Source organism: Papio anubis, chromosome 17, assembly GCF_008728515.1.
Source record: "Papio anubis isolate 15944 chromosome 17, Panubis1.0, whole genome shotgun sequence".
NCBI lineage: Eukaryota > Metazoa > Chordata > Mammalia > Primates > Cercopithecidae > Papio > Papio anubis.
In genome coordinates, this window is record NC_044992.1 from 60,508,585 (window position 1) to 60,652,763 (window position 144,179).

A 144,179-nucleotide genomic window follows, 5' to 3' on the forward strand; every position below is an offset into this window, starting at 1 on the left:
CACAGTATCTTTCACACTCCTAAACCTGTGTTTCCAAACCTTTCTTCTGAGTTGTGGAAACGTGTATTTCCCTGGCTACTAGACATTTCCACCTGTATGTTACATAGGCAACTCAATTTGAACATCTGTGAAATTGAACTCCAGTATATTGACTCACAATAATTACGATCTTTCCTTTTATATAAGTATGCCATTAACTACTTGGTCAACCTAAGTTCTCATTTTATACTTTTCTGTTTCCCTTAATTTCCATACTCAATTTGTTTCATAGTCTTATTAATTCTCTCCTAAATATTTTTCAATATTTAGGCAAAGACCCTCCATTACCACTTTCAGGGTCTTTGTTCAGGAGGATTTTTTGACTAGAGGATTTTTATTTTGCTTTACTAATCTCAGTCTTGAACATTCTGATCCATCCTTCATACTGTTGCTGAAGCTATTTTTGCAAAATGCAAATCTGATCATCCTGTTCCACAGCTAAGAGTCTTACACCATCTACACTATGAAGATCAAGCTCTTTCAGAAGGCATCTTTCATGGTCTGACAACTGCTTCTACTTTGGCTTTATCATTGACCATGTCTTACCATGTACTCTGTGTCTCCATCCATGCCATTGTGAAATGGCCAGAACATCCACGCAGAGCTAAGCCATGTTAAGACAAATCTGAAATTCTGTCTGTTTCACCTATGTGTACTATACCCTCCCCACTTTGGAGCTCTTGGAACTCATGTCCTTTTAACAAAGCTCAATGGAGTTCTTCATCTTAATGACAATGACACAAGGCTTGTTGATGTTGGGTGAAAACTGATGAGTTGGATTTGCATATGTTGCATTAAGCTGATGGTATGAAATCCAGGTGGAAACATCTAGTGCCCTGAGAGTCTAGGGATGGGAAAGTTTGGAAATTAAGATTTTCATAAGGTCAGCATAGACCTCACAATATATTCTGTGAAAATGGATGAGGTAGAAAGTTTCAGAGGAATGCCTCAATGTATTTGGCTGCAAACAATACAAACATAAGCAATAGTTCCCTGCTTATGTCTATCCCTGTTGTCTTTCTAATATGTGTGTAGTTGCAACATTGACTTGGCAGTTCCAGATGTCAGGACACAGCACTGGCTTCTGTATTCTTCTTGACCTTTTCTCATGGTGGCAGGATGACACAGCTCAATGCTTTATGTTTTTAATGTGGGAATGTCCCAAGAAGAAAGGGAGGGGCAGGAAGAAATGTTTCTTCTCATTATGTGCCTCTTTTATAGGGAGTCAAATATTTCCCAAGATCCTCTTGGAGGTCTTCCTTTTACCATTGATCAGAAATGGGCCACGTGCCTGCCCTTACATCAATCGCTGCCAAAGGGGAAGAGTTTGCCATGATTGGGGCTGATCAGTTGTTGATAGATGGTGAGAATAGCAACTGAAAGTGCCTGGCACGGAGTTCACGAAGATTTAGGATTGAACCACAGTTTTAAAAGAAAGAACATGAGGCTAAGGTCAGAATGCAATGAACAATGTCAAATGTAGCAAAGATGTCAAGACAAATGAGGACTGAAGAAAGACTGAGGAGTGACAACAAAGAAATTGTTCTTGAACTCTAACAGCAATTATTTCAGTTGAGTGATTAGGCTGAAAGCAGAAGGTCAGGGAGCTATGGAGCAATCCAACAGTGTGGAAATACAGGTAGAACATGTGGGGTGATGTTTTTAGTTTTCTGATAGTGAAGGGAGGGTGAGTGAAAGGGTAAGATAGCTAGAGGTGGGAGGGGACTACAAATAAAGTGAGAAATGAGAGGTTTTTTTCAAAGCAGGGATACCTGGCGATATGATTAGGCTGTGTCCCCACCCAAATTTCATCTTGAATTGTAGTTCCCATAATCCCCACATGTTGTGGGAAGGACCAGGTGGAGATAATTGAATTATGGGGGCGGTTACTTCCATGCTGTTCCTGTGATAGTGAGTTCTCACGAGATCTGATGTTTTTATAAGGGGCTTTCCCACCTTTTGCTTGGCATTTCTCTTCGCTGCTGCCATGTGAAGAAGGAGGTGTTTGCTTCCCCTTTCACCGTGATTGTAAGTTTCCTGAGGGCTCCTCAGCCGTAGTGAATTGTGAGCCAATTAAACCTTTTTCTTTTATAAATAAAGGACATGCCCAATCTCAGGTATGTCCTTACAGCAGCATGATAATGGACTACTACATTTGGCTATGTTTAAAGGTAGGAGGGAAGGAATCATTGTAGAAAAAGAGATAGAAAGGATGTAACAGGAATGGAGAAAAGTGGATATACTAGGTACTATGGGGGATAGAAGAGAGGAAGACAGGCATATAATCCAAGGCTGGAGGGAAGGATGGAAAAAGGTAGGTTTGCATGTATTTTGAAAGGATCACAAAAGAAATACAAAGGCTCAAAATAGCATTTAGAGAATCAGGAGGCCTGGTCATCTATGGAATTTATTAAGAAGTAAAAGGGAGAGGAGAGGTAGAGGAAAAGAATACTTTAGAAGTGATAGATTAAAATGAGAGGGGAAGATCTATAAAATCAAGAATGGTAAAAATTCTCCAAGTTTAGAACAGGAACTAAAAAAAGCAAACAAACCTCAAACAAAAACACAAGTCCTGGGAAATTAAATTTAATGACCAAAGAGAAAGGAAGCCAGAAACCTATAAATTTCCTTGAGAAGGGAAGGGTTTACAGATGAAGAGAAATTTGACATGGAAAATCCATTTTTGGCTTTTCCCAACCTCATGCTGTTTGTGAAATAAATGATGTTTCTCAAGCCTCGAATGTTTCAATTTCCTGAGTTGAAAGATGCCATGTTACTGTTATACTATTTATAAAGTAAGGCTTTGTTTGCTCAATCTTACTCAGGATGAGAAAATGGAAAATATGCCTCTGGGATAGAATTCAAGTCAGTTAAATTGAGACACCTATAGCATATGCGTAATATGTATGAGATGTTAGGTTTGAGATGACCTAAAAAACAACATCCTTCCAACCTGCATCAATTGGAACGTGTTGAAAAATAGACATAAGAATCAAACAGAGGTAGATAAAAATATCCCTTTTGTTACTCATAAAGCTCTATATCATAGGGCATAGCTTAGATCTAGCCAAGAGGCTTGCATGCACTACCCTGAGTCAAATTTGTATCCGTCCCCCAAACTGGAGGCCTTCCATGCAGGAATAATCCTGTCCCAATTAGGGACGTCTCAGTATATCCTCATTTATTCTTTCTGGACGGCCAAGAACAAATGAGGATATACTGAGAAAACAGGTTTCCTATAGGTGGCTGGATTTTCAAAGAGAGATTGGGGGGTGCTAAGTTAAGCAAACTCAGATCCTTTCACCAAACTCATGAATCAGATAAGTCACTTCTTCTTCTCTGGGTAGAGTCATTGAGGAAGGCAGAGAGAGTCCTGCAGTCTAGCTCTAACTGACATCCTTCCCATGGCGTGCAGGCAGATGAAGTTTCTTCCCCCAAATAAGGAATTGCATTAGGGATGAGGACACAGGATATGAAGATAAAGAACATGGCCAGACACAGTGGCTCATGCCTATAATCCTAGCACTTTGGGAAGCCGAGGCAGGAGGATCACCTGAGGTCAGGAGTTTGAGACCAGCCTGGCCAACATGGCAAAACGCTCTCTCTACTAAAACTACAAAAATTAGCTGGGCATGGTGGTGGGCGCCTGTAATCCCAGCTACTCGGGAGACTGAGGCAGAAGAATTGCTTGAACCCTGGAGGCAGAGGTTGCAGTGAGTGAGATCACATTACTGCTGTCCAGCCTGGGCCACAAAAGGAGACTCAGCCAAATAAAAAAAAGAACATGCCTGAAGATCCAAGGAACTTACAAGCTAGCATGAAAGAGAAGAAATGGCATGAATAGCAATACAGACATGCAAACATTAGGGCAGGTGGTAGTCAGTGAAGAGGGAGGGAAATTGAAGAAACTGAAGTTGTAAGGAACCGGAACGTGAAGACCTTCGCAAGATTTACCAGGGAATTTGGTCTTTATTAGACAGGCCATAGGAAACCATGGGAGGTTTCTGAGCAGGGGAGTGAGAAACTGAGTATCAGAAAGCAGTGTGTAAGATGGGTTAGAACGGAGGAAAGGCTTGAGGCAAGAGGAAATGAAGACCTGAATAAGACAGTATTCAAGAGAAATGTTGGAGATGGAAACCATGGAAGACTGGATATGGGGTATCAAAGGACATGGGGGAGTTAAAGGACATTCCAAGACAAAGGAGAAGACAATGAGTTTGTTTTAGGATATATGGACTTTGGCAGGTTGGAAATATCTGTGCTTTTTTTTTTTTTGCAGACTGTTAGAAGCAAACAAAGAAACCCACATAGACAAAAACAAATACATGAGCATTTACTATGGGGTGAGCCCTGTCCTAAGGTATAGAGATAGCAGCAAAGATGTCCAACCTGATCCTGGTCCTCATACAGCTTACAAGTGATCCAAACTCTTCTCATTTGTGAGTGACAGGGCCTCAACTCTCATCCATGCTGTGTCCTAGATACTTAGGAAAATCGCCAAGGGGATGGGCCCAGAAACAAATCTATCTCCTGCATTCATCATACTGCATGTGTTCCACCCATACTCTCTGCCTCCAGCTTCCCTTTGTTCTATTCCCATTGCCCGAAAAATCAGCGCTCATGAGACCATCAATGTCGCATGCAAGGGTGTGACTCAGGTTAGGGCTTCGTCTATACTTTGTGTTATGCCTTGTCTCCTGCACTCATCAAGTTTCCCTTCTTGTGTCCAGAGTTTCATAGCAGCTGTCATGGTTTGTCTCTAGTGTCTTCACTCCATATTCTGGAGCTCCAAGGGACCTGGTGAGGTGGACGGTGCACAAACATTATTTCATTCCCATTCATGTGTCCTTCATCACTTCTTTTGGTCCATTCCCTAACTCTGTGTGTGTGTGTGTGTGTGTGTGTATGAGAGAGAGAGAGAGAGGGAGAGAGGTGATTTATACTAGCAGCTCCAAATCCTCTGTTACTTAAGCAACTGCAACAAAGTACAATGATTGTTTAGTGGGGGAAGGAAAAGAGCATTACAAGGGCAGATTGTACTGGTGATAAGAGTCTAGAGCAGAGATTCCTAAACTTTTGGGGTTCACAGAGGCCTTAGTGTTTTAGCAATTCTTTTACAGTGCCCCATGGCAAAAGAAATACCTAAGAATTCTATTTATTAAGGAGTTAGGTCCCGATATTTTAATACATTTTCATATCCTAACAACTTAGCAGCTGTTTAAAAAGATACACGGGGCATACTGTAGAATGAAAACGTATATTTATTTTATTCTTAAAGACCGTGGTTACCTCTTAATAACATGGGTGTGCCTGTTGGACACTGCACAGCTTCTAGAACCTTGGAAGCAGATTGGACATTGCCACTCCATTTCTTTTTCCACAATGATTTTCATGTGGCACTTGCTTTTTAAATCACATCTACCACCCCAAAGCCAACTTCGCCAAAATATGACACCATCAAAAGGAATGTAGTGACTTAATGTTGAAACTGTTAAGTACCTCTGACTAGGAATTCTCCCAGTGTTCAACAGATGCCAGCCATCATTGGGTTTCCCTTGAAAATTTAAAATATCCCACAATGCTCCATGTGAGTTTAAAACAATGCCCTGGGGCACCTTAATATGTTGGGATGGCTGGTCAAGGAAGGCCTTTGGAGTAAAAGAATATTTGAATCAAGATGTTACCAACGAGAAAGGATAGTTCAGGCAAAAGAGTGCCTGTAAGAGCCTTCCTAACAAGGCAATAGGATTTATGAAGTCTTCTTTATGAAGGAATGTGGTGAGTTTGAGCAGTGTATTTGCATTTCTAGAGCACTTATCACTATCTGATTTTATATTTCTATATATCTAGAAATCTATATCAATATGTACTATATATACATTTATGAATATTACAAACAACATGTACTATATATTCTATGTGTCTCTATTACAAATCAATCTATCCACCTATCATTCTGTTATCTATCTATCTATCTATCTCCCTCCCTCCCTACCTATGAATACACACACATGCAATCATTTCCTTGTTGCTGTAGGGGATAAGAAAGGGAGTTCACTGGGCATGAGTCACATGGTGTCTTGCCCAGGCCGTGAAGCCCGGATTTGTAGCAGAATGAATTAGCATGGTTTTGGAATTCCCTCCAGCAATGTTTGGCAATCCAGGAGCAGAAACAAAGAAAATGGATGGTTGGCTTGATTCCGGGTCAAGAATTGGCAAAATAGATGTGGCAGAAAATCAAGAGGTTTGAAGCTGTGAAGATTTGGAATGTTCATTGCCTTCACCTCCAAGCATGATTTACACGATGGCTTGGGGGAGCTGTTATTGGCAGGGAGGCCTTTGTGGCTCTAACTATGGTTCTTTGCAGCCAGTTGCCTGTCTTCCCCATGGCTGACCAAGGTCACTCACAGATCCGAGGATGCAAATGCTCCTTCTGACTTTATGTCAGTGTGAGAAGTGTGGCCTCATTCTGGACAGAGACTTTCAGGTCCCTGGGATTTATCTCAATCCTTCAAAGGATCACACTAGTAGATTTGTCTGAAAGCAACAGCATGAAAAGTAAGCTTTTCCTTGACTTGCCAGTTTTGGTTTAAAGCACTAACAACTTGACAAAGCTTACTTCCAAATGCTTTCTTTATTTTTTTTGTCCATATACATATATTTTTACATATTATGGTGAGCACCTTCTAAAAGGGCTCTCAGTGACCTCTGCCTCCTGGTTTTCATGCCCTTGTGTAATAAAAGTGTGAGCTGAAACTAGTGACTTACATCTAATGAAGAGAAAAATGGCAAAAGTAATGGGATGTCACTTCAGAGATTGTTACAAAAAACTGTGATTTTTCTCTTGTTTGCCCTCTCTTGCTCCCTCACTCATTTCCATAAAGCCACCTGCTGTGTGTGACCTGCCCTACGCAGAAGGCCATGGAGCAAAGACATGATTGTCATTTCTGGCCAACAGCCAGTGTGGAACTGAAGCTGTCAATCCAACAAGCCAGAAAGAACTGAATCCTGCCAACAACCAGTGAGCTGGGAAATAGACTCTTCGCCAGTGAAGTCTTGGGATGACCCCAGCCCCAGGTAACACCTCCATAGCAGCGTGTAAGTGATTCTAGGGCAGAGTCTAAGTTGTGCCTGAATTCTTGACCCACAAACACTGTAAAATAATTAATCTGTTAAGTTGTGGGATAATTTGTTACGTAGCAATAGATAATGAATACACACACGTCACAAACTGTAAGATGCCATTAATGGTAAGATACCTTTTATTTTAAGTTCCCTAAATAAGAAACCCTCCTGCCAATATGATCTGTCATAAGATGGATAGCACACTGTTGATTGTAAGACATAGCCTAATTTCAGAGATGTGTGAAAAAAAATGTACATCTTAGAATCAGTGTCACTACGGTAGTTGTGATCATCACATACATAAATTTTATATAATGTATTTTTTCCCAATTCTTTTTTGAGACATCAGGTTGGTGTTCAGTGGCTTAATCATGGTTCCCTGCAACCTCTGCCTCCCAGGCTCAAGCCATTCTCCTATCGCAGCCTTCTGAGTAGCTGGGACTACAAGTGCTCACCACCATGCCTGGCTAATTTTTCTTATTTTTTGCAGAGACAGGGTTTCGCCATGTTGCCCAGGCTAGTTTTGAACTCCTGAGCTGAAGCAATCCACCCATCTCGGCCTTCCAAAGTGCTAGGATAACAGGCATGAGCCACCACGCCAGGCTCCTGGATGTTTTATTATGGACATAGTCCAAGGTTGTATGTCATCTTTATCCCATCCATTTTTTTAATAGGCAATACAAACATATGACAAAAAATTTCAAATAGTACCTGTCCATGTATTATTTCTACCAGTTTTTGTATACTTCCAGGAACAGTCTGTGCGCACTCAAGCATCCCTCTTCCCTTGTTTTCTTTTCTCTCTGTTTTTTCTCTTTTAACACAGTTGGTAGCACATTAAGTGCATTGTTCTGCACTTTGTGCTTTTCAGTTAACAATGTATCTTGGTAATAGTTTCATAATACTTTGTACAGATCCTCTTCAATACTGAGGCTGAGAAGTCTGACTTCAGCATTTCCCCCACCATTTTTTCTCTCTAAACTTTTTTTTTTTTGAGACAGAGTCTTGCTCTGTTGCCCAGGCTGGAGTGCCGTGGCGTAATCTCGGCTCACTGCAACCTCCGCCTCCCAGGTTCAACCAATTCTCCTGCCTCAACCTCCTGAGTAGCTGGGATTACAGGCACATGCCACCACACCCGGCTAATTTTTGTATTTTTAGTAGAGATGGGGTTTCACCATGTTGGTCAGGCTGGTCTCAAACTCCTGACCTCGTGATCCACCCACCTTAGCCTCCCAAAGTGCTGGGATTACAGGCATGAGCCACTGCACTTGGCCTCTAAAATCTTTTTAAGATCTTTTATTTATTCATGATTTGTAAAGTTCTGTGATGATTTAGCTCTATTTTTGCTTCTGCTGCTGACTTCCTAGTATATTCTTTCAATCTACAGGCTGCTAGCTTTTACTCCTGTATGTATGTGTATAAATGTGTGTGTGTGTGTGTGTGTGTTGTGTGTGTGTTGTATTTTTCTTTACCTGCTGTTTTCTGTTTGTCTGGAACAGAAACTTCTATTCCTATTATTTGACTGTTAGGTTTTCTGGGTTAATCCTTTCTCTCATGTCTTGCTTTGGCCCATAATTTTTATTTCCTGATCTCTATTTGCTCTCTTTGTGGGAAGGAAACTGGAATGAACTTTATATTCATGGAAAGATAAAGTTCCAGGGATATTTTTACTTTGCGTGCTCTAGCTTTATTTTTTAAGAGCTCTGCTTTCCTGACTGATTAATAAATTATTGTTTTATGGATACATTATCTTCTCATATCTTTCCAAGGATGTTAAGGTTGTTTTATGGATACATTATCTTCTCATATCTCTCCAAGGATGACATTTAACACAAATCCTTTTCTTTCTTCCTTCCTGTCCCTTCCCCTCCCTTCCCACCCTTCCCTCCCTTCCTCTCCCCTTCCCCTCCCCCTGCACCTCCCCCTCCCTCTCCTCCCCTCTCCTCTCCTTTCCTTTCCTTTCCTTTCCTTTCCTTTCCTTTCCTTTCCTCCTTTCCCTTCCCTTCCTTTCCTTTCTCCCTTTCTGTCTCTGTCTTTCTCTTTCTTCCAACTTTTCTCTCTTCTTTTAAAAAAATTAACCCAAACTTTTGGCATATTGAGAAATAATGTGGTAAAACAGGTAAGGCAGATGAGAGATCAAGAAACCACTGTTATTAAACAACTGAAGACTCAGGTAGGGGATGCAATTTAGTCTAAGAGTCCAGTGGGCCTGCAAACTCAACCCCAGAACTGGGAGACTTAGGCAGCCAATCACCGGCAATGCTGAACCGGGAGAGGACTCCTCCCACAGTAAGACTGTTCACACTGAGGGGTGGAAGAAAACATGCTCTCTCTCGGAAAGACTCACTCCCAAGAGGAAAGGGTGGGGCTGAACTAAGTCTGACCGGTTCTTTCTCCCAGACTCACCTTTGGTGCCCTGTGGGAGAGGCTAGTGGGAGGGTGGGCAAGGCCAGAGCATGTCCTGCCTCCATGTGGAGGGAGACACGGGAAGCTGGTAAGTCTCCCTGCCAACCTCTCCTTGGGGTGGAGGGTCAGTGCCTGGTTTCTGACACTCTGTGAGTGGGAGTAGGTGAAGGTGCTGAGTGTTATAAATATTGAATTCTATCTTAGCCTCCAGGGTTACTCTTGTGTCCCCCTCCCACACTCTGTGATATCAGATGTCTCCAGTTTATGAGTTTCTCTGACACCCTGTGGTGGGGAGAGTCAGGTCTATTCTTAGGCCTCTGCTTTTATTCACAGCTTTCTCTGCCCTGCTAAATAAGTTACTCCCTCTGCCCTGCTTCTCATTTCTCAAAACTGTTGATCTTTCCCATTCAGAACATCCCTTGTCCTGGTGTCTCTGTTTGTGAGAATGTGTATGTTTTTTTCTCCTTTACTGTGGAAAGAGATGCATTAAACCACAAGCTTTAGATTCTTACACTTACTTTGCCACGTACTAACTATGGGACTTTGGACAAGTTATTTAACTTCTCTTTGCCTTAGATTCTTCAACTGTAAAATGGATTGTTATAAGGTTGAAAATTGACAACACATGTAAAGTGCCCAGATTAATGTCTGGTACCCAGAGGACATTCAGTAAATATTAGTCATCATCATTACCATCTCATAGTCTTCTTAGTGGAATTTTGGGAAGGGTAGGATGTAAATATGAGTGTTCTATTAATATCGCCATCTTTCTACATCAACTTGCCCAACCTGCAGCCCACAGGCCACATGTGGCCCAGGATGGCTTTGAATATGCAGCCCAACACAAAATTCATAAACATTCCTAAAACATTATGAGATTTGTGCATGGAATTTTTTTTTTTTTTTTTTTGTAGCTCATCAAGTAATGGTAGTGTTAGTGTAATTTATGTGTGGTCCAAGACAATTCTTCTTCTTCCAGTGTGGCACAGGGAAGCCAAAGATTGAACACCCCTGTATCTACATGATCTTCGTACCTTTCATTTTTATTGGTACTTTCTCCACACTGTAATTTGCATGAAGGAAGGGCCTATCTTACTCTTATTCTTTATTATATCCACAGCACTTGGCAAATACCTAACCTATGGTATGTACTCAGACAATATTTATGGGGTGAATCAATGAAAACAAATTCGCTCATAACATTTCTTGTAGGAGACAATGTTGTGTGGTAATCAAAAACATGTGCTTTTAAGTGAGACTGTTGGGGTTTGAACTATAGCTGGGACATGCACTGATAGTGTAACCTTGAACACTTTCTTAATTTCTCTACCTTTCAATGTCCTCAACTATGTGACTATGTGACAGAGGAACCCGTAAACGGAGTATAAAAATTGTACCTACCTCATAAGGGTAACATGAGGACTAAGAGTAATAAACTGTGTGAAGCATTTAGCATCATGCCTGGCATATAGTAATTGCTCAATGAACATGAGCTTCGATCATTGGTGTTGTTTTTGTAATTGTTTATTGCCTATGTGCCAGTCACTGGGCTAGGCACAAGTATATGCATCACTTACTGAGCCCCTGTGATTTGTTGTGTACTGTATTTAATACTGTACACAGTAGTAATTCCTTTTCTTTTCTTGTTTTTTGAGACAGGGTCTCGCTCTATCACCCAGGCTAGAGTGCAGTGGTGTGATCTCTGCTCACTGCAATCCCTGCCTCCTGGGCTTAAGCTATCCTCCTATGTCAGCCCTCTGGGTAGCTGAGACCACAGGCACATGCCACTATGCCTGGCTAGTTTTTGTATTTTTTGTAGAGACGGAGTTTCGTCATGTTGCCCAGGCTGATTTCGAACTCCTGAGCTCATATGATCCGCCTGCCTCGGCCTCCCAAAGTGTTGGGATTACAGGCGTGAGCCACCGTGCCTGGCTTGGAATAGTTTCTATAGTCAGATACTGTGTGTGGTTCTATTCTATAGTCAATGGATTTGAATTCAACCCTGCTATTCAGACCTCAGCTGAATAACTTAGAACAAGTTAGTTAATCTTACTGAGTCTCACTATTAATATTTGTAGAACAGGGTAATAATAAACCCACCTGTGGGGTAGTTATGAGGCACCATGTAAGGCCCTTAGCACAGAGCTTAGCTGTGATGATGATGATAACGACAACAACAATAATTATGGTGGCAGTGACAATGATAAAGAAAACCATGATAATTACAGTGGTGACAGGAATGATAGTGGTGACAACAGCGATGAATGTGTCCATGACAATGTTGATAAGGGTGTCAGTGATGCCTACAATGAGGATGACCATACTGACTTGAGAGGCAGGAGCTTGAAGGGGTTATATGCTTTGGTTGTAGAGTGGGAGGAACCTGCAGTCGAGAATCTGTTCTGTCTTACTAGATGTGTGACTTTAAGGAAGTAATTTTATCTAATTAAATGTTGGCATCCTCTTCTGTAAAAACAATCATTGTTTCACAGGGCTGTTGGGAAGTTTAAAAATGCTATATATCATTCCTTAAAGATGCCTATTTTTCATATTTTAACATCTCTGAAATTAGAAATGCATCTTGCAGTTACTGTCAGCCAGGCAGAACTAAATTTGCTTTAATTTCTTTTTAATTTTTGTGGGTACATGGTAGGCATATATATCTGTGCGATGCATGAGATATTTTGATATAGGCATGCAACGTGACCATTCAGACTGAATTTTTCTTTCTCTTATATTTTCTTTCTCATTAAGACACGAGTAATTCTATGACAGTCACTAAATGTAAGTATAAAATAGTCTTCTCAATAAGTAGAAAATAAAACCTCAAACTGATAAACTGTGTTATAATTTAATTGACAGTGTTTTATTTACTTTTTAAGGGTACAAAAAATAACAGTTTGTTCTTCAGGTGATAGAATGTTAGTTTTGATGAAAAATAGTAACACGTTTTCAACACCACACCGTGCAGTAGTTACGTCCTTCATCCGGTTTTGTCCCATTTTGCTGTAATAAGATTTACACAAACTAAGAAAAATGTATACCTATAGTAGCCAGTCTTCAGAGGGTCCCTTGTGATCTCTGCCTCCTGGTTCTCACACCCTTGGGTAATCCCCTTCCACTCTGAACAGGGATGATTTGTGTCTCATATTGCAGAGAAGACAGAGCATGACTTCTGAGGCCTGGCATCCAAACATTCCTGCATCCCTTTTACTCTTTTTTTTTTGAGATGGAGTTTCACTCTTGTTGCCCAGGCTGGAGTGCAGTGGCACGATCTCAGCTCATGGCAACCTCTGCCTCCCAGGTTCAAGCGGTTCTCCTGCCTCAGCCTCCCGAGTAGCTGGGATTACAGGCATGCATGTGCCACCATGCCCAGCTAATTTTGTATTTTTATTACAGACGGGTTTCTCTATGTTGGTCAGGCTGGTCTTGAACTCCCGAACTCAGTTGATCCACCTGCCTCAGCCTCCCAAACTGCTGGGATTACAGGCGTGAGCCACCGTGCCTGGCCCCTCTTACTCTTTAAATCCCTCACTCTGGGAAAACCAGCCACTGTGTCATGAAGACACTCAACCAGTCCCAAGCAGGAGGTACACATGGTGGGGAACTGAGTCCTCTTGCCAACAGCCAGTGAGGATGTGAGGGGTCCTGCCGACAGCCATGGGATTGAGCCACCTCAGAAGTGGGCATTCCAGCCCCTGCCTCCCCACCCTCCCACTGACATCCTGGTTGTAATTTTATGAGAGACACTGAGTCCAAGCCATTCTAGTTGAGTCACCAAACCCTGACTCGCTCATCACACATTCTATGCATGTAACAAAATATCACATGTACCCCATAAATCCATAAAATATTATATATCAATGAAAAAGCATTTTTAACATGAAACTGTGGTCACTTCTCCAAGATGAATGCATGCTTCACCAAATGAGATTTTTTTTTTTTTAAGAGCAAAAAGAGGTTAAGAAAAACAAGATAGGCTGGGCGCTGTGGCTCACTCCTGTAATCCCAGCACTTTGGGAGGCCGAGGTGGGCGGATCACAAGATCAGGAGTTCAAGACCAGCCTGGTCGACATGGTGAAACCCCGTCTCTACTAAAAATACAAAAAAAATTAACCAGGCGCAATGGCGTGCGCCTGAAGTCCCAGCTACTCAAGAGGCTGAGGCAGGAGAATCGCTTGAACCCGGAAGGTGGAGATTGCAGTGAGCCGAGATTCACTGCACTCCAGCCTGGGTGACAGAGACTCCGTCTCAAAAAAAAAAAAAAAAGAAAAACAAGATAAAGAGGTCTGATGAATACCCAAAAGTCTGCTGTGGAGGTCCCTCTGCATACGAAGGGTAGGATCCCAATGGTTCTCTTTCATTGTGTGTGTGCGTTTTTTTCAAACTTGGCAATTATGGAGTCTTTCCACTGATTCAAACTAATAAATCACCATCTCTCAGTAGTACAAACTTCATTTGGAATTAAAAGTCATGTCAATCATGTATATCATATTACAATCTAACAAAAGTGAACACTGAAATTTTAAAAAATAACACCACGATGGAAAATTTGGCTGAAGACATTATAGGTAATCTGTAAAAGGATAATTAGGAATATTCAAGAAATATAGGGATGTGAATGTTCAAAATTATTAGTATCTGGAAGCAATAAATTGTAACATTTTTTCACCCAGTAGATTAGTTAAAAACAAAAGAAAGGTGATGTGTCAAAGTGAGGAGAGAGACTGTGGATGGGAATGTAAATACATGGTTGAATTTTTCTTTTACAAAAGACTTGTAATCAAAGTTATACATGTGTGGAGCTTTTTAAAAAGTCCAATGGTACCATGAGGAATAATATAAAAGATAGGAATCTCCTGCCCCACCCCTTCTCACACTACACCCTGTTCCCTGGAGCCAACTGTTGTCCACTCTTTTAGCAATTACTTCTGCTATTTGCTTTCTTTCTTTCTTTCTTTTTTTTTTTTTTTTTTTTGAGAGGGTGTTTTGCTCTTGTTGCCCAGGCTGGAGTGCAGTGGAGCGATCTCGGCTCACTGTAACTTCTACTTCCTGGGTTCTAGCGATTCTCCTGCCTCAGCCTCCCAAGTAGCTGGGATTGCAGGCACGTGTCACCGCGCCCAGCTAATTTTGAATTTTTAGTAGAGACAGGGTTTCACCATGTTGGCCAGGCTGGTCTTGAACTCTTGACCTCAGGTGATCCACCTACTCTGCCTCCCAAAGTGTGGGATTACAGGCATGAGCCACCATGCCCGGCCTGCTTTCATATCTTAAAATAATATGCTTAAGGAACTCTTTCTCGATTTTCGGTTTTATGTTTTACTATTGACATCTTACTAGAAAACAAGAGGCTCTACCTCTGTCTTAGTTTTTGTTCCCCACACTAGTCGAGTTGCCAGATAAAATGTAGGATGCTCATTTAAATTTGAATTTCAGTTAAACAACGAATCATTTTTTGTACAAGTATGTCCCAAGTATAGCATGGGCAAACTTGCACTAAAACATGATTTGTCATTTATCTGAAATTCAAATTTAGTGGGGCGTTTTGTATTTTTATTTGCAAAATCTGGCAACCTTGCCTGAAGCAGACACAGAGATAAAGACAGTACATTATATGGTTTGGCTGTGACCCTACCCAAATCTCACCTTGAATTATAGCTCCCATAATTCCCATGTGTTGTGGGAGGGACCCGGTGAGAGATAATTGAATCATGGGGTGGTTTCTGCTATACTGTTCTCGTGATAGTAAGTCTCATGAGATCTGATGGTTTTATAGGCAGAAACTCCTTTCGCTTGGGCTTGATTCTCTTTTGCCATGTAAGAAGTGCCTTTTGCCTTCCACCATGATAGTGAGGCCTCCATAGCCATGTGGAACTGTGAAAAAGAACTCTTTTTCTTTTTTTCCTTTTTTTTTTTGGAGACAGAGTTTCACTCTTGTCACCCAAGCTGGAGTGCAATGGCGTGATCTCAGCTCACTGCAACCTCTGCCTCCTGGGTTCAAGCGATTCTCTTGCTCCAGTTTCCCGAGTAGCTGGGATTACAGGCACACACCACCATACCTAGCTAATTTTTGTATTTTTAGTAGAGACGGGGTTTCACCATGTTGGCCAGTCTGGTCCGAACGCCTGACCTCACGTGATCTGCCCGTCTTGGCCTCTCAAAGTGCTGGGACTACAGGCATGAGCCACCATGCCTGTCCACCTCTTTTTCTTTATAGATTACCCAGTCTGGGATATGCCTTTATCAGGTGTGAAGATGGACTAATGCAGTACACAATTTAATCAAGAGGCACTCCCAGGAAGCACAAGCAAGAATGAAGGGAGAATGAGAGAATGAACAGAGAACAGTCAACGAAGGGCATATTTAGTGAGTGGATTGTCACTGTGGACGATCTGAGCTCAGTCATGCTGTGGACCCTTTGAGACACTATAAAGTACACCTCAGAGTTGTCCCGCTAGAAGGCAGGAGGGTGGAGATACTGATGCACTGGCTGCAGTCCCTCCTTAGTTAAGGGTGGCCTTCACATGACTGGGTTGCCCTCGTGCTGTATCCGTGCATTTTTATTTCTCCCACTTCCCATTGTTGGGTAAATTAACATCGTATATTTATACTACAATGATTATATAGCTATGATTCACCACTGAGCTGCAACTGCATGTCTCACACAACTTTTTGTATTCTTGGGTTTAATAATTGCTTCCTCCGTTTTTTGCTTTAGGTTTCCATTGCATCAATTACTAATTCAATCCTTAACTTTCTAAGTGAATGGATAATCTGAGAATACACTTGACAGCTCAGATACTCCCTCAATTTCATCATCTTTTCTTGACACCATCTCTCTCTGATCCTTGTTTTGCTTTTCTCATCTGGTCTGGTTGCTTTCTAGACCTACAGGTGTTAAGATGTCTCTGTACTGCCATTCCTGAAAAATCCTGTAACTCCTGTTCTGGGTTGGATCTCTGTTTCTCAAATCACAAGCCCTCACTTTCTGGGTGTACTTTCTTATTTTGATGGAGAATATTCTCCAAGAACTTCCTAATATGGTTAGGTTTTGTGTCCCCACCCAAGTCTCATCTTGAGTTGTAATCTCCATAATCCCCACGTGTTAAGGGAGAGACCAGGTGGAAGTAATGGAATCACGGAGGGGGAGGGGGTGATGGGGAGGCGGGTGGGGGGTGTCGGTTTCCTCCATGCTGTTCTCGTGATAGTGAGTGAGGTCTTATGAGATCTAATGGATTTATAAGGGGCTCTTCCCTCTTTGCTTGGCATTTCTCCTTTCTGTCACCTTGTGAAGAAGGTGCCTTGCTTCCTCTTTGCCGTCTGCCATGATTGTAAGTTTCCTGAGGCCTCCCCAGTCATGCTGAACTGTGAGTCAATTAAACCTCTTTCCTTTGTAAATTACCCAGTTTCTGGCAGTTCTTTACAGCAGTATGAAAACAGACAAATACACCTCCCAAGAAAGAATTCATGAGAAGTAAATTTTTGTATTCTTGCATGGCTGCAAATGTCTTTATTAAAGAACATCATGGCTGAATATCAAATTTTACATTGGGCATTATTTTCCCCAGAATTTTGAAGATTCTGCTCACTGTCCAGTTCCAATAGCATTCTGAAGCCTCGTTCATTCCATTTGATCTCCTCTTTTCTCTTTATTCTGAACTTGGTGGTGGTTGTTGAATTTCATCGTTATATGCCTTGTGGGTCTTTCCCCCCGCCCATTTATTGTGCTGAACACTTGATGGAAACTTCCAGTCTGGAAAATCATGGCCTTGACTCCTTGTATTATTTCTTTGCAAATTTCTTCCCTTCTGTTTTCCACGTACTCTTTTTCTTGCAACATTTCTTCTTTTCTTCTTTCCTTTCTTTTTTCCCCTTTTTTTGGATGTAGAATTTCTTGGATGGACCCTTTAGTTTTTCTATCTTTTTTCTCTTATTTTCCTTATTTTATCTCTGAGTTTTACTTGTTGGTAGATTTTTTTCAACTCTATTTCCTTCCAAACATTCTATCAAATTAAAAATTTCTATAATTATGCTTTTAATTTCTAAGAGCTGTTTCTTATTCTCTTATTATCTCTTTTTATAGACCATCATTGTATAATAATGTCACTATTTCTCTGAGGATATTTATTATAGTTAAAAAAGTCATTTTGCCAACTGCATTGTCTTTATTTCCATGGAATTTTTTTCTCTTAGTTTGTTTCCCACCCTGCCCCCTGACCCTCAACTTTTTAAAAAAATTTAATTTAATTTTTATTTTTGACATTCAAAGCTTGGAAGAGAGCTGGGACCCAACTTTGTAATATACCAATTCAAAGCAAGGCAAAACTATGTAAAAGCTGACGTCAATGTCTAGCTCTCCTAGGCTGTTCGTTTATACTGACCAGAGAGACACTAAAATGCAAACTCTACACTGGTGGGTAATTGACAAAACCCTGTCAATTTAGAACTTCACTGTCAAGTGATCAAGTAGTAACCTGGCATTTCACTGGGAGACTTTCAGATATCAGTGTCTGTGGGATTTTTCTCCTAGACTAATCAGTTTCCTTAAAGAGGAATCCTGTAAGACCCTTACTGTGGTCTAAGTCTAGCTGCTAGTGTTCTTGAAGCCAAGTGGAGATAGGGCTGGTATCCCCAAAACTGGATTTAAACCTCAAGTAAAAGAATGTTTTGCCTCCCAGGCTGGAGTGCGGTGGTGCAATCTTGGCTCACTGCAGCCTGGACTTCCCAGGCTTAAGTGATCCTCCTGCCTCAGTCTCCCGAGTAGCTGGGACCACCACCATCATTTGTAGAGATGGGGGTTTTGCTATATTGCTCAGGCTGGTCATAAACTCCTGTGCTCATGTGATCTTTCTGCCCCAGCTCCACAAAGTGCTGGGATTATAGGCATGAGCCACCATGCCTGGCCTAACCCACTCTTTAATACACTAATACCTTGTAGATTTCTTTTCATTCCAATAAATATAGATCATCATTGGGAATGAATACAAAGTGTTCTTCTATATAGATCTGCCTTATTTTGCTTATTAATCTCATATTAATGGACTTTCAAGTGATTTCTAGTTTTTCTCTATTGTACAGCATGCAGTAATGAACATCCTTGTATAATTCCTAGAATGGTGACTGCTTGTTGAAAGGTATGCTTATTTACATGTTGATACCTGTTGCCAACCATCCTCTAGAGGTCTTGCCTACCAGTGTTTCATTTTTAGATAGTAAAATCCATTTCTCTTGACTATTTGATTTGATTACTTAGGAATTTTTTTTTAACCTAGTATACCTTTATGTCATTTTTCTATAATTTGATTAAAAAGACAGAAACCAAAATCCAAGTGAAGCACACAGGCTTTCGATTTCCTGATTTTATTAGAAATCAAGTGACAAATCTTTTCTTTAGGGCTGAAGAAATATTTTCTTCCTTTCTTTAGATGAGGAAGGCTTGATTTTTATAAATATTTATTATTCTTATTTCTATGAGTTATTCAGGACCGATTCTTGTGCAAAATGTGAAAGAAAGCACACAGAAAAAGATAAGTAAAATAGTGCATCTGCCAATTCAACCACTTTTCTGTTGTCAAATTCATCCTTATCCCCAAGGGTAGTCTGAGTTTATCACTTTTGTGGGTAGCCTTCCATTGACTTTCTTTTGCATTTACATAGAGAGCATGCACAAACAGAAATACATAGATCTGTTGTGTGCATGTTTTAATCTAAATGTGATCATGCACATGTATTCTGCAGAGTGCTTTTTCCATCCCATAATATTAAGAGGTGACAACGTGCTAGCACCCCTCGCTCTGGGCACCTCTTTGGCCTCGGCGTCCACTCTGGCAGTGCTTGAGGAGCCCTTCACCCGGCCACTGCACTGTGGGAGCCCCTCTCTGGGCTCCCCTCTGCTTGCCCGGAAGTGTGGAGGGAGAGGTGCAGGCGGGAACCGGGGCTGAGTGCCCAGCTCACAGGCCAGCATGAGTTCTGGCTGGCGTGGGCTTGGCAGGCCCTGCATTCCGAGCGGCCGGCTGCCACCCCCGACCCAGGGCAGTGAGGGGCTTAGCACCCAGGCCAGCAGCTGTGGAGACTTCGCCGGGTCCCCCAGCACTGCCGGCCCACTGGCGTCGCGCTCGAATTCTCTACGGTCCTCAGATGCCTCCCCGCAGGGCAGGGCTGGGGACCTGCAGCCCTCCATGCCTGAGCCCCCTCGCGGTGGGCTCCTGCACTGCCCGAGCCTCCAACGGGCACCACCCCCTGCTCTGTGGCGCCTGGTCCCATCAACCGTCCAAGGGGTGAGGAGTGCAGGCCTATGGCACGGGACTGGCAGGCAGCTCCTTCCGAGGTCCTGGTGCGGAATCCACTAGGCAAGCCAGCTGGGCTCCTGAGTCCGGTGGGGACTTGGAGAAGTTTTTGTCTAGCCAGAGGATTGTATATGCACCAATCATCACTCTGTATCTAGCTAATCTGGTGGGGACTTGAAGAACCTTTATGTCTAACTAAAGGATTGTAAATGCACCAATCAGCACTCTGTGTCTAGCTCAGGGATTGTAAACGCACCAATCAGCACTTGGTCAAAACGGACCAATCAGCTCTCTGTAAAATGGACGAATCAGCAGGCTGTGGGTGGGGTCAGATAAGGGAATAAAAGCAGGCTGCCAGAGCCAGTCAGCAGCAACCTGCTCGGGTCCCCTTCTGCACTGTGGAATGTTTGTTCTTTCGCTCTATACGATAAATCTTGCTGCTGCTCACTGTTCGGGTCAATGCCACCTTTATGAGATTTAACACTCACCGCGAAGGTCTGCAGCTTCACTCCTGAAGTCAGCGAGACCATGAGCCCACCAGAAGGAAGAAACTGGACACATCTGAAGGAACAAACTCCAGACACACCATCTTTAAGAACTGTAACACTCACCACGAGGGTCTGCGGCTTCATTCTTGAAGTCAGTGAGACCAAGAACCCACCAGTTCTGGACATGGTATGACTTTGTATTAGTCCATTTTCACTCTGCTGATAAAGACATACCTGAGACTGGGTAATTTATAAAGAAAAAGAGGCTTAATGTACTCACAGTTCCACATGGCTGAGGAGGCCTCACAATAATGGTGGAAGGTGAAAGGCACATCTTACATGGTGGCAGACAAGAAATAATGAGAGAGCCAAGTGAAAGGGGAAATCCCTTATAAAATCAACAGATCTCGTGACACTTATTTACTATCATGAGAACTGTATGGGGAAAACTGTCCCCATAATTCAATTATTTCCCACTGGGTGCCTCCCACAACATGTGGGAATTATGAGAGCTATAATTCGAGATGAGATTTGGGTGGGGACACAGCCCAACCGTATCAGGCTTGGAGGCCTCTCTCTCCATGTCAGTTTCCCTAGGCTTACCTCATTCTTTTTATTTATTTATTTTTGAGATGGAGTCTGGCTCTGTCACTCAGGTTGGAGTGTAGTGGCGCAATCTTGGCTCACTGCAACCTCTGCCTCTTGGGTTCAAGTGATTCTCCTGCCTCAGCCTCCTGAGTAGTTGGGATTACAGGTGTGTGCCACCACACCTGGCTAATTTTTGTATTTTCAGTGGAGACCAGGTTTCATCATGCTGGCCAGGCTGGTCTTGAACTCCTGACCTCAAGTGATCCCCCCGCCTCAGCCTCCCAAAATACTGGGATTACAGGCATGCATAATATAGATGCAGTATAGTTTATTGAACTATTTCCAAATGATGGACATTTAGATCGTTTCCCTATTAAAAATGATGATGTAGTCAGCAACTTTGTTGCTCCTTTGTTTCTTTCGACTTTTTCTCTAAGACAAATAATGGAAGTGGAATTGTCAGAGGCCTGTGAACCATAGCAACTCCGTCTTAAATAGGAGCTGGGTAAAATGAGGCTGAAACCTACCGGGCTGCATTCCCAGACAGTTAAGGCATTCTAAGTCACAGCATGAGATAGGAGGTCAGCACAAAACATAGGTCATAAAAACCTTGCTGATAAAACAGTTTGCAGTAAAGAAGCTGGCCAAACCCCACCAAAACCAAAATGGTGACGAGAGTGACCTCTGGTCGTCCTCTGCTACGTGCCCACCAGTGCCATGACAGTTTACAAATGCCATGACAACATCAGGAAGTTACCCTATACGGTCTAAAAATGGAAGGTATGAATAAGCCACTCCTTGTTTAGCATGTCATCAAGAAATAACCGTAAAAATGGGCAACCAGCAGCCCTTGGGGCTGCTCTGTCTATGGAGTAGCCATTCTTCTATTCCTTTACTTTCTTAATAAACTTGCTTTCATTTTGCACTGCAGACTTGCCCTGAATTCTTTCTTAGGGGAGATCCAAGAACCCTCTCTTGGGGTCTGGATCGGAACCCCTTTCCTGTAACGGAATTGCTGGGTCAAAGGGAAGTATATTTGAATTATAGTTGCATTTAGAGCAGTGTTTCTCAACCGTTTTTTCTGTTATTATCCTCCCTGCAGGAAAAATTAAATTGAAATTATTAAATTAAAGTAAAATGCCAAGCTAATTTAATTGTAAATTAAGTTAAATAATTAAATTACATTAAATTTCTCCCTGATACGAGAAATTAAATACTAAAGAATAAGATTTTGTTGGGTATGGTTGTAATATTGCCCCCTTTGAGAATGATTCGGATAAGTACAAGTTGAAAACTTTTTGTTTGGCAAGTCTATGCAATAGACACATTCCTCTGTTGTAAGGGTTGTAAGATCCAACTCTTGCAACCTGTGCAGCGTCTAGTAATTGTGACTTGTCTGGAGCCCTTCTAAAATATTTAGTAAATGGAACTGAATGTTGATAACACAACGTCTTAGAACATTATCATACCCGCCATAAAGCAGAGCAGATAGACTGGGTTAATTTCTTCTCCTTCCTTTTACATTAATTAACATTGTCAAGAATCACTAGAATGTCACTTGATAATTCACAGAGAAAAACCATGGGGGAGAAATAATTGGGCCAGAGGCTGTCACTAGGGAGAGCTTGCTTACGCATTCCTTTTGTAGAAGCTGTGCATCATTGAGGAGCAGGGAGTCTGGCCCATGAGGCTCCTTCTTTGACATATGCTCTGTGAAAAGCACGGTGGCAGGAAAACCTAAGCTGCTGCATTTGTTATATGAGAAAAAACCTGATGGCCTCGAAATTAATTTCCCCCCCCCGATGTGGGAAGACTGCAAAAGGACAGGCAAGACATTTAGACATCGTTTCTTTAGCTCTGTTGTATGAATCCGGTGATCATATTAGATGCAAAAGGAAGGGAACTTTCCATCATTACAGGAACAAGACAAAAGTCACCAAGCAGAGAGAATAAAAATAGGGGCACAGACACAGCTGTTGTCTCAGTGTGGTTGGAAGAATAAGGATGCCTTTGCCATCTCTACTACAGAAAAGTTGTGGTCTAATCTTTCTGCCCTGCACTGGCTGTGTTGCTTCGACAAGTTGCTTGGTGGCTCTGGTCCTCCGTTGGGCTGCATGAGCTGGAGGCAAAAGGTTTTGCTCAAATCACTTGAGTGGAGAGATTTGATGTCAAAACATTTGGAATTACAGCTGAGAGCTAATAAAATGCTAATGTAGGAACGAAGAGACTTTCTGGATTTCTAAGTAACGTTTTTATGTATGTGTGAACATTTTAATTTTCATATTTATGGTTTCACTTTAACGTGAATTAGAAAAAAGTCACATTAAACTACTGACTTCATAGATAATATTTATTGTTTTGGATGTGTCTCTTAAGAAACAAAATTCGTTGTAAATTGACTTAAATAAAAATAACATATAAGGGTGGTATATGGATATGGTTAAAAAAAAGAATGAAGGAGTTTTGGAATGAATACAGTTTGGGAAACAGTGACTATGCCATTTTTTTCCCCCTAGAATTGGCTCCATGCCCCACCACTTAGCATAGATGGGTCAGAGCAGTTAAAATCATTCCTTGTGTTTTCTGTAACTGAGAAGGAAGAACATGGAAGGAATCTCCAAGATGGTTTCAGCACTTTTGTTAGGAATCCAAAACATAAGACATTTTTTCTTAAAAATACTAATAGCTAACTTTTATTGAGGGCTCCTTGTACCAGACACTATTCTAAATATTTTATGTATTTTCTTTCATCTAATCCTCATGACAACCCTGGGAACTGAATTCTAATATTACTTTTCTTTTTTTTTTTTTTTTGAGATGGGGTCTCATTCTGTCACCCAGGCTGGAGTGCAGTGCCGCAATTTTGGCTCAATGCAACCTCCAGCTCCCAGGTTCAAGTGATTCTCCTGCCTCAGCCTCCCGAGTAGCCGGGATGACAGGTGCATGCCACCACTCCTGGCTAATTTTTGTATTTTTAGTAGAGATGGGGTTTCACTGTGTTGGCTGGTCTTGAACTCCTGACCTCAAGCGATCCTCCCACCTTGGCCTCTCAAAGTGCTGGAATCACAGGCGTGAGCCACCACGCCTGGCTGGTATTATCATTTTTGTCCCCATTTCACGGATTAGGAAATTGAGGTCCAGAGAGCGTGTTGCTTAAGGCTCCAGAACTAATAAAGTAGCCAGGCTTTGAACTCAGGCAGACTAATTCCAGGAACGGTCATCTTCTCCATGCCAGTCTTATGACTGCAAGACCTCCCAGAATGAGGAATCCTTCCTACTGGAGCAGCTAGGAGTCTCGTTTTTTTCCAGAAGCTTGAGGCTGGCTTCCTAGACAAGTGCTTCTCACACTTTAATAAGCTTTCTGAATCACCAAGGGATCCTGTGTGAAAACCAGGATTAAGGAGATATGGGTTGGAACCAGAGATCCAGCATTTCTAACAAGCTCCCAGGCAATGCTGCTCCTGATGACCCCTGGAGTGTGCTTTGAATAGAAAGGTCAAGGGCCTCTTATTTTTGTGGACTGCACCTCTCTTGCTTTTTATTCCCCTGAGTTCAGGGTGCACGTGAAGTTGGATACAAACCCACATTGGTGAAACCGGACATTTGGCGATTAGATTCAGCACAGATGTGTCCTTGGATTTCTCCCTTTCTTTGTTAGCTAAAAAGGGAGCATATCGAGCTCCTCTCAAAGAGAAAAGCAACCAATGGCCTCATGTTCACAGGGCACAAAGGCTTAGCTCTCCCTTCTCAGGGAAACAAGATTCCTAATACATTTGGAGAGAGTTCAGTGTTAGTCTTGGGCCTTGGGCTGCAAACCTGTTTTTTAACTTTATGTAACATCTTGGCTCTTTTTCCAAGAAGAAGTGTTTCAAAATTGTTTAACGTCCCCGCTCTGGGATGTCTACAAAGAGACAAATTGTCCTTTCATATGAGTTGACTTGGCAATGAAGCATGGCCTGTCCCTTTTGCTGTCCAGAAATCTCCCAAACTTGTGGCTGGTAACCTCTTCCTTTCTGTCCTTTCCCAAGATTCCCTTTGGATGGAAGTCAGCTATGAACGCTCTCCTGATTTGCATTCAATTGTATAAATTGTCATAGGTACGAATCTTCATTCAGAAGCTTGAGTGTATGAGAAAAACAACTTATAATGTATTTTTGAAATTCAATCTAATTTATATTTCAAGCTCCTATTTCTCTAGGGTGGAAAAATGTAATCTCAGTTAATTTGAGGTTTCTTCCTGCCCTAGCACTGTATTTAAATTCAGGGGAACTGGATGTCCCATGGGTTTATCTACTCTTTAATATAATCTGGTTGTATGGGCATTGGGTAAGACATCTGCCGCCCAATTTGATCCTTCCTCGTTGGCCCAAGCATGTCACCACAGAGTCTTCCTTGCTCTTGTCTATATGGTTCATACATGGCCTTCCTCTTATTCAAGATGTTTTCCAAGAAATATTTTGTCTAGGGTAAGAATCCTTTCCAGACTCCTAACATCATAGGCTTTTAAAACAGTGGAGCCAGGAAAAATATTGTTTGTTTCTGTTTCCTTCTTTAAGCTCAACCTTATGCCCTAACCAATAAGCATAAAATAACTTTGCTGTTAAAAATGGAGAAAAGGCCAAAACAAGAGATAACATAGATACATATTTGAAAAATATCACCTTGCTACAAAATATAATGTCTCAGATGAATTGCCATGCAATTTGTGCAGACCTATGTACGTTTCCACTCTTTTTCCATGCTGCACCTGTTTTAATGATATGCTCATTCTCCTAAATGCTCTTCCTTGTACTTGTACTTCTCTGTTCTGGTTCACTCAGCCTGTGGCAAAGAAGTATGGAACTGGGAGAGGTGGAAGATTCAAAGCTAGAGGAGAAGGAAGGAGGATAATGAAGCACACCTGAGAACTTTGCTGTGTCATGGTTTTGAAAATGTGGCTTATACTGTTGCCCATCATATATGCAACTGAGTTCAGGGGGCACATGAAGTTGGTTACAAACCACGTTGGTGAATCAGACATTTGGTGATTCGATCCAGCACAGATGCGTTTATATGCAAGTTTATAGTGAGATGAGATATAGTAATGGTGATTAACTCGATTGTTGATACAATACTGGTGGTAAGCTCATTTTAATGCATAGTTTATTGGAGTTGTTAAGGACATTATCTTTAGAGTAAGAAAGCCACATTTGATTCCTGGCTGTGGCACTTCAGTATAGTTGACCTGGGCAAGCTACTAACCCTTGCCAATGATTGCAATGGGAGTAACAGTAGTGTCTCTATGGTAGGATTGCTGTAAGGTTTAAATAAGATAATATAATGCATACTAAGAGCTAAGTATGATGACTGCCTGGCCTGGGGCAAGCAGAATGAATGTTAACTTATAACAACAATCATATAAAAAGGGTCACTTTTCTGAAAATTTCCTCATTTTAGCTATGTTTAAGTAGATCTTTTCTTTGTCCTTATTTCTGAATATGGAAACAACTCCAGAGGCAAAGACCATTATTCAACTGATCTTAAGGACCAGCAGACAAAGCTTCTGATGTAGATTTACCATCATTCCCTTCACCCCAGAAGTTATGTCTCTAACATACCTTATATTGAGCGTGCTGATTTAGCAAACCTGAAGCCCTGGTTTTAATACACAAGACTTGCAGCATGGCCACCAGGAAAATGTTTCCACTGCTCGTTGTGGAAAGAGTAGTTAGTCTGCACCTGTCAACATCGCAACTGGAGTCATCTCAAAACGCAAGACACATGGTTCGGAGCTGGCAAAGGAAAGTATATTTTCAACCTAAACACGTAGCTCATTTCCATTAATTGAGTCTGAATATTCACAAGTTGCAAAGCTCCAGACAGGTTTTCACAAGCCCAAGAGCAGGCACTGACAATATTTACAGCTCTCTAAGCTGAATCGTGTTACTAGGAAGTTCATAAATATGGAGGATGCCTGCTCTGCTGTCATTTGTGTGATATCTGGGCTTCTGCTGTGATTTTCTGGGCTCCTTTAATCCAGGAACCTATGGTTGGGAATGACAAACATCTACCAGTTTCTGAGTTCCATCTCACGTTGGTTGCTATTATGCAACCCAGGTCACTCTCTTGGGAGGTCTCCATGGAGCTCCGCTTTCCATCTCTAGACACTCTCTCAATCCTTGCATGTTTCTCTCATCCTTTCTCTAAGCTTTGCTTTTTTCCCATCTAGTTTGCTCTTCAACAAAACAAAATAAACATCACAGAAATAAACCGATGCCATCCAGTTTGGCAGAAGTTATGTCTTTATGGGTTATTATTGTATTTACCTCTTTCCAAACTTCTTGATATTGAAGTTTCATCTGACTTCTGTAGTTTCCTCTCTTAGGACTCTATAAAATAGAGTTGGGAATTTTGGGAGGCCGAGACGGGCGGATCACGAGGTCAGGAGATGGAGACCATCCTGGCTAACACGGTGAAACCCCGTCTCTACTACAAAGTACAAAAAACTAGCCGGGCGAGGTGGCGGGTGCCTGTAGTCCCCGCTACTCGGTAGGCTGAGGCAGGAGAATGGCGTGAACCCGGGAGGCGGAGCTTGCAGTGAGCCGAGATCGCGCCACTGCACTCCAGCCTGGGCGACAGAGCGAGACTCCCTCTCAAAAAAAAAAAAAGAGTTGGGAATTTTAGTCGTTCTTCCACTTACGTCACCAGAGGATGAACATATCTGTTTTTGTATGTTGCACAAGGATAGCGTAAGAGACAAATGAAATATTGTTTTACTTTATGAACAACAGCAAAAAGAAAGATAAATAAAGTAAAAACTTTTGTTTTTAGGGGATGATGTGAATGAATTTAAATTAATATTGATTATATAAGCAATAATAACACATTGTAGGATTTAAAATAGATTTAAAATGTAGGCTAATTTAAACATAAATAAGAATGGAGTGAATGGAGTTAAAGTGTTCTCAGGTTTTTGTCTGGAGAGTAGGTAAAGACAACAATTAATGTTCTGCTTTGATAAGCCAAGGATGTGTGTTATAATTTCCAGGTAGCACTAAAAGAATGGTTAATGCACATACAATTTTCATGCTAATAGAGAAAAGATGTAATAATAAAAAAAATCAATCTGAAACAAGATGAGAAAAGACAAAAAAGGAACAAAGAACAGATGGAACAAATAGAAAACACATGATAGATGGTAGTTTTATCTGCTTGATGATATACTTACTACTGAATTATGTCCCCTTCTCTCCTCCAAATTCATGTGTTGAAGTTCTAACCCCCAATACCTAAGAATGTGACTATTATTTGGAAATAGTGCCTTTATAGAAGTAATCAAGGTTAAATGTGATCATTAAGGTAAATGAGATCCAAAATGACTGGTCTCTCTATAAGAAGAGAATATTGGGATACAGAGACACAGAGAAGAGATCATGTACAGACAGAGGGAAAAGACAGCCATTTACAAGTCAGGGAGAGATGCCTCAGAAGAAACCAGCCCAGCTGACACCTTGATTTAGACTTCTAGCCTCCAGAACTATGAGAAAACAAGTATGTGCTGTTTAAGCTGTCAGGTCTGTGGTATTTTGTTGTGGCAGCCCTAGCAAACTAATACAGCTTCCTAGACATATCAGTATTTATGTCAAATGCAAATGGACTATATTCTCAAAAGACACAAATTGCTAAATTGGAATGAAAGAAGACCCATGTTGGTTACAAGAGACATATCAAGAACATAAGAATGTAGAAAGATTAGAATAAAAAGGTGAAAAAAAAGATACACTATGAAAACTCTAACCAAAAGAAATTTGATGTAGCTATGTTAAGATTAAAAATGCTGTTTTTAATGCAAAAGGAGTGGTAGAGATAAAGAGAACATTTCATAATGCCAGAAGGATCAATTTACCAAGAAGGTATAAAAATTCTCCATTTGTATAGATCCAGTAATATGGAATCAAAAAGGCAGAAATGAATAGAATCACAGTCATATTGACAGATTTTTATCACACTTGTCAGTGGCTGATAAAATAAGTAGATATAAAACAGCAATAATACACAAAACTTGAATAATGCAATCAACAAATTTGATCTAAGGACATGTAGAGAATATTGCAACCAACAACTGGAGAATAGCTCTTAATTTCAAGCACAATAAAAATTAGCTATATGCTGAAACATAAAGGAAGTCTCACCAGATTTCATGTTGCAAATCATATAGTGTTTGATTTCTAAACAAATTTAATAAATTTGAAAATCAGTAACAACAAATGGTCCTGGAGTAACTAGGCATCTGTATGCAAAAAGTGAACTTCAACCTGTACATTATACATAAAAATGAACTTAAAATAGATTTTAGATCTAAATGAAAAAGTTAACATTATTTTAAAAATTAGAAAAAAACAGAGGAGAAAAGTCTTCATGGCCTTTGGAGAAGAAACTTCTATAAAGATCTGGCTGAAGGCGGCCTGGTCTCTTTATCTTTAGTTAAACAAAATTAAAGTAGTAGCAAAGGAAGGCAGAGTACTTTACCTAGCCAACTTGTTTACTCTTATGATCTTAAGACTAACCTTTATTGTACCACAGGTGCTTAAGTGCTTTTCTTATGCAGATCACAAAAGGTCATTAATCATAACAGTCAGTAATCATAATTGGACTTCATTGAATTTAAAACTTTGCTTTTCGAAAGACACTGTTAAGAATCAAAGAAGCAAGCCACAGACTCAGATAAAATATTTGCAATACATATATATGACAAATGATTTGCGTCCAGAATGTATAAATAACTCTTGCAGCTGAATGGCAAGAGGATAACAAAAACCCAATAAAAAATGAGCAAAAGATTTGAATGGATACTTCACAAAAGTATCTTAATGGCCAAGAAGCACATGGAATGATGCTGTACATTATTAGTCATAAGATAGATACAAATTACAATCACTAGGATAGTCAAAATGTAAAAGGTTAGCAGTAGCCTGTGTTGGTGAGGATGTAGAAAAACTATAACCAGGCTGAGAGTGGTGGCTCACACCTGTAATCCCAGCACTTTGGGAGGCTGAGGTGTATGGATCACCTGAGGTCAGGCGTTGTGGACCAGCCTGACCAACATGGTGAAACCCTGTCTCTACTAAATACAAAAAATTAGCCCCGCATGGTGGCACATGCCTGTAATACCAGGTATTTGGGAGGATGTGGCAGTGCTCATCACACAGTTCCCCACATGGGGCACCAACTGTGGCAGTGCACCTCTCACGGGGCCGCCAGCTGCAGGGGCTCTGTCCCTTGCAGACCCCTGATCTGGCAACGGATGAATAACGTACACTGACACACAGATATTCTGCTTTGCCTGTGCAGCTGAGTGTGTCTCAGCTGCTGTACAGACTCCCTGCTGAGTCCTGTAAACAGTTGTGACTTGGCCCTGATCAGCTAGTGAGACTTGCATTTATTCGGTAAGATTAATTAATAAAGGCTTGAGTTAACACCATTAGAGGGTAATTGACATTGTGGACTTCCTAAGTAAAAAGCACTTAAGCACCTGTGGTACAATAAAGGTTAGTCTTAAGATCATATGAGTAAACAAGTTGGCTAGGTAAAGTACTCTGCCTTCCTTTGCTACTACTTTAATTTTGTTTAACTAAAGATAAAGAGACCAGGCCGCCTTCAGCCAGATCTTTATAGAAGTTATACAAACTTCTCGGCCTTCCAGGAAGATTTGTGTCTATCTCTACAACTATCTCTAATATTTTCCCCCACCAGCCTGATCGAACCCCAACCAGAGAATGAGGCAGGAGAATCACTTGAACCCAAGAGGCAGAGGCTGCAGTGAGCCGAGATTGCACCGTTGCGCTCCAGCCTGGGCAACAAGAGCAAAACTCTATCTCAAAAAAAAAAAAAAAAAAAAAGAAAGAAAACTAGCACCTCATTTATTACTGCTGAGAATTGTAGAACTGCAAAGTGGTTCTAAAGTTGTAGAACCACTTTAGAAAAAAATTGGGCAATTTCTTATAACGTTTACGTATTTACTGTATGATTCAGAAATTTCATTACTATGTTGTACATAAGAGAAACGAAAACATGTCTGCAAAATAATTATATATAAATGTTTATTGTAGTTTTATTTGTAATAACAAAAAAACTGGAGACAATTCAGATATTCATCAAACAGTGAATGGATAAACAAATCGTGATATATTCATGCAATGGAACACTTCTTCAGCAATAAAAAGCAAAAAGCTACTGACACATGCAACATCATGGCTATGTCTCAAAATCATTATGATGATCAAAGAGGGTAGAGTAAATAATGTATGATTCTATCTATACAAAATTGTACAGCCAACAAAACTAGTTTGCAGTGACAGAAAGCAGTTTAGTGGTTGTGGTTAAAAGCAGAGTTGGAGAACTTTTTTTGGAGTGAAAATATGTTCAGTATATTAATTGTGGTCATGGTTACAGAAATGTTTATGTTTTTCAAAACTCATGAAACTGCATAAATATGTATAAATGTATATAATGTATTGTATGTAATTTATACCTAAATTAAATTGATTTAAAAAGAAAAAATCAATAAAAATATTAAGAAATACACTTCTAAATAAACCGTGAGGCAAAGAGTCAATTATAATGGAAACTGAAAAAAAATTTGAATTGAATGATATTAAAAATATTAGATGTCAAAACTTCCTGGTAAATAAGTACTTAAGGGGAAATGCCCTAAGTACATATATTGAAAAAGAAAAAAAGTGTTGAAAATTAATTAGCCAAGTGATATGGTTTGGCTCTGTGTCCCCACCCAAATCTCATCTTGAATTGTAATCCCCATATGTTGATGGAGGGACCTGGTTGGAGGTGATTGGAATATGTGTGTGGTTTCCCCCATGCTGTTCTCATGATAGTAAGTGAGTTCTCATGAGATCTGGTTGTTTGATAAGTGTCTAGCACTTCCCCCTTCTCTTTCTCTCTCTCTTGCCACCATGTAAGACATGCCTTGCTTCCCCTTCTGCCATGATTGTAAGTTTCCTGACGCCTCCGCAGCCACATGGAATGCGAATCAATTAAACCCCTTTTGTTTATAAATTACCTAGTCTTGGATAGTTCTTTATAGCAGTGTGAAAACGAATTAATACACCAAGCATCCACTCCAATAAGTTAGGAAGAAAATGGCAAAGTAAACTTCAAGGAGGCAGAAGAAAAGAAATAAATATTACAACAGACAATAATGAAGTAGAAAGCAAACATCAAAGCTAAAATTTGGCCTTTTGAAAATACTAAAATAATTGATAAACTTCTCATAAGATTAATTTTTTAAAAAATAAAGAATGCACAAAAGACTAATGTCTGAAATAAAAATAGAGACTCCACCACAGACCTTTCAGACATTAAAAAGATATCAAAATGATTTTAAAAGAAGACGAAGAAGGAAAGTAGGCACAAATGATTACCTAAAATGAAAAGGAAGATAGCAACACTAATCCTACAGATATTAAAAAGATAAGAGGATTTCATAAATGGTGTTATAAAGTGAATTGTATTCCCTACCCCCAAATGTGTGCGTTGAAGTCCTAACGTCGAATGTGACTGTATTTGGAAATAGGACCTTTAAGAGGTAATTAAGACTAAATGAGGTTGTAGGGATGGGGCCCTAGTCCGATATGACTGGTGTCCTTATGAGAAGAGAAAGAGCAACTAAGAATGTGTGCAGAGACCAGGCCATGTGAAGACATAATAAGAAGGCAGCCCAGCTGGGTGCAGTGGTTGATGCCTATAATCCCAGCACTTTGGGAGGCCAAGGCAGGCGGATCATTTAAGGTCAGGAGTTCAAGACTATCCTGACCAACATGATGAAACCCTGTCTCTACTAAAAATACAAAAATTAGCCAGACATAGTGGTGGGTGCTTGTAATCCCAGCTACTTGGGAGGCCAAAGCAGGAGAATCCCTTGAACCCAGAGGTGGAGATTGCAGTGAGCTGAGATCGCGCCACTGCATTCCAGCCTGGACAGCAGAGTGAGACTCAGTCTCAAGAAAAAAAAAAAAAAAAAAAAAAAGACCGCCCTCTGCAAGTCAAAGAGAGAGACCTCAGGAGAAATCAAACCTGCCAGCCCCTTGATCTTGGACTTCCAGGCTCCAGAACCTGAAGAGGCAAGCGACAGACTCAGAGAAAATTTCTGTTGTTTAAGCCACCTAGTCTGTGGTGTTTTGTTACAGTAGCCCTAGCAAACTGATACAGGCTCAAATAAATTTGATTGTTTAGATTAAAAAACCCAAAATCTCTTGATAAAGCAACTTACTCAAACTAACACAAGAAAAAATAGACAACCTGAATGCTCTTAGTGAAGCCATTGATCCATAAGTAAAAATCTTCATTCTAAGGAAGCTCTAGGCCAACGTGGCTCCACTAGCAAATTATTCCAAAAAATTTAAGAAAAAAGTGCTACTCTTCCACAAACTCCTCCAGAGAATGATGAAAGGTAGATCATTCTCCCAATGCATTCCCATCATAACTTTATACCAAAATAAGAATACATAAAAACCTTATTGAAATAAATGGAAAAAAATCAGGTAGACTAGTTGAAAAATGAACATGATCTGAAGATGCACTTCAAAAGGATGATGTACAGATGGCCAAGAAACTTATGAAAAGGCTCAACTTCATTACCCTGCAGGGAAATGATGTTAAAAACACAGTGAGGTAACTGTACACACCCACCAGAATGGCTAATATTAAAATCAAGCAGTGAGGAGGACCTTGGGTAACTGGAACTCTTACACACTTCTAGCTACAGGATAAATTGGTTACAGTCACTTTGGAAAATGGTTTGGTAGTTTTTACTGAAGCTGAAGATTCATATGCACTGTGACCCAGGAATTTCTCTCCTAGATATATAGCTAACATAAATAAGTGCATGCAGTTATATACAATAATTTCAAAGCAGTATCATTCATGATAACCCTGAAGAGAAAACAACATAAATATCCATTAACCGCAGAATGGATAAATGCATTGCAATATAGTATACAGTAAAAGTATCTATTGCAATAAAAATTAATAAATTATAGCTACATTAAAAAATGGGGATCAGCTGGGTGTGGTGGCTCTTGCCTATAAATTCCAGCACTTTGGGAGGCTAAGGCAGAATTGCTTGAGCCCAGAAATTTGAGACTGGCCTGGGCAACAGAGTGAGATCCCGTCTCTACAAACAAATTTTAAAAATTAGCTGGATGCGGTGGTACACGTCTGTAGTCCCAGCTACTTAGGAGGCTCAGGCAGGAGGATCAATTGAGCCCAGGAGATGGAGGTTGCAGTGAGCTGTGATCATGCCACTGTACTTCAGCCTGGGTGATAGAATGAGATCCTGTTTTAAAAAAATGTGGATGAAGCTCACAAATATGATGTTGAGTGAAATAAGCTAATCACAAGGATGACATACTCTGGGATTCCACTTATGTAAAGAAGAGTATAGACTGAATAAAAGCATAGATTTTAAGGATGAACAGATAGTAAGTAAAAATGACATAAAAAGGCAAGTAAGTCATTACCATAAAAGGTGAATGTTCCCTTATCGGGGAAGGATGGGGTTGTGATTAGGAAGAGGTAAGCAAAGAGGTGCTGGAGTCTTGGAAAGTTCTATTTCTTGATCTTGGTCGTCGTTATATGGGTGTATGCTTTATGGTGGCTGTGAATGCTATTAGTTCTAGCCTTTGTCATCTTACATCCGTTCACCTATTCACCTATCTGCCTACCACCCAACCATCCATCCATCCATCCATCCATCCATCCATCCATCCATCCATTCATCCCTCCTTCCCTCCATCCACCCCTCCATCAATCTATTCTTCTATTCATCTTTCCTTTTATCATTTATTCATTCACCCACACCTGAGGCAGTTCAGTTCTCCCTAGAGAATTGTAGGGATTGACAGTTTGAGTAATAATGACTAGACCTTGAGATGAATGATTGAACTGTTACTAAGCTACCTAGTTTTCTTCTCCTGAAAGCCAACATGTTCCTTACTAAGAACTGGGCATGGATTTGGTTTTCTGTTGGTGTGAAGCCTTATACAGTTCTAAGATCTGTAGATCTGGGCTAGGGTACAGAGAAATTGCCTGTCTGCTTTCTTTTAATTTGCATTCATTAATAGGATCCATTATGAGGCTGTTCTGATGTAGCTATAATCTCAGGGAGAGGCACACAGTCCCACGTTTCATAACAATGTTTTTGTCAATGAAGGATCACATATATGACAGTGGTCCCATCAGATTATAATACTGTATTTTTACCGTACTTTTTCTATGTTTAGATACAAAAATACTTAGCATTGTGTTACAATTGCCTACAGTATTCAGTACAGTAACATGCTGTACAGGTTTGTAGTCTAGGAGCAATTGGCCATACCATGTAGTCTAGGTGTACAGTAGGTTATACCATTTAGGTTTGTATAAGTGCGCTCTTGGATGTTCACACAGTAACAAAATGACCTAACGATGCGGTTTTTGAACATATCTCTGTCATTAAGTGATGCATGACAAATAAATGCCCATATGTCTGGAATCAGAAATTCCATTCCTAAGAATCTATTCTCAGAAAATACTAGTGCTGGTACTATAAAGATGCAAGTACAAAAAAATGTTTATTTCAGAGTTGTTTGTAATGGCAAAAACAATTTAGAAATATCTTAAATTTCCATCATCAATGGACTAATGAAAGAAATTATGGAAAAGTCATATCACGAAGCATAACATCACCTTTTATAAATGAGATTTATGATGACCTAGAAAGTTCTCCAAGTTATATTATTAAATGTAAAAGGCAAGTTACAGAATAATACATCTGATAATATGATATCACCTGAATAAAAATGGTAGCTCTCAATATATATGTGCATGTACTTGCATATGGAGTTCAAAAGGATATACATACACTCCGATTTTAATGGGTAATTTATGGGGAAAGAAATGAGATTGGGGGAAGGGAAACTAAAAAGGGGTTTTAAGATTACAGTACTTTATAATTCTAAATGTTATAATTGTTACAAGAAGAATACATTCATGCATTACTTGTGTGTTTTAAGAGTAATTTTTAAACCTTTAGTTAGAAAATTAAAAAATAATGCCTGATCATTTTTTAAAAATTAGAAAATATACAAAATAATGAAGAAAACATTTAAAAATCTGTATTTTCCTTATCCAGATCCCTTCAAGTCTCATTTTAATAATTATAATACTGTATTTTTACTGTACTTTTTCAAGCCTAGTCTGCACTTGACAGTCATAGAATGATAGAATTAATGAATCTTTCCAAGCCTTGCTTCAAGCACCAAATTCTGCTGAAATAAAAGACCTTGTCTTGTACAGTGAAGATGACATTGAGCTAGGGATAGATGATTTAATTTAAATTGCGTCCATAACCCAGGTCACCTTGAACAAGTTATTTAACCTCTCTAAGCTCAGTGAACAGGTTTGCAAAGTGAGGATAATGATGTCTGCCTTTCTGCAGGACTACTGTGAGGATTAATGAAGTAACCTGTGAGATTGCGCTTTGCCTCTACGTGGACCTCGTGTATTATCAGGACTGAGATTTTTCTTGTAACAAAAAGATAAATGAAAGATACTTGTGACAGTTAATCGCCTCCTTCAGGAAACAGGTTCTTCAGATTATTGGAAGCATTTATCAATTTACCATCTCTCTGGCATAGACATCAGCAGAGCCAGGAGTAACCGGAATGGAAACCGCAATCTGAGCAACCAGGAAACAGAGTTATGCTTCAGGAAAGGAAATAGACACTTGTTTTGCTTTTGTCTTGAACACAGTGCTTGGATTTTAACATACATGCAGTCTTCGCATCACCTCTTGAGATTGTGTAGTGGGTATTTTTTGAGGTATAGCCCAGCATCCCATGATTCTGTCATTGTGCCCTTATCAAGAATAGTGGACTCCTGGAAGCCATTTTGTATGATGTGACCTCATCCCTGGCCACCAATGATTGGCTTAAAAAGGGGCAGAGTATTTCTTCCAGGAGCCTGGAAAATGCCAGCCTCTCCATTGACTGAAGCTGTATCCTTTAACCCTTTGATGGCATAATAACCTTCTTCTTCACAGTTATTAAAAGTGAGATTTTTGTATTCCATTGACTTTTGTCCTAACTCAGAGGATAGAATTTGTCAGTAGTGGTAAGACTAAAATTATACCTGTTGTGTTTTTCTGGCTCTTCTGTCTCTCACGCTTTCTCTCTCCCTTTCTCCCCTTAACCCTCCTACCCTCACTCCCTGCCCCCAACCTTTTGCTAATCATACACATAAACAAAGGGATAGACAAATTCACAAAACAGTAGTACTTGTCATGAACATTTTTTTCCCACTGCTGTGAAAGTTGAAAAAAACCGACAAAATAATAATAGGCTTTCCCATCCACAACCCCCATTCCTTACCAGCTGTTGAATTTTATAAGCCAACAAAACAAGCTTGTGGCTGGACAAAGCAGCTTCCAGAAGAGGCAGACAAATTCATTCCTAGGCCAGCGGTTTAATTGGATGCAACGAAGAACATGGTGTGGCTTTTTCTGAGCACTTGAAGTAGAGGCAGGCTTTCTGTTCCAGCAAACACAGGCTGCAGAAGCTGTGTGATTTGTAGTACTTCATTCGATATGAGCAACCATTATGAAGAAGCTTTCTGTCATCAATAGGAGTCCCCAAACAAGTATTTTAAAATAATGACCTTCACAGCCAAATTTATACCAGTATCCTCTCTACCACCTACTGCCCCCCATAAGTAGCTGAGAAGCCAGTCTGGGGGCTGTGGGAGGGTAGGATCCTCCCAAGAGGAATGAAAACACTGGAGACAGAGAAGAAGAAAAGAATAAGGAGAAATCATTCTTCCTGGTCTGATGGCTTTCCTGTTCCTGGTTCCTGTTGTTCTTCAGTTACATGAGACACTCCAGCTGCTTTATAATAAATCACCCTTTATTTATTTATTTATGCTAAAGTTGGCTTGAGTGAAGTTCTGATACTTATAACAAAAGAAGTCTAGGTAATACTAAGAGATATAACTACCCTGCTTTTCCAGTGAGGAAACCGAGAGTCAATGGGGTGAAGTAATTTGCCCAAGGTCAAATGGCTTTCCTCCCCAGGTTTATTTAACTCCCAAGACAAGGACCTTTTCACAGAGCTGATGAGGACAAGCAATGTCTAAGCTGATGGCAGCCTGAATTATAAGGACACGCTGCCTTGCTGATCTTCTCTCTCTCTGCAAGAAGTCATCTAATAAGAATCTCATTCTTCATTTATTTGTTTTTCCTGAGCTTCCTTATAATTCGTCTTCCCATTTTTCTGGTCAGGAGGAAAACCCTGCCTCCAGCCACAGCCCTGAAAATCTCTGAGTTATGGTAGGTTGATGAGAGAGGGATTTGGAAACAAGAGATTTTTGATTCATCTCCTCTCCGATCTGAGGCCAGGCAGCATGCTTGCTGTTTAACCCCTGTTATTACTTGTGTACTATAAGATTCAATATATCTGCTAGGCTACTGGCCTTTACCATCATCATTACAAGTCCATGAATGTTAAAATGTATAGGTGGGATTGTGACAATTTACCGACATCAAAAGTTCTTCTGGAAACAAACTTCGTAAAAAAAAAAAAAAAAAGATGTATTAAATTATTTTAATTGTGCAAAAAACAGCAAGTGGTGAATTTTAGTCTTGTCAGTCTTCCAAAGATCAACATACTCTAGCTTCCCTTCCACCTTGTCTCATACACAGGCATTTCTGAGATGAAAGAAGTGGGCCCTGCCATGGAACAGAATTTATGCATTTAAGTTTTCTTTATTTCTGTGAAAAAGAGAAGAAAGTAAATATCACCCATAAACCTATAATCTTAGCACTATCTGTGTTTGGAATTTGGTACATTTTTTCCCCCATCCTTTTTCTTATGCATCTGTTTCATTCAGAGGTGGTGTCAAATGTCCGTTTAATTCTGTAACATGCTTTTAAAAAACTTAATATGACAGTATAAGCATTTTCCACGCTGCTGCATGTTTTTTTACAGCCATACATTTCAGGACAGGCAAAATTTAAGATTGTAATGTAATTATGGTGGACATTCGCAGGCTGTGTATAGCCTTCCTTTCTCCAAAGGCCAGTATGCTTATTATTAGGAGATGAGCCAAATATTTCTTCTCCCTGCTCTACAGAAGCCAGGACAGGGGAACAGGATGTAAGTTTAGCAACACAATGCTATAAGCCTAGTGAGAGAAGTGCGAAGGTACAGGAAGATGAAAAACGATTCCGTGCGTAGAGGTGGCACTGAGGGTCTGTCAGTGGCAGCTGGGTGTGAAATGGTGGCTCCAGAGGCAGCATCTAACATCATTTCTGGGGCATGACCCTGTCTGTCCTCCCACTTTTCAGTCTTTCTTGGTTCCTGCCATTCTCAATCCAGGTTCTTCCTCCTCATAGACTTAGAGCTCTCTGTTAACTTTTTAATAATTTCCTTTCTGCCTGCGTTGGCCAGAGATACATCATAGCCAGAAACTCTATCCCTGGAACTAGGTCTTTACAGCTTGGACAGCTGAGTTCATTCATTCTGTTCAGTTAAAAACTATTGATTAAACCTCTACCATGTATCTTGTGCTGCTCTAGGAAGTAGAAACACAGTAGTAAGAATCAGTTTTTAAAAAATCATCACTTGGCTGTGCGTGATGGCTCATGCCTGTAATCTCAGGGCTCTGGCAGGTTGAGGCAGGTGGATCACTTGAGTCCAGGAGTTTGAGACCAGCTTGGACGACATGGTGAAACCCTGTCTCTACAAAAAATACAAAAATTAGCCAGGCATGGTGGTGAGTGCCTGTAGTCCCAGCTACATGGGAGGCTGAGGTAGGAGGAAGCTGAGCCCAGGAGGTCAAATCTGCTGTGAGCTCTGATCATGACTCTGCAGTCCAGCCTGGGTGACAGAGTGAGACTCTGTCAAAAAAAAAAAAAAAAAATCACCACTCACATAGAACTTACTTTCCAGTGGAATTCTAGTATGTTTTAATGGAAGGTAAGGTTGTATCTGAATTATAATTAATAAGGGTGAGCAAAATTTAGAATGATGTGAACAGTTGAGGAGAGGTGCTTATAAGGTTCCAAATGGTCGAACCGTATATAAGACCTAGTTCAGAATGGAAAGCCTGCATGATATCTACTTGCTTCAAGTTATGTAGTCGTGAGTCGCTTAACAAAGGAGGCATGTTCTGAAAAATGTGTTGTTAGGAGCTTTTGTCATTGTATGAATATTACAGAGTGCACTGACACCAACCTAGATGGTATAACCTCCTACACACCTAGGCTATATGGTGTAGCAAATTGCTCCTAGGCTACAAGCCTGTACGGCATTCTACTGTACTGCATGCTGTAGGCAATTGTAACACAATGGCAAGTATCTGTATTTCTAAACATATCAAAATATTGAAAAGGTACAATGAAAATAAGGTATTGTAGTCTTATGGGGTCACCTTCATATATGCAGTCTGTCATCGAACAAAACATTACGTAGCACACGACTACGTTGATGCATTTCCAAACATATCAGCAGAGTATGAAAGTGCTCCTTATCCTGCCTTATTGCTGACATGGGAAATTATCAGTACTTGTTAAATATTTGCTAGACATCAGGAAGAATAGCTAATGGATGCTGTCCTTGATAGCTGGGTGATGGGTTGATCTTGCAGCAAATCACCGTGGCACACGTTTACCTACGTAACAAACCTGCACATCCTGCACATGTATCCCAGAACTTAAAGTCAAAGTTGAAGGAGAAGAAAAACCTTTGCTACAATAATTTTTGTCTTTTTAGAGTTTACAAAAGGGTGAGCATATTTTCATGTTTGCTTATGGTTTGTTTCTTTTTGGGTAATTTGTTTTCTTTACCTCATTTTGTTTTCTGTTGAGATGTTTGCCCATTTCTTAATGATTGGCAGTAACTTTATAGTCTAGATATTATTTCCTTATCTCTCACATTTGCTGCAAATATTTTCTCCCAGCCTATTATTGGTTTCTTTTAACTTTGTGGTATCTTTTGTAGTGCAGATTTTTTTATTTGTGTGTAGCCAAATCTGTCAAATCTTCTCATTTTTACCATCTCAGTTTTATGTCTTGCCCAGAAAGGCTTAGCTTTAGAATTATAAAAATATTTTCTAATGCTTTTATAGTTTTGTGCTTTATCTTTAGGTATTTAATACATCTAGAATTCATTTTTGTATGTAGTAGTAACCTCCTTTTTTAAATGGAAAGACCCAGCACAATTTAGTAAATACTGATTCTTGTTTTTCCTCCCCTTCAAAAATGCTACACATACGCTATAAGCCCTTATATTCATGCTTCTGTTTCTGGGATGAAAAGAGTTAATTCTAACGTATAACTAACTCCAAATCAATATCTCTTATGGAGATGTGCAATTTCCCAATATCAAAACCAAACTAATTTTCTTGCAAGAAGCGGTTCCCACCCAACTCAGATTATTCTTTTGATTTCATACCTTCAGCATTATGGCTGATTTTCTTTCTCACCATGCATGTCACCCTGGGTTGCTCCTGAAACAGTTTACCCCATAAACAGACTTCATTTCCCCAGAAAATGAGGGCAGGTCTGATAATTTTTTCTCTTTCACATATTCCCCAACCCCATAGGATTTTACATGGAGCTATGAACTAGCCAATTTCAACAGACTTTGCCTGTGGAATATTCTTTATGCCTTGTTCTTATTTGCTCCCAGGAGAAATCATAATATTAAGGATTCTTAGGAGTGAGAAGGAGACATAGGTTATTCTGATAATATTAGAATCACATACACATAGGAATCACATAGGCTCCTAGGTCCCATCCTTAAAGTTTCTGATTTATTGATGTGAGATTTAGCCCTAGAATTTGCACTGTAAAAAAATCGAACCTTTGCTCTTCCTACAGCCTACTCTATTATCTGTAAATAAGAGAGCAACTGGGCAATCAGGGCTGTGAGAAAAAAAAAAAAATCTGGTATAGCAAGTGATTCTTTAGGGCCACTGTTGCTATTTTAATAACAAAGGATGTTACAAATAAACCCTTCAGTCCTGTCATTCCCAAGGCCATTTTAACATGTATTTCAGTGCAACAAGCTGGAGGTGTCTTCCTAACTAAATGAATCAGCAAGGCCTCCCCTCAAAAAAGAAAAAGGAAAATCCAAAAGCACCAGATTATGAACATCACCATTGAGTGTCTTTCAGAATGAATGGGGGTTATGCCATTACACCCACACCCTTCTGTCTCTTCTAAAGGCACCATCCACTGAGAGATTCTGATGCTAACATCAGTCAGTTGTTGTGGAAGCTGACCTAGAATGAACCATTGCTTCTTTTTCTACCGTCTCTTCTGGAAATTATTAAGAGATAGATTCCAGAGCCAAAAGTTGAGAAAATGCTGGAAGGTTGTTTATTCTGATCTGGATTTTTAGAGATGCAAATGCAGCAAAGGAGTTAAGAACATATGAAGGGAATCATAGTATTTTAACCAGCCATCTGTTCATCAAGGCCTCCTTGTGTCTTCCTGAAAAAAGGTAAATGGGTGCTCTATTTGTCAAGAGAGGAGAAGTGACTTCTGGAATCTTTGCTTCTGATAACGCAAGTCCAGACCCAGCAAATTAGTTCATTTACAAAGCATCTCATTTCTCAGTGCCAATGCATATGCACATAACCACTCTTGTCATAGCATATATATACATGCAAATGCATGCACATAAGTTGTGCTGCTTTTGTTTTCACAGTTGCAAAATGATTGCTTTACCCAAAATTGCATTCCTATTTAAGGCAGGAAGAAGGGGGGAGGACAAAAGGATAAAAACTCAAGCCAGTTGAGTCCATCCTTAACAAGAGCTCTTCCAGAAGCCTGTCTAGCAACTTCCATTTACATCTCCACTGTTGGTCCAGCAGCACGGATAGCTGGGGATAATGAAGATTGTGGTAGGGAATATTCTACCTTGAATATTGGATGTGAAGATGGGGATGCGGTGGGTAGGTAAAAAGGGGAGAATGAATGCCAATAGTTAAGTAGCAATGTCTGCCTTGGTTTACCCCAAGTATTTCTCAAACCTATCCAATTTTCTCCTTCCCTACCGCCAACATCCCAGTGAAACCACAGTCCACTCTCACCTGGACATTCTTCTAACTGGTCTTCCTGCACAGCAAAAGTATGTTTATCTTTTAGAACTTACATCTATTACGTTGCTCTGCTGGTTAAAACTTTTAATGTCTTCCTATATTAGAATAAAATCTGCACATGTTTTTGTGACTTAAAATGCCCACATGACTTGATATCTCCCACTTATTTTTCCTTTTTTTCCTCCTAGTTTGTAATAGTCCAGGCACAGTGGCCTCCCTGCAGGGCTTTTAGCATGTCATGCTCTTTCCAATCTTAGGGCCTATGTACTTGTTTCTCCCTCTGCCTGCCTTCTCTCATTCTTCAACTTTTTGTTCAATGTCACTTTTTTTTTTGACCATCCCATCTGGAACACTGTGATGGTTTTTTGATGTGTCAGCTTGGCTAAGCTACAATCTCCAGTTCTCAGGCAAACAAGCATGAGTCTAGGCTTTGCTGTGAAGATCTTTTGCAGATGTGATTAAAGTCCATAATCAGTTGACTTGAAAAAAGGATGATTATCCTAGATCATCTCAGTGGGCCTGTTTCAATCAGTTGAAGGGACTTAAAAGCAGAACCAAGGCTTCCCGGAAGAAAAAGAAATTCCACTTGTGAACAGCAGCTTCAATCCATTCCTAAAGTGCCAGCCTGCCCTGTGGATTCTGAAGTTACCTAGGCAGGTCCCACAACTGAGTAAGTCAATTCCATGCAATAAATCTCTTAATATATACCTCCTACTGGTTCAATTTTCCTGGTTAAAACCTGATCGATACAATCCTCCTCCTCCCACCTACTAGTTGATCTTTATCAAACTGCCCCATTTATTTATTCAAAAGCACTACTCTTCTGGAAAATTCTCTTGCTTATTTATACATTTACTGTTCTCTTTTTTTTGTCTTCTCTACTCAGATGTCTGCTTCATGAAGGCAGAATCAGTGTCTACCACGTTCAACACTGTAGAACAATACATAGCCCATAGTCCATGGTCACTAAATATTTGTCGAAAGAAAGAATGAATGGGAATCTAGTAATAAAATTTGGCCCAGCCAGATGTGGTGGCTCACACCCGTAATCCCAGCACTTTGGGAGGCCGAGGCGGGTGGATCACGAGGTCAGGAGATCGAGACCATCCTGGCTAACACGGTGAAACCCCGTCTCTACTAAAAATACAAAAAATTAGCCAGGTGTGGTAGTGGGTGCCTGTAGTCCCAGCTACTCAGTGGGAGGCTGAGGCAGGAGAATGGCGTGAACCTGGGAGGCAGAGCTTGTAGTGAGCCGAGATCGTGCCACTACACTCCAGCCGGGGCGAGAGGGAGACTCTGTCTCAAAAAAAAATTTTTTTTGGCCCAACAATTCATTCCCAGGTTACATTAAATTACACTTCTTGGCTCAGTACAGTGGCTCATGCCTGTAATCCCAGCACTTTGGGAGGCCAAGGTGGGCGGATCACTTGAGGTCAGGAGTTCGAGACCAGCCTGGCCAACATGGTGAAACCCCATCTCTACTAAAAAATACAAAAATGCAAAAATTAGCTGGGCAGGGTAGCATGCCCCGGTAATCCCAGCTACTCGGGAGGCTGAGGCATAAGAATCGCTTGCACCTGGGAGGCGGAGGTTTCAATGAGCCGAGATCACACCACTACACTCCAGCCTGGGTGACAGAGCAAGACTCTGTCTCAGAAAAATAAAAGGAAAGTGTGCTAGGGGTACTTGTGGAAGGTCTCCAATTTTCAGGTGAGGCGCTGACGCTTAGCTTAGTTTACCAGGCAGTAGGGGAACCTCTGAAAAGGTTAGAGCAGGCCAGTGACGCTGTGCCTGAGAGGGCAGATGCTCAGTGAAGTTAAGTGTTGAGTGAATGTCTGGTGAGAACCACCCTGGAGAAAATTGTTAGTACCTTTACAGGGAAGATAATAGGTGAGATGTATCTAGGGTCCTGAGATCCAACAGGGGTGAGCTCATGAAATTCCTCTTTGGCCAAAATAAAGTGCCCCCAGGCCTCCACTGCTTTCAAAGAAACAGCAGTGACTGGCTCTTGCTCTTGATCCCTGGAATCTCAGAATTCTGGGAAATCAGGAAAATCAGGAAATGTGAATTACATTTGGTTCATATAAATGGCACTTTTTTTTTTTTTCTTCTAATAAGTGTTTGTTGCTGGCAGAATCACACAGCTGTTTCCTAAATCAAAGATCAATTTGTTATATTATTTTTACTAGTGGCTTAGGGGTAATTGCTTCTGGAAAACATCTGTTCTATAATTAGAAAACAAAGATTTTTTTTCCCTGACTGGGTGTAATTCCTTTTGGGGACCAGAGGGAAAGTTTTAGAATTACCATGTCAATTCAAAGAGGATTGTTTGCAGTGAAATATGTCTTTTTAATTTTTCCTAAAGTAGCTCGGAGGCTGGAAGAAAATCCGTGTTTATTAGCATTGTATAGGCTGTAATAGAATAAAGCAAAATTCCCAGATGTGTATGGGCTTTTTAATACAAATAACTCCGGTGATTTCAACTCAGTCAATTACAGAGAATTCCATTTTTGAAAAGAAATGAATGGATATCAGAGTGTTAAGGGCCTTTCCTGGCAAGTCCATAGATACTTCTAATTCTAATTCTCTAATTAGAATTAGATTGATTGCCCCTTTGGCAAGCAAAGACTCTTACGGATGCCAGGGACTTGATCTGATTTGCTTTTTGTGGTGACGTAGGGTGAGTTTGAGCTCACATGATTCCATGCACCCTAAGAGAGTACTGCTGTGAGACTTGATATTTAGCCTTGTCTTTTGCTTGCGAATGTGTTGCCCTCCACCCTGTCCCTGCCGCTCCTCAGCACTGTACCCTAAGCTGTCACTCATTTCTGCAGTTCTCCTGACATTACATCCAGACCCTGATCACATGCTGTTCATTGAGTCACTTGACCTTCCCAGTCCCAATTCTACCCTGATGTCACCAGTTTCCTATTGATATATGTGACAACATAAATGAATCTCAAAATAAACTATGTGGAGTGAAAGAAGCAAGGTGAAAAAGAGTACATGCTACTTTGTGACATTTATACAAAACTAGAAAATATAAACTCATCTACAGTGACAGAAAGATCTGTGCTTGCTTGGGGCTGGGACTGGAGAAGGCCAGGAAGGAGAAATTCCAAAAGGAAACTTCTGAGGAGGATGAATGTGTTCGCAATCTTCATTGTGGTGATGGTTTCATGAGTTGTGTACATGTGTCAAAACGTATCAACTCGTACACTTCATCTTAAAGTCTGTTTGGTCCATTGTTAGTACGTCATGCCAGCTTTCTTATGGTTGAAATTGTATACTTTAAGTATGTTCAACTGATTGTATGGTGATTATGCCTTAATAAGGCATTTTTCTTTTTCTTTTAGAATAACACAGTGGAATTCTCTCACACAAGAAGTGATAGAACTATGTATCTGAGCCCAGGACGATCTGATTCTAAAGTCCATGCCCTTGACTACTCAGTAATTATTGCTTCCTCTGTAATGCAAATAGCCGCTTTGTGTATTTGGTATGGCTGAACTTCTTTAATATTGGAAGGTTTGGGAACAGGGAATAAGGTTCTTTCCTATACCTCTGATGTGGGGGAATATTAGAGTTTCTGCAGAGTAATTTGGTGATGTCTTGAAAGCTTTATGAATGCACATATGCTTTCATTTATCAATTCCATATCTAGGAACCCATCTTAAGGAAGAATAAATTTCTGCAAAAACTTATTTACAGGCACAATAAGCACAATTTGTTTCATAAAAATGAAAACTTGGAAAATTAATCTGTACCATGCAGTCATTGACATTATTTTAGTGGAAGAATATTTCCTGACATAGAAAAACATTCAGAGTATATGATTATTCAAATAGATCTATTTTAATAAAATCTATAAGTTATCTGTGTGAAGAAAAAAGACTGAAAGTAGGTTTTAAATGGTAGTATGGTAGTTACTTCTGGTAGAGGAGTACAGATAATTGTGTTTTTTAAATATTTTCCACAGTTTTCACAAACGACTATGCAGTGATTACATTTATCAGATAAAACCGTAAGTAGGTACCATTTAAAGAGTAGGTATACCCGTGGGTAACTTTGCTTTCTCAGGTGCTCTTAAACTTCTGGATATTTCCTTGAATGTAGTCATTCATCAGGATAGATGGGGGAACATCCCAGGTGTGGGTGCATATTTATAATGACACTGAGTATACAAGTGTAGTTTTTAGGATTAGAAAATCCAATGGTTCAAAGAAGCAGTGTTCCTACCTGGGTCAGGTAGAAACCAGGTAATTGGGCCAGCAAGGTAATTGTGGCAGAGAGCTCATGACTGGGAAAGAGATCACATCTTATCCTGATGAAGCTCTCATGCCCAGATCAAGGACAGGGCCTGTATAAATAGGACTTTGGGATAAACTGCTGTGCCTGTACACTAGACCGACATTGAGTGTGCAACCTCACCCCTTCATTGCCGTGAAGTTGCTTGACCTCCTAGCTCTGTTTGAGATCTTGAGACGCGGTCATCACACCATGCCTCACTTTCCCATCAGCCTTGGGACTGCCATGTGACTGCAGATGCTCTGCTGTACCTTCCTACACATACTATTCCTCTCACTTGGCTCTTCCTTTCTTTCTCTCCCACCCAGCCTTACTCTGTGTCCTCTGGAATCTCTGTGCATGACCTTCAAATTCTCCTACATTCTCCATCTTTTTACACACTGCTTCTCTTTGGCATTAAAACATATGTTTACTCAATCATAAAAAAAAGTCTCCTTCTGCATATCCAACTATCCATCAGACTCTAACAATTTCCATATTCCACAGAAAACACATATAGTTCCTTCTTACAGCCTGGAAGGAATGTTGTGAGAGAATAGATACAGTCTTCATCAGCTACCATTATCTACAAATAGAACTTGTGAGTTGGGCATAACCTTTAGGTCAGCTCTCTATTCATGTAAAAATAATAGACCACTTTATTCATCAAAGTATGAATGAAATATATAAAATGGAACACTTCATCTTTCCTCTTAAATATGTCCTTTCTTCACCTTATTTTACTTTTTGAAATGTGAAGTAAAATTTACATACATAATTTTCATCCAGTTGGTTAATACTTTAACCTAACCAGTCCCCATAAATAGCCATAGCCCTCTAATATCAGAGATGTCACTGGAATAAGATTTTTTAAAAATGTGCAGAGCACAATGCCAGTGTTTTAATTTGACATCTTGCGACTAGCTGCTTTTTTATCCCTCCATGTTTTCTCCCTCCACAAATAATCTGTTTACATGTCTTTGCCTCTACAACATTATAAATTCATCATGTATTTTCTTCATCTGCACACACTTGATATAGGAAGCATCCAGCATTGCACATGAAATAATATGTAAGGCAGAATACCCAAGGAGTTAGGCTTGACTTGATTCGGGCTGTGAGTTATAAGGAGTCATTGCAATGTTCTCCTTTAAAGTATTTTAGCATAGACTATGCAAAATTATGAATGGGTAGTTAGTTTAGGCTTTAACTTGTTATCCATCCAGTCACCCAAAGTGAGAATTCACACTGGACAGGGTGGTAAATGGGGATGGGAGTGTGGACATCTAATTAGCTACATCAGGGGTACCATAACCAACGCGGTTACTATCAGTGCTCTTATCCAGATTTTGGTCAACATCTGAGGCTTTGCTAGATAACGTAGTGATGATGCAGGATTTTTTCTCCTTAGCTCAGCTGGGTCCAGGTTCTTCTTTCACAACCAGGAAAAATTAGTCATGCAAACACTCGAAGAGTGAGTGAAGTAGAACTTTCTAAGCAAAAGGAAAGCTCTCAGCAAAGGGAGGAGTCCTGAGAGCGGGTTCCCGGTTGTCTCCTTCACAGTTGAATGCAAGAACTTTTACATACATGCTGATGGGGCTGGGTTTCCTATTTGCATAAGGTGAGAATTCCTTGTGGCTCCACCCCATTCCCCCAGTGCACATTCAGGCCCTTAGTCCACTGTGGGCATGTTGTGCAGGGCAAGCCCCCTGTGCAAGTTCCCTTATCTGCACAAAACATGGGTCGGAGGTTCTCCGGGGACCCTCACTTACTGTCTGTCTAAAGGGAGCTGGCTAATTCCCCTCAGTGATATTAGAAATATTCTTATTGGTGAAGATGATAGCTTGTTAATTAGCACAACGATTATTAGAAATGCATTCTCGTTGGAGAAATCAAAGCATTCAGGTTTTGTGTGTTGGCTAAAATATTTTAGAGACACCCATTACCTTCCATGACCAGGGCATGAACATCTCACAGGGTTGTAGCACGTACCCTTAGACCAGGCATCTGACGTTGGCTCGCTGACCTTGGCTTCAGTCTCTGACTTGGGAGCATTTCTAGTCTTGCGAGGATAACTGAGAGTAACTGAATCCTGCTTCTGGTATGTTTTTGTGTCTGTCTTGACAAAATTTGTCCTATAAATGTGATGTTTATAGTTCCCAAAAGAGAGCTGGGAGTTCATTTGAGTCTATGGAAATGATTACGTGAACTGTGTCATGCCTGCTTGCCAATAATTATTTATTGAATAAATGTCCATGTGATAGAACAAATTTGGTTTGAGACTTGCTTTTTTTACAGCGTGGAAAGAACATTGTGAAAGAATAGATACATTCTTCACCAGCTACCATTATCTACAAATAGAACTTGAGAGTTGGCCGTAACCTTTAGGCCAGTTCTCTATACATGTAAAAATAATAGACCACTTTATTCATCAAAGTGTGGATGAAAAGATTAGATTTCATATGGTGCAAGTACAAAGCCCTGTGCCTGGACAATAGAGTTGTTGCTTTAAAGGAAAATTTCTTTTAAGCCTCAGGAACTATCCAGGGAAGGGTGGAAGAGGAGGATTTCGAAGATTAGCTGATGGCCACATTAAAGGCCAGGGGGCAGTGACTGGAATGCCCATTCTGGGGAGACAGCCGTGGTAGAGAATGTGGAGATGGAGTCCCTTTGAATCCAGTGGCAATGAAGAAAAGACTTTGGTTAAGAAAACCGAGTCCCATTGCAATTATCTTTGCCCATAAGGATTTGTGACTTATTTCCTTCCCTTAAATCAATACCAGACCAGACCCAAGTGCCAGCAAGCACATAACAGCAGTGACCTAGCAAGCAGTAGGACAGTGCATTTAAGGACAGATCCGTCTGGCCTGAGGAAGCAGCAGTTAAGGTTCAAGTCCTGTCTTATCATTGTTTTCCCGTTCCTCATTTCCTTTGGTTTGAGACTGGAGGTCAGTATCTAGGGGACCAAGACAAATGACACACAAGAGATTTTGTTCCTGGGTGAACATCTCCTTGACTAACCAAATATTTAACTGTCTATTTTCATCTCTGGACAGGATAGTGGTAAGAATGGGAGGTGGTTAAATAAGGAAGGATCTGTCCTCTGCTCATTCTTCCCTGTTAGAAAAATGATCCCACATTGACTTCCCTTCGCTCCAAATTAAACTGCTCTATTTCTCATTCAGGCATCATAACACATTGATTGTTTTAGTCTTCCCAGGGTACTGTAACAAAGTACCATAGACTGAATGTCTTATAAACAACAGAAATTTGTTTCTCGTAGTTCTGGAGGTTGGAAGTCTGAGATCAGCGTGCCAGCGTGGTTGGGTTCTGGTAAGGGCCTCTCCCGGGTTACAGATGGTCAACTTCTCATTGTATTTTCACGTGGCAGGAAGAGGGCTAGAGAGCTCTCCGGAGTCTCTTTTCATAAGGGCGCTAATCCTGTCTGTGAGCACTCCTTATGACCTGATGGCCTCCCAAAGTCCTCACTTCCAAAAACTATCATACTGGGGATTAGAGTTTCAACATGTGAATTTGGGGAGGATGCAAACATTCAGTTCATTGCACTAATCTGTCACTTCGCTTCTCAATATATGTTGTTTGCAGTTTCAGGAGGGAAGGAGAGAAAGACTGGCCAGCCTCGAAGGGAGGAAGATAGGGGTGGTATGATTTTAACAAACTGAAAAGAATAGCGAACTTCCCTGCAGGCTCTGGCTGTTCACTTTCCAGATGCGAAACTCTCCACCTTAAAGTGGAGCCCAGAGCAGTAAGACAGGAGATTGGATCCGGATTGGAGGCAAATCAGGTGGGTGATGTGGGAATATATGACGATGCATGTTTGACACTTTTTTCCAACTTCTGTGGCAGATGAGCCTGCAACTGTGAACTTGGGAAATCCTGTACCTTCCCGTGCAGTCGCTCCCCAGCCATGCAGGTATTTCCAGAACCTGGAGATTCCAGACTACCTTTCAAAAGAATGAATTCCAGATCCGGAGAAGCCCCTAGAGGAGATTCATGGCAAGCAGCCCTAGGACAAAACAGAGGCCCCAGAGAGGGGAAGCGATTTCCTGCCTAAGTAGTCCATCTGTCAGTGGCAAAGCTAGGGCTGGAACTCAGGATTCTCTATCCCTCTTCCCAAACCTGGCACCATCTTCCTGGCTTTCTGGGTCTGGAGTCCCATGCTAGAGGCCCTCTGTTTTCAGAGCAGGGTTCATTGAATATGTGCGCTCTTTCTACTCAAGTGCTTCAAGGATCCTTCCTGGAAAGGTAAGAAAGGGCCGTGGATCCTCCATGGATAGGCATTGTCGATTATCTCTGAAGACTAGATAAGGAGTGGGAGTGGGGAAGTGTTCTAAAAGAAATGAGGTCTGGGTTGAGAGAGTCAAAGCACACAAACTGGCACTGCTAATTTGCTGGTACCTCTGAGGCACAAAGTTGCTCATGTTTTCTACCTATCAGGGTCCCCTGTCTCTTCCCATTGTGTGTTACCAGGCCTCGGTTCCGGATTGATGCTGTCATGGCCTCACCAGGTCATAGAATTCCCATCATTTCACTTGTGACTCCCTAAGCTAAGCAGAAAGAGACAGTGGGGTGCTTGTACCATGAAAAATGCAAGAGAGCCAAGCAGAGTGCATCCTTAGGGGGCAGGGAGGTCAGTGCAAGTGGGGACAAAGTCCAGCTGAGTCGGTGAGCACTTCATGGCAGACTGGCCAAATTATATCTCTTGGACTAAGATCTTCATTAAAGGCCTGCACCTCAGAGACATTTCAGCCTACCAAGGTGCATCATTATGGAAGACTGGGCATGATAATAGTAATTTAAATGAAGTTTAAAGAGCAGTCTAAATTAGAACAGGTATTCACATTCCAGCTTCTCTTGAGAAGAGCCTCTGTTGGATAAAGAAAACTCGCTGAGCAAAATAAATCGATCGAAGGTAAACTTTCCCAGCCCTGGAGTGCAAGGTTTAGAAACATGCACACATCCCATGGCGTTAGGGGTCCTGTTGCTTTCTTCTATGTCATTTCATTACAGAACAATTTTCTACAGCAACCTGATCTCCCTTGTGATCCAGTAAGGCATGTGAGGGTTTTAAATCAAATGTTACCTTGTCCCTATTAGCCTTACCACTGCTAAATATCTACATGGTTATCTGTTAAGGAGAGTTTGAAAATGACTCTCTTGAGAAATCCTGGATAAATGGGAAACGGAGCATTCTTCCTGCCTCTAAGCTTTGCTCCACTGCAATCTTTCACATGCTCTGTACCCAGAGGGTGACTGCCAGATAGCTTCTTGGAGAAAGGGAGGAGGAAAGGGTCATTTTCTTGCTGTACTTTCTAACACCTAGCAGAGGAAATGCACGGCATAGGTGTGTGGGAGTTTGACTGACTTATGGTAAAAAATAAACGTGGTTTCCTGTTTATCTCTTGTTTCCATTCCTTCCTTCATTCATTTCATTCTAATTTTCATTCAAGCGGTGAGGAGTGACTGGTACTTCCTGCCAGGAATAACATTTTATGCAAAGAAGATGTCATTTGGGGACCAAAAAATATCAGTCCTTCTTGCAGTCTTCCAAAAATTCTCACCTTTCACTCATCAATCAGTATCATTCCTTAAACTAATGTTGAGTATTTTAGCTTGTGTTAATTCATCCTGTCATCTGGAATGCTGAAAGACTGGCATCTTGATGCATTATAATTTTCTCATATATCTGATTAGCTTGGAGAAATTCCAAGTGCAGAGCATATTCTATTACCCATTTATCCGTCCACCTACCCACCCGCCCACCCACCTTTCCATCCACCTATCCACCCACCCACTTTTCCATCCATGCAATCCATCCATCCATCCATCCATGCATCCATCCATCCATCTACCTACCCACCCGCCCACGTTTCCATCTATCCATCCATCCATCCATCCATCCATCCATCCATCCATCCATCCATCCATCCGTATATCCATCCATCCATCCATCCATCCATCCATCCATCCATCCATCCATCCAAAGAAGGAAATGAGTTGAGTGTTCTGTGTTGAAGAGACAGAAGGTGCAAAGGCACTTAAGAATAACAAGCTTGGTGTATTTTGTTTGTTTGTTCCTTTTAGATACAGATTCTTCCCATGTCACCCAGGCCGGGGTACGGTAGCATGATCATAGCTCACTGTAGCCTAGAACTTCCAGGCTCAAGAGCTCCTCCTGACTCACCCTCTCAAGTAGGTAGGACTCCAGGCACATGTTACCACATCCAGCTAATTTTAAAATAATTTTTTGTAGAGATGAGGTCTCACTATGATGCTCAGGCTGGTCTTGAACTCCTGGCCTCAAGTGGCCTCCCAAAGTGCTAGGATTACAGGCATGAGCCACTGTGCCTGGCCAAGCTTGGTGTAGATTACTGAGCTGAAGAATAGTGAAGTGTGGAGAGAAGAGGCAGAGAAAAGGTGGGAGGGGGAAGGGGATATAGAAGGAAGGAAAGGGGAGAAATTGGAGGCCACACCATGGAGAGGCCTATAGACCATCATTGAAGACTGCTGGTCACTTTATTCCCAGTGCAAGGGGAGCCCACTGCTAGGGTAGGGGCTTTAATCAAAGGGGTGACATAATGTAATTTGCATTTCAGAAGCATCGCTCTGGCTGCTATGTGGAGAATAGACTTTAGGATGGCAAGAATAGAAGTTAAAGGTCCAAGAGAAAGATGGCGGTGCTGATGGAGACAAAGGGACAGATTGAGGATGTGGAGCTCATGGGGTTTGCTGGTGGACTGGACATAGAGTGAGAGGGAAAGAAATTAACCAATGATGGCTTCCAGGTGCAGGGTTTGAGCAATTGGTTGAACACTGACATCCTGGCTGGGACAACAAACACTGAGGGGTAGTCAGACGGGAGTAGGGAACAACTAACAGCTTTGTTTTATGTACTGAAGTTTGCAGCATCTATGAACCCTGTGACGGAAGGTGCCTGACGGAAGTAGGCAGGAGCATACACAAGACGAGCCCAGGAGAGAGAAGTCAGGCAGGAGACAGACATTTGAAAGTCATCAGCACATGGAAGATATTTAACACTGTGAGACTAGAAAAGGTAACCTAGAGAAGAGTGTTGATAGAGAAGGAACGCTGGAGAACTCCAGCATTTAGAGACTGGTAAGGAGCCAGCAAAGAGGAGGTTGAAGTCATGATCAGCTCAGTTTGTAGCTTGTAGGCATAGGGATCATGCTCCACAATAAAGACTTTTTACGGAGGCTTGGAAAAGTCTGATCTTCTGTATCAGAAATCAACATTTTGCAGGTACATTGGCTATTACGGCTCTTCAGCGGAATCAATGACTCTGCATAATATATATACTGCATGGAGTAACTTTAAAGTTTTGGGAAGCAGGAAAAATATATGATTTCTATGGTCCTTAGAAACATTGCCTAGTGATCTAGGGACCTGGAGAAATTCCACATTATTGAAGTCAAGATGTTCCAAATCTATTCTCTGTTTATCTAGTTAGGTCAGTGCAGTGGTAAGAACAAGTTGAGAGCCTCAATTCCAGCCTTGTCCTCGTTATCTACTAGCTGGGTGACTTTGAGCAAGGTGATTAACTTCTTTGAGCTTTTCTTCCATTAATATACCATACTGAGTTGTTAGCAGTACTCATAGGATTTTGTGTGTGTGTGTGTATACGTATGTGAAGAATGCTGGAGATAGCTCATGAAAAGTACTTAGCACATGGTTAGAGCTCTGTAAATGGTCATTTTATAGCGATAGTTATTGTATCCGTCTTCTTCCCTTCAGACTCTGTTCTGCTCTGCATTGTGCTCATTTCTTTCTTTTGTCGAGATTTTCCTCATTTTGCAATGTTTTTTCTCCTCCTTTCTGCCTTCCCACTTCCTATCAGTCTCCTCTTCCATGCCTTTTATTCAAACATTTTTAAGCTTGGCCTGTGCATTAAGTTCTGTGCCTGGAACTGAACACCATAAACTCTTCCCTAACTATCTTAGCTTACCATCTGTCTTCCACCCATCCAGCCACTCACCCACCCAAACACTCACCCATCCATCTATCCATTCAATCACCCACCCATTTATCCATCCATCCATCCATCCATCCATCCATCCATCCATCCATCCACCCACCCACCCATCCGTCTGTCTGTCCATCCGTCCGTCCGTCCATCTGTTCATCAGTCCGTCCATCCATCCATCCATCCATCCATCCATCCATCCATCCATCCATCCATCCCCTAGGTATTTCTTTACTTCCAAATGATTTTGCACAATCTAACATTGATCTTACCTAGCCTTGTGACTTCTGATAATTCCAGGTGTATATATTAGCTTTCTCAGTGAGACTAATTTCCTGAGTGGGAGGAGAGCATCTAACACTTAAAAAAAACCAACCTCACTAGAGCATAGAGCAAAAGGCCAGATACCGAATGGGCATGCAATATATTCATGTTAAAATAAAATGAGACCTGGAAAATGATTTGCCCAGCCTGGCTGGGAAAGTCCTCCACACAAAGTCCTCCTCCGTTTCCCTGCCAGACTGCTGCCATGTGGCCGTTTTCAGACTGTGATTTATGAGATGGGCAGAACTGCCTCATTTATGCAAATCACACAGAGCTGCCTAAGGAAAATGCCTGCCAATTTCAGGGGAATCTGCCCATATTCATTTATGCTTGTTGAAGCTTTTTAAACATCCCATTGGTCCTCTGTCACAGGAACATTCACCTCTGAGTCATTTTGTGCTCTCTGTAGTGTCTTCTCTGCTCCCTGATAATAGCTGCTGTTTTAGTGCAAAACCACACCCCATTTCTAAAGCCTAGGTGCCATGTTTTTTTTCATTCATCCACTTCTTTGCCAGACACTTAATGAGACACTGTTGAGGACTAGGCGTGGACTGGGCATGGGGGAATACAGAGGTGAATAATACATAATCACCACTCTTTGGGAAATCAGAGTCCTCAAGGCAGACAACAGACAACCACCACTCATTGTGATAAACATTGTAAAACTGGAGCAAAATAGAGAGGAACTAATTCTGCCTGTGAGTTGGAAGGAAGCTTCCCAGAGAAGATGAAAGATAAGTAGGCATTCCCTAGGAGATAAGAAAAGAAGGAAGAGTCAAGACAGAGGAAATGTTATATGCAAAGGCACAGAGGAGTGTAAGAGAGCAGGATATTCAATGGCCAAGAGACGGTTTGTGTGAAGGGAAGAGCATCCATGTGAGGGGGGATTTGAAGGAGGTGGGTAAGGAGAAGCAGGAGATGAAGCTGAAACTGATGAAGAACGAACCTGTGTAAAATGATCAGGATTGTGGCTCTCATTGTGTAGAGGCAATGGGGAGCCATTTAAGGAGTGAGGACACAGTTTCATTTGTGTTCAGAAAAATCTCTCTGACAGGGAGAGGAGTTATTGGACTATGGTAAATGCAGAGTAGAGATGATGAGGGCTAATGTAGTAGAAGATGGATGGGGATGAAGAACATAATTAATTTGAAGGATGCTTAGGAGGTAGGAGCTATAGATGGCAACACCAAAAGTGAGAGGCATGAAGATTGATCCCAAGATTTCTAGTACCTATAACTTGGTAGATAGCAGCTTTATTGAATGAGTTGGGGGAAGATGGGAAGGAATCAAACTTTGGAGGGAATGTGATGGTTTGTGTTCGGGACATGTTGAAGTTGGAGATATCCAGTCAAATCTAGAACTCAGGGGAATAGTATGAAACTACCACTGCTATTGTTTCTGGGCCTTAGAACATCTCTGTCCTTTACTTTGCTTATGGATTAACAACTTGAGAGTAAAATGGGAATCTTCATCATCTTGAGTTTCAGCATTAGACAAGTTTAAGTTCAAATTCTGTCACTCAAATTTACCAACAACCTTTTTTTTTTTTTTTTTTTCCCCTGACGGAGTCTTGCTCTGTCACCCAAGCTTGAGTGCAGTGGCACGATCTCAGTTCACTGTGACCTCCATCTCCTGATTCAAGCGATTCTCCTGCCTCAGCCTCCCAAGCAGCTGGTATTATAGGCATGTACCACCATGTCCGGCTAATTTTTTGTATTTTTGTAGAGACAGGGTTTCACCAGGTTGGCCAGGTTGGGTCTTGAACTCCTGACCTCAGGTGATCTGCCCGCCTCGGCCTCCCAAAGTGCTGGGATTAGAGGCGTGAGCCACCACACCTGGCCCCAACATCCTGACTTTATACAGGTTAACCCACAACTACCAGCCAGCTTTCACAACAGAAAGATGGGGGCTGTTAATATCGATCTACAGGCTTTGTGATAATGCACTGAGACATGGAGACACTATAAGCAATAATCAGGCAGTGAAGAGTTCTAAAAAGATCATTCTAAGCACTCAAAAAGGCTCCGCACAGATTTAGCTATTCTCAAGTTCCTCCACTTAAAAAAATCCAAAAGATTATTTTGGGACATGGACTTAGGCCTGGAAACACATTTGGCTTACCAAGGCCCTGTTTCTTCACCTTAATTATTTTTGGAGGAAGGCTGCAGATTCCAAAGGACACTGGCCATGAGATTCAACTCACGTGTTCTCTTTCCTGGCATTTGAGAAAAAAATTTTTGGAAAAATCCCCAAAACCTACTGTCCATACAGCAGCCCTCGGTGATTACTGCAATTGCTCAATTGTATGGTTATTCACGAGGCGCAGATTATAGGGTTACTTCGTCGAAGCCTCTGTGACTCCACCAGATAAAACTAAATTAAAAAAAAAAAACAAACCAAAACATGCAAACGCTGGATATTTTCTGAGCATATGGCAGCATTTAGTTTTAGTCAGCAAGAAACAGGAACACAACAAAACAAAGCCAAACTGTGAGCAATATTTTTTGTTTTCTTTTTCTGTTTTGTTTTGCTTTTCAAGGATGTGGATATCTGACACCCAGGCTTGGTTATACAGAACAAGCCTCTTTCGAAAATACCTGATATTAATCAAATGATAAAAGTACAGTCTACTCGCAATTTTTATGTAGGCCTTGCTTCAAAAGTTTGTTGCTGGATCTGTATTTTGTTTTGTTTTGTTTTGTTTTTTTAGTCTTTCCTTCTTTTTTTAAAAATTAATTAATTAATTTTTTATTATTATTATACTTTAAGTTCTAGGGTACATGTGCGTAACGTGCAGGTTTGTTACATATGTATACTTGTGCCATGTTGGTGTGCTGCACCCATCAACTCGTCAGCACCCATCAACTCGTCATTTACATCAGGTATAACTCCCAATGCAATCCCTCCCCCCTCCCCCCTCCCCATGATAGGCCCCGGTGTGTGATGTTCCCCTTCCCGAGTCCAAGTGATCTCATTGTTCAGTTCCCACCTATGAGTGAGAACATGCGGTGTTTGGTTTTCTGTTCTTGTGATAGTTTGCTAAGAATGATGGTTTCCAGCTGCATCCATGTCCCTACAAAGGACACAAACTCATCCTTTTTTATGGCTGCATAGTATTCCATGGTGTATATGTGCCACATTTTCTTAATCCAGTCTGTCACTGATGGACATTTGGGTTGATTCAGGATCTGTATTTTGAAACTTGGAATTCAGGTTTGCATAGAGATGGTAATTTATAGGTCTCCAGGCCAGCCTGGGCAAATAATCCTGTTCTAGCAAATACCACCATCCTCCATCCTGTTGTTCAAGCTAGAAACCAAGAAGCTATTTTGAAAAGCATCTGCTCTCACCTGCTACGTCCACTCAAACCACACATTTTATCCACCCCAAACTGTGTGTCTCATCATCTCTTCTGCCTCCATCTTGGTCCAAGCCTTCATATCTCTTGCCTGAACCACGACATTATTGTCCCAACTAGAGTCTCTTATCTCTGATACTCTGACACTCTCTCCACTTGATGGGGAGGTAAGTATTTTTTTTTTTTTTGAGATGGAGTTTCACTCTTGTAGCCCAGGCTGATCTTGTAGCCCAGTGGTGCGATCTCGGCTCACTGCAACCTCTGCCTCCTGGGTTCAAGCGATTCTCCTGCCTCAGCCTCCTGAGTAGCTAGGATTACAGGCATGCGCCATTATGCCTGGCTAATTTTGTATTTTTAGTAGAGGGGGTTTCTCCATGTTGATCAGGCTGGTCTCAAACTCCCGACCTCAGGTGATCCGCCTGCCTTGGCCTCCCAACGTGCTGGGATTACAGGTGTGAGCCACTGCGCCCAGTCAGATACGTCATTTTAATAGGCTCTCCCATGTTAAAAACCATTCATTGGGTTCCCATTGCCTATGGGGTAAGGCTTGAAGTCTTTGGCATGGCTTCTGAGGTCCTTCCGCAGCAGGGCCTGGTGCCTCTTCCCCATTCATTGTCTCCTATTCCAGCCACATAGGCCCCCTTTCAGTTTCTTGAAAGCATTGTGCTTACTCACCACTGGGACTTCACTAATACTGTTTTCCATGTCTGGAAGATGCCTCCTCTATGACTGACTCATTCCTGTCTCAGTATAAATGTCACTTCCTCAGGGAGGCCCTCCCTGATTCCCCAGGTAAAGCTGTTTCCCTATGGAGAGCATTCATGAATCTGTCCTTCCCACTAACTTCTAGGCTAGGTGGGTGGTGTCGGTGGGTGGAGTCCATATCTGTCCTGCTCCCTGTGATATCCCTCATACCTGTACCATGCCTGGAACATGACAGATACTCAAATATTTGCCAAATGAATGAATGAATGTGCCTGAGGTGCAGGCACTTGTGACTGTACATGACACTATGTCCATGCAAGAGGTGCTCAGAGTTCCACTGCCCCCCATGGCCACAGGGCTGGCCCCTCCCCACAGCCACCCCACTGGGTGAATAGTCAGGATAGAGACGGCATCAGGCCAAGCCATGGTGGTGGCTGCCACAGTCTGTAACCGGCATCCCAGTGGGGCAGGAGCTAGGAGGGAGCCATGACCTGAGGATCACAGAGCAGGGCAACAAGGGCTTAGGTAATGGACTGAGAACAGGTAGCAGGGAGGATTGACAGAGGACTCCTTGCAAGCAAGGACACTGAAATGCTTGGTGTTTTAAGCCCAGAGCCTGGTCCAGGCCCAGAGAGCGGGAGATGCACAGAAAATGACTGCTGACTACAGAGGGAGATGAATGCAGAGTCTGACGTTGGGGGGGCCCCTTCTTGCTTTTCCTTCTTCCCCAATCCCTCCCTGCCTCACTCCCTTACCTGTTACCCCTAGGACCCAGAGTACCCTGCAGATGTAGGACAGGGGCAGGAAACCATAGATGGAGGTTCATGGCAGAGCATCTCTCCTCCTGGCTGAGGCCCAGCCCAGTTTAACCAGGATCACTGATATCCACCTTGAAGCCTTTTGGGAAGGTTTTTGAGGGCTGTTACAAGGCATGAACCACATCCATCTTTATCCAGTGACCCTATTGGATGTCACAGTGCAAAACACATGGAGAAGTTTAATTAACATACAATAAGAAAGTTGTAATTTCTAGAATTTCAAATAAAAGGTATCCCTGATCCCCACAAAAATGGAGCTGAGCCCATTTCTATGGGCTTTAGTCTTGCTTCCTCCTTGCAAACAGCAAACAGTAGGCTCTTGATTTTACCCTTAGCAGTGGTCCTTGTGTAGCAACTGGGTCTCTCTGTCTATCCTCAGGCCTGGCTCTGGGCACCTCGCAGTGCTTTTCTGGTCTTGGCTGTAGGGAAGGGTGAGGGCTCTGCTATTCATAGCAGGAATAGTGGCAGGGCACATCTTCACTGGAAGGGAGAAGAGCAAGTCATCAGAGAGACAGGCACAGTTCCCAGGTTGGTGTGAGGGAATGATTCTAGAATAAGGGGCTACTTTGTTGGATTTCACAGCCCCAGTCATGTCTCTCACCTCCCTACCTGAATTCATTACATATACATGTACACACACACACACACTTATGCATGCACACCAGGATCATAAGTGGCAGAGTTTCGGCCTGAACCCATCTTCCAGTTTCTGACCATACAGGACTAACTTTAGCTTGCTCCCCTCCTTTCCTCTGATTTTTCTCCTCCTATGGAACTTGCCCAACTTCCAAAGCTCTAGCATCTTCATTATAGGGTTCTTGCCATGGAACCTGCCTGCCCCACTCAGCTGCCATGAGGTTAATGTGCTCACTTTTATGTCTTAGCTCTAGAAGGCAGCAGTCAAAATTGGAAGAACAAAGAAAGAAATAGAAATAAAATGAATTTGTGTACATGTATCAGCATGTATTAATTATTCAACAAATGCATCGGATTTTATCATAAAAGAAGCAGCAGCAGTGGCAGATGAATCCATTAGCATTTGTTATAGACGCACGAGCTATTTTACCAAGAGAGCTGAGAAGAGAACAGAGAACAAATAAACTGCAGGGCAGGATGGGATAACAATGCATGTGGTGGTTGGGCACAAATGTGCAGCATAAGTTTTTGCTAATCGGGTAGAGAGAGGGAGGGAGGTATATAGCAGCCCTGTTAAAAGATCTTGAAACTTCAGTTTTTTCTATGGTTAATAATACTGGATTATTATAGTGGAACAATAGTGTGGATTAAAAAAGGTGAATCCCCAAAAGCTTTTAACATAGCGCATGGAGCAAAGTAATTACTCAGGATATGTTGACTGATACAAATATTACTGATTTTCACTTCTGAGTTCTCACTTTCCTGAGTCCTCTGAGTAGAAGATACGCTTTTTTTTTTTTTTTTTAAATGTAGATCTTGCTTTGTGTAATTAATGGGCTCCTGCAAAGCTGTATATACCTTGGATCTACTGTCACTTGTGAAACTAAATTGACAGTTCTTCCTTTTAATGCTTAGGCATGTGACCTAAGTGTTGGAAATCTCCTCTGTGATTCTCAAGCACTTGTTGGTCTCCATTTAACTTTGCTTGGGTTCTGGAAGGCTATTCCTTGTCTAAAAGAAAACATGTAGTTAGGGGAACACCGATGCTAAGCCCTCATTGGCATCTGTATAGGGCCAACTGTATGGAACCTTCCCTCCCTCCACAGATGGAATAGAGCAGCTCATGGCTAGAACAATAGGAGAGACAGAAGTTATACACAAACTGCCAGGTCGTGCACAAGGTGTGCAGGGTGATTTCTGAAAACAGATGATAAATTAGCCTGTGGACAGGTAGAGCAGTGATGGGGATAGCACTGGGCAGATGCCAACTATAGGTCCTTCTAGGAAGGTGTCTTAGTTCATTTTCTGTTGCTTATAACAGAATACTTGAAACCAGGTAATTTATAAAGAAAAGAAATTTATTTTTCACAGTTATGGAGGCTGAGAAATTCAAGATCAAGGAGCCAGAAGTGACTGGCATAGGGCATCACGTGGGAGCTGAGCATCCTTGTCAGGGCCTCTGTTCTTCTTATTAAGCTACCAGTCCCAATCCATCGATAACCCATCATTCATTGACCCATTAAACCAATTCATCCATTCAGGAGGGCAGACCCCATCGATTCTTAAAGGCCCCACTTCTTAATACTGCCACACTTGGAATTAAATTTCAGCATGAGTTTTGGAGGGGACAAACATTTAAACCAAAGTAGAAGGGAACTAGATAAGTACTTGACTTTCTTTGCTGACAAATTAATCTTCGAGAAGGTAAGGAAAATCACACAGAGGTCTTCTATCTGGAACTTAAACCAGTAAGGAAAAACTGATGGGGAGCACAAAGGTGAGGGAAGCTTTGGGAGAAAATAACCTCACTGGGCAGGCAGATAGCACAGTGGTAAGGGTATAGGCACTGAGATCATGCTCCATGGTCCAAACGCTGGTTCCGTTACTTAACAGTGACATTCCTTTACCTTATTGTGCCTCCCTTTTCTCCCTGTAAAATGGGGATGATAGTAGTACCTATGTCATGTCATGGTTGCAAAAATCAAATAAATCAGTCCATTTAGTACACAGCAAGTATTCCATAAACATTAGCTGTTAGTATTATTGCTGCTTGAATTCATACTTATGAGGGAAAGTTTAGATGGAGAGTCATGGGCCCTACACTTTAGGGAAATCTAAAAAATAACTTTTAAATTAAAATTTAACTAAAATTTTAATTTTTTAATTAAAAAAGTCAAAGATAAATGAAGTAGAAAATATAGAGGGAATTTTGGCCTAAGACAGTTCAGCAAGCTTTTTCTGTAAAGAGCCAGGTAGTAAATACTTTTGGTGTTGTGGGCCATACGGTTTCTATGGCAACTAGTCAGCTCTGCCATTGTAGCCATAGACAATGTGTAAACAATTGAGCATGACTGTGTTCCAATAAAACTTTATTTATAAAAACAGGTTTGTATAGTTTGTGGACCCTTGGCTTATGAGGAATGGGAAACACAAAGATATAAAATTCTGCCTGTGTAATTGTAAATGATGTCAGCAAACTGAAAACTAACAAGGCAATTATTAAATGAGCCAATGTAGCTTCAATGGGAACTGTTGACACCAGATTGAAAGAGGACATGTGCCAAAAAGTAGGGAAGTTGTGGGTGTCTTCCTCATATCATGTAGTTCAGAAATAAATATGATGATGTTAAAAAAGAAAAAGGTTAAGCTTTCCATGAATCTAGTAAAAAGGTTACTGATTTTCTTAAAAAAGAAGGAATAGGTTTCATTTTTGTTTTGGGGAGTTGTTTAGTGTGTGCAGAAGTTTGTAGCAAGGGGAGGATGGGCACCCACCCGGGTACAATGTTGTAATGCAAATGGATGCCATAGCCTCTGTAACCACAGCCTCCTGGAAGGGAACCCAGAAGTGGACCACAAGACCTGGAAGTGGATCACAGGACCCGGAAGTGGACTAGGTGACCCTTTGAGACATGTGGGGCAATGGTTCCAAGAGACTCCCTAATAAAAACTATGGAAAATAGTTCTCAGTCCAAAGACAACCTCAGCACTATAAATAGGGACAAGAGATTGAAAAAAGATCTGAAAGTTCTCAGATGCAAACACAAGTTATCTCTAAATGGTAAGATTTTGGGTAATTATTTTCTTGTTTATACCTTTCAGTAATTTTTATTATTGGCATGTAGTACTTTTAAACATCAAAGGAAAATAAAAACTATTTAGGGTGGAGCCATCTTCTCAGAGGAGCAGTGTTAGGCCTGATGCTTAGAAATTATAAAAAAGCAGATTTTCACTCAGCATAAATGAAAATTTCTCATGGTAATGGTCTGACATGCAAACTACTGAATCTCCCACTGGGAGCAGATATTAATTGCTTTTCCATCAGCCATTTTCTTACTTTCTTTTCCTGATGGTAGAACTAGCCTCCCAGTATATGCCCAGTACTTGTTTTTCCAGCTTCCTTTGTAGTTAGGGAATAGGTGAGCCACCCTAGCCTGGCCAAGAATTGCTGGGAAATCTTCTGAGTGGCTCTTGGGAGAGGTTCTCCTTCTCTCTCTCTCTCTCTCTCTGTGTGTGCACGTGTAACATGAGGAAAAACAGCACCCTTCCAGTGTTTGATGTACTCTTTGAACGTGTGGTTTTTGGCGCAGTGGCAGCCATCTTATGACCATGAGGAGCGAAACCTGAGATTACCATCCAATACTCTGAGGATGGTAGAGCAGAAAGATGGAAAGAGTGGGGTCCTTGATTCATCTAAATATAACCATCTCCTCAGCCCAGATTCAGGCTTCTGAGGAAAGTGTTCTTATTGAGGATTCAGTTCCAATTGTATTGCAGGTCCTAATTATTTCACTCTCTCTAAAATGTTCAAACAGAGGCATGATGCTGGTGTTCTTCAAGTTGTATAAATGTTGTCAAGTTTGAAAGTGTCTCACCATTCTTGGGGCCATGGGCTCTAATTATTTTAATGAAAAACCTTGCAGCAAGAGGTCAGAATGTGATTTTGCAATGTTTATTTCATGTCATTAGATTTTGTTGCTTTAACTGTTGCGGGAAATAAAGGCGTTTTAATGTGGCTCACTGGTTTCTCTTTCTTGTGGTTGCTGTCATCCTTTCACAAACCCAGCTCTGTAGAAGACAAGGGTAAATCCTAGAGATTCGCATCAGTGAGGCATGAAGCGTCCATTCTCTGCATGTGGTGACTAGTGGGCAGGTCTTGGGGAAGCACCAATCTTTGCATGTCCTGTGAGGCAGAGAATAATAGCAATAAAATAGAGCATGGGGATTGGAAGCACCTGTTCTACAATTCCTGGTTCTGCCAGTGACTAACAAGAATTTAGGGCAAGTTACTTAACATGTCTCTGACTTTGTTTTCTCATTATAAAATGTGTATGATGGTAATATGGTGGAGGTCATGAGGATGAAGTACATGTGAAGTCTTTAGCGTTATACCTAATACGTAGTAAGAACTCTATACATGGGTACTACTACTCACAATACATGGGAGAACTGCTCTTTCCAAGTGTTACTGTGACTGGGAGAAAATGTCTCTATCGGGATAATTTGTTCTTTAGCAAGACCTTCTGGAGTTGGATTTAGCAGAAGGCAGCTCAAATTTGGATAACCCTCTTCTTCTGGGTCTGTCAACTCATGGAACTGTTTCTCTCATTCACATTTAATTGCATTTGTGTTTGTAGCATGATTTTGGCTTGTGGCTCAGTTTCCCTCGGAGATGAGAAGCTCCTTGAGGGAAGAGTTGGGATTTCCATTCTCGGGTTCTCAAGAAAGCTGAGTTCTGGGCTACACACATGCACACGCACAAAGAACGTTGGCCAGGGAATGGGTAGATAGGCAGCAACTACCTGTGATATGAAAAATTGGGGTTAGTTTCTAGAAAGTTCAGAGAGCAGTGGTTCTCACACTTGGCTATACGTTGGAGTCACCTGTGGATAGGGTGACCAACCATCTGGTTTGCCCAGTTTCCAAGGACCTGGGACTTTCAGTTTTAAAACCAGGACTTTTAGTGCTAAAAGTTGGAAAGTCCTGGGAAAGGTGTGAAAGTAAGTCCTGGGAAACTGGCATGAGTGGTCACCCTACCAGTGGAACTTTAAAACATGCTGATGTGAAGGCTGGGACTCAGCCCCAGAGCTTAAGATATAAGCTGTGGTCTGGGGTGAGGCCTGGATATTAGTGTGGCTAATAACCCAGGTGATTTTGATGTTCAGAAAAGGATGAGAAGTGCTGATGAGCAGGAGCTCCTGACAGGGTTGCAGTGTACATAGTTGAGCTGTGGATGGGTTACTGGTGGCCTAACAAACTGGCTCCCTTCAGACTCAAGGGCACTGGTTGTCTAGCCCCATTAGCAACCTTCTAATTTCACTCCAGTGTGCCTTCCAAAATGTGCCATTTTCTGTGTGTGCTATGACACGCACAAGGTTGGGAAGCACTGACTGAATAATAATGCATGAAGGTGGTGAATACAGACTCGTTAAAAAAGGGAATTTAAAGGCCCCACCCGAGAACATCCAAAGTGGAATCACTGCAAGCCGGGAATCTGCATTTGAATCAGGCTTTCCAAGTGATTCACGTGCTTGCTCAAATTTTAGAATCACAACAATGAATAAATAGAAAGTATTGCAAAAACATTGTAGTAATAGTCTTAAAGAAATGAACATCAGAATAGCCCTGCCTGAATTGACTTGGGTACAGAAAATCTCAGGTGAGGCAGAGGAATGGGAACCAGAACCATTTTCCTTTATATCACAAAAACCTCCCTTTTCCCCAGACCTCTTCCTCTCCTTGAAACGATTGTGTCTCTGAACACCACAGCTACAGCTGTCTGCTCTCAGATTTTCCCCTAAACCTCAGGTCACTGACCTTCACGTAGGCTAGATCTCTTGTGGCAGATGAAATTATTGTTCTCAGTTCTTGACTTTCTTCTGCTCTGTGAGCTTGCAGTGAACAGAAGTGGAAGAGAATGCTTCTCACCTTCTTATGAATGAGAAGCATTGATATTTGCTATTGCAAGCAGCTCAGTTTTAGGGTCGTATGTTTCTCAGCATGATTGTGGCCAGAACTAATTTACTTCTCAAAAGAGAAGGAATTTGGGTTGCCCCTAGTCCCACCAAAAGACTTTAAAACATATGACAAAAGAAGGGCTTACTGTGGTGGTGAGGACTTGGAAAGGGGTGAAGACCTGCCCAGACTGATCATACTTGTGCATGTCAACGTCTCCATAGAGACTGCAGCGCTCCTTCCAGCTGGCTAGTCTCTTCTCCACCTTCTTGTTCATGAAGTACTGGAAAGGGCCCCGCTGGGGCAGACCTGCAGTGCCTGCAGAGGAGCCAGATAGCATGTGGTTACCAAGTACCACGTGCCCACTCCAAGGCAATGTGTACTTTCTAAAGCAGGCAGTTCTAATAGAACTCTAAAGAGGTTCTCTAAATAGAACTCTAAATAGAACTCTTTAGAACTCTAAAGAGGCAGTTCTAACGCCTCTCGTTTATTAGTGGACTTCCATTTACCTTTCTTAGTTTTCTGTAGGCTTGGGGAGGCAGACACAAAGTTTTCTGTAGCCCTGAGGAGGCAGACACAAGAGTCATCCCCTTATTTGCTGCTGGGAGCCTGGGACTGAGTTCTGGCTCTGACTGTGCCACTCACAACAAGACCTTGACTCACCACTTATCTCTATAGTGCATTATTGAGTAAGATCTTTTTTATAGTCATGAGATTGCATGATTTATATTTTAAAAAGGCATGTCGAGAATGTCATGGGTTGAGAGCCATTCTTCCCAGAGGCAGGAAGTAGGATCTGATGTGTGATGAGGGGCCCTGTCTTGCAATTCTCATCTTGCCTCCATTAGAAACTGAGAAGCAAAGGAACCCCATTTGCCTTCCACTAGGAAAGACACCAACATAGGGTGCCCAGTGAATTCTCCCAACCAGGACGCCTTCCTTAACAATAGCCTCCTGCCCAGGACAGGTCTACAGGTTGGTTTATCAACAGTAGCTCCCACTGGGGGCCGCAGTTCCAGCAGCACCAGACTTTGGCTTCCAATTGCTTTGACCCCAGATCTCCATTGGTCTTCCTAGTTCCTGACTATCTCACTCTCACCTATTTTCTCTCTTCTGGTCTAGCTCATTTGGATTTTGTCACCAGAGTGCCCAATTTGGTTTGTACGTTGGTTTCTCCATCGGAGCTCATACCTGCTCTTGTTCTGTCCATGTGTGGCCATTGGGAGAATGATGCCCAGCCTAGATTCCTGAGCAGAAAACCCTCTCCAGCCATGCTTGCCCATCCCCCTTGTGTTCAGAGGAGGCTCAGCAAATGCTACCTCTACCCACATCTTGATTTATTTTATACTCCACAGAGCCAGGGGTGTGGTTGTCAACTGATGGTAGTGGTGAATGGATTCCAGCTGCTGATGGCCAAGCGTGCCCTCCTTTCTGACTGAGACACCTGGGAGGGTGGGGGCGTGCTAAGGAGTGGGCAGTTGGACACACCGCAAGAACCTCATGGCAATTAGGGAGTTAGGCCATTTCCTGCCTCCCACACAGCAGGAAACAAAGATGTGTGTTGTTTTATTTCTTCCAGCATTGACCATAAAGATGCCAGACAGGCACTGAGAGAGAAGCTCTGGAGGCAGGCAAGAAACAGAGGAGCTGACAAAAATCAGAGGCCATTATGGACTTTAGAGATCAAATATCCTCCTTCTCAGATGAGGAAACTTAGACCCAGCAAAGTGAAAGCAAGCATTTTCCCAAGGGCTGTCACTTTCTCTTGCACCAAGTTTAAATTAATTTAGGCAGCGTCAGGTTGGAGACTGGGTTCCAAAAAAGGTAGTTTCCAGTGTCCACCTTGAAGAGCAGCAGCTTGGTGCCAGTGGATCTCGGAGGTGCCAGCCCACCCAGTCATTCTGATTGGGTCAGAGCTGACCTAGTGCAGAGCTGTGCCCGCAGTGAAGCATGAGAGAGGCCTCCATTCCTGGACTCCTCTGGCTCTTCTCTGTCCCCTGAGTTGTCATGTTGCCTTTCTTCAGGAGAGTCATCATCATCACCACCACTATCATCATGAACACCACTACCATCACCATCATAATTATCACCATCATCACCACCATCACCATCATCACCACCATCATTACATTTTTACTACAGGAGCTGAAGTTTGCATGCATCTATTCTTCTGGCTGTATCACCCACTGTCCCTCCCCCTGCCATTGTTCTCCTGCCCCCTCCTGCCTCACTCCTATTCATCTTTCAGGATCCTAATTTGGGCTTCCAATGAAGTGTCACCTCTACTGCAGGCCTTTCTGACCCCCAAATCGGAATTAGCTCCTCCTCCTCCGGGCTTCCACACTGTTTACTTCAAGGGTCTGTGTCCCCGAGTTGATTTACTGCTTGTGTAAGTGACCAAGTAGAGATACTTAATAATGTCCCACTCAGACTTCAAGGTAACTGAGAATGATGCCTATGTTTTATCCTTCTACATGAATTACATGTCATGTAGGAAGTGCTCACCAGGAGTTGGTCACATTAAATGACTAAGTTTTGAAGGAGGACATTCTGGATTTTAAGATAATAGGAAGAAAGTTAGGATAATGCCAAACTTTTCCAAAGCGCCTCTTTCACACAAAGCAAAATGAACCTAGTAACTACAGGGTAAGGTATCAGGTGATGAGACTCATAACATTTTGTGTAGTCAACGCGTAGCAGAAATTTAGGGTATGGAGGAGGAACAGCGGTCCCCAGGGGGTTGAAAAAAAACCATTAGGAATATCAGAAAACCATTCAATTTTAAGAATTTCTAATTTTTTTCTTTTTGAGGATCGCTGGTGAGGTTTACTATACATTGTGACTGACTTTAAGGGCTTTATTTCTCTCCCCGAGCTGCCCTTATACGGAGGCAGAAGGGTGACGGGGGCGGGTGGGGGTGGTGAGAGTGGGGATGGCAGTGAACAGAAACTCCTTACTCCTGCTCTTTTGGTCTTGGTCAATCACAACACCTTGTTTACTCAGCCCACCCTGTATGGGGTACATTCTCACTTCTCGGTCTGCAAAGGATAAGAGATAAAAAGGGATCCTTGAAAGATTTACGTCACGCGTTAGGAAGCTCTTTGCTATTGGAAGAGACAATTCCCAGCTTCATCCCCCCGGTTTGGTGGTGGTCAGACTGGAAGAGATTAATGGTGGATAAACAGGTCCCAGGGAAAGTGGCAGCATCCACTCTGTGGTCAGGAAGCAGGGAGAGAAATGCTATACTATAGATTCCATATGTGGCTAGATTTGGGTTGCCTGACCTCACAGCATAACAAGAAAGAGGCTTGTGCAACTGAGAAGGAAGCAGACCCTCAACCCATAGCCAAGAATGAAAACTCTGGTTAGTAGATAAACTGTATCTACCTGATATTCTGATACGCTTTTCTAGAAGTTCTGAGAATGTGATGAACACGGTGGAAAAGTCTCTTTTCCAGGTGCATTATTGATAAGTTGCTCTGCTAATGCCACATGAGTTGACTCTCATTGTGGGGGTTTTACTGAGTAGAGAAGATAATTAGGGGCTACAATAGGATTGTTTAATTAGATAATTAAAGAATAAATTATGTGACTCATTTTTTTTGTATGTGTACAGGCTTATTATTTTTTTACTTTAGTGCAAGGGTCAATCAACTTCCTCTTAAAGGACCAGATATCAAATATTGTAGGCTTTGTGGGCCATGTGGTCTCTGTTGCAACACAAGAGTAACAATATGTGAATGAGTAGGCATGGCTGTGTTTCAATAAAACTTTACATATGAACACTAACATTTGACTTTCATATAATTTCCATGTGTCAAAAAACACTGTTCATTTGATGTATTTGTCAACCATTTAAAAGTGGAAAACCGTTCTTCACTCACAAGCCACCCAAATAGAAGTGGTAGGACAAATTTGGCCTGAGGGCTATAGTTTGCTGAGTCCTGCCTTAGGGAATGCCTCAATGCACCTCCTGTTGCAAGGAGATCGGAGCTAGTTTCCAAGATAGAAATGAGCATTTTGAAGTTCTCCCAGCAATTTCAAAATCCGTTTTCAGGCTAGATAACTGGTCCATGATAAGTCTGAAAAGAACCCTTCCTGTTTACAGTCCCACCAACAGTGTAAAAGTGTTCTTGTTTCTCCACATCCTCTCCAGCACCTGTTGTTTGCTGACTTTTTAATGATCACCATAGTACTTAAAGTATACTAAAAAAATAAATGAATAAATAAATTTAAAAAAAAGTCTGAAAAGAACCAAGCCTGGACTTGCCTCCCTAACTCCGATATGAAATCTGTGGCTTCCAGCGATCTTGAAGTCTTCCAGTTCATATTCTAGACTTTATGACCACATTTAAACCAACTTAGGGATACACAGCCCCTCTCTGTTCGAGGAAAACAGACCTTAACTCCTAGAGTAAACAATTTCATCATGATATCCCTTAAGCACTCATTTTCACACTGGCCAGCTTTCAGGGGTATAACGCAATCTCACTTCCTAATGTTGTGGATGAGTAAAGTAATGTAACGTAATGTAATGGAGAGAGTTGTTTATTCCCTCACAGATATGCACCAAAGGGGTAAATAATGGCGACTCTCCATCTCTGGGTTTTGTTTGACATTTTCCTCTACTGCGCCAGCTATGACCTTAGGTGTGGATCATTTCCTTTTCCCTAGATGGAAGAAGCTGATGTGATGGAGAGTGGGGGTGGTGTTTGCTGATGTGGTTCCCGAATGTCTCCAGCAGCCCAGAGTGAAGCACCACTACAACAGTATTTAAAAATAGAGAATCAAGTAAGCTTAATGTAGCAGTTTCCTCAGGATACCAGAGTAGGCATTTAAAAAATAACTCAGGATGATTCTTTCTGGAGTCTGCCAAGGCGCTGAATTCTGAGACTGTGGTGGGATTCTGATATTTAAAAAATTTTCATTGGTGGGAGTGGGGAGGTGATGGACTGGCATAGTTTAGTGCAGTATCTTGTGTCTAGTAGGCTCTCCATAAAGGTTTACTATACACATGAAGGGGGTGAGGGTTTAGAAGAGCATTTTGTCTGAACAGGAATTCTGGTTTCCTTCCAGCTGAACTGCCTCTTGGGTTGCCTCTCAGGTCTTTGCAGAAACATATGACATTCTGAGGAGTGGAGAGAATTCCCCTTTGAATCCCAGGCAATTGGCACATTAAATGCAGTCTTACTTTTATGACACCAGAGTCCACACAGTTCCCTGTTTCTAATAGCTGCTACTGGCTCAGCATGATCTCAAAAGAGGAATCCAGCTTCCTTGGTTTTTGCCAAAGCCCAAATCAATAAGCGTCTGCTTTCTGCTGCATTTGCGATTGGTCCTGCTGGCAGCATGGAATGTTGAGCATGTAGAAGCCATGAGCCCCCACCTAGCTCAGGACTTGTTCTGGATTGTAGACTGCTGCTTTGTAGGGGAGAAGGAACTCGGGGTTTGGAGGGGTGGGAGAAGTGGAGGCCGGAGCTTCTTTGTGAGATAACTAGGAAGTTTTGGCAATTTTTAAGCTCCCATCCTTAGTAACAATTTTGTTTTCTTGGTGGGGGGAGTGGGCGGAGAAGGAGGGGAAGTTGGAAAGAGGTTGCTCTCTGGAAGTGATGAGACCCTGGAAAGAGAGGGACATAGTCAAAGAAAATTGAGACAATTTTTTTTTTTTTTTTTGAGGCTGAGTCTTGCTCTGTCCCCCAGGCTGGAGTGCAGTGGCACAATCTTGGCTCACTGCAAGCTCCGCCTCCCGGATTTACACCATTCTCCTGCCTCAGCTCCCTGAGTAGCTGGGACTACAGGCGCCCACCATCACGCCCAGCTAATTTTTTGTATTTTTAGTAGAGACGGGGTTTCACCCTGTTAGCCAGGATGGTCTCGATCTCCTGACCTCGTGATCTGCCTGCCTCGGCTTCCCAAAGTGCTGGGATTACAGGCGTGAGCCACCGTGCCCAGTCAAATTGAAACAAATTTTTTTTTTTTTTGAGATGGAGTTTCACTCTTGTTGCCCAGGCTAGAGTGCAATGGCACAATCTCAGCTCACTGCAACCTCCACCTCCTGGGTTCAAGTGATTCTCCTGCCTCAGCATCCCAAGTAGCTGGGATTACAGGCATGTACTACCGCGCCCAGTTAATTTTTTGTATTTAGTAGAGACAGGGTTTCACCCTGTTGGTCAGGCTGGTGTCGAACTCCAGACCTCAGGTAATCTGCCCGCCTTGGCCTCCCAAAGTGCTGGGGTTACAGGCATGAGCCACCGTGCCTGGCGAGACGAATGTTAAAGATTGTTCATAACCTCAAAATTAGTTCCATGCCCTTGATGCCAGGATACTTCTCTTCTGGTACAGAAAAGGCAAGCTTGCATGTTGACATGAGACTCTAGTCTCTTTAAGGTAAAATTCAGGTTCTACTGATCTTTGAAGCCTTGGCATCCAGCATATATAGTAGGTGCTTAATACTTGTAGGTGACAGAGTGAACATCAGATGAGCAAGTAGAATACATGCTCAGCACTATCAGCTTTTCTGGATAAGTAGGAAATTTAATCTTTTCTCCATATGATCCCAGCCTTTCTCTACCCAGAGACAAGCTGTTATCTGCAAAAAGTAGCAGAATTACATTCAACATTCAGACCTGCTGTAGTGGCCTGAAAAGGTGTGCAATGTGTTGAATTTCAGTCCCTTTGCTGAAAATAAACGGAAAAATGTGTATTGTTGCTGATGTCTCTTTGGCTTATCATGTCTTTAACAGTTTTGTTAGAAAGGGAATTTAGCTTTCAGACTGCTGGAAAACTATCAAGCTTTGGCTACAGCAGCAATTTTCAACCCTGGTGGTATGCTGGAGCCTCCTGAGGGGTTTAAAAAAATTCCAACACACAGATGCACCCGACATCAATTGCATCTGAGTTTTGGCAGGTGGGATTCTGGACAAGCTCTCCAGGTAATTCAGATGTGGGCAGCCTAGGCTAAGATACCCCTTAGTTGGCATTTACCCATGCTGGAGGACTAGGGCCAAATAGTTGCTCCTCTGATTGCAAATTAGCAGTCAAACCAGGGGGCTTATTTCCACTCTCCAGTGGAAATAATAATCCTGTGGATTACAGTATTTAATTAGAGTCGGCACTTTTTATTTTCGACAGTGGTTCCAACAAGCCAAGCAAACCCTGAATCTTCATATAAAAAAGTCATTTAGTTGGATTAAAGCTTTATCGCTTTTTGCCAACTTTTGAATTGGGTGGAAACGATCAGTGCTAGAGAAATGTCACGATTTCTTTTAGAGCAAAGTTTGTGTTGCAATTTTCTGAATCCCCAGCTCCTAGTACAAGGCCTGCCACGTGGTAGATAGTAAAAAATGCTAAAATAATTATAGTAGCTGCTGCTTGCTGGGTACCGACTGTTACACTGAACACCTCATGTAATCTTCAAAACAACCATATGAGATAGGTCCTATTAGTATCTTCCTTTAGAAAGGTGCAGAAAGCAGAATTCTAAGATGACACCAACATTCTGCCCCCTATTGTGCCTGCCCTATATAATCCCCTCTCCTTGAATGTGGGTCAGATCCATGAATATGATGGGATATCACTCCTGTGATTATATTATGGCAAAGGTGAAGAAATTTTGCAGATGTGACTAAGTTTCCTCATCAGTTGACTCTAAAGTAATCAAAAGGGAGCATTTCTTGGGTGGGCCTGGCCTTATCAGGTGAGCCCTTTAAAAGAAGGGTTAGAGATTGGAGGCCTGCTGATAGGCAAGTCACCATGAGTACTAATGCTCTAAGGAAATAGATTCTGCTAACATCTCAGAGCCCCAGATAAGACTCTGTGTAAGAGGACTTAGCTAAGTCACCCAGATTCCCAACCCACAGAAACCATGATATAATAAACAGGTGTCGTTTTAAGTCACTAAATATGTGGTAATCTGTTATGCAGCAATAGAACACTAATATACCAGTGGAAAAGTCATGATACAGAGAGGTTAAAGGGCTTGGCCAATGATCCACATTAGGAGCTGGTGGAGCTGGGAGTCAAACCCTGACATTTCTGACCCCAAGCTGTTTAACCATGTTACCACCGTTTGTTTATAAAATGAGGCTCATTTGCACTAGCCCACTGGCTTTCTGCAAGCCATAAACTGGGACAAAACCAAGGTGGATTCAAAATCTTGCTTGCTTTGTGCAATGATGTGGAATTAGAGGCAGGAGCTTTCAGCACACCCCACACATGTGAAGGGTCAGGGCCAGAAGCGTGGGAATAGTGTCTTTTCCAGATCCACACTCCAAGCTGTGCCCCCAAGTTGGTACATATGTCAGTCATGCAAAAGAGAAGGACTGAGGAAGGCTGTTTTAATCACAACTGGGAGCTCAAAGGCCAATTTACTGAACATCAAATAAACCTTAAGAAAGAGAGAGACGGGGCTGAGGTTTACATGGTGACAACCATATCTGCTTTGCTCCAGCTGAGAGGCGAGGGTATTGGCCTACATTTCTGATCTGATCCAGAATTTAAACATCATAATTATTATAGTGGTCCTTTCTTAAAGAAAAACTAAGCTTTACTTTCATTAGCAATGTACATTTTAATCCAGCTTTTCCATTTTTTTTTTTTCTTTTTTTTTTTTTCTTGAGACAGAGTCTTGCTCTGTTACCTAGGTTGGAGTGCAGTGGCGTGATCTCGGCTCACTGCAAGCTCCATTTCCCAGGTTCATGCCATTCTCCTGCCTCAGCCTTCCAAGTAGCTGGGACTAAAGGTGCCCGCCACCATGCCCAGCTAATTTTTTTGTATTTTCAGTAGAGACAGAGTTTCACAGTGTTAGCCAGGATGGTCTCGATCTCCTGACCTAGTGATCTGCCTGCCTCGGTCTTTCAAAGTGCTAGGATTACAGGCATGAGCCACTGCACCTGGCCCAGCCTTTCCATTTTCTTAAGGAGATTGAGAGAGAGAACTTTTAAGATTTGGTTATTCTCAGACTAGGGCCACATGGGCTCTCTTTGCAGGACATTGGCTGTGCTGGGTGGCCAAAGCCAGCTTTTGTGAGCAGCGGTGTGTGTTCTTGTGTTGGCTTCTAAATGGGTTCTCAGAGAGGTGGTCTCCACCACTCTATCATCTGATGCAAAAGCCATGGGTGTCCCACACCCGAGCAGTCCATAGGTGTTTATAAGTTGAATGGTGCTGTGTGAGCTCTGATGAGCAGTGTGACTCTGTAACTGCCCACAACATGGAGTTTGACTCAAAGGCAGGTGAACACTACTCTACCCTCTGGCAGCTGCGTGACCTTGAGCAAGTCATTTGACTTGTCTTAGCCTTCATTTCCTCTTCTATAAAACAGGGATAATAATGTTTGGGCGGACCTCCTACTCATTATCCACTCTCCTCTCTTCTTCAGCAGGAGGAGCCTAACTGTGGGATGAAGGTAGTGTGCTCTAGCTAAAACCATTTCATTGTCTTGCTGCTGGGATGGCTGTAAGACCTATCTCTGGCTAGTGAGAAGTGAAAGTCTGGTAAAGAAGGGGTGTCTTGGAAAGCTATCATTTTCTTGTACTCAGCTAGAATGTTCCTTTTCATTTTCCCTTTACTGGCCTGTCCTCTTCCTACCTGGAATGTAGCTGTGATGTCCAGAGGTGAGCAGCCATCCTGTGAGCATAAGGATAAGGAGGAGCAGAAAACTATGAATGGCTTGGGTCTCTGATGGCATCATGGAGCCACCCACCATCCCTTCCCTGCCTTCCTTTGGACATCTTAACACGTGGGGGAAATATACTTCTCTTTCTACTGGTGATCTTTTTTTCCCCTTTTTATCCCTTCAGGCCAAATGCAATTCTAGTTGATGTAAAAACCTGCCTTATAAGGTACACTTCCCAAATATTTGAAAATACTTAGTGAGCCATCAGGTGTTAACATATGCAAGAAGTCATTCAACAACTTTATTATTACGGATCCTTTTCTAGAGATATAATCAGTGTGAAAGGAGACAGGACAGGGATGTCTCTCTTCTTCAGTACTGACTTGTGGGAAGTAAGTATCCTGGTATGGTATGGGAATGTGTGGCCAAAATATAATTTAACCGGAGTAACAAATTGCCCATCAGGCCTAATGTGTCTAATTTTGTCTGAGGCAGAGAAGACCCAAGAAAGAGTTGCTCTTTGTCTTTGAATACCCCTTGCCTGAGAGAGAGTTCACTTAAGATCTAGAAAATATGTAGGAATTTGGGGTACGACAAGTGGGCAGTAACCAATGTATACCCCAGCAAGGCCATTTTAATGAACTTACAGTTCCACATGGCTGGGGAGGCCTCACAATCATGGCAGAAGATGAAGGAAGAGCAAAGGCACGTCTTACACGGTGGCAGGCAAGACAGCTTGTGCAGGGTAACTCCCCTTTATAAAACCATTAAATCTTGTGAGACTTATTCACTATCATGAGAACAGCACAGGAAAGACCTGCCCCCATGATTCAATTACCTCCCACTGGGTCCCTCCTATGACATGTGGGAATTATGGGAGCTGCAATTCAAGAAGAGATTTGGGTGGGGACTCAGCCAAACCTTATCAGCCATCATCTGCATCGAGAGACACCAGATATTATGGAACAAGAAGGGGATGAGCACATTTTTCTCTCCTCAGTCCAGTCACAGCCAAACACCTGAATTTAGCTCAGGGGCTCAACTCCAGTAGGCACCTGGACCAACCAACTGGGGCTCAGTCAGAGGAAAGTGATGAGGATGAGGCAGAAAACCAAAACCCTGTTTGTTATTTAGGGCCATGACTATAGGAGGTGGGAATAATGGCCTGAGGAAAAGTGGACCCAGTGGAGGACATGACAGTTATTTTAAAATCTGAAGGGCTTCCACGCAGAGCAAGGATCAAACTTCTCTGGCTCAGTTCCAGTGGGTGGAATTGGAACCAATGGTGAAAACTTCCAGGTTGCAAGATTTGGATTTGGGTTGGGATTTGGATCTGTATATGTCAAAGACAGAGTGACCCATCTCAGTGGCTGGTCCCACTGCTGCTGGTATTTAAGCACATATGGAACTACCACTTGCTGGGATGTTGTACAGGGATCCCAGCATGCATTCACCTGTTGACTTCTTAACTCAATGAAATAATTGATGAATTAACAATTATTGTGTGCTTGCCATGTGTCAGGCTCTTCCAGCCTGGTCTGACTGACTACAGCCTTTGAAATGTCTCCTAACTTTGTGATTCTTTGATACTCTGAGTATAATGAACTCCATTTTGCCCGGGGAAAACTGATGCGCCAGGATCCGGAGTGAGTTATACAAAGCCACGGAACACATATGTAGCAGTTTCTTCATTCTCTCTGAGCCTTTGCTCTCTCTAGTCTCCGTTCTTTTTCAAATGGCTGTTTCTTTCAGAGAAAAAAAAACACGCAAAAAACAAACAAACAAACAAAAAACCCAAGTCATGTTTTACTAAACCATGTGGGCTTGGTGAGCACGTTTGGGCAGGATGTGCAGTTACCCAGTATTGGTCGGAGAGATGTGTTTTCCTGACTCTGGACAAATGGAAGCAAGCTCTCCCTTTGATCTACAATCTTCCAAAATTCCCCAGATACCCCCAAGCAGAGGCAGATTATATGCAAGGGCTGTGGTTCAGATTTCATGGAACACATGGCCTTCTCACTGGGGTGTGGCTGTGGATTCTTCAGATTCAGTCACCCCCTCTATTCTCTGCACTTACATTCCAAAAATTGCTGTAGAAACCACACACCTCCAAGAAAGCCAATTTCTTTTTAAACATTTGTGAATCTCTCTCTCTCTCTCTCTCTCACACACACACACACACACACACACACATACTACCACTCCATTGCCAATCTTTACATCTTATATCTGTGGCTTTTCTCTTTTAGGACCTCTTGCCTGGCAGAACCTCCATGTGTTGGGAGCACCTCATCAGGCAATGACAGCCAACCTTACTTTTGCAGCCGGGCATCTCATAAGGAAGGAGCAGAGCCTTTCAGCTCAAGCCTCTATTCCTCCGTGGTGCATCAGGCTTGCAAGATGTAGCAAGAGCAAATTAGCAGCTGTGTAAGACTGTCTGACGCTAGTAAAAGCATCTGTTGGAAAACTTGCTTTGTAATTTCCTGAGCATTTAGGGTCAGAAGTGGATAGAAACCCCCAAATAGAAGAAAAGCCTAATTGCTTTCAAGTGGAAGGAAAATAAGAAACAGACAAGCTCGCATGGGTGCAGTCTGTGGATTCTCAACTGCAGGCCCCTGGGGTAAATGTTTCCAAAGCCCTACTTTCTTAGGGAGCAAGAACTGACTTTCTCATGAAATGATTTATTTGTCCCAGACTGGACCATACGTGGGTGGGAGTGGTGATCAAATTCACCCTCCCAACATTGCTCTGTAAGGCTGGAGATGAGTTGGAGAATGATGGATTGGGGCCCGTTAATGAGCTCTCCATGTTAGTGTCTTGGATCATCTTTCTTGGTTTTAGTCACCAATGAGTTTTCAGCACCCGGAACAGTACCTGACACATAGTGGGTGCTCAGAAAACATTTGGTGAATGACAGAATGAATGCACTTTTGTGTCCTAAGCGCTCTCCAAAGTTTCTGTGTCTTAGTTGGCTCTGTATATGGTTGATACCTGAAGTGGAGGTTAAAAACGAACGAACAAACAAACAAACAAACAAACGGAACTTTGATCTCTAGACAGAACTTGAGAGAAATATAAATTGGGGAGGCTGAAAGAGAATAAGGGAGCCAACACGGTTGTGTAGGGTTGTTTGGGGAGGCCACGGCTCATACGCAGACTGTTGGAAGGTGTCTCAGCCTGGTATAGGCCAGTCGCTTCTCTCACATGCCTTTGAAGTTTGCATCTCACTCTGAACTCCGCAGTGAAGATTTTGTCCTTGCTTTGCTTCAAGGCCAAGGCCTTTATCCTGAGATCAAGGGTCTTCCCTTTCTCTCCTGTCACTTTTGCTACATCTCTTTTCTTCTCTTTCCCTACACTGCAATTCTCCTTAATAGCTAGTTTCAGTTCTGGATGGTAACATTGGGCTTCGCAAAAGACCCATTTCGAAACTCTCTCTTAACAAATTCACATCTTGACAGCTTTCATTGGCCTGAATGTGACTAAAGCTGAGACTTCGGGGAATCGAAACTGTGATTTCCAAAAAGAACACAGCATCTGCATAACTAAAAACCCTGTCTGACTGTATGTGACTGGGGCTTTAGAGGAAATCTGGAGAATTTATGTACCCCCCTTTGCCAGCTGCAGTTTGTCACTCTCTTTAGTACTTGGAGTAATAGCTCTTTGTTAACAATCACAAAGGGTTGCATCTTTTACTTAGTAAATGAGGCTTAAAGATAAAACACCTTCTTTCTTTCCCTCCTCCATCAATAAGGCACACTTAGAAGAAACATCATGTAGAGTTATTTGCAAAAGGCTTGATTTCTTTATCTGGAGAAAGAAATGGAAACGCAAAGATGACTTGCCTCTGTGCCTTCCCAACTCTCTTGGCATAGATAGTACAGGCTCCTCTGTGCGTTGAACCCAAGGTTAGTAAGTCAGAGCTCTGAGAGCCATGGCAAGCCTAGGTGATTCCTTAGGTAATAGGTTAGGCAGGGGAGAAGGGACAAAGAGAGGCAGAAAAAAGAGAAAAAAAATTTACAAAAGGAGAAAAAGAGAGATAGTAACATGCTTCCAGACAGTTCAGCTGCCTTTTTGTGCATCAGCTCATGACTGTGGCCTGCTGCTCTAAAGACACCAAATCTGCAGCTGATTCATTCCTCCCACTTGAAGAGATGCCTCATTGGCTAGTCCCTGCTCCCCGCCTTAATGGGATGTGCCTGCGGCTCAGATATGTGGTTTGCTAAGCTTGGAGACTGAACCCAACTTGGAGGAGCCCAACTCCACAGACACAAAGGCAATAAATGGGACAAAGAGTGGGGGACCCTTGGCCAGAATCAAGCTAACCCCTGGAGGTGGCGCCCTCTACATTTCCTTCAAATGATCAGATTCTGTCACTGAGGAGATGGGGCTGAGTCTCCGGGACTCAGGACGCCATATGCAGCTACTGAGCTAGTGGCTTGCACTGGCTTTGGTTTTATCGGAAGTCGTTCTCTTTGGCCCAACACCAGATAATACCTAAATATGAAAATTAGAGTTTTTGAGCCAGATTCCAGTCGTGGGATCTGTAGTAGTAGTAGCTCTGCAGACTTGCTGTTTACAACATTTTTTTTTATTTATTTATTTTTGAGACAGAGTTTTGCTCTTGTTGCCCAGGCTGGAGTGCAATGGTGCGATCTCGGCTCACCGCAACCTCCACCTCCTGGGTTCAAGTGATTCTCCTGCCTCAGCCTCCTGAGTAGCTGGGATTACAGGCATGCGCCACCATAGATGGCTAATTTTGTATTTTTAGTAGAGACAGGGTTTCTCCATGTTGGTTAGGCTGGTCTCGAACTCCTGACCTCAGGTGATCTGCCTGCCTTGGCTTCCCAAAGTGCTGGGATTACAGGCGTGAGCCACCACGCCTGGCCTTTTTTTTTGTCTTGACCTATGACATTGGGTCTGACCTTGTCCCAAAAGGCCCTAGCTCCAGGACCCCATTTCATAAACCGAAATGCACCGGGTCTGGGTCTGTAGCCCTGGGCCGGCCTTACCCTTTGCATCTTTACGCAGTTCTGCTTTGCTGAGAGAAGGGCCTTGTTCGGCAGCCTTATCTTCCCCTGCCTCCTTTGTCTTGTCCTCAGTGCTCTGGGCACCCTCTCCCTTCTGCAGTGCCTGACCGGGAGGTGAGTACACGTCTTCAGGCCGGCCCTCTTGCCTCTTGTTCCCCTCCTTCCTCTCACGGAGAACTCTGGACAGAGAAACATCCACCCTCAGGTGTGATGTCCTGAGTGACTCAACAAACCCCAGTGAGTGACCCACCATGTGGTCACAAGAGGAAGATGTTGAACTGGAACCCCCAACTTCAAGAAAAATGACTTAATCTAGAAAGAAAAGAAATGAGCCGGGTGCGGCAGCTCACACCTGTAATCTCGGCACTTAGGGAGGTTGAGGCAAGAGTTTGAGACCAGCCTGGGCAATATAATGAGACCTGGTCTCTACAAAAAACCTGAAACATTAGCTGGGTGTGGTAGCACATGCCTGTGGTCCCAGCTACTCTGGAAGCTGCAGCAGGAGGACCACTTGAGCCCAGGAGGTTGAGCCTGCAGTGAGCTATGGTGGCGTCATTGTTTTATAGCCTGGGTGACACTACTCCAGATTGAATGACCCTGTCTCAAAAAAAAAAAAAAAAAAAAAAAAAAAAAAAGATACGATCAGCTTATTCTTGCGTAAAATATTAATTTCCACTTAATATTCTCATTAAGTGGGCATACTCTTCTAAATAGTAAGACGATTAGAGAACAGGTTTTCCACACTAATGCTTCCAGTGGTGACAACAAAGTATTTCATTTTAGAGTAAGTAGGGTCAACATACAGCACGTTAGACTGTGTTGTCTGTTTTTCAGTTCACATTATGTTAATTATTCGTTTATATATTTTTAGTAATGACCAGTTGTGCTATATGTAATGGTTAGTTTTCATGCCTATCTCCACTGTTAGATTGTATGTTCCATGAGGTCAGAATTCTGCAAACCTTGTTCACCAATGTACCCCTACCATGTAGTACTATATCTGGCAAAAGGTAGATGCTCAATCTGTATTTGTTGGATATATGGATGGAGGGATAGATGGATTACAAAGCATTGGATGAAGGTAGAGAGGAACCATAGATAGTAGACTGTAGATCTAAATATTAACTATGAAGAAGGGAGAGTTACTAGTGGTACTTTTTTTCTCTTTCTTTTTTTTTTTTTTTGAGACGGAGTCTTGCTCTGTCGCCCAGGCTGGAGTGCAGTGGCCGGATCTCAGCTCACTGCAAGCTCCGCCTCCCGGGTTCACGCCATTCTCCTGCCTCAGCCTCCCAAGTAGCTGGGACTACAGGCGCCCACCACCGCGCCTGGCTAATTTTTTGTATTTTTAGTAGAGACAGGGTTTCACTGTGGTCTCGATCTCCTGACCTTGTGATCCGCCCGCCTCGGCCTCCCAAAGTGCTGGGATTACAGGCGTGAGCCACCGCGCCCGGCCACTAGTGGTACTTTTTTTCTCTTTCTTTTTTTTTTGAAACAGAGTCTTGCACTGTTGCCCAGGCTGGAGTGCACTGACCCGAACTCAGCCCACTGTAACTTGTGCCTCCTAGGTTCAAGCCATTTACGTGCCTCAGCCTCCCGAGTAGCTGGGATTACAGGCGTGTGCCACCACGCCTGGCTAATTTTTGTATTTTTACAAAAATTAGAGACAGGGTTTCACCATGTTGGCCAGGCTGGTCTCGAACTCCTGACTTCAAGTCATCTGCCTGCCTCAGCCTCCCAAAGTGTCGGGATTACAGGCTTGAGCCACAGCACCCGGCCAATAGTGGTGCATTTTTAATCAACCACAAGTCCACAGTGATGACCAGAGTCAGGAGCGGAAAGTCAAGGGAGCGCTTCTTCACCCAAGAAGGTTGTGTTTGGAATTGGTCAAGAGTGTCCTGCTATATAGTAAGGGTTCAGACAACAGGCCATGATGTTGCTTTGGCATTTTGTGGATAGCCCACCCACAGAAGCACTAAATGGCAACATATTTGGTAGGTTTAATATTTTTTTTCCCCTGAGAGTCAAAAAAATTTAATCTGAAAATAGGATCCTGGAGGTGATAATTAGAAGAGAATGGTTAAGGATTTAGAAATAATGGAGTCCCAACTGGAGCCTCGTATTCACGTCAGACATGGGAACTATCCTCATCGATATTGGGTAGAAACCTGAAATTTTCTCATGCCATCCAGATTAAAAAAAGATGCATCATTTTTCATTTGAGTTTCAACATGGTGCCTAAAGTTGTGGTTTTTGAAGCTTCTATTCATTTCTGATGGTTCTTTTACTCCTCTCAAAAGACTCAGCTTAAGCGGTTTATGTGTTGCACAGTTGTGACTAGCTGGGCAGTTTTTTTAAGGAAAACAAAATTGTTAAGCTTGGAAAAACATCTGCTCTGTGTCTGTTCACTGGATTCCGCCAACTTTTTTAGCAAGTTGTGACATTTGAACTGACAACCCTAAGGCATATTTCAGAACATGGAGGAAATCTATGCTCAATAAATAGGTTATTATACATTTCTCCAGTGTCCCATTAAAGAATCTGAAAGTGCTTCTTTCGCTTTGGGATTCTTGTTTATAAACTTGTAGCTCAGCATTCTCATCTATCATATATCAAGAAGATATGCAAATGATGTGAGCCCACAGGACTCAATTAAGCTATGCCTTGTCAAGATGAATAGAGTCATCCAGTGACTGCTGGTGAGCTGAGATGCCCTCCATGGGAACAAATTCTGGCACTTAAAAATCATACTCATAAAATGTTGAAGAGAAGAGAATGCTTTTTTAAAGGCCCCCATGTCAAGTAAACCAGTGGGGGAACTGACCAGATTTCCATCTGTTTCAAATTAAACGTGTTTATTATCTTTGCGTCATGCTCCCCAGCTCAGCATAATCAGTTAGAAAAAGATCTTCTGTGATCTTAGCAGAAAGCATGTTTTTGTAAGTTTATCTGGCTGCTTGCTTCCTTACACAAGTCAGTGATATTTCTTCCTTCATTTTGACTCTGTCTTGTGCTTTGTTGGAGCTAAAGCATGATGTTGGTGGGCTCTATTCATATGGCACTTATTTTTTGTTTCCTGTTATGCCCCTGAGTCTATGCTGTGTTTTGGGGATAGAGTGGGAACAAGATACTCAGTAAGTAAATATATAAGTAAAGTAATTATAGTTTGCAAAAGTTGCCCTAAAGGAAATAAACATGGGAGACAGAGAAAATCAAGCACAAGATTGTCAAGGACACTCTTTAGATTGGGTGGTTAGAAAAGAATTGAGCTGAGGCATGAAGGCTAAGAAGAAGCTACTCAAACAGAAACGGAAGGATGAGGATTCCAGGCAGAAGAAACAGCAGTTGCAAAGGCTTTGAGATAGTCAAAGCCTATCAAAGCCTCTGGTCATCACTGTGGACTTGAGGTTGATTAAAAATGCACCACATAGCTTCCTGACATGATAGATGGGAATGCTGAGCTACAAGGGCTTGCAGCATCTGAGGGACAGAAAACCAGCCAGTGTAGTCAGAGAGGACAGAGAGGCAGAAAATGGCATGGGGGGATGCCCGGCGATGAGGCTGGAGAGAAACCTGAGCCTGCCCAGACAGGTTTTATGGGAAATGTTCATGATTTTAGATTTTATTCCAAAACAATGGAAAGCCAAGGGAAAATGCCATGTTTGATTTTACATTTTATGAGAATTAGGCTGGCTTATCTATGAAGAACAGATTGGAGATGGGGAAGGGGAAGCAGGGAAGCCAGGTGGGAGGCGGTTGGCTCAGTCCAGGTGAGAGAGGACCACAGCAGCTTGCACTGGGATAGCATCATTGGACACTGGGAGAGGAGGATGAGCTTGAGAGAGGTTTTGGAGGTAGAATTGACAAGACTTGTGGATGTATTGCATAGAGGAGATAGACAATAGGAAGACTCAAGGGAGCTGCTAGCGTGTTGACCTGCAACGAGGTGGCTACTGACTGTGAGAAGAGTCCTAGGGAAGGAAAGACTGTTTTATGGGAAGGTGGGGGATGGAAATTCATCTTGAACCTATTAATTGGGAAGACTTGTTAGTAAGCTCTATGTAGAAATGAAGAAGTCTTTTGGCAATACATCTCTTGAAAGGGCAAACCTTGTAACTCATTGTTATAACTCTCAACGTAATAACGGAAACATTTGGAAAAACATGTGATGGAACTTGAGACAACTGAAGTCTGGAAAATCAGAGATGATTCAGGGTTAGCAATAAATCTAGCAAATGACATAGCATATGGGAAAGTGTAAACATGGGTTTTCTCCTTTGTAGCTTCCTGTCTGATTAGACTTTATTTCTGTATTGGAAACAAATGTGCTGACTGAGACGTGGGTGCAGGGAGTGTGAGGGCTGCTGGTGCTGAGAGGGGATGGCCAAAACATCCAGCAAGGAAGATGAGCTGCATGATTCAGGGAGAGGAGGAAGTACTCCAGGGTTGGAAGGTACGCTTAGGAGATGATATAATCTACTTATTTGATATTGTCCTTTGAGTTTTATGGAGTGCAGCCCATTTTTTTTTTTTTAAAGCTACTCTTTAAAATGATATTTTCTCTGTAAATCAGGCATGAAAAAAAATGACCCGAGGCCCTTCTTAACATTTCTTCAGTGGAATCTCTGCCTTCCTATTAATTTTCAGCAGATTGGGCTTGTTTTTCCACCTGCCTGCCCATTTCCAAGTGCAAGCTGTTCCACTCTTTGCTTATCTCTTTCTGTTCAGTGTTCAAAAGGGGTCCGTGGTGATTTTAGGAAGCATAATATTTGGTTGGTTAGTGAACAGTCTGTAAAACAAAATCCGTTACTTTGATGTTAGCATTGGTACCAGACCTGGAAGAGGAGCTTGTCCCTGTGGATTTCTGCTTTGTGTGTGTAAAATCTCAGAATGGTACAGAGGAGACTCCTCTATTGTTGGTATAGAAAAGCCTTAAGTTTTGGGGTCAGAGAGCCCTGAGTTCAGTCCTTAGTTCTGCTGTTTTCTATTTTGCAACTTTAGGCTTGTTACTTAATGTCTTTGAACCCAGTGTTTTAATCGGTAAAGTATGGATAATTATACACATGTAAATGACTGGGTTGTTGTGAAGATTAAATGATATGACGTATGTAAAGTTCTTAGCATGATACTTATTTCATGCTAGTTACCACAAATAGTCTGCCATGCTATTATCATTGAATATGCAAACATAATGGTGTCAGTTTGACAGTAAACGTACCTCCCTGGTTTGTAGCCCTGTAAGGGCTGTCGTCAAGCACTAAAACCATGGTAAGAAGGTGCTGGAGTGATGGGGTAGGGCTTCTCTGTTACAGTCTAGCAAATGTTGCAAAAGGGAAACTCCTGGTGTGTTTAACTCACTTATTTTTCAAATTGTGTTAAAAATTCAAACTGACTAATTAAGTTAAAAAAATGGAGACTTTTCCTATGCAACGTGGATGACAAGCTTCTTTTGAAAAACCAGATCTGGCAACACAAGGCCCCCTGCATTCCAGATGGTGACCATCAGCTGTAACTCAGGAGGGCGGGCTCTTTCCGGTTCTCTCCACTGTTCCTTCCCAGTGCCCTATCTTAGAGATAACCTACTGTTAGCGCTTATGTTGACTACTGACCAGCTCGTGTGATTGGACAAACACTTTCACTCTTTTAGTCTCAGTGATCCCATCTGTAAAATGAAGATGATAATCATAACATTTATCCCAAAAGTTTCTTTCGAGGATTAAAAAACCTCAATTAAAAAGGTTTTTCACAGTGCTTGGTGGAGAGAAAGAACTCAGGGTTAGCTATTAATATTATCATTATTAGGTAGCTTTGCAAATTAATGGGCGTCTAATCGAAATACATGCCTAAGTGGACACCGACAGAAATTAAACTGAGGATAACACACACGTTTGTATTTGAAACATACGGTGAGTTTTTCTTTTCTCGTACTTCCTTGTAGTTGGTCTTCTCTATATTCTTCTCTCAGGGAAAAGCATTTGACAGAGAATTTTCTGCTGTCACATCCACCCTTCACCCTTTTCCACCTGGGAGCTGACTCGTTTGAATTATATCAGTGGGATTAATAGTGTCACCATTTATTCCCCCATCTAGTTTCTTCCCTAAGGCATTGCATTGAGCCTGCTGAGACCCTCACTGAAGGTTACTACTTGCCTTCAAATATTCTCTCCTTCTGAGTTTGGCAACCGTTCTGTCAGATCATGAGGTCTTGGACCTAGGGTGGTAATCATGACACTCTCACTAGCCCTGGGGCTCTGTCACATTTCTTGCAGTGCTCTCATATGTCTTTGAACCTTTTGTAGACAATCTTTTTTATCAAAACAATTTCTATTTATCCTACTTTGAGTACGTCATCAGCTGATATAGCTTCCACTGCTTGAAAAAAAAATTAGAATTGTGGCTGGGCATGGTGGCTCACGCCTGTAATCTCAGCATTTTGAGAGGCCGAGACGGGTGAGAGTTCAAGACCAGCCTGGCCAACATGGTGAAGCACTGTCTCTACTAAAAATATAAAATTAGCAGTGCACAGTGGCGGGTGCCTATAATCCCAGCTACTGGGGAAGCTGAGGCAGGAGAATTGCTTGAACCTGGGAGGCAGAGGTTGTAGTGAGCCAAGATTGCACCACTGCACTCTAGCCTGAGTGACAGAGCAAAACTGTGTCTCAAAGAAAAAGAAAAAAAAAAGAAAGAAAGAAAAAAGAAAAGAAGAATTGTTAAAGTAAAAATCAAAGAAAAGGAGTTAATTTTAAGGTTCTAATCTCAAGATGATATTTTGAATCCACAGCAAGGTAATGGTCCTAGAAATCAGGCTTCATGGAGAGAGAAAAAAGTTTTTAAAATTCTTGGAAGTTCCCATTAACATACAGAGAGCCAGGCTAGGTCCCAGAGGATCAAAGCCACAAGTGGAGAGCAGGCAGGAGAAATGACCTGTGGGAAATTTCCACCAGACAGGAAGAGGAAATAGAAGCCACTGCCCTGGAGAAGGAAGGGAGATTTCGAGAGGGCACAACTAGGATGTGTACCACAGCTTGGTCACTGAGAAATGACTGCTTCTTCCGCAACCCCACCTTACTTAAGCAAAATTGGGGCAGGGTGTGATGAGGTATCGGAAACCCTCACAGAAAGCCCAGATGGCCTGAGGGAGAGTCAACCCATCTTAACTTGTCCCCCGTGTCCCCCCCTGTGACTACTGTGGTAGGGAAGTGGTGAAAGTTCCACCATCCCTCTTCCGGGGTAAAGTGTTCCTTATGGCCCAGATTTCCTGTCTGCCCCAGGGAGAGGACACCAAGGTGCTGAGAACAGTGTTGTCTTGGTATAGACTTCAGGGTTAAGAAGCAAGATGCCACAAACCATAGAGGGCTGGTGATTTGAGGGACCCAGAGACCTTGGACATCAGCAGCAGATGCCAGCAGATGCCCATAAAGGACAGTGAAATGGGCTACACCTAAGTAAACACTAGCCAAGGGCATTCAGGGACAAAACCAGTGTGTAGTTGAAGACCCAGAACTCCACGGACTCCTGCCACAAGGATATGCCAGCTTTTCTCTGCCCCCAGATACCGCCTTGGGAAGGAGGTATGAGCAAAGTGACCCCTTGAGAGAGGAGGGAAGCAGTCTTTGAATTTCCTGGGTAATTTACCCAAATGAAGCTGAGTTAATCCCAAAGTGAAATGTTTTAAACAGGAACAAAGTCATTTACCCTTAATTAAAAATTAGTTTAATTAATTTAAATAATAATTAGACAAGTAAATAATTAACTAAATAAAATTAATTTAGTTAATTTTAATTTTTCTCTTCCAGCAGGAGGAAAGGTAGCTTCAGAGTAAGAGAGTGATAAACAATAATGAACTTCATCTTTTGTATATTTCTGAGTGTTCTGTATAAATTTTGTTTGCAAATTCTGCATGAACTCTCTCGTAAGATTGACCCTTTTCTCTGGACCTTTGTCTTTGAGCCACTGATTCATATTAAGGGTGGTGAATGAATTTTATCTAACATAACCATTACTTTTACTTACTAAGTCATTTTAAACACAACAATATGGAAGGAAATTAAGACAGAAAGAAAAATATCCATATCCCCTCCACCCTAAAGCAAGGACATCCATTTTGAAAAAGCATTTTCTTTGCCCATGTTGTTAATATACTGGTGACAGATTGACCAAACCATTTGCCTATAAAAGTCTGTCCTGTCAACATCCTGAGTTTGTCCTTGGTGACGTAAAGGAAAAGAGAGAGAGAGAGAGATTGAAATGAGCTGATTACCTGATGTTGTCATATGGCATCAAGCTTCTCCTTACTTGGATGTCCTTCCAATTAGTGAAATGGGACATTTTTAGGATGGTGTCCAGACTCAACAGTGTCAATAGGATTTCACTCTTTCTATCTTACTTCTTAGTGTTTGCCATTATACAAAACGCCAGAATTCATGGGGATTCCTCTCTATCCTTCATCTGGCATTTGAGACCCTGATTCTGGGGCTCTCGACTCTTTTGGAATATTGACATTATGATGTTATGGGTAGAATATTGCAAGTAGAATCCTTGAGTTTTTATTAACTGCAGTCCTAAAGAACAGATTTACAGATTTAAACTTTGCTTACCTCTGCCTGTTTTTCTCCTTTGTGTTCTAATGCATGTGACATTTTAAGGAAGTGTTTTACTTGGATGCTTGGGAAATGAGCAGTGAAGCGAAATAGCTTTCCCTACTCTTATTTGTATTACTCTGATTTGGAGGCATATACTCTTCTAAACTATTGCTTCTTCATGTGCTTCTGTCAGCTTAGAACCTTAAAGAGGCACGATCAGATTTGCCCACATTCCTGAATAAGGGAGATGCCTATTTCAACAATAGTACCTACCAGGGTTAACACAGACCAAGAAGCCTACTTGTTGCAGGTAAGTTAAAGTAGCTGGTATTTTGAGATGACATTTGGTTCCCACAAGTGTTCTCTCAGTAGTTCACTGTTTGGAGGTTCTTGCAGAAGTATCTCTAATATGATGATCATGGGGTCACATGAGAAGTACTAAACACCGTTGATGATGTTCCTGTGTATTTTTCAGCTTTGAAGGGGGTGACACTTAGATAAACCCTGGAGAAAAAAATAAAGAAAAGACTGAATGAAACCTAGAGGCAAAAGCTATGGACAAATGGGTGAAATAAACAAGCGATTTTCTTTTTATTGTTCCCGAAGCCCACTACATTAACTTTGGCAGCATTACCAGATTTTAAGTCATGCTGACCAGTTCAAATAGGAAAATCAGATCGTGATGAGCCGGACTGGCATTATTTCTAATTTCTTTTATAATTTCCTTTGTGAGTCATGAATAATTTAGAACCATATTTCTTTCCGTTTCTGAACACACAAAAGTATCTTTGTTTGTTTCTTTTTCTTTGAAATTGAGGTCTCATTGCATTTTGTTGGAGAATATAGTCTGCATGTTTTATCAATCAATTCCTTAATATTTATTGAAATGCCCTTTATGGTCTGGTATGTGCTCAGTTTTTGAAAATATTCCCTGGAAATTGAAAAGAATTCAGATTATTTAAGAGTTGACGTAAAGTTCTAAATATGTGAATTTGACCAAATGTCTTAATCATGCTGTATAACTCAGCAACATCAATACTTTTTTGATCACTTGATCAATCAGTCTGTAATAATTAAGTATTAAAAATTACACTCTAAGAAATTGAATTTACCATAATTTTATTGACCTTTACTTTATATGAGTTGTTGCTTTTGAAGGTCAAAAAGTGGTCAACTATTGGCAATTTCTTATGGTTTGATCCAATATTTTGGAGCTATGTTGCTGATGTTTGTTGGTTCAGGTTTGTAATATTTTTCTGACATATTGTGTGATAATGTTTTTACTTTAAAGTCTATTTCATCTGCCAATTTATATGGTTAGAGCGTCTTTATTTTGATCAGTATTTAAAAAATGTAATCCACATATCTTTCTTCTGATTAAATTATATTTGGACTAATGTCTGGCATATTATTATTATTTTTTCTATTTACTATGAGTTTGACTCACAATAAATATTCAGTAAATGGTAGTTTAAAAATAATGATTATTATTAACAATTGATTTTTTAATTAATATTCTCTTTATAAGATTTTAACTTTGATGCTGATTTTTGTAGTTTCATTATATAGTTTCATTATGAGTTTTCAAAAATTATAAAATATTTCCTGTATTTATTAGCCATTTCACAAGCTTACCTGATTTTTTCATTTTGAAGTTTTATTTTACAGTAGCAGGGTGGATGAAAAGAAGGTACATAGAATTTTTATGTATCAGTGTTAGCCGTGAGGTTAGCTTTGGCTTACTGAAGTTACCAGTAATGATCAATCCTCATTATCCAAAGAATACAGAATCATAAAACATTGGAGATGGAAAAAAACATCTATTGAGGCCGGGCGCGTTGGCTCACGCCTGTAATCCCAGCACTTTGGGAGGCTGAGGCCGACGGTCATGAGGTTAGGAGATCGAGACTATCCTTGCTAACACGGTGAAACCCCATCTCTACTAAAAATACAAAAAAAATTAGCCGGGCATGGTGGCAGGCGCCTGTAGTCCCAGCTACTCGGGAGGCTGAAGTAGGAGAATGGCGTGAACCCGGGAGGTGGAGCTTGCAGTGAGCTGAGATTGCACCACTGCACACCAGCCTGGGCAACAGAGCGAGATTCTGTCTCAAAAAAAAAAAAAAAAAAAGAAAAGAAAAGAAATCTGAAACTTCCCATCAAGAATCTCAGTCTTTCACAGAAGACCAAAATAAAGACATGCTACTCTGATGCAGGGCACAGAGGTTCCAAACAGTGAAATAATAACTAAACCAGGTCTGGTTCGCATCATTTTACTTTCATTTTTGTCTGCGAGAGACTGTGAAGACAGGAGATTTCAACCCAAGAAATCTAAGCCTATTGCACTGGGAAGTGGTGATTCCCTCTGAGTCAGATTGGATGATATTTGAGGTTATTTAAAACACTGAGTTTTGATGTTTTTTTCTTAAATACATAAGAGGAGGATCTCACAGTTAATGATAGAACCAGACCTAGACTTTTGATTTCTTGATTCTAAATTCAGCATTTCAAGTATAAAGGCCACTCAAGTCTCCTCCCACCCCCCAGTGCACCCCTGTGCCTTGAGGCCGTAAACTATGTATTATCATACTACTTTCTCTCCCCAGAGACACTCCATCAGTGGAGGGACCCTGAATGGGAGCTTATCAGGACTGTGGCCTTCTTTAGGGAGGATGGTGTAGGATGATGCTGGAGAAACAATAATTTTTCCACTGGACACTGTAAGCTAAAAGGGAGAAAAGAAGGCCTTTTGAGAAAAGCCTTAAGGAGCTTCAGTTGCTCAACTAGTGGGACAGCTGAGGGCTGGTCTATGTGAGTTCATGCATTCACTTTGCAAGGTGATGCACCCTGCCCAGGGGCTGGTACATATGTTTTTCATATCTCAGTATGAAAATGGATTCCAATTTAAACATAAAGTATTAAAGTTAGATACAATACAACCTCACTTAATTCACTAATTCAGAAGTTGTAATTATTTAGACTGAGAAAGCCTGATATTTACCTTCATATTTTTTATTTTAGAAAAGAGAGAGCAACAGTGTGTGTCTGTGTGAGAGACTTATTGTATAATATGATCAATATATTCACTAAATATTATCACTATTCATTAAAATAGGTTTTCAAAATATTAATACTTGAAGAAACTATTAGCTCTAATTGAAATTACTTCACATATATATGGAAAAGAATCAAAAAACAGATTTCTGGAAAGTGTCATAATTCATATGCTTCAGTAAGTTACTTAGATGATCTCATTCATTCATTTAGTCATTCAACAAAAATATATTCAGTGCCAATTCTGTACCAGGCATGATGCCATCTAGTTCTAAGTAGGGAAGTTTCATTTTGTAATGGAACAAGTGAAAAGAATCACTTTTCTTGAATTTCTTCTTTAAAAGTCACTTATGGTTTCTACTGATTTAGGAGAGTTTAAATGCAAACATATGAATACAGAAACAGGCTAGCTGACGTATCTAGTCACCAAAGACAAATTGTGCCTTCCTGTTAAAGTCTAATATTTTTCAGCTAAAAAGTATTCATCCATGGTGTTCTTAATAAACTATTCATAAATACAGAAGGAAGACACGAAGCCACAGATACGTTTATTTGACATAGAGAAGGCTTAGTTCAGGGGTGGGAAGACCACTTTTGTAATGCATTTTTAAATTGATCTTACACAAACGATTCTTCTTATAAAAATGTAACATACTGCCTCCAACTTGACCCCCAAGTTCAAATAAAATAATGGAGGTTTTGCTTAGTTTTTCCAAAGATATGAATGTAATGTAGTCAATAAAACTAGAACATTTTCGGTTTGATGGGGCAACTGAGCACCGAAGAAGTAAGCAATTTTTTGGGGGAAAAAAAGCATCCAGGAGTCTTTGGTGACTATCCTAATGCTGAAAAGGTTTGGGGAGATTTGGAAGTAGAGCACCTGACTACTGAGCAATCAGTAGGGTGTTTCTTCTGATTGATCTTATCTAGAAGCAGGAAAAGGTAACTTATATTCAATGGGCATCTGCTTTGGAATAGTCATGATATTAGATTATATACACACATACACACATGCTTATGTGTGTATGTATAGATTTTATGTATACATACATATTAGATTGCACATGTTATATATGCACATATTTTATATGTATTTATAATATAATGTTTTTTATAATGTATTATAACAATTTAAAATATAATCTTTCCAAATACCTGTGATATAAGTAGTATTAGCCCATTTGAATGATGAGATAGCTACAGCTTAAAGAATTATTTGTGTAAGGTAATACTTTTAAGAGGAAGAATGAGGATTTGTGCTGAAGTTTGCTGAGTTCCAGAACTCACTAATTTTTCTACGATATGTTGTTGTCCAGAGAATAAATGAACTGAAAATTTTAAAAATCAGATTGATATTTTAATAGACTCCATCAGTTGTTAGGTGTGTGAACTTGGGAAAATTCCTTAAGCTCTCTGAGCTGGATTTGACTATTTGTAAAATGGAGTTATAGAAAGTTCACTGCCTGACTTAGAAGATTGCTGGAAAATTCAATGAAACAATAAAATAAAAGTACTTAGTGAACATTCCAAAGTAATGTAGAAAATAATACTACGAAAGTACTGTACAAGGCTGGGCAGAGTGGCTCATGCCTGGATTCCCAGCACTTTGGGAGGCTGAGGTGGGCGGATCATGAAGTCAGGAGCTCGAGACCAGACTGGCCAATATGATGAAACCCCATCTCTAAAGATACCAAAAACAAAACAAAACAAAACAAAAATAGCCAGGCATGGTGGCATGCACCTTTAACTGGGAGGCTGAGGCAGGAGAACTGCTTGAACCCAGGAGGTGGAGGTTGCCATTGCACTCCAACCTGGGCACAGGACAAGAATCTGTCTCAAAAAAAAAAAAAAAAAAAGAAGAAGAAGTACTGCACAAATATAAGAATTCACCATCATTACTTTTACGACTGTGTGAGGAAACGAAAGGTAAATTATGGTAAGTACCATAATTTAGCCAATGATATGAGCAAGATCGAAAAGAATAACAAAGATATTTTTTATCGCAATGAGAGGAAAATGCAATGTGCAAGGAATTCCCATTGCTTTTGTGTGTTTGAAAATGTCCATGATAACATGGTTTAAAAAATACTTTCTTATTTTAAAAACCACTTCCCTGAAAAAATTTTAAAAAATGCTCCCTTGTTTGGCTATTAAAGATTAGCTAGGATGATGGTTAAGAATAAGGATTCAGTAGCTAGAATACCTGGGTTTGAATTTCGTCTCTACCACACTCTGTGTGACCTTGTGACCTATTTTATCTTCTTGTGTCTTGTTGGCTTCATCTATAACATGTGGATAAAAATGGTACCTACACCATAGGCTTGTTGGGAGAATTAAATGGGTTGACGTTTGATAAGCACTTAATAAATTACATACAAGTATTTGATAAAAAACAAATTTTGTACAGAAGCAACAGATTGGCTAAATATATTGTGGGTTTCAAATAGCTACCATTTACAAGGAACATAAAGATCAGAGAGGTTAAATGACTTACTCAATGTCACACTTAGTAAATAGCCGTGGCTGCATTTGATTCTGGGTCTGTCAGATTCCAAAATCTTGGTTCTAGGTGCTGTGCTGTCTCCTGTGGGGAAACTATGGTAAGTCAGCCAGGTCTTATTTCGGCAAATGATACTGTATTTACCCTGACATTTAATGACGTCTTGGAGGGTTTCTTGGATGGGTCTGTTTGTGGGAAGGCTGGGATGCAAGTCCTTTGTGGAAGACAACAAGACTTGTTTATCTTTCAGCAGGAGACACTACCTAGGGACTCCCAGATGGTTCCGTCATGACTTTAAAGGATGCCAGGGTTTGACAGGAGGTGAAGATGGGACCTGAGAAGTACTTTCTGTTATTGGGCTTCTGCTTTACCCAATGGGATAAAGGAGTTGAAAATTAGAATAAGAGACACAAGACAGGCCTAGTTGTGCTGCATTGTCCCATCTCATAAATCAAGATCTGTTGGCTGGGAGTGGTGTCTCGTGCCTATAATTCCAGCACTTTAAGAGGCTGAGGGTAGGAGGATCACTTGAGCCCAGGAGTTCAAGGCCAGCCTGGGCAACACAGGGAGACTCCATGCCTATAAAAAAAAAAAATTAGCAGGGCAAGTTGGTCACACTTGTGATCCCAGTGTCTTGGGAGGCTGAGGTGGGAGGATTGCTTGAGCCTAGGAAGTCAAGGCTGCAGTGAGCTGTGTTTGCGCCACTGTGCTCCAGAATGGGTGACACGGCAAGACCCTGTGTAAGAAAAAAAAAGAAACAAAACAAAACAAACAAACAAACAAAACAAAAAACACTGCTGTCACTTAGTATTAAAAGCTAACATGTTCATAAAGCATCCTATGTGCCAGGCACACATATATTAATGCATTCAGATATTAACTTGATTCTTTTAGATGATCCGTAGAAGCTCTAGAAGCTTGAATTGTCCTGCAGATTTATTGCCATTATTTGCACTATCTCTTGCTAATAGAATTACCACTGAATGTGTTTTATTAGCTCTAGAGTGAAATAAAAAACAGAACTAGACAGATTATGTAGGCTGCCTTCATCATATTGAAGACCATTTCAGCTTTACTCTCATTTCTTTGGGATAATGTTCTTACTCTTTTTGAATCAGGCTGATCTGAGCCCATCCTACACAAATGAAAAAGTGCCAGCCTCGCATGATGTCAGAAGGAAAAATGAACATAGAAATGGGTTAAAACTTACCTTTATTCCTTAAAGAAGACTTAAGAAAAGATTAGTTGCTTTGGCGCAGAGAGAATACTCATAAATAAAAACATAGGTAGCCCATAGATTATCCCAGAATCTTTCAGCCCATTTCAGTTTCAATGAATTATACTTCTGAGAATCAAAGATAAATAGTCAAATGCCACACTATTACATTTCGATGAAAAGAGTAGGATCTTGCTTATTCTTAAATGTGGATTTTAAGGACACTCTTGAATCTGGTGGCCAATGCCCTGTGATCACAGTGAGGGTAAAAATAGTAACAGCAGTACTGTCATTAACATTGGTATTATCTTATTCTTTACAAAAGAGATTCATGTGCATTTTCTCATTTGATCTCCTGAATCCTGCATGGGACACTTTAGTTGTCTCCATTCTTGAAGTGGGAGAAACTGAAGTCCAGAGATTATAAGACTTACCTACTATCATTACTAATAACGTAAGTCATTAGTAAGTCCAGGACATTTAGAATATTTTCCTCTATCCCATTGTTTTTGACCAAAAAGCAATGAATCTGTGGTAGTAAAGATTTATCTTCATAAAAACAGACATTGCATGATACTGCAAATATGAGGTCATAAATAAATAAAAATTAGTTTGTGAAATTATTTTAAAAACAGCAATCCTAGATCCTCCAGGATCTAGTACAAGCAGAAAAGTACATGCAGTACTCTTCTACTAACCTAATTTCTTTCCCAGAGCAGACAGGCAACTGAATATTTGCAAAGCTGCTCAGTGGAATGGTTTAATTCTTTAATAACTGATTTTCCAGTTTTTTTGGAGGCCACACAAATATTGCTGAGTTGTATCACCTGAGAATTCTTGGGATGGTCAAACATAGGAGAGCAAGCCTGCTTATTTCCCCAGCTCATTAAAATGATATTGCAGAAAGATGTTAACAAGAACTTTTCATATAAAAGGATATTTCCTGAGATTTATATACAAATAGTGAATATGCAGTTGTCTCTTGAATAATGTGAGGGTTAAGGTGCTAACTCCTGCACAGTAGAAAATTCTGTGTATAATTTTTGACTCTCCAAAAACTTAACCAGTGGTCTACTGTTGACCAGAAACCTTACTGATAATATAAATAATCAACACAAATTTTGTATGTTATATGTATTATGTACTGTGTTCTTACATTACAGTAAGCTAGAGAAAAAAATGTTACTAAGAAATCCTAAGGAAGAGAAAATATATTTACTATTCATTAAACGGAAGTGGATCAGCATAAAGGTCTTCATCCTTGTCATCTTCATGTTGCGTAGACAGAGGAGGAGGAGAAGAAGGATGAAGAGAAGAGGTTGGTGTTGCTGTCTCAAGAGTGGTAGAGGCAGAAGGAAATTTGCATATAAGTGGCCCCGCACCATTCAAACTTGTGTTGTTAAAGGGTCAACTGGATCACCAGGAAGCCAATCTATCAGCAGAAAGATTCCTTTTTCACCTAATCATCAACTAATGTAACTTGAAAGGAAGTCAGCTTAGATCTCCAACCTTCTTTTGTCATTTGGTATCTCTCTCTGAGAGGAATATGTAGTGTATTTTGGAAGCAGCAGAGGCCAATGGGGTCTCCACATTCCATACAATGATGTCTCCATTAAAACTAGTGGCAGCAAAGAGATAAGAGCTGGACAATCATCTACGGCTAAGACACATTCTGTGTGGAGCTGTCCTCCCATTCTCATGTGTGAGTGACCACATGAATGTTCTAGAAAATAACCATATAGGAAAAGACTCATCTGGATTTCCAGTGAGGATGGGTCACCCTTCCCTAGCAGACTGAATGGACTCTGACTGCTCCACACTCCAAACAAAGCCTTATGAAGTTCAGAGCAGGACTTTGCTAATCCCAGCCCTTTGCACCAGTGGAGAATGGGCAGTGTGAGGCCCCTGGAAGACTGCTTTCTGGGATTTCTCTGCTTTCAGGATACTAACGACTAGTTGAACCAGAGACACAACAACCAGGCTCTTTTCTCTCCAGTGATCTTGTGGTTCATTTCTCCCACCTTACCCATTCATTCTTCCCCCTCAACATACTCTTGGAATGACTGTATTTTTCTCGTTGTGTTTATGCTGATTACATATTTGTTGGTCTTGTCTCCCATACACCCTCTTTATAGGGTGGGGACTGGCTTGTTCCCCACCATCCATTATCTAGAGTGCCTACTTACAGGGCTTCATTTCCCGAGGGAGTGCAGTAAAGGCTTGTTTACCAAATGCTGGATTCCTCAGGATGCTCTCTCTTCTACTCTGGGAGCTTGTCTGATTAAACCTTCATTCAGGTCTGGTAAAGGCAGTTTGTGTCAATACCATTCACAATTCATAAGTTCCTCCTATGACTGCAGCACAGGGTTAAGACCTTTAAACAAAGCAGATATAGTCTGTGACTTCCAAAGCCTTTGAAGAAAGAGGAGGCATTATCAGTTCAGTAGCTTTCAGCCTTGCTGTTAACACATTCTGGGGGGCTCTATCAGTTGTGAGATGTGTCATCAGCACTTTGTTACAAATAATAGTGAAAGTACTGAATAAAATACATTAAGAAAAATAAATCCAGCTGGCTGCGGTGGCTCATGCCTGTAATCCCAGCACTTAAGGAGGCTAAGGTGGGGAGTTGAGTTCAGGAGTTGGAAAACAGCCTGGGCAACATGGTGAAATCCCGTCTCTACAAAAAATTCAAAAATTAGCTAGGCACGGTAGTGTGCATTTGTAGTCTGAGCTACTTGGGAGGCTGAGTTGGGAGGATCACTTGAGCCCAGGAGGTCGAGGCTGCATGAAATGAGATTGCACTACAGCGCTCCAGCCTAGGCAACTAAGAGAGAACCTGTCTCAAAAAAATAAAAACAAAACAAAACAAAAAATAAATTGAAAAATAAATCCAAGTGGATTCAAGGTTATTTTGACTATAACCCTTCATAATTTTTCTAGCATTATTTATGTGTGTGAAACTCACATAAATATGTAGTTTCCAAATTAATTTTTTTTCCTGATACACATTGCCCCCATACCCCTGTGAATCTATATAAGGAGTGCTTGCTTCATTTCAGCTGAGATATAAGACATGTGGTGATGTATGTGTGCCAACCAGCTTACCAGCTCTGGCTTCATGCCTCTTATCTGTGTAAGGAAGCTTATCTGAATGCAAGTCATCAGTGGTGAAATTATTACAAATGTCATCTTTTAGGGGGAGAAGAGGATAAATTCTGATGAGGAAAGAAATAGAAGGCTAAGTTTCCTGGGTGGGGCAAGTCTAAGCTGGGCCTTGAAAAGTGGGTGGAATGTTGACAGAGCTCTGGAGTATAGGGGTCAGCAGTAGTAAGAAAGTTTGGGCCATGCAGAAAAGGATTTCGATAAAATTCAACATCCATTCATGTTAAAACAACAACAATAACAAAACCCTCAATAAACTAGGCACTGAAGAGAGATATACTTCAAAGTAGTAAGAGCCACCTCTGACAAACCCACCACCAACATCATGCTGAATGGGCAAAAGCTGGAAGCATTCCCCTTGAAAACCAGCACAAGACAAGGATGCTCTGTCTCATCACTCTTATTCAACATAGTATTGGAAGTCCTGGCCAGAGTGATTAGGCAAGAGAAGGAAACAAACGACATCCAAATAGGAAGAGAGGAAGTAAAGTTATTCCTGTTTGCAGATGACATGATTCTATATCTAGAAAACCCTGGCTGGGTGTGGTGGCTCACGCCTATAATCCCAGCACTTTTGGAGGCCGAGGTGGGCAGATCACCTGAGGTCAGGAGTTTGAGACCAGCCTGACCAACATGGAGAAACCCCATCGCTACTAAAAATACAAAATCAGCCAGGTGTGGGGCACATGCCTGTAATCCCAGCTACTCAGGAGGCTGAGGCAGGAGAATCGCTTGAACCTGGGAGGCGGAAGTTGCAGTGAGCTGAGATTGTGCCATTGCACTCCAAGAAAACCCCATAACCCCACAGTCTCTGTCCAAAAGCTCCTTGATCCGATAAACTACTTCAGCAAAAGTTCAGTATACAAAATTGACATACAAAAATCAGTTGCATTCTTATTCACCAGCAACATCCAAGCTGAGAGCCAAATCAGGAACACAATCCCATTCACAATTGCCATGAAAAGAGTAAAATATCTCGGAATACAGCTAACTATGGAGGTGAAAGAACTCTACAATGAAAATTACAAAACACTGCTCAAAAAATCGGCGATGGCACAAGCAAATGGAAAACATTTCATGCTCATGGACAGGAAGAATCAGTATTGTTAAAAAGGTCTTACTTCTCAAAGCAGTTTACAGATTTAATGCTATTTCTATCAAACTGCCAATGACATTCTTTATAGAACTAGAAAAAAACTATTTTAAAATTCACATGAAACTGCAAAAGGGCCCAAATAGAAAAGGCAATTCTAAGCAAAAAGAACAAAGCTGGAGGCATCACGTTACTCAACTTCAAACTATACTACAGGGCTACCGTAACCAAAACAACATGGTACTGGTACAGAAACAGACACATAGACCGATAGAACAGAATACAGAGCGCAGGAATAAGGCCACACACCTACTATCATCTGATCTTTGACAAAGCTGACAAAAACATGCAATGGGAAAAGGGCTCCCCATTCAATAAATGCTGCTGGGATAACTGGCTAGCCATATGCAGAAGATTGAAACTGGACCCCTGCCTTACACCACATACAAAAATCAACTCAAGGTATATTAAAGACTTAAATGTAAAACCTGAAACTATAAAAACCCTGGATGATAACCTAGGAAATACCATTCTGGACATAAGACTTGGCAAAGATTTCATGATGAAGACACCAAAAATGATTGCTACAAAAAAATAGACAAATGTGATCTAATTAAACTAAAGAGCTTCTGCACAGCAAAGGAAACTATCAACAGAGTAAACAGACAACCTAAAGAATGAGAGAAAATGTTTGCAAACTATGCATGCAACAAAGATCTAATATCCAGTATCTATAAAGAACTTAAACAAATTTACAAGCAAAAAACAAACAACCCCTCTAAAAAGTGGGCAAAGGACATGAACCAAACACTTTTCAAAAGAAGACACACATGTGTCCAACAAGCATAAGAAAAAATGCTCAACATCTCTAATCCTTAGAGAAATGCGAAGGAAAACCTGAATGAGATGCCATCTAACACTAGTCAGAATGGTTATTATTAAGAAGTCAATAAAAGACAGATGCTGGCAAGGTTGCAGAGAAAAGGAATGCTTATATACTCCTGGTGGGAATGTAAATTCAGCTATTGTGAAAAGCAGTGTGGTGATTCCTCAAAGAAGTTAAAACAGAATTACTGTTTGACCCATCAATCTCATTATTGGATATATACTCAAAGGAATATAAATCGTTCTGCCATAAACAAACATGTGTGTCTACGTTCATTGTAGCACTATTCACAATAGCAAAGATAGAATAATAAATGCCATCAATAGTAGACTGGATAAAGAAAGTGTGATACATATATACCATGGAATTCTACGCAGCCATGAAAAATGCTAAAGAGCTAAACCAAACTAAATTAACTAAATTAAACTAAGAGCTAAGTTTAGCTAGGGGAGACCAGGTGACTTGAGAGCTCCTAGCTAAATTGGGGTTTAAAGTGGCTAGCAGCCCTGTGCTAGTGGTAAATAAAAGGGAGCTGGGAGTGGGTGTCTATAGTTGCCTTTCATGGGATCCTTCTTTTACCTCATGAACAGCCTAATGCCTAGTTGCCCAACCTATGACCAGGTGACCCTCACACAGGAAACGTGTTTGTACTGGCAGATATCTTGATAGCTCTTGTACGAGCCATGTCCAGTTTATACCCACATCACCATTGCTCTGGTACTGGAAGCCCCGCCTTGTGTTCTTCCCAGCCTCCTAGGGAAAACTCAGCCTGGGTTCCTCAGATGGAAGGCACAAATTCAATCCACCACTGCAGTAGGAAATAAGTTCAAAGATTTATTACTTACAGATCCTGGGTAGGGAGGGCACACTTTTCAAAAGAAGATGTACTTGTGGCCAACAAGCATAAGAAACAATGCTCAACATCACTAATCATTAGAGAAATAAGTCAGAAGGGCAGTCCTCCATCTCCAGGTCAGGCAAGGCAGAAATAGAGAGTAAGGCTGAGGCCAGGCATGGTGGCTCATGCCTGTAATCCCAGCACTTTGGCAGGCCAAGGCAGGCAGATCACGAGATCAAGAAATGGAGACCAGTCTGGCTAACACAGTGAAACCCCTCTCTACTGAAAACACAAAAAATTAGCTGGGCATGGTGGCACGCGCCTGTAGTCTCAGCTACTCAGGAGGCTGAGGCAGGAGAATCACTTGAACCCATGAGGTGAAAGTTGTAGTGAGCCGAGATCACACCACTGCACTCCAGCCTGGGTGATGGAGTGAGACATTATCTCAAAAAAAAAGAAAAGAAAAAAAAAAAGAAAAAAAAAAACAACAATAAAAATCGAGGCTGAGAGAGAATATATATTCAACTAGCAGTGAATATAGAATAATAGGGTGTGGATCACATTTACGTTCCTGGGTAAATGACTGATCAGTTTAAAGAAAGCAGCTGAAAAGTGGGAGCCCAGTGTGGTAGGCAGGAAGAGTGCCACTAAGTTCTTATCTCTGGCCACAGGTTCGGGCCATTTGGTTGTGGTGTTTTTTACTTATGATATCTGGGCAGTAACCTCTGCTTTGTCATTCCTGTTACAGGCAAACAACTGGATCAACCTCAGTGAGATACTGGAAGGAGGTATAGAACAAGAAACTGTGTTAAGGGTGACTGAGCCCTGCTTTGGTATGAGAAAGTTAAATTTATATTCAAAATGAATACCAAGGCAATATAAAATTATAAGAATTCACTATACTAGGTGGGGGTTCTTGGGTCATTTCCTGGTAGTGTGGGTAAAATAGGACACATTTTAACAAACAACTCATATGTGTTTAGTGACCATTGCAGTCACTGTGTTATGTTCTTTGAGTGACACTGAGAAGCAAGTCATGTGCACAGTCCTCAAGTATGTTCCAGTCTAATGAGAAAAGCAAGACATACAAGGGTGAAAAAGTCAATCAACAGCGAAGCAAAGCTGTTGCAGTTTATTAGACATCACAATCTGGTGCTGAACAAAGCTTATGACAACACACTTCTCTAAGAGTTTGGAGAAGAAAGTGGTAACCTGTGGGTTGGAGTGCTTTAGGAAATCTTTAAAAATGAGGAGAGTTTTGATCTGGGAATTTAAGTTGGGTAGAAATTAGCTGTCTGGAGAAGAGGACAAAGTGCTTCTGATGCTCTTCTGGGTATTTATTGAATCTAGGAGTGCTTGTTACTCTTTGCACTCTTTCAGTTATGCATTGGTTGCCATTTAAGGTATTTTCTAAATTTTCTCCATCTTCATTGTCTACTGCTTCTTGTGCCTTTTTTTGTTTTTGAGATAGGGTCTCACATTGTCACCCAGGTTGGAGTGCAGTGGCATGATCTCAGTTCTTTGCAACCTTTGCCTCCAGGTTCAAGCGATTCTCATGCCCTAGCCTCCCAAGTAGCTGGGACTACAGGCCTGCACCACCACACCTGGCTAATGTTTGTATTTTTTGTAGAGATGGAGTTTCATCATGTTGGCCAGGCTGGTATTGAACACCTGGCCGCAAGTGATCTGCCTGCCTTTGCCTCCCAAAGTGCTGGAATTACAGGCATGAGCCACTGTGACTGGCCTCTTGTGCCTTCTTTATCTTTAGAGTGCCTTCCCAGTCAAGCTCTATACAATTGTATATTCAAGAAATGATCTTTCTTTTCCATTTCTGTAATTTATATATATGACCATTACATTTATCTCTTAGAGACAGATTACAGATTAATATGCATTTACAAATGTTTGCATATTTTCTAGTTTTGAGAAAGTTTTTCTCTACCCAAATTAATTTTTCTGTTAATTGGTCTGTGGGTGTATTAGTCTGTTCTCACGCTACTATGAAGAAGTACCTGAGACTGGGTTACTTATAAAGGAAAGAGGTTTAATTGACTGACAGTTGAGCAAGAGTAAGGAGGCTTCAGGAAACTTACAATCATGGCGGAAGGGGAAGCAGACATGCCCTTATTCACATGATGGCAGGAAAGAGAAGTGCTGAGCAAAACGGGGAAAAGCCCCTTATACAACCATCAAATCTCATGAGAACTCACTCACTATCACGAGAACAGCAGTATGGAGTAACCACTCCCATGATTCAGTTACCTCCCACTGGGTCCCTCCCATGACATGTGGGAATTATGGGAACTACAATTCAAGATGAGACTTTGATGGGGACACAGCCAAACCATATCAGTGGGTCACTGATGGCCTAGAGAAAATCTTCATTCACTCTGAATCTGTTAAAAGAAAATCCCTGAAGAGATTTGCAAAATGAGCTCCACTGCCTTGACCAAAAGAGGAGGAGCAGCAAGGGTAGAGCCGGGTGCAGTGGCTCACGCCTGTAATCCCAGCACTTTGGGAGGCCGAGGTGGGCAGATCACTTGAGATTGGGAGTTCCTCACTGCAATGCCATGGTATGCATTTGTGCAGCAGTAAAGAAGAACCCATTGGGCGGTTACAGTGACAGAGACTGTCAGTGACCAAAGAGCCCAAGACAGAGAAAAAATTAAAGGAGCTGGGAGAAAGAGGAGTTAATAGCTCAGGAACTAGGGAAATGAGAAAGAAGGAATTATATTTACTGGATCTCCAGAGTTTGTTGGCAGTGGTAATGTCAAGTTGGCTAGGCCAAGGCACTGAGATATTTGGCCAACATTATTTTGGATGTTTCTGTGAGGGTGTTTTTGAATGAGATTTACACTTAAGTCAGCAGAGTTTGAGTAAAGCATATTGCCCTCCAAAATATGACTTGTCCTTATCCAGTCAGTTCAAGGACTGAATAGAACAAGGACTAACCTCCCCTGAGCAAGAGGAAGTTCTGCCAACAGACTGCTTTCCAACATCATTTGCAACATTGGCTCTTCCCGGCTCACCAGCAGACTGTCTTCAGACTTGAATTTCAACTTCTTCCTCAGTCTGTTGACATCCCCAATCAGATTTTAGATTCACCACGTTTATACAATTGTGTAAGCCAATGACTTAGGATAAATCTCTTTCTCTCTTTCCATATCTGCTTTATTCTGTTTCTCTGGAGAGTTTGGACCAATACAGTGATGTCATAGGCACTCTGTGCATATCTCTCTGCATTCTTAAGGGTATTGATTGTTGAAGGTCAAATAGCTACAAATAGTGGTAGAGACAAAATTCAAATCCACATCAAGTCTCATGTTCTGCTCATCAAATAATCCTCCTTGGGGCCCAGAAAAGGGCTTTTGAAAAACTAGTGAGAGAGAAGGTAGAAAGAAACTAGCAAGACAGATAGTTAAGGCAGAGTCCTCGGCAGAACTTCCCTTCTAATGAAAAGCAGCCCAAGAAATCACTTCTAACAAAGAGCCGGCTGGAAGATTGGGCTGCAAACAGATAAGGAAGTGCACTCTGGCACAGAGAGGGAGCTTCCTGGGTAATCAGCTAGCTGATTACATATGGTGAGTCCCAGCAAGCACAGTGGGGCTTAGTAAGCACATTCCTTTCCTTTTTTAGGCATACTCAGATAAGGAAGTTGGAAACTTGCATGGGGAATGCCTGCAGCTGCACTGATAGAAAGGATTACCTTGGACCAGGCACGCTTATTGTGGGAGCTCCGTCCCCTCTCCTTTAGCACATGCACAGTAGGAAAGAGATAAACAACACAGAGTAGCTCAGGCTAAGGACCTGCCTGCATAATAAAAGATTGGAATGGGGACTGCCAGAGATTCATGCTCTATGCAGATGACACACCTAGTTTTAACTGGTTTTTGTACCCTATGTAGATAAGGTACCCACTCCCCACTAGCTCGTTTATAAAAACCCCTGCATTTCACTGCAGAATGGCAACCCTTTATGGGATCCCTCTTTGCAGCAGAGAGTTGTTCTCTTTCTTTTGCCCAGTAAACTTCTGCTCTAACCTCACCCTTGGTGTGTCTGCATCCTTGATTTCCTTGGCTGTGAGACCAAGAACTTCGGGTGCCACCCCAGGCAATAAGGCTTTTTCACTAGTACTTGGATCATGGATACTCTTGTTTGTGTGAGGAACTAATGGAGAATCAAGTAACTGGGGTTGCTGCTTCACTGTGCTGTGCTGTAGAAAACACAGCTGGTGTTCAAGGCTGAGAAAACACAATCTCAGGTCCTTGCCAGCTCAGGTTGGCTGGGATCAGTATGACCTGATTCTTCTGAACCCTTCAGTTTCAGTGGAAGGAGAGGTGATTTTTTTCCACCCCAGGTGCCTGGGAGTTCACCTGGAGAGTCCATTATCTCATCAACCATGTGCCAAAGAGATGCTCTGCTTTTCTGTTCCTTCTCAATATTTCCTGGCAGCAGCCCTCTGCCCTCAACCCCCTTGATTCCTGCCTCTCTCAGTCTAAACATGGGATACAAAAAGCATAGGGCACAAGGGAGGAAGGAAGTAAATCCAGGGTCCATGATATAGGAGAAGGGCCACTGGACCAAGGGATGACATAGCTCTCCCATACCAATCTTCCCTATTTAGGACCAAAAAGAAGGCATGAGATGAAAAAGTAATTTTCTCATGATTCCTTTCTCAAGCTTTTGGCAGCTTGAGTTTTAGGAATGCAAAAACAGAACAGGTTTTTCCAATTGCTTTGGGCAGCAGAGTGAGTCCCAAATGTCACATGCCTGAACTCTTCCACTTCTTGAAATTAGGGCCAGCTGCTTGACAGCCAGCAGCTAAGGGATGTGGAGGTGCCAGTTGGTGTATGGGAAACATTAAAAACCCACCACCCTAACTAGTTTGTGGCTCCTTTGGGCATTGGAAGCAGAAAGAAAGGAGGGAAGTATAATTGCTTTATTCTCCAATGATTTTCTTTGAAAGGAATCTGTGATTTAACTATAAATAAATGAGAATGGCCTTCTAAATATTTGCTGTGTTAAAAGCTGTACATCCCCGGGAGCATTAAACATCATTAAACCCTATCAATGTAGTCATCTTGATGGCATGCTTATTCCAAATCTTTGCTGGAGTAGGCCTTTTCTATAATCATTACTTCTTTGTTTCAGAAGCCATGCATAAAAGCCCATGCATTCATCAGAGAAGAAACAAATTAAGACTAATTGTATCTAGCATGTCAATTACTGTAAATGAGCTAAAACCCATAATTTAAAAATATGACTTAAAAATATGAAACATAGAAGAGGAAACACTTCCCAACTCAAAATCCAACTATAAGCTGAGAAAAAAACATGTTTAAAACAAAGTGACTCATAGAAATTAAATATAAAAGGATGGGAAAATGCATGACAGGCAAATATAAGTTAAGAGAAAGTATGGGCCAGGCTTGGTGGCTCACATATATAATCCCAGCACTTTGAGCGGCCAAGGCAGGAGGATTGCTTGATCCCAGGAGTTCAAGACCATCCTACACAACATAGTGAGATCCTGTCTCCACAAAAAAATTTTTAAAAATTAGCTGGGCTTGGTGGTTGGTGCATGCCTGTGGGCCCAGTTACTCCAGAGGCTGAGGTTGGAGGATCGCTTATGCCTGAGAGGTTGAGGCTGCAGTGAGCTGCGATTGCACCACTGCGCTCCAGCCTGGGCAACAAAGTGAGACCCTGTCTTGAAAAAAAAAAAAAAAGTATGAATCTCTGTTTTTGTATCAAAGTTAAAGTAAAGGCACACAAAAAAGCATTAAATGAAACAAAGAATGACACTTTACAATTTTAAAGAGTACCACATTAATATCTAACAAATATGTCTCATGGCCTTTGAGGGTATGAAGATTTTTTTTTTGTTTTCATTTTTTGTTCAGTTTTTTTGGTGAAAAAAAAATAGAATTTATTGGGAGACTTAAAAACTCAGGTGATTTCAAGTTTTAAAGAACTCTGGATTTCCAGTTTCTCTTAAAAAATCAGAAAGTCAGACAATACTGGGCCTGGATTTTCATGTAGCATCAATCATCCAGGCAGAGTATAGCAAGCCAGGGCCTGTGGGCCAAATCTAGCCCCCCACCTGAAGAAATCCACACCAAGGAAACTGATGCCAACACACCTCATAAACGAAATCCAGAAACTTAGAAGAAAGAAAAAGTCTGCAAAGGATTGAGAGAAAAATAACGCTTTCACTCTAATTTCTTCTTGGAACCCATGAAAGCCAGAAGGACATGGCATAATGTGCTCAGGAGAAGAGCTGTCAACTCACAATTCTACATCCAGTGAAAATATCCTGCAGAAATAAAAGGAAAAGCAAGACATTTCAGATGAAAGAAAAGTAAGAGAGTGGCAGAGTGATTAAAAAAAAAATCTAAAATAGGTAAAAATAAATGAAACAAAAATCTGATTCTTCAGAAAGATCAATGAAATTAAGAATCCTCAATTTCAAAATTTACAAAGAAAAAAAAAAAAAGGAACACCTATTACCAACACCAGAAACGAAACAGAAGATATCACTATAGACTCTGCAGGCATCAAAAGGCTAATAAGAGAATACTACAAACAGCACTACACACATAAAACTGACAATTTAAATGAAATGGGCCAATTCTCCAAAAGGCACAATCTACTACAAAAGATGAAACAGATAATTTGAATAGCCTTGTAACTATGAAAGAAATTGAATTTTTTTTTTTAAGAAATTGAATTTTTTAATTTAAAAACTTCATAAAAAGAAATCTCCAAGCTCAGATGGTTTTCTGGAGATTTCTACCAAATGTCTAAGGAAGAATTAACACTAATTCTATAAAATCTCTTCCAGAAACACAGAAGAGCAAACAATTCCCAACTCATTTTTTAAGGCCAGTATTACCCTGATTTCCAAAACAGAAAATGACAATACAAAGAAAGAAAACAAGCCAATGTCTCTCATGAATATAGCCACCACCTGTTTTTGTAGATAAAATTTTTTTGGAACACAGCTGGACCCACTCTTTACTTATTGTCTAATGGCTGCTTTCACACTTCAATGACCGAGCTGAGTGGTTTTGATAGGCCGTATGGCCCACGAAGCCTAACACATTTAATATCTGGCCGTTACAGAAAAGCTTGGCTGATTAGATCTAGTGCTGAAAAGCTATTGACCCCTTTACAAGGGATACACGGTCTCCAGTAGTTAGCAGAGGTCTTCCATTTCTTAGTGTCTTACATCTGGTCAGTATGAATCATCTGTATTTTCATTTAACTCTTGCACATACTTGCAAAATTGTTTTATAGCCATCCTTCTCCTTAAGCTACAAAATACAACCCTAGATGTGTGCGTGTGTGTATATATATGTGTGTGTGTGTGTGTGTGTGTGTGTGTGTATATATATATATATATAACATTTTTGCTGAAATTGTCTGTGGCTAATTTGCTCATTTTCAAGAATTTGAAATTTAAAATAAAGATTCCGCTTCCAACAACTATGGAATGACTTATAGCAGATTAACAAATACTGCTGAAAATAACTAGGAAAGATGGATAGAATGCATAAACATTTCTGTGAAGGTATTGGAAGGCAGCCAAAGCAGTTGAACAAGAGGGCCCCAGATTCAAGTGAGAAGGATAATACCTTGAAGTGAGCTTTACGTGTTATCCTCCCTTCGGGGAATTTGCAAATGTACGTCATGGGTCATAGAGAACAAAATGAGGCTGCTTGGAGCTTATAGCAGTTATACTGGACTAAGGGTAAAACTTGAGTTCAGGATTACCAAGGCAGCCAGGATGTGAGGTACCAATGTCCCAGAGAATAGTAAACTGGAGAGAAATAAACCTCACATTCTAAGTGCTATTTCTCCTTGAAGCAGTTACTGATTACTAAACTCCACATGCCTAGAGCACTGATCTAAAAAAACCAAGCAGAAAATAGTAGCTTAGAGGATAAAAAGCTAAGCAGAGATTTCAGCAGTCTCATTGCTGGAGAGATAAATGTTGAAATTCAGAGCTTTCCAAGAAGGGGGGGCCTGGCAAATATCCTAGGTTTTTAGTTGAGCCTCATCAAGTGCTATGCACTAGGATTAAGGTGACCGGAAATTGACCAGCTCTCACAAAGCCTGAAACAGAGTTTTCATCCGTTGTTGGATGAAAACACATGATTTTCATCCCTTGTTGGATCAAGGTGATGTGACTAACCATATTTGCTTGCCAGAAGACAATTAATCATCTCTGGAGAAAGATAACATCACCTAGAACAACTGTAGTTTTTACATACAATGCCTGACAGTCAATTAAAAATGACCAATATACCGGGAAACAGGGCCAATTGACCCAATCCTGAGAGGAAAAACAGACAGTAGTGAGACACAGACTTGAAAATAAATACTATAAATATGTTAAAACCAGATGAAAATATAGAGAATTTCACTAGAGAATTGGAAATGATTTTATCATAGATAAAAAGAAGAGGAAATTTATAGATTAAAAAATAACATAAGAAATTAAGCATTTAATAAATGGATTTAATAGCAGATTAGACACAGAAGAAGAAATGGTTAGTATATTGTCTTTTAAAATATCCAGATTGGAACACAGATACTAAAATAAAGAATGGAAAATATAGAAAAAGTATAAGCAGCATATGAAAATTTCTGAAATTGGCTAGCATGTGTAATTGGAATACCAGAAAAAGAGGAGAAATAGGGGGAAACAGTATTTGAAAAGATGCTGGTTGATAATTTCCAAGTTGACAAAAGGTGTCAATTCACAAACTGAAGAATGTCTTACACTAAGCGAAGTAGATGTAAAGAAAACCTCACCAAAGCCCATCCTATTAAAATTGCAGAAAGGCCAAGAAAGTAAAAAAAATATTAGAAGCAGCTGGAGAAAAAAGACACATTATATTCAAAGGAGAAATTATATGGCCAAAAGCTGTCTTCCAACAGAAACTCTAGAAGCCAGAATATAATAAAATTATACATTTAAAGTGCTGAAGGAAAAAAGGTGCTAATGTAGAAAACTACACCCAGAAAAACTCTCCCTTAATAAATGAAGAGGAAATATAGACATTTTGAGAAAGAATTTTGTAGATTAAAAAAATTGGAGGTTATTCATTTTCATTTTATAAAAGAATGATACCAAAAACTTGACTAGAAAGGAACACTATAGGCCAATCTCTCTTACAAAAATACATAAAAATGTAAACAAAATACTAGCAAATCAAACCCAGTGATGTATAAGGGTAACACATCATGCAAATTTTCCTCCTGGAATGCAAATTTGGTTTAGCATTTGATAATCAAATAATGTAAGTCACCATGTTAACAGAATAAAGACTAAAAAACATACAAAGCGAACTTTTTAAATTTGATAAATGTTATTTAAAAAGGACTTATAGCAAATATCCTAATTAATGGTGAAATATTGAAAGCTTTCCCACTGAGATCAGGGGCAAGATAAGGATGCTTCCTAATACCACCTATTTTCAGTATGGTATAGGAGGACAGTGCAATAAAGCAATGAAAAAAAAATCCCTTAAAATGGCAAATGAATAAATGAAACAATTACTATTTGAGGAAGCCACACATATAAACACTGTTTTGTGCATGTACAAAATTCAAAAGAATCTGCTAGCAAACAGAATTAATAAGTAAATTTAGCAAGGTTGGTGGGTAAAAGGTCAGCATAGAAAAATCAACTGTATTTTCATCAGTGCCAATAATTAGAAATTAAAAATTTTTAGATGACACCTCTTACAGTCACACCAATAACTTAAACAATCTAGAAATATGTCTAAATGAGATTTTATCTTTGCATAGAACACTATGAAAATTATTGTATTAGTTTCATAGGTCTGCTGTAACAAATTACCACAAATTGGGTGCCTTAAAACAATAGAAATTTATTCTCTCACAGTTATGGAGGTCAGAAGTCTGAACCAACATGTTGGCAGGGACATCCACCTTCTGGAGTCTCCAGGGGCAACTCTTTCCCTGCCTCTTCCAGCTTCTGGTGGCTCCAGGCATTCCTTGGTTGCATGACTTTAATCTCTTCCTCCATCTTCACATAGCCTTTTCCCGTGTGTGTGTGTGTGTGTGTGTGTGTGTGTGTGTGTGTGTGTGTGTGAAATCTCCTTCTGCCTTTCTCTTATCAGGACACCTGACATTAGATTTAAGACCTATGCTAGATCCAGAATGATCTAAAAAATTTTTAAATGTCAAGATCCTTAATGTTAATTATATCTACAAAGACCTTTTTTCCCGATAAGGATGATATAAACAGGAGACAGGGAAACACTGGGTAGAAGAATGCAGTTCCCTGGCAAAGGCCCCACCCTCAAGCCTGGAGACCCGTGGCCCTAAGTGAGAACAGGCATTTCTGTTTCCACACCCAAAAAGTTGCCTTTTGGCCCACCACATGCCCTATCCTGTACCCACATAAACTCCGAATCCCAGGCTCCACAAACAGACAAGCAGACAGATGAGCAGATGAGGAGAAAAGGAGATGAGGAGACAAGCAGATGAATGGTGGAATGGCATGACAGAGACGTAGAGAAGAGAAGGAACGTCTGAACACCAAGAGGAGTCTGGATGGGGGTGGTCGAAGAAGAGTTTGGCCACTAGATGGCCAAACTTCAGGGGAAGATCATCTTCCCACTCCATCCCCCTTTCAGCTCCCTATCCATCTCACTGAAAGCCACCTCCAGCACTCAGTAAAACCCCACATTCATCCCTCAAACCTGTGTGTGACCTGATTCTTCTGGGATGCTGGGCAAGAGCTGAGGATAAAGAAAGCTGTCACAATGGCCCTCTGCTCTTGTGAAAAGGCAGAGGGGTCCATTGAGCTGGTTAACATTTAAGCCATCTGTGGATGGTAAGGCTATAAGAGCACTGTAACACTGGGGCATAAGGGACCCACCCCTAGACGCCACTGTGGGGCCGGAGCCCAAAACACTCACCCCAGCTCTTGCACCTACCTGTTTGTATGCTCCTGCTCCTGTCAGGGGTGTGAGCAGCGGCAGAAACCAGAGAGGGGAGCCACACCCCTGTTGTATGTCTTTCGAGGGGGATCAGGGAACTCTCCTGTTTCAAGGTCACATTCACAGATTTTTGGGTGGAAATATCTTTTGGGCTGGGGGACCCCCAATTCTAACACACTACAATTATCAAGAGAAATTAGTAATGCCCTAAGTAAATGGAAAAACATATTATAGTCATAGATTAAATATTGTAAAGATGGTAATTCTCACCAAACCAACTTATACATCCAATATCCTATCAAATCTTTGAAGATTTTTTTTTTAAATTGACAAACTAATTTTAAAATTTATATAGACAAGCAAGTGACCAACAATGTCAAAGATAATCTTGAAGAATAGAGTTGGAGGCTCTACACTACAGATACCATTATTATGAGGTTATAGTAAATATAGAAGAACGTTATTGACTTAAGGGTATACCAATGGTAGAGGAGAAGAGTGTGCAAAACCAATTCCATACATATACAGTCACCTAATTTACAACAACAATGTTACAGCATCACAGACAGATGGCATTTTTAATAAATGTTGCTGTATCAATTGGATATTCACACAGGAATAATAATCTCGATTGCTTACTCACATCAAATAGGAAAATCGATTCTAGAAAATGTAAAAGGTAAAACAATAAACTTCTATAAAAAAGAGAAAATACTTAAACTTAGGATGGATAATAATTTTTTTTTTTAATTTATTTATTATTATTATACTGTAAGTTGTAGGGTACATGTGCATAACGTGCAGGTTTGTTACATATGTATACTTGTGCCTTGTTTTAAACAGGATTCACAATAAGTGAAAGGAAAGAATATTTGATAAATTGGACTTCATGAAAATAAAATATTTCTGTTTTTCAAAAGATGCTATAATAAAAGAGTAAGAAACAAAACTCATTTACTAGGAAAAGAAATTTGAAATATGTATCAACAAAGGACTTATATCTAGTACCTATAAAGAATTTCTACAAATCATTAAGAAAAAACTCAAAAAAAGGGTAAACAAAGTTACTTCCCAAAGAGACTATTTAATTGGACGTTCAGCAAAGAACAAATGTTCAATGTTATTAGTCATCAGGAAAATGCAAATTAAAACTACATGAGATACTACTAGACTCCCAAATGGCCCAAATTTAAAAAAACTGAGAATGTAACCGAGTACAACATGCAACATTATTATTTAACCATCATTAGTGCAACCTAGTACAAAACGCAACATTATTTTTTCTAAGAAAAAGAGAATGAGTTACTATTTTTAAAAATTATTTTCTCTTCATTTTTGTTTACTCTATTTCCCCCTGTTTCTCACTTCCTACTTAGCCCTTTAGAAATGCAATTATAGCATCTTACCCTCCCTCACCAGATACTTGCTGCAGATCAAGTTCATCTAATTATGTGCTTAGAAGCTCCAGAGAGGAACTCTCACCCACCAGGAGACTACCTTGAGAGATAATAGTCAATTCGTAACCCAAACTATGTTTGCTACAAAACTTTCTCCCACCTGGAGAGTCTTCGGCCACCTTTACAACCTATTTCTGCCCATGAAAATGCCAACTTGACTGACCGGTAGGTAAGGCACCAATGTGATGCAGGCCCCGACCTGTTCATTTCCACCTCTGCGTAGACTCCCTCTTTAAAAGCACCCACTTTCTGCTGCAAAAGTGAAGCAGTACACTTACGGGTACTTAAGGCAGGAAGCCTGTACTTCCCCTAAACTCCTTTAGGAATAAAAAGTCACTTTCTTTATACCAGACCTCACTCTTTTAGTTAGACTCTGCTGGCGGTGAGTGACTGAACACCTGTGTTTCAGTTACATAAATACTAAGCAGTGTTGAGAACTTGGAGTAAATGGAATGTTCATACAGTACTAGTCAGTGTAAATTTATATAACTACTTTGAAAAGATGTTTGTCTATATCTATTAAAGCTACGAATATATGTATGCCCTACTCCCCAACAATTACATTATTTGATATATAAACAATAGAAATAAAGCATTTTGTCTGCCAAACGAGTGTATGAGAAATATTTATGAAAGCATTATCACCATAGCCAGAAAGTGAGAAAAACCCAAATATGCTTCAAATTATGATGGATAAGTTATGATGTATTCAAGCAGTGGCATATCATATGGTAATGAAAAATAAAAACACAAGTGAGGGCTATGTGTGACAATAAGAAACTAGACTAAAATTTTTATATATTGTTAAATTTCATTAATATAAAGTGCCAAAACAGGAAAACTAATTTATAGTAATAGAAGTCAGAATTGTGGTTTTCTTTGGGAGGAAGGCTATGACTGGAAAAAAAAAAAGTGGGAGGTTCGGTGCAGTGGCTCATGTCTATAATCCCAGCACTTTGGGAGGCCAAGGTGGGAGGATCACTTGAGTCCAGGTGTTCAAGACCAGCCTGGGCAACATAATGAGACCCTGTCTGTAAAAAATAAAATAAAGTAAAATAAAAAATGTGGGAGGTTCTTGGAGGCCATTGAGTGAATGTCTTGCCACTGTAAAAGTTTCTTGAGCTGGATACTTAAGGCTTGCGCATTTCACTGTATGTATGTTTAATTCAATACAATTCATAGAAAAGATGAAAATTTGCCAGTGCTGAAGAGTCAAAGGAATGCTGCTTTGGGCCATGAAGTTCGTTCCTAAAAAGTAGTTCCAAAGCTGTTTTGAGATATGAGAATCAGAGGAAGATATTTGCTTTATAAGAGACAATATTCACTTAGATGTTCAGCTCTGCTTGCTAATAAACAAAATCTAGTCTCCTACCTACAGACTTATTCAACCTGTGTTCCTTGAGAGAATTAAGTCCTACAGAAAATGCTTTTTTTTTTTTTTTTTTGAGACGGAGTCTCGCTCTGCCGCCCAGGCTGGAGTGCAGTGGCCGGATCTCAGCTCACTGCAAGCTCCGCCTCCCGGGTTCACGCCATTCTCCTGCCTCAGCCTCCCGAGTAGCTGGGACTACAGGCGCCCGCCACTGCGCCCGGCTAGTTTTTTGTATTTTTTTAGTAGAGACGGGGTTTCACCGTGTTAGCCAGGATGGTCTCGATCTCCTGACCTTGTGATCCGCCCGTCTCGGCCTCCCAAAGTGCTGGGATTACAGGCTTGAAGAAAATGCTTTGAATGACTATTTTCTCAATTATCCCATAGATAGTACAGAGTTAGGAGCATTTCCGATGCAAATAAGAGAAGATAATACAATGAATTCCCTAGTTAATACAATGAGGGCTTAATTCCCTGTAGGATCCCTGGTTGAGAAGGGGTATAACTTTAGAATTTCTCCTGGAAAAGTGGTGAGGGGTGGAGGTGGGGAAAACGGGATAAATTTCCCACCCAGTTCTCCAGCCTGTCCTTTGACTTAGCATGAAGGTAATTTATTTCCTGATACTAGAGAGAGTGTTTTCAACATTGAAGGAGCAATTGTGCAGTTGAGAAGCAATGGTGTATTTGAAAACTTCTTTTTCCTTCATTTTAAAAATACTCTTTGAGACATTGGCTGTACTTGGATCTCCTTTTCGCAGCTCCATAGCTTTGTTTCTGACAGAGGATAATGTTTTCTATTTAGGAATCACAACTGAAGAAGTGTTTGAACCACATATTATTCCAGGGGCTATTGTTTGAGGTCTGCAGATGAAGTGGAAGCAAGATAACCACCAGTTATCACAAATGGCTAAGTGTTTTGAAGAGGAGATATCTACTCCAGATCACCTGCATTTGGGCATTTTTGAACTCATACGAGGGTCGTATTTCCTTTTCTTTCACCTTATACATCCCTACTTTCACCATTTAGATCAGAAATGGCCAGCATAACTGAGGAGCAGACTAGAGGCCAAATCTACCTTTGTCTTATCCTCTGCATGGTTCACTAGCATGGCTCTAGACCCTAAGAGTTTTTAATCGTAATGATATGGGAAGGGGGCAGGGAAGTGCTGGGTAGAGAAGGGTGGGGTCCCTGGCAAGGGCTCTAAGTAAGAACAGGCACTCCTGTTTTTGAACCCAAATGTTGCATTTTCCAAGACTACTCTTGCCCACCATGCCCCCCATCCTGTGCACATAAAAATCCGAGACCATAGCAGGCATGGACACAAATGGCTGGATATTGGGAGGTGCACAACATCCAGAACACACTGACAGACACCAGCAGACACCAGCAAGCCATCGATGGTGGAACAATGTGGATGCCAAGGGGAATTTGGCCAGGGATGGTCAGAGGAGAGTCTGGCTGCTGGGCAGACCAACTCCAGGGTTAGACCACCTTCCTGCTCCATTCCCCCTTCTAGCCCCCCATCCACCTTACTAGAGCTACTTCCACCACTCAATAAAACCTTGCACTCATTCTCCAAGCCCATGAGTGGTCCAATTTTTCCTGTACACTAGGGCAAGAACCCAGGATACAGAAAGCCCTCTGTCCTTGTAATAAGGCAGAAGGTCTAATTGAGCTGATTAACACAAGCCACTGGCAGATGGCAAAGCTGAAGGAGCGCAATGTAACACATGCTCACTGGGGCTTCGGGAGTTGTAAACACTCAACCCTAGATGCTGCTGTGGGGTTGGAGCCCAAAAACACTCCCCATGACCTGCCCATCTTCATGCTCCCCCTAGGGGTTTGAGCAGTGGGGCACTGAAGAAGTGAGCCATGCTCCTGTTTCACGCTCTGCAAGGGGGATAAGGAAACTTCTCCCATTTCAATAGTGTCTAACTTGGTGGTAACTATGGTTGCACAAGACTCACACAGTAGGGCCTTCGTGCAGGTGGATTCTTACATCAATTTGAGCAGATTGGCTGAGTCAGCACAGATCAGAAGGGGGGAACAGGCTGCTGGACAAGCAGAAGGGAGAAGTTGCCTTGCTCCTCTGGAGGGTCATTCAGATGTGGGCGATGTGATCCTTCAGCATCATGGTCTGCAGACACTTGTAGGAGAGGATGCCCTAAACCTTCATTGTAAAAGAAAGAATAAAAGTCAACGTTTCCGTGAGTTTCTGGATTGTGTTAATGTTAAAGAATCCTATGTCAGTCATTCTTATGCAGATCAGGAAATCCATCTAAATTCCCTGTGCTTGTGGCTCTTGCATTTAAGTTCTTTTATTTGAAGATCTTAACTCACTTCTAAGAGGCTTATGTACCCACAACATCCTGAACGTTAAATATATAGTAGTGTGTTGGCTGTGATTCATTCAATGACAACCCGTTTAATTTGATGGCCAAGATATATGTATAGAAAAGGAAAAGAGCCTTATGCTGATGTTATCTGTTTAAGAAGGATGGCAATTGCTTGTCTCCAGCAGCCAAAGAAAGACATAAATCAATAATACATTTAAATCTTACTTTTGTCTATATCATTTAATAAACATTTATTGGTACTGACTATGAACTCGGTTCTGGGAGAAACAAACGTAAAATATAATCCTCGCCCTCAAGAAATACTCAATGTAGCTAGAAAAACAGACGTGTAAACAAATAATTAAAATATCATGTAAAAAGAGTTTATTTTAAAAATGCAAACAAAGGCAGGGCATGGTGGCTCACCCGTCTAATCCCAGCACTTTTGTAGGCTGAGGTAGGAGGATCATGAGGTAAGGAGATTGAGTGCGTCCTGGCTAACATGGTGAAATTCCGTCTCTTCTGAAAATACAAAAAGATTAGCTGGGAGTGGTGGCAGGTGCCTGTAGTCCCAGCTACTCCGGAGGCTGAGGCAGAAGGATGGCGTGAACCTGGGAGGCAGAGCTTGCAGTGAACCGAGATCGCGCCACTGCACTCCAGCCTGGGCGACAGAGCGAGACTCCGTCTCAAAAAAAAAAAAAAAAAAAAAAAAAGCAAACAAAAAGTGTCTTCTTATACATTAGGGAAAATATTAGTTTTTTTCTGAACATAAAGATGTTTAAACTGAGTCCTGTAAGATGAGTAGAGGAAACAAGATGTGCAAAGGAATGACTAGAAAGACCAAGATGAGTTTAGGGAGCTTAAAGAAATTAAGGAAGGCAAGGCAACAAAAATGCTTGACAGTGGATGTAGTGTCTCATGCCTGTAATCCTAGCGACTCAGGAGGCTGAGGTGGGAGGATCACTTGAAGCCAGGAGTTTGAGACCAGCCTGGGCAGCATAGAGAGACCCCCATCTCCAAAGCAGAAACAAAACCAAAAACCCCCCAAAACACAAACAGAATGTTACAGGCAGAGAGAATGTGTGAGAGATTAAAGAGAGTGACTGTGTATGTGTAGCTCACGGTGGTAAAAGTCACAGAGTGAAGCAGATATTGAAGCCAGAAAGATCAGCAGGAGACCCTTAAAAACCATATTACAGAATTTGGACTTTATCCTTTCAAGGGGTTTTAAGTACGGAGGTTATATAATCAGATTTACTACTTAGAAAGATCCTTTGAGAAGTAATGTGGAGGTTGACTTAGAGATGAGAGCTCATGAACTAAGATTGTGGTTGCAAGGAGAAGGTGAGATCAAACTGACCTGATCTGCAAATCGACTGAATACAAGGAACATTCATGAAGCTGAGGAAGGAATCATAGGCTGACATCAAGGTTGTAGGCATGGGACGGTGGGTGGGTGAAAGATGAGAACATTGATTAAACTAGGACATAGATAAGGAGGAGCAGGGCTAGACTGGGCAGAAGAGAAGACATAAGGCATCCATAGTTTGGAACATGGTGGACATGAATAAATTTCTTCTCCAACAGAGACTGTGATTTTTCTCATCTAGGTTCAGGGCTCCTTTGCTCATTTCTGTATTCTACTAGTTTGGGTCCTAAGTTATTCTATTTAGACATATGTCTTTTGATTTAGGGTTTACTTGTCTCTATCACAGATACTCCTTAATTCTCATTGTTTCTGATCCCGAATCCCACAAGGGAAATGATGATAATTTCCTCTGCAGGTGGTCAGTCAATAATCCGTTTGAGATCACTGTTGAGAAACACAACATCAATGATCAATTAGCTGCTCTAGTGTTGGAGAGCAAAGCGTCAATCTTCCAGAATAGTAAATAAGTGAACACACACACACACACGTAGGCTTTGGAATGGAATCCATTCATCTCTCCATCTGTTTCAATAAACGTTTATTGAATACCTACAACATGTCATTATTGTGGTGGACACTTGGGAATTGTGAGGGCTACAAGAAAAAGTAAACAAATGAAGAAATAACATAATTTAAGAATAAACCAGGGTAGTAGGCCATAGAAATGGGAGGTCAGTTTTAGACAGATGGTAACTAATGAGAAGTAGCTACCCATGCAAACATTTAGAACCTAAATTTAGAACAATATAAGCCCCGAAATTTGTGTGTCCAAGATCAGCAGGATTGGAGCACAGAGAGCAAGAGACAGAGAACAGAAAGAGAAGGGGTCAGAGGTGGGATCAGATCCTGTGGCCCTTGTAGGTCAAGAGAAAGAGTTTAGATTTTACACCAAGAATGAAGGGAGCCACTGGTAGATTCTGGTAGGAGAGCAACGTGACCTGATTTAGGACTTGAAAGTCTGATTTTAGTTATCGGTCAGATAAAGGGCCCAGGGCAACAAGGCAGAATTAGGGAGACCAGGTGGGAGACAACTGGAAAGATGAGATAGTTCTTGGCTGAGTGTTTCCAGTTAGAGAAATGCAAAGTGAGGTCATCAATTGGGAGAGAGCTACCAGCACACTTGATATGGTGAAAAGTCATGATATTTCAAACTATGATTAATATTATAATAATGAGGCCGGGCGCAGTGGCTCAAGCCTGTAATCCCAGCACTTTGGGAGGCCGAGGCGGGTGGATCACGAGGTCAGGAGATCGAGACCATCCTGGCTAACATGGTGAAACCCCGTCTCTACTAAAAATACAAAAAACTAGCTGGGCGTGGTGGCGGGCGCCTGTAGTCCCAGCTACTCGGAGGCTGAGGCAGGAGAATGGCGTGAACCTGGGAGGCGGAGCTTGCAGTGAGCCGAGATCGCGCCACTGCACTCCAGCCTGGGTGACACAGCGCGAGACTCCGTCTCAAAAAAAAAAAAAAAAAAATTATAATAATGAAAGCAAAATGCAACATTTATCAAATGTGTTTCATGTGACTTTGCTCCTCTCTATAAGAAGGTTAGGACATGGATTAGCTTTTCTTTTCTTAAATTTATTTTTATTTTTATTTTAAGTTCCAAGGCACATGTGCAGGATGCACAGGTTTGTCACAAAGGTAAATCTGTGTCCTGGTGGTTTGCTGCACCTATCAACCCATCACCTAGGTATTAAGCCCAGCATGCATGAGCTATTTTTCCTAATGCTCTCCCTCCCCCTATCCCTCCTCCTGACAGGCCCCAGTGTGTGGTGTTCTCCTCCTCATGTCCATGTGATCTCATTGTTCAGCTTCCAGAACATGCAGTGCTTGGTTTTCGTTCCTGCCTTAGTTTGCTGAGGATATTGGCTTCCATTTCCATCCATGTCCCTGCAAAGGACATGATCTTGTTTCTTTTCATGGCTGCATAGTAGTCCATGGTGTATATGTACCACATTTTCTTTATCTAGTCTATCATTGATGGGCATTTGGGTTGATTCCATGTCTTTGCTATTGTGAATAGTGCTGCAATGAACATACACATGCATGTATCTTTGTAATAGAATGATTTCTATTCCTTTGGATATATGCCCAGTAATGGGATTTCTGGGTCAAATGGTATTTCTGGTTCTAGGTTTTTGAGGAATCGCCACACTGTCTTTCCACACTGGTTGAAGTAATTTACATTCCCAACAACAGTGTAAATGTGCTCCTATTTCTCTGCAACCTCACCAGCATCTGTTGTTTCTTGAGTGGATTAGCTTTTCTAAAGCTACCCTCTTAGTTGGTGGCACAGCTAGAACCAGAACGCTGGCCTCCTTGCTGTCAAAGCTGAGCCTCTACAAGCTGCTTCTCGTCAGCCAGTGAGTTCACATGCTGCGTTTCCAAGTCAAATTTAGGACATTTTTTAAAATTGTAAAGTTTGTTAACTGTGGAATCTCTTTCAACAGTGTATTTCCACTTTCTGAGATTAAAGAAGGCAGATTTTTTCCTGTAACACTTGTCTGTTCTTCATCACCATTTTAATTTGCATTAGAATGTACATAAACTCAAGGATAATCTTAAACTCAGTAAGTGATCTTCAGCGGATGAACAGAAATGGAGGGCTTGAGGAAGCATCTGTGAATATAACATAATAAAAATACGACTCTCTCATTTGGAATCAGCAGTACTCTGAGGGCTCTAATTGCCAGAATTAACTGTGTCTATGCCTCAAACAGGAAAACAAGCCCATGAGGGCTTAAGAAGGGAAGGTTACTGAGTTTTTCTGTTCTGTTTAGAACTCCTGGCCCTCCTCCATTCTAGCAGAAGATTGCCCCAGCCTGAAGTGAGGCTAAGAACAACTGTAAAACCACTTAGACCATATATTTACTTTCAGAATGGGGTGATGACGTCAGTTCACGCTTCGGGAATAGTTGTTTGCGACGGAAGATGGCTCAACCAGCAAACACCTAAAGGCATTGACGATCTTACTCATTCAACCACTCCCTGCCCCGACCCATGACAAATGCAACCCAAGAAATGTTGAAATTATGTTTTCTCTCTTCTTCTCCAGGACTTTTGAAACTCTCTAAATACAAGTTTTTAGAAATGAGGAGGCATTGAAAACTTACCACATGACCTTGTGCAAGTTGCTTAACACCACTAAGCCGCGGTGTCTTCTCAGTTTTAATCGGGGATAATATTGCATCATCTTAAAGAGTTTTTTGACAGGATTTGATGAGAAAGTCTATGTAAGTCACTTAGTATGCTGCCTGGAATATAGCAATAACTTGATCAGTGATGAACTATTATGGAAGTTTGTGTGTTGTTTTTGAATCTTTATCAATTAGTTGTGATTCTTTGATCCTGTACCCTTCAACTTCTTTATTTATTTATTTATCTTTTTGAGACAGAATCTCACACTGTCGCCCAGGCTGGAGTGCAGTAGCACTATCTTGGCTCACTGCAACCTCCGCCTCCTGGGTTCACGCGATTCTCCCGCCTCAGCCTCCCAAGTAGCTGGGATTACAGGCGCACGCTACCATGCCCGGCTCATTTTTGGTATTTTTAGTAGAGACGGGGTTTCACTGTGTTGGCCAGACTGGCCTCGAACTCCTGACCTTGGGATCCGCCCGCCTCCGCCTCCCAAAGTGTGGGAACCACAGGCGTGAGCCACTGCACCCGGCCACCCTTCAACTTCTTTAAAAAGTCTTGTTGGTTTGGTTTCATTTGAAACTATTCTATCCCTCTTTAAATGTATTTGAATGTAGAACATTGTTAAGAAAATGAACCAGGATCTTTTCTACACTAGCGCCATATCCTAATAAACTTATCAGACTGCACTGGTGTTACGTGTGATGAGCCACAGGTCTGGGAATCCTGGCACTGGAGCTGTCCAAGGGCTGCTGCTGCTGGTATAAGCAGCTGTGAATCTCCAGATGATCTACTAGTGCCCTGCTCCCTAAAGGAGGGAGGTGCAGGATTTTCTCTACTAAGGGAAAGCAGCCAGGAGAAACCATCTTACTCTCCCTGGAGCATTGGGAGAGCACCAGGCGTGTGCCATGGACAGCGAGAGTCCATGAAAGCATAGCCTACTCACTGCACCCTGGGAATCGCTGAGCTTGTGCCCTTGAGCTTCATAGATGGTGACTCCTAGAATCTCTCTGCAACATCCTTGGAGAATGGCTGTTGGGTGATTGATGATGCAGGAACTTCACGGTTGTACAGACCTGTGTACTCCTCCCAGGGAGGTTCAGAGACTTACAATAGTCAAAGTATGTGACTTCTTGGAGAGTAAACAACAGTAACATAAGAATGTGTAAGGGATATACCACAAAAGTGTGGCACTCTCCTCCTGCCCCTTTTACAGTATCTGGGATAGATCTTGATCTCACCCTTTTAATACTTCACTTGTAGGTTTTTCTCTTTTGGTTGATATCTATGATTACAATGGATATTTGGGGACTGGAGAATGAAATGACCTGCATTTTTGGAATGTACAGGTTGGGAAATGGCTTTATAGTAGGGACTAGAGATGTAGTTAAAGCTGAGAAAGTGGCTGTGCTTTTTTACAATCCTGAGCAGGGGTTGGCAGGGAGAAGAAGAATAGTAAATGCTATTTTTAATAGAGAGTTTAGTATCTGTTAGATATGTTACAACGTATTTTGTTTGCATTATCTTATCTAATCCTCATGATAAGCTTAGAGACAGGGACTATGCTTATTCCATTTCATGGATGAGGAAACTAAAACTTAAAGAGGTTAAATAATTTGACTGTGGTCATGCAGTTATTACATGGTGGAACTGGAGCTTGAACTGGGACTCTAATATAGAGGCTGTACTCTTCTTAATGACTGGGCTAAAAATCTTGTAGCTGTTTACTTAGGGAAATATTGGCCCAAGTGTGTGATAAAAGAACAAAATTTAGACAAATTAAATTTAACAGAGTTTACTGAGCAAATAACAATTTATGACTCAGGCAGCCACCCAAACTAGAATAGGTTCAGAGATCCTCCAGCACTGCTGTGTGACTGGAGACAATTTGTGGACAGAAAAAGGAAAATGACATTCAGCAAACGAAAGTGAGGTACAAGATAGCTGGATTGGCAACAGCTCAGTGTTTGTCCTATTTGGACATGGTTTGAATAGTTGACTGTCTGTTATTGGCCAAAATTTGGTGATTGATGTAAGACTAGGTTACGGTCTATTTATACATCCAGTGAGGTTACAGTTCACTATGTACAGAGAAACCTTTAGGCTGAGCTTAAAATATGCAGGGAGGCAACTGTAGGCTAAACTTAATTTACACTTTTTTTTTTTTAAGAGCAGCACCTACATCTTTGAATGTCCTTGACTCTGATTAAACTACCAAAGGACAGGGACTCTGTCTTCTTAGAATGTACCTGCCCCAAGGGGTTGGCCAACAGTTGGTAACCAATCAGTGTTTGTCAGTTGAATTGAATTGACAGGTTCTATGTAACAGTTTTTTGTTTTGTTTTGTTTTGTTTTTGTAATTCCATTTTTATTATAGGTTCTGGGGTACATGTGCAGATTTGTTACAAAGATATATTGCATGATGCTGAGGTTTGGAATATTAATGAGTCCATCTCCCAGGTGGTGAGCATAGTACTCAATAGGCAGCTTTTCAGCCTCTGTCCATCTCCCTCCCTCCCGCTCTTATATTCTCCATCTTTATATTCATGTGCACTTGATATCCTCCCACTTATTTTTTTTTCAAGTCCATATAAATCTTTTACTTAAAAGTCATATAAAAGAATAAAAAATGCAGATTTCTGAATCAAGTGTAGATAAGGAGGCAAATTATGTTGAAAAGTGCCCATTAATTTAAAATTTCATCATAGGAAGTTGGGTGACCTTTTGCACTCAATATTTTTTTTTCTTTTTTTTCTTATACTTTAAGTTCTAGGGTACATGTGCACAACGTGCAGGTTTGTTACATATGTATACATGTGCCATGTTGGTGTGCTGCACCCATTAACTCATCATTTACATTAGGTATATCTCCTAATGCTATCCTTCCCCCTACCTCCCACTTATTTATTTATTTTTTTTCGAGACAGAGTTTTGCTCTTGTCTCCCAGGCTGGAGTGCAATGGTGCGATTTCGGCTCACTGTAACCTCTGCCTCCTGGGTTCAAGCAATTCTCCTGCCTCAGCTTCCTGAGTAGCTGGGATTACAGGCATGCGCCACCATGCCCAGCTAATTTTGTATTTTTAGTAGAAACAGGGTTTCTTTATGTTGGTCAGGCTGGTCTCGAACTCCCAACCTCAGGTGATCTGCCTGCCTCAGCCTCCCACAGTGCTGGGATTACAGGCATGAGCCACTGTGCCCAGCCATTCCCACTTATAAGTGAGAATGTGTGGTATTTGGTTTTCTGTTTCTGTGTTAGCTTATTTAGGAGAATGACCTCTAGCTGATTCTCATTGTTGCAAAGAATATGATCTCATTCCTTTTTATGACTACGTAATATTCCATGGTGCATACCCACCATATATTTTGTTTATTTGATCCAGTGTGGATGGGCCCCTGGATTTATTACATGCTATGTGACAGGTTTTGAAAGTTAGACTTAAAAAATTAAGAGACATTGTTATCTTACATTCTTGCAAACAAACTAAAATCACTAACCTTCCTCAAGATTGGAATCCAATGCAATTAAAAATATTTATTTAGTCAGTTAGTTACTAACTATGCTGTACTGGCAAGGGATCAAAGTTAGAAACATTGTCATTCTTTCCAGGTATTTGCCATAAACTGTAAACTTTCTTTGGTCAAGGTGCCTGGTGTGAGTTTCGATGATAAGATAAAACTACAACTTAAAAATACTTGTTGAAAAATGAATGTAGTCCTTGCAACGCTTGACTTACATATGTAAAAAGACAGCATTGGTTGCCACCAATGCAATATGAGGAAATTAATCTGTTTAATGTGGGTTGTTACGGTCAGGCAATTATCCTGTTATTATCAAGACCTAGAGTTGATTGGTACCAAACTCAGACCTTTATCTATGACTGTGTGAGCTTCAGTGGGTCCTGATCAAGATGTAAATGGGAGGCCGGGCTCACGGCTGTAATCCCAGCACTTTGGGAGGCTGAGGCAGGTGGGTCACCTGAGCTCGGGAGTTCAACACCAGCCTGTCCAACATGGTGAAACCCTGTCTCTACTAAAAATACAAAAATTAGTGGGGCAAGGTGGCAGGCACCTGTAACTCCAGCTACTCAGGAGGCTGAGGCAGGAGAATCGCTTGAATTTGGGAGGTGGAGATTGCAGTGAGTCAAGATCGTGTCACTGTACTCCCTCTCAAAAAAAAAAAAAAAAAAAAAAAAAAAGATGAAAGTGTGTTTCTTTCACTGGTGTCCTGGCAAATGTTTAAACAAATAATTCTCCTAAAAACAAAAAAAGTCCTGGTTTGTAGCATTGGCTGGTTTGCATGATGAAATTCCTCCATGGATGATTTCAACTGTACTGAAGATGGGTAGAAAAGAGATGCAAACAATCATCTCTCTTGAAGTGGTCTGAGTGGTCTCCGATAAAGTAGTCTCCACTCATTCCTCTACACCCTGTACTGAAGTCTGTCTGAGATTCTCTTGCCTCCATCTATGCATACAAATGACCTGTTTGATGCTCTCCTTTTTCATGGATGATGCTAAACATCTGCCTTCTGTCTGAAAGTGCCACCGACATGCCCATTTTCGTGGCTTTTGCCTACTGAACATTTGAACTTCATCAGCTGAATGCTCAGCAGTAGGCCCCAGATTTAGAGGCAATGCAATTTTCTGTGAGGTTGTACCTTGGAGAGGGTAGAAGCCAGCCTGCAAGATGATCCCCAATGGACTCTGCCTAGTATTTACATCCTGTGCTGTCTTCTCTGCACCACACAGAACATGGCAGAAGCAATGGCATATCACTTCCAAGATTAAGTTATAAAAGTCATTGTGACTTCTGTCATGGTCATACTCTCTATCTTGAATTATTCTCTCTGTGGGAAGTCATCTGCTAAGTCACAAGCCAACCTATAGAAAGTCCCATGTAGCAAGGATAAAAGCCTCCTAAAAACAGCCATGGGTATGAATTTGGAAGCAGATCCTTCAGGCCCCCAGTGAAGCCTCCAGATGACTGCAGCCTTGGCTGACAGCTTGACACAGCTTCATGAGAAACCCTGGGCCAAAACCATCCAACTAAGTGGTTCCTGAATTACTGACACCCAGAAACTGTGAGGTAGTATATATTGGTTGTTTTAAGTGGCTAAGTGTTGGGATCGTTTGATACACAGAAATAGATAATTAATGCAGGAAGTTACTTATTTTTAAGATAAATATTTTGTCTTTTATAGTAAGATTTAACCTGCATCACTTCTACCAGCATCACTCAAATTAAAAGTTCTGTCCTTAATTTCTTTCAAAGGAATTAATTTAAAAAAATTATCCAGTTTATTCTTCCTTTCCTCTCTGTATTAGTCCGTTTTCACACTGCTGATAAAGACATACTTGAGACTGGGAAATTTACAAAAGAAAGAGGGTTAATGCACTCACACAATTCCATGTGGTTGGGGAGGCTTCACAATCATGGTGGAAGGTGAAAGGCACATCTCAAATGGCAGCAGACAAGAGAAGAGAGCTTGTGCAGGGAAACTCCAGTTTTAAAAACCATCAGATCTTGTGAGGCTTATTTATTCACTATCACAAGAAAAGCATGGGAAAGACCTGCCCCCATGATTCAATTACCTCCCACCGGGTCCCTCCCACACATGTGGGAATTCAAGATGAGATTTGTTTGGGGACACAGACAAACCATATCACTCTCCCTTCTTTTTCTTTCCCTCTTTGTCCTCTGCCTTCTCCACCTCTTCCTTTTGTATTTCAATTTCACATTTTAATATATCTTCTATGATAGCAGTGGAGTTTGGTAACAGAAGACAGACAAACTTTTGCATGAGTGATTTTCAGTGATTTTCAGAAAAGTCATTGCCTGGAGTTGGCTTTCATTTGGGGATAGATTTAAAAAAAAAAAAAAAGCTCAATATCACTGATCATTAGAACAATGCAAATCAAAAACCACAATGAGATACCACCTCACATCAGTCAGAATGGCAATTATTAAAAAGTCAAGAAATAACAGATGCTGGTGAGGTTGCAGAGAAATAGGAGCGCTTTTACACTGTTGGTGGGAATGTAAATTAGTTCAACCACTGTGGAACACAGTGTGGCGATTCCTCAAAGATCTAGAACCAGAAATACCATTTGACCCAGCAATCCCATTACTGGGTATATACCCAAAGAAATATAAATTGTTCTATTACAAAGATGCATGCATGCATATGTTTATTGCAGCACTATTCAAAATAGCAAAGACATGGAATCAACCCAAGTGCTCATCAATGATAGACTGGATAAAGAAAATGTGGTACATATACTCCATGGAATACTATGCAACCATGAAAAGGAACAAGATCATGTCCTTTGCAGGGACATGGATGGAGCTGGAAGTCATTATCCTAAGCAAACTAATGTAGGAACAGAAAACCAAACACCGCATGTTCTCACTCATAAGTGGGAGCTGAACAATGAGAACAGATGGACACAGGGAGCAGAAAAACATACACTGGGGCCTGTCAGGGAGTGGGATGCAGGGAGGGAGAGCATTAGGAAAAATAGCTCATGCATGCTGGGCTTAATACCCAGATGACGGGCTGGCAGGTGCAGCAAACCACCATGGCACTTGTTTACCTATGTAACAAACCTGCACATCCTGCACATGTACCCTAGAATTGAAAATAAAAATTTTAAAAAAGCAAAAATTGTAGTGGATTTTTAGGAATATCCCATTAATCAAGTCACCTTTCAAGAATTAAGGGACTGAAAATGACTGAAGGACATTTCCAAAGGGTTAGGAGTAGGAGGCACCTGTTGGTGCCAAGACTGGAACAGCTGGAGGGGGCTCAAGGGGACCTTGGGAGATGCCTGTGTGCTTAGGAAGGGAAGGGCCCATCCAAAGTAGAAGAGAGTACTATTTAACCCATGTAAGCTGATCTCTGCTCCTTGATTTCAGGATTAGAAAACTGCTATGGGATTTGGCTTTTGTCAACTACTGGGATGCCTTGGGAAGCCACAGAAATCCAACTTTGCTCCATCCCTCGGAACTGCTGATGGGCCAAGTAGGGCTCGGCAGTGCTCGCACATAGCTCAAGGTGTCTCTAAGACTAATTCTGTGAACTCCGAAATTCCTCTGCATAGTAAGGTGGACTATTGGAGGGGAGGGGTAGTCACGGTCTACATACCCAACTTTATGCTATTAAAAAACTCTAATTTTATTCAGCATTTCCAAAAGGGTGCTACAGGGAATATTACTGATGTTAAAGTAAAGAGTACAGTGCAAAAAAGTGATCTCTGTTCAAGTAAATTAGGAAATTATGTGATTAAATAGAATTACATTTTTTATTTTGGTTAGGACTTCTCAGGGCTTTCTACCTGCTATTTTGAATTATGTGTCTTTAAGAGGGAGACTGTGTGTATATTCTAAAAGTCAGATTCTAATGTAAAAGATGCTAATTTTGGGTCATGGCAGTAGCACTGCACCATTGGCACAAGGTTTAAAACCGCAGGAACACAGACATTGATCTGTGTACTTACGTAAATGTGTACACTCTAAAAAATAAACAAACACTATATGTATAAAGTGAAGGTCGGCTGTGGCAGGGAAGAGGGAAGACTTTCATGGGAGACATTTAGGGAGGTTAGCACCTTTAACTGAAGGTAGGAGTACTTCATTCTAATTCTGAATCACTGCATTATGTTCAGTGTGTCTGGTCCTGTTTCCCCATATGCAAAGCAGAAATTTAAAAAGTAAAGACATCTCAAACTTATCTTGCAAAATAATGCAGGGCTTAAACAAGCCTGTACCATTAAAATGTTTTGCACTCTGTGGTCAAGGACACGGCCTAATGGCAGGTTATGGTCCTGGCCACCAGCAGGATTAACCAAGGGGTTTGCAGAGCAGGCACAGGCAGAGTCTGTCTCTCTAGGACCGCGGGTAGGGCAGCTGACATCCTGGGGTCAGGGTGAGTCATGCCCTGTGTGCATAAACATGCAGACATGCATGCAGCACCCTCGGGCTCCAGGAGCTTAAATTTCCAAAAGACACCCCTGAAAACTTGAAAAGTAAGAAAATCTAGAACAACGAGTAGGTGGCCTAGCTTTTGTGGCAGGCAGAAACAAGACAAAATGGCGAGTCAACCATGTTCCTATTATGTGGGGGATTCTGTAGGACTGTCCAAGTGATTATTTGCTTAGAGTAAGTTAAATCCTACCAAAGAAATGGGGCTCCCAAGAAAGCATTCATCCCCAAAGTGAATTTTCCTGTTGATAGTGATGGCAAACTTGTGTACATTGGATATGTTTGCAGTATGCACGGTCCAAATTTTATGCTTTCTCTTTCCCGTTGCTGAGTCATTGGGCTGTCTTGAAATCTCAGGGAAAAAGTCTGTGAGGCGTGGCCGGCAACTAGGAAGCCTGGCTCTTTTGAGTAGAGCATGAACGCCACCTTGAGTTATGTGTGAGCACTGCTGAGTCCTACTTGGCCAATGGATTTCCGAGGGATGGAGCAAATGGGACTGGTTTCCTTTTGCAACAAAAAGCAGCACAAATCAGGCCTGGGTTGTGTCTTGACACCCTGAATTATTTTTTAGCAAAATGTAATAAATCAATCAGAGTTCCCAAGAGAAACAGAACCAAGAGTATATGCGTGCATAAGATGGAGAGATTTATTTTAAGGAATTGGCTAGCGCAAATGTAGGGGCTGGAAAGTTGGAAATTTGTAGGCCAAGTCACAGGCTGCAGACTCAGGCAGGAGTTGATGTTGCCATCTTGAGGCAAAATTTCTTCCCTGGGAAGTCTTAGTTTTTTTCTCTTTAGGTCTCCAATTGACCTAACGAGGTCGACAAATTTTATCTAGGATAGTCTCCTTTACTTTAAGTCAACTGATTTTAGATGTTAATCATATCTGCAAAATACCTTCACCGAAACATCTAGACCAGTGTTTGGTTAAATAACTGGTACTAGCCCAAGTCGACACATAAACCATCACTCTTGGCCGGGTGCGGTGGCTCACGCCTGTAATCCCAGCACTTTGGGAGGCCACGGCGGGCAGATCACGAGGTCAGGAGATCGAGACCATCCTGGCTAACACGGAGAAACCTCGTCTCTACTAAAAATACAAAAAATTAGCCGGGCGTAGTGGCGGGCACCTGTAGACCCAGCTACTCGGGAGGCTGAGGCAGGAGAATGGCGTGAACCCAGGAGGCGTAGCTTGCAGTGAGCCAAGATCGCCCCACTGCACTCCAGCCTGGACAACAGAGCAAGACTCCATCTCATAAAACAAACAAACAACAACAAAAAACTAACCATCACTAACAGCAACATTAGCATAAGTGAAAAAAATATTTTTGAACATTACCAGATATAAATAGTTTTTCATTTGATTCATTAATATGGATTCAACACTTCAGGTTGTACCAAGTGCATTACTATTTCTAGTTATATTCCTTGTAACATTAGGTTAGATTCTGATGTGTTGTTACCAACCTACCACATGCATTGTATGACTTCCCCCAGTACCATCATAACAAAGACATGTAGATCATGTTTCATAGTAAATAAGGTGGCTTCCCAGGGTTGCTATTGTTGCTATTTCAGGATATTTGCCTACAAGTGTTTGCAATTCTCTCATCAGAACTCTTTGCCATGCAAGGTAAGGCAAAGTTTAAAAGACTGGTCAGAGCTCTTCCCCAGGAGTGACCCCCTTTGTCCTCTGACATTGGTATTTTTCTGTCCAGTACTTCTGACAGAAGTTAGAAGCAGGAAAGGGTAGTCTGGATAGTTGTCCTATTTGAATCTGTTTTAAAAAAAAGACTCCATAAGACTCCACACTGTTTTGATATTTTGATGAATTTTCTAAGGTTTCACCTCATGTAACTTTTTTTTTTTTTTTTTGGACACAATCTTGCTCTGTTGCTCAGGCTGGAGTGCAATGGCATGATTATAGCTCACTGTAACCTCAAACTCCTGGGTAACTCCTGGGTTCAAGGGATCCTCCCACCATGGGCTCCTAAAGCACTGGGATTACAGGCATGAGCCACGAGGCCCACAGGCCCAGTCCTTCATGAGACTTTTGAAGGAGGCATCTGTGGTTTTCAAACACTGAGAAACTCTCCTTTATAGACACTCAGAAAGCACAGAAAAGGAGGATAAGAAATGGCCAAGTCTTTTGGTGTTTGCTCTTGCTGGAAAGAAAAAAGAGAAACTGGATTTCTCTGGGATTCTCTGTTCGGATGGCAAAGGAGGGAAAGTCCCAGGAAGTCTGCTAAGGAAGGAAGTAGAAGCTATGTCATCTCGATAGACAGCAGAGGGGACATATGTATTGGTGTGTATCTCTAGTTTCTGTAACTCATCCAGCCAGATATTTTAATATTACCCAAACTCCAACTGTTCACTGTCCATTTCCATTGCTATTGAACGTGCTAGGTATATTTTCCTAATATAAACACAAAATTTTAAAAATTATCCTATGTACCGTGTGGCATAGTCTTGCATATTACAGGGGTTCACATCATAACTTATCTGTTTGAAAAACTCTAATCAGATGCATATGGTTAATTCAAAATGTTATGTGTGTAGAATTGTTGTATAATTCATGAGAATTAGAATGATGTGACACTCTAAAATTCTCTTTTCTCTTAGTTTTTTAAGATTATTAAGATTAATGTCATTCAATAGGTCTGAGTTTGCATGTGTAGTAAAGACTCGTTCTCCTTAAGGCAGCAGTGGCTTGCAAACTTTTTGAAATGCCTGTAGTAACAAATTTATTTTATTTATTCATAAATGCATACGTATTCACAGATGTAATAGGAATGAAAGTCTCATTAAAACTAGAATGTAATTTTTTTCTTTTTTGAGGCAAGGTCTCACTCTGTTGCCCAGGCTGGAGTACAGTGGCACAGTCACAACCCACTGCAGCCTCAACCTCCCAAGCTTAAGCAATCCTGCCTGTCTCCTGAGTAGCTGGGAATACAGGCATGCACCACCATGCCTGGCTAATTTTTTCATTTGTTATTTTTTGTAGAGACAGAGTCTCGCTATATTGCCCAGGCTGGTCTCAAACTCCTGGATACAAGTAATCCTCCTACCTTAGCCTCCCAAAGTGCTGGATTTACAGGTGTGAGCCACCACGCTTGCCCCAGAATGTAAAATGTTTCATCAATAATAATTGGTTTTCATATCAATTGCATCTTGGAATAAAATTTTGGACATATGGGAGAAATAAAATGTTATTAAATCAATTTTACCTGTTTATTTTTTATTTTTAAGAGACAGGGCCTTGCTCTGTTACCCAAGCTGGAGTACAGTGGCACAATCAGCTTACTGCAACCTTGATCCAGGCTCAAGCAATCCTCCCCCACCTCAGCCTCCTGAGTAGCCGGGACTACAGGGGCACTCCACCATGCCTGGGTAATTTTTTAATTTTTTGTAGAGATGGGGTCTTGCTATGTTGCCCAGGCTGGTCTTGAACTCCTTGCCTCAAACGATCTTCCTGCTTTGGTCTCCCAAGTGCTGGGATTACAAGGCATGAGCCACTGTGCCCAGCCCTTTAAAAATTTTTTTTAAATGAGACTACTAGAAAATTAAGAATTACAAATGTGCTCACATTATATTCTTATTGGGTGACACTGCTGTCCAATATGTAAAAATGAAGCCTAGAAATTCTGCAGGCATTTCACTTATCACAAGGGGTGTTTGTTACCCCGAACGTGGAATGGATACAGACAGAAGGACAAAGCTGATGGAACTGTGGAGGAATTAAAGCAGAGCCATGTTCCAGCTGTACCTGAAACATTTCATACCTCAAGTCCTAAGAACCAATAAATATGCTTTATTGTTGCAACTGGATCTCCTGTTACAAGCAACAGGAAAGTTCTAACTGATGCTGAGTCACAGCATACATCCTGGCTCATCATTTCAGACTTCTACTCAAGAGCTTTTATGATGATGCTCTGTCGACTCCCATAAGACCTCCCAAACCCAGGCTCCAGGCTGATGTCTCACAGTTCCTCAAGGCGGACCATATCCTTCTGTCTGACCAACCCTATTTATCATCCTCCTTGCATGCTGTGCTCATTCCTTCAATGACTCATTCTACACTTTTAGCTGTTCATGGACCATTGAACACAAATGTACAGCCACTTCTAGGGTTTTCTAGGAGACATTGTATCATTCACTTTCATTTTCTGCTGGGTCAGCTGCAGGTATGAATTTGTTCATCACAGATTTAGGCCAACCTGGGGTGGCGGCACGTTCTCAAGATGGTTTTACCTTGGTCCATGCCAATTTCATTTTTTCTTTTACTTTTTTTTTGTTGTTGTTGTTGTTGAGACAGGGTCTCGCTCTGTCACCCAGGCTGGAGTGCAGTGGCGCAATCACATCTCACTGCATCCTTGACCTCCCAGGCTCAAGCAATCCTCCCATCTCAGCCTCCTGAGTAACTGGAACTACAGGCACATGCCACCACATCCTACTAATTTTTTGATTTTTTGGTAGAGATGGGGTTTTGCCATGTTGCCCAGCTCAAGTGATACACCCGCGTCAGCCTCTAAAAGTGCTAGGACTACAGACATGAACCACCCCGCTCAGCCTATAATTTCATTTTTTTTCATGGCAAATTAATATGTTGACAATGGATTATGCTTTGGCCCCCTGAGTATCTCACTTACAGGAGAAAACTCACTGGCTAGTGAAATGGGTACCTAGTGCCCCTGGAAGTTGCAGTACTCACTGGAAATTTTAAATTCTAAATTACCATTTTTATTTTCATCATCACTTTGGAGCTCCCAGTTAATGTTGTCCACTCTCGAGGCTCATATTTTCTCCAAATACATAAACAGATGGAGTTCCTGAACTTGTACTCCACAGCTGAGGGCCAGCCTCTGGGTCAACCCAGATTCACATTCGTGGCGTTCTCTCCTGGGGCTTCTTGCCAGGTGGCGACTTCTGTTCCTGGTGACTGGTCCCTGTCTTGCCTCTTGCCTTTTCTCCACATTATCCCCAAACTCAGCCTCTAGCTTTGCCCACACTACTGTGAAGCCACACAAATGTTTGCTTGTGTACATTCTATACCAAAGACTGTCCTGATATGGAGTAGATAACACTGGGCAATACATTATTAGTTTGTGATGTGTCCAAGCAATGACAGCCAGTGGATATGCAATGGTATTACCCAGGAATGTCAGCTACAGGGTATTTGTGTTTAATCTGGGCTTGCATCAGAGGGTCTCTGATCTAGTTAAAAAGACCTTCTCTTCTTCTGGAGGGCACCACAGCAGTCACGTTGTCAAGAGCTGAGACAGCCAGGGATTGAATCTCAGCTTTACTAATTGATTCATTCAGTAAGTGTTTACTGAGCACCTGCCACATTTTAGATATTGTTCTTTGTGCTGGGGATTTATCAGTGAATAAAAAAGACAAAAATCTAAATCCTCATGGAACTTCCTTTCTAGCAGAAGGCTAACCACAGGCGTTAACAATGAGGAAATTATTATATTTGGAAGCGATGGATCTCTGGGGGGAAAAAAAGCCCAGGTAAGGGGGAGAAAATGAGGTTGCAGTTTTCAGTAGAGTGGACAGGGTAGGCCCCTAAGAAGATAACATTTGGACAAAGACTTGAGGAGGTGACAGTGCAAGCTGTGAGATACGCAGTGGAAAAGCCTTCCAGGTGCAGAGAACAATTCCTTCAGAGGCAGGTAGTACAACCAGGTAAGAGATGATGGTGTCTCAGACCAAGGTGATGACTGCAGAAGTAGTGGGAAGTGCTCATACTCTAGAAAAATCTTGGAAGTAGAGCCACCCATATCTCTGAAACACTGAATATGGAAGATGAGAGAAAAAGCAGAGTTGAGGCGGGGCACGGTGGCTCATGCCTGTAATCCCAGCACTTTGGAAGGCCAAGGCAGGCAGATCATTTGAGGTCAGGGGTCGGGGCATGGTGGCTCATGCCTGTAATCCCAGCACTTTGGAAGGCCGAAGTGGGCAGATCATTTGAGGTCAGGGGTTTGAGACCCGTCTGGCTAACATGGTGAAACCCCATCTCTACTAAAATGCAAAAATTAGCTGGGCATGTTGGTGAGCGCCTGCAATCTCACTTACTTGGGAGGCTGAGGCAGAAGAATCACGTAAACCCGGGAGGCAGAGGTTGCAGTAAGCCGAGACCGCACCATTGCACTCCAGCCTGGGCAGCAAGTGTGAAACTCCGTCTGAAAAGAAAAAAAAGAAAAAAAAAAAAGAAAGAAAGAGAGAGAGAGAGAGAAGAAAGAAAGAAAGAGAAAGAAGGAAAGAAAAGGGATTATCTGAATAGCTTGAAAGAGAGTACAAGAAGAGGTAGACAGATTAACTATGGGGCTATTTCTGTCAACTGGAAATCCTAGCCTAACTTTGAGGCTGGGCTGCAGTAACAGATTGAGTAGATAGTGCAAAAACACAGAGGTCCCATTTGCATTGTGATCCATGCACGGCTCTACGTAGGCACTTGCCTGGGGGGCAGAATGAGACGGTGGGAAAAGCATGGGACTGGGGTAATGCAGACCGGGGTGCAAGATTGTTCCTCCACATCTGATGGGCCAGGAAGCCCTGGGAAAGTTCCTTAAACTTTCCGAGCCTCAGTTTCCTTACAGGATTATTGTGAGGAATTTTTTTTTTTGTGGCGATTGAATGACGTTATGAAAAATTCATTAAATTTTAATGCATAATTTAATTAAACTCACTAAATACCTATCCCCTTTCCCTTTTAATCCTTTCTCTGCTCCACACTTCAAAAGTGTTGGCTCTAAGAAGGAAGGGACATATCCCTAGAAAAACATGACATCAAGCAGGATAAGCCATTGGATTGGGTGGATTGCTGGGTGTGGGTGACAACGTTGAGTCTTGGAAACAATAGTACTGTTTACAGATAAAGGAAAGGTGGGAGGAGGAGCTGGCCCTCTAAGGCAGACTTTTTAGTTTTTATTTATTTTGAGACAGAGTCTAGCTCTGTTGCCCAGGCTAAAGTGCAGTGGCATGATCTCAGCTCACTGCAACCTCCACCTCATGCGTTTAAGCGGTTCTTCTGCCTCAGCTTCCCGAGTAGCTGGGATTTCAGGCGCCCACCACTGACTGCACCCATCTAATTTTTTGTATTTTTAGTAGAGACAGGGCTTTACCATGTTGCCTAGGCTGGTCTCGAATTCTTGATCTCAAGTGATCCGCCCACCTCGGCCTCCCAAAGTGTTGGGATTACAGGCGTGAGCCACGGCTCCTGGCCTAAAGCAGACTTTTTTTTTTTTTTTAAGGGGCTCAGATGTAAAATACTTAGAGAACCCTCTAAAAATTTCTTTTATATTCACAGAATATGCATGAGAAGCCTTTTCTCAGAAGCCCTGACCTAGGTGAAGATTTACATCCACATTTAGATATTTGTAATTTAAGATACAGAATTAAACTCCATGCATTTGATAATTATGTCTCAAGGACTCCTGAAGCTTTTGCCTTCTAGTTTTTGACTTCAGCCCAGCCTTCCCTGCTGGCTAACAGAGGCTGCCCTACATAGAGTTTAGCACTAATTACCTTGCCTCAATATTTTCTAATCGATCCACTGTTTTTCAGGCTATCTTTAGCTTTTGATAATTCCCTTCATTTTTTTTTTTAAGAGAAAAGCCATGTATTATTTCTTATATTTTTTCCAAAACTTCTGTTGATTAGGACTGTATGACCATGGAGGTAAGTATTTATTTTCACCTTCATAGTGATTTTACTTAACTGAAGTCATAGAGACTAACATCATGACATTCTCTTAATTTAACCTTGCATTTTTTTTTTTTCTCTTTTGAGACATAGTCTTGCTCTGTCATTCAGGCGCTGGAGTGCAGTGGTGTGATCTCGGCTCACTGCAACCTCTGCCTCCCAAGTTCAAGTGATTTTCCTGCCTCAGCCTCCCGAGTAGCTGGGATTACAGGAGCGTGCCACCACGCCCGGCTAATTTTTGTGTTTTTAGTAGAGACGGGGTTTCACCATGTTGGCCAGGCTGGTCTCAAACTCCTGATTTCAAGTCATTTGCCCACCTTGGCTTCTGAAAGTGCTGGGATTACAGGGGTGAACCACTGATCCAGGCCTAACCTTGCATTTTTAAAGAGTTCTATTGTAGCTGATGTGTGAGGCTACACATTAGGGGATACATAGCTTCTTATTTTCTGTACAGGATCTGGAAGGAAAACCTGAAATACCCGTGACACTCCCTTTCCTGCTAGCTGTGTGGTGTTATGATATGGACTGGCAGGACTTAGCTTTCCCAGCAACACGGAAGGATCCTCAGCAACTTCAAGTTCAAACTGTCCTCATGTTCACCTGATTTTGGGAAGTACTACACCAACAAGTTTTTGCAAAAAGAATGGAACTTTAAATGTTTTTCTTGGCATTCTCTTTCTCTTTATACTTGAGCAATAAATGTGTGCAGAAGTCATTCCAGCCAACAAGATTGTCACCAGCTGTATTAACCTAAAAGTAGAGGAAGAATGAAGAATCCCTGAAAATCACATGTGCTGTGCTGGTGAGCGATCGCCTTTAAAACGTTGAGATTCATACGCCCTGCAGAGGGCAATATTTCCGCTTGCCTAAAATGTTTTCACTATTCAAAATGCATCAGTAAGTCCAAGGAGCCACATCCCAAGAGGGCAGAAATTAAGAAGGCCTTCTGGGTTCAGTATTGACTGTAAATGCCCACTGGAAAGGAGTAATCATTGATGATACCCTTGATTATTGCTACAATCTGTTCCTTTAGATTCCTGGGGCTGGAGTTGAGGATTTCACTTTAAGAAAGATTGAGACAGAGTGAAAGCAAGAGAGAAGCTTGTAAGAGGAAGTGGGAGGATGTTAACGGTGAGAGTTGGGAATTTGCTCATGAGGCCGAGTGGCTACCACGATCTCCAGTATAGGCTGAATGTGTGTCGCTCCGTTCCCCTTCTACACTCTGTAAGAGGCCTGCCCTGTTCACAAGGCCAGTAAGGGGTTAGATTTTAAGGCTTGTTGAAAATAAACTTTGGTAATCCCAGTGCTTAGAGCCCAGTGACATAGAAAGTAGAGCCTTCTTCAACTTTTGGAGAGCAGACTTCTAGGGGGATGAGGTAGGAAATTTACCTGGGGGAATCCTGCCCAGGGCGTCACCTCAGCTTTCTGATCTTTGGTTTTTTGTTTTTCGTTTTTTTTCAGGATCCCAAAGAGTGGCACAAATGGTGTGTTCAAGCTTCAGACTGAACTCCTCTGAGACTTTTCTCTTCTCCATAATCATAGCCAGATGAAGAGAAGGACGTGGCCCCATAAATTCAATAAGTGCGTCTACCTTTAGAATACTCGTGATTACACAAGTCCCTAGAGGCAGGTGGGGCAGAGACTTCTTTGTAAAAGTCAAAAAGGATCTTAGAAATGTACAAAAGTACAAGACTTACTGAGGTACAGAAAGCAATGACTCTTATTTTCAAAGGGAGCCCAAGACAAGTTCTTCGAATTTTTCATCTTGGCCCTTCTACTTTTCAAATGCCTTATTTTGTCATGCTTTGTGTTTGTAGCAATTTGTGAGCAGAGAGCATCTCATCCTTTGTTCAGCGTGGACAGAAAAGACCATGAACACCTCCTTGGTTGCATGTAAATTTTTCCATAGCAGAGTGAAAAAAGATTGGAAAACTTTGTTCCAGCATCCTTGCATGGAAGTAAAGACTTCCCGTGAAACCAAAAGTATAGCTTCTCTCTGACATCTCTTGAAATAAACACTTCTCAGTCAGATCTTAACCTCCATAGATGGCACTTCAGGTTGGGCCAAAAATGGTAGAAAGCATATGGGATCTCTGCTTCCAATAGCATTTGACAATCATTCTGCTATAAAAACACATGCACAGTATGTTTATTGCAGCACTATTTACAATAGCAAAGACTTGGAACCAACCCAAATGCCCATCAATGATAGACCGGATAAAGAGAATGTGGCACATGTACACTATGGACTATTATGCAGCCATAAAAAAGAATGAGTTCATGTCCTTTGCAGGGACATGGTTGAAGCTGCAAGCCATCATCCTCAACAGACTAACACAGGAACAGAAAACCAAATACCACATGTCCTCACTCATAAGTGGGAGTTGAACAATGAGAACACATGGACACAGGGAGGGGAACATCACACACACGGACCTGGTGGGGGGTGGGGGGCAAGGGGAGGGAGGGAGAGCATTAGGACAAATACCTAATGCATGCGGGGCTTAAAACCTAGATGACTGGTTGACGGGTGTAACAAACCACCATGGCACATGTATACCTGTGTAACAAACCTGCACATTCTGCACATGTATCCCAGAACTTAAAATAAAAAAACAAAACAACAAAACAAAAAAACTTCTCAGGGGTTAATGATGACTTTTAGTGCATTTGTAAGTATTTAAGAAAGAAGACCAATAAGAGTAGGTTTTCAGAACATGGTGCTTAATCTTCTTTTGCTTGAAGTAGAAAAATAAAGGAGAAACAAATCCTTGCAGAGGAGTTCTCTGTGGGAGATGAAGGTCAAGCAAAAGGGAAAATGTAGCCAGTTTATGATCAACTTTACTCTTGAGAGGTGAAGCAAATTGAATTTCTCCAGGGTGATTAGATTAACCCTTAACAAGTTTCAGCCAGAGAAAACCATCTGTGAATTCCTAGAAGATTATTATGGCACTCTGTGGGCGGCAAGCCACTCAGGCGCCAAGGCAAGAGACTGAGGGCACAAGCTGTTCCAGTATAATAAAGAAAATACACAGAATAAGAATAGTTATGCTAGAAATAGATTATAGATATGAATATATATGAATATCATTAATCATTAGTTTGTAGCATTACTCTTTATTCCAATATTATAATAATCATTACTCTATAATTATAACCTAGGAAAAACCAGGCCATACAGAGATAGAAGCTGAAGGGACATGGTGAGAAGTGACCAGAAGACAAGTGTGAGCCCTCTGTTACACCTGGACAGGGCCACTAGAGGGCTTCCTGGTCTAGCGGTAACGCCAGCGCCTGGGAAGGCACCCATTACCTAGCGGACCTTGGTCTAGCGGTAGAGTCAGTGCCTAGGGAAGGCACCTGTTACTTAGCAGACAGGGAAAGGGAGTCTCTTGTTCCCCAGTGGAGTTAGAGAAGACTCTGCTCCACCACCTCTTGTGGAAGGCCTGACATCAGTCAGCCCTGCCCACAGCCATCTGGAGGCCTAAATGTCTCCCTGTGATGCTGTGCTTTAGCGGTCATGCTCCTGTTTCACCTTCATGTTCCACACTGTACACCTGGCTCTGCCTTCTAGACAGCAGTAGTAGAATTAGTGAAAGTACTAAATGTCTTTGAAATGTGTAGAAGAAATAATGGCATAAGCTGTTCTCTCTCTGCCTTGGCTGTTAAACAGGGAAGGGCCCCCTGTCTGGTGGACACATGACTCATGTGACCTTATCAATCACTGGAGATGACTCATAGTCCTTACCCTGCCCCTTTTGCCTTGTATCCAATAAATAATAGCACAGCCAGACATTCGGAGCCACTACTGGTCTCTGTGTCTTGGTGGCAGCGGTTCCCCTGGGCCCAGCTGTCTTTTCTTCTATCTCTTTGTCTTGTGTCTTTATTTCTATGATTTCTCATCTACACACACGAGGAGAAAAACCCACAGACCCTGTAGGGCTGGACCTGTATCTGGTGCTCCAAAGTGGGTTTCTCCCTCACTATGTGAAGTTGCGGCTTGAGCGTGGGATTCAGTGGAGGATTTCGATGACAGATTCCTGAGGATTGCGGTCAGTAAGCTTGGTGGTAAGCTTGGGCACTCAGAGTATCCCGGGGACACCATGGGACAAGCCAGTGCTAAGTACTCGGCTTATTTAAACTTTATAAAAACCCTCCTGTACTATCGCAACCCTGTCCCTGTTCAGCCCTGCCATAAGGCTTTCAACCTCGCCTGTTTGGCTGGGTTTGGCTGGTAATGAGGCCCTCAACCCTATTCCCCCTCCCAGCCTAGTTTTCCATTTCTCATGCCTGTTTCTCTTTTGGAAAATTGGGCTCCCTTGAAGCCTGGTTCTCTTTCGACAAATCAGGCTCCCTTGAAGCCTCAGCCTCCCTTGAAGCCCGGTTCTCTCTCAGTAAATCAGGCTCCCTTGAAGCCTGGGTCTCTCTGGGAAAATCAGACTCCCTTGAAGCCTGGGTCTCTTTTGACAAATCGGGCTCCCTCGAAGCCTGGTCCGCAGTTACCGCGGCAGCCTGGATTTCAGGCCCACGAAAGACCTGCTCAGCAGGTAATCTCGTCTCATCCTGGTTTACAGGTTCTCAACTCTTCCTCCATTCAAAATTCCAGTCTTTTTTCTGCTTCTGGTCCGGTCGCTACTGTGGTTGCCACCACTACCCTTGCCACTCACAAGCAATAA

The 144,179-nt window shown here is 41.5% G+C and overlaps 2 long non-coding RNA genes across 2 annotated transcripts; one reads left to right on the top strand and one right to left on the bottom strand.

Annotated features, from left to right (window-relative positions):
- Positions 1-62,605: 62,605 nt before the first annotated feature.
- On the bottom strand, positions 62,606-90,129 carry LOC110741637. The gene is made up of 3 exons (XR_004179486.1): positions 90,046-90,129; positions 67,297-67,466; positions 62,606-65,376 (listed from the first exon to the last, which is right to left on the bottom strand). It is a non-coding gene; the product is annotated as an uncharacterized LOC110741637 (long non-coding RNA).
- A 119-nt stretch (positions 90,130-90,248) lies between these two features.
- On the top strand, positions 90,249-116,514 carry LOC110741638. The gene is made up of 4 exons (XR_002518186.2): positions 90,249-90,677; positions 96,169-96,239; positions 103,862-103,946; positions 115,509-116,514. It is a non-coding gene; the product is annotated as an uncharacterized LOC110741638 (long non-coding RNA).
- The last annotated feature ends 27,665 nt before the right edge of the window (positions 116,515-144,179 follow it).